Raw genomic sequence first — 144,179 nt, 5'->3', positions numbered from 1 at the left:
TCTCCCGGGCCCTCACGATGCTGTACATTCCCCAGAGTACTCACTGCCATTGCTGACTGTGTTGCCCCAGCCAGAGATTAGGCATGTGGTGCCTGTGGCCACGCAGCTGGTAGGCAGAGGAATGGTTTGGACAGCGCGGTTGAGCTGGGCTGGTTTGGCAAGTTTGATGAGCATAATGTCATTGTCCAGTGTTCTGGAGCTGTAGCGAGGGTGGCGGATTACTTCAGCTGAACTAATCAACTGCTGTGATGATTCTGTGAGTGCCAGGTTATGTTTCCCGAGCTGCACTTGGATGCGACTGGAAAAGAGAAGGAGTGGCGTATACGTTACTGCTACCAACAGGTTATGGGGAACCTCTCTGTTACTGCATGCAGTTGCTTCAACATTGCTACCATAGTCGCTGTTTCCATGCAGGTTGTCTGTCTTGTCCTGCAATAAGTCCTGGGGATCCACACTGAGATCTTACCCACTCCCACTACAGGTGGTGAATTTCTGCAGGTTTATTTTGCTGAGCTGGGACAAGTTGAATATCTAACAGTGCTTTATACAAACATTCTGGCAAAAGGCGAACTGCTATCACCCTGACCTTATTTCTCTTCTTGTTGTCCAGTAACTAAGTTTTAGCAAGATTAATGCAATTTATAAGAAATCACAGCCCATAATTCATTGCTAGATTATCACATTGTCACTTCAGAAAGTGCTCTGCATTCACAGAAACTTTTGCAGAAGTGGAAAACCCCTTATGATGCCTCAGACTAGCTTCCTGAATGAGCCACCTACTCCTTGACTGTCTCCTGTCAGAATGGAGTCACTTACATATTTGGATCTCACAGCTCAGAATTCCTGGAACTTAGTGAACTGGAAAAAAGAAGCAGGTTAGGAAGAATTTATTTTTTTTCTACTTACGACTTGTAGCAGTGAGCAGCTGACACTACCCACTGGCTGTTGATGAGGGAACCTCCACAGAAGTGATACCCAGAATTCAGGGACACCTGATAGGGGACAGAGTTCACTGCACAGGTGTAGCCTCCCACAATCTTGTCATCATCATCATCAGCGGCAGCATCGATGGGAAAGGCAACTGGGGGATAAGAAGTGGTATATGTCAAGGCATAAGGAATCTTGTGCCTCTGTGACTGACTGAAGCATCTCACTTGTAGGCTCTACTTCCATAAAAACTCATGGTAGCAGTGTTGGGAAGCACTCACCCATAGTCCAAAAATTTAGAGAAGCTTTAGGACTTCCTGGGCCAGAGGTGTTATCTTTATACCTCATAGTCCTTAAGAGAAAGACAGTCTTTTTTTGAACATATGGACACATTTCAGTATTCCTGGGTCAAGAACACCTGTGAAGGCATTCATTCCCTGTTTTGTGACACAAGCAATTATGAACAGACAGCAGTCAGAAGACGTTACAGTGCTCTGCCTTAAAACTTTTGTAAGTTGAAACTGGACTTCACTTTCCCCCAATAGACTACCTTGTAAATTTGCTCAGAAAATAAGCTTCCTTATAAATTACAAAAATAGAAGGAAAAAATATACTTACCAGCCACTCCAACAAAGGTGACAAACAGTATGTACTTCATGATCTTGACACAGCCTCAAGCCCAGACTGGTGGACTGGAAGCCTGAGCTGCTAGATATACATTTTTTGAAATGGCCTTATCTCTAGTCCAAGGTTTTCTGCAGACAAAAAGTACACAGTGGAAAATTTGAAGATCCAAATGTGGGCATTAACAGGCACTGCTAGAAAGTACAAATAACATATCTGTTAATCATAAACCTTTCCTAAGATAGAAAGCCATCTAAAATTATTTCAGAGTGCAGCCTTCAATTTAAAAATGTTTGGGCTTTGAAAGATGTGTAGTTGTTTGCCTGTCTCATTCTTACATGCAGCATCTGTTGAGAGCAACCCTCAAACCCCTCTGAGGTTCCTCTGCGCTGATGGCGTCATTCTTAAAAATGCATATTAAAAATGCTGATTATTGTAGGTAATGGACAGTAAGATACTATACATTTATTTTGGAAAAGAAAACCAACAAAAAAAACCCAAAACAAAACAAAAAAACCCTCTCAGTGTTAAGTTTGTTAAGTTTATTTTAGCAAATTCCTTTTCTTGAGTAATATGTGTGTCTGGTTTTATCATATAGAACACAGTGTTCTCCCAAATAAAATTATTCAAAAGTAATTTCAATAAGTGAGTACAAAAAACCTATTCTGTGTCCCCCACCACCTCCCAAGTTAAACAGTTTAATGTGGGAATGCACACCCGCATTTCTCTTTGAAAGATTTCTCCCTTTCCTAATTTCTCTCCCCTAATCTATATGAAAATATTGGCCCAAGTACTGAACCACGTCTTTTATTTAGCATTGGAATGTTCTACAGACACTCATTTTTGCTACAGAAGAATTTCAATATAACATTGATGTTTATGGAGGTAATGTATACGAACAAAAATACTGTGACCACAAATCATGAGATCTTCTGAAATCCTTCTCTGAAAGAGTGATAATTTCTCTCATGATGCTGAGTTTGCTAAAGCTTGATGCATTTGATGAATAATCATTTTCCAAGCAGCTGCCAACTTCATCATGTTAGCTCCTGAAAGACAAGGGATAACCTCAAGTGACTGTGAACAGAAATCATATGCTTTGAGATGCTGAAATGGCATCAGAGACTAAATAGGAATAATCTTTCTACTCCATTTCTTAATCAATTTTTTTGAGAGCCCTGGAGGACTGGTACACACAGTGGCACTGTCCAGGTGGAAATTTTCTTTCATGTTAAAGGGCAAGTCCAAGGCCAGGGACTCCTCCAGGGAGATGCATGACTTGTCTTGGGCTTTAAACTGGTATCAGTGCACAGTTTTCTTACAAACATGTTTTATCCTGAGAAACAAATAAGGACTAGAAGCTTCCTGTGGAGGAGGGAAATATCCATAATAGGACTAAGCATGGCAAAAATTACCAAAGCTATCCAATCCCATCCTAACTAAGCAGAGCAAGAACAATTCCTAATCTACAATAGTGTATAATTTGATCTCCTTGTGGATTTGTTATTTCTTTGTCCAAAACATGCTATTGGCATAGAGACAGGCTGTCATCAGATATTTTAAACCAGTATTTTTCCTGAGATATAGCTCTAATAACCTATTAGGTAACACCTAGGCTATGAAGGACAGCTTCCTTTTCCTTCTTTTCACAGGGTTTAATATTTGGTTTAGTGTCCACCCAAATGTCAGGAAAATCCAGTAATTCAGCATCTGAATGGGGAAGCTCAACCATACCTGCTTTTATCTTTGTACTTTTTTTGTTTTCACTTGTTACTTATTTAATCTACTCTGATCTTTAACTGATCAGTTATTCTTAACAGCAGGAAAGGCATCAAATAGGGCTGGCTCCTTTCTCCTTGAAGAAAAAGGTGTCTCTGAGACTCTCTATGCTACTTGCTTAAATCAACTATTGACCCCTTCCCAGGCTACTGCCAGAGCTCACGGCAGAAGTCCTGGGTCATAGTTCCTGTGGTTCTTGTGTTCCTAAGGCCATGATGGCAGACATCTGGTGAACGTACCTCACCCAAGTCCCTCTCATTCTCCTATGTGCCTCTCAGTGCCCCTTCTAGAGGCTCCCATGAATCCTAGAACTCCACAGTGCATGCCAGCAGGGCAGCTCATAGAGCAAACTGATCTCAAATGAAGGCAAATGGGGTGTTTGTGATGCACAACTTGGAGGTCATTCAGCAGACAGACTGCTTCAGAACAGTCCTTCAGGCCTTTCAGTGAGACCTGTGAATGACGAACAGACTTCTTTCATTCAGGCTGAAATTGGAACACCTCCTCCTGCCCCTCCTTCCTTTCTTTAAGACTATGAATGCTTACCTGAAATGTACATACCCTCTTCTGCTCAATGCTGCTGAACATTCAACAGACCATTATAAGTTTTTTTTCCAGGGTCTTTCAAAAAATACACTCCGGGGATACATCTCCAGCTGCAGACAAGTTTCTCATTTAATGCAGTGACGCTGCAGCAGGATGCTGGTGGGTCCAGGGACATGGGAAGGAGGAGGATTGGTGAATGGAGGGCAGATGTGTTAGGTATTAACAATGGACAAGCAATGGCAGCTTACATTTCTAGAAATCTATGTTCCTAGTTCAAGTATTTCAGTCAACTGTATCACCACTGAACTCAGATAAAGTAAATAGGTTTGTCCAGGCTGATGCAAGATCATGGGAAAAGGAAACCTGGCGAGACCGCAGGCTGACAGAGATAAAGCTTCCCAGGAGCATAAAGCAGAGGAGTTTCTCAAGCTAGTCCTTGTACATCTCACAGAGCCTGGTGGTGGAGGTGCCATTGATTCTCTTTTCCCAAGTCTCTCCTGCCTGGGAGAAGCTGGTTGAAAGGCACCCCATGTGGCCTAGGATCATCAAGTCCCCAGTTGCTGGAAGCCAGGAGAGTGTCTGGGGAAGGGTTTTGCATCTTCTGCTCTTTGCATCTCCAATCGACGGTCAGAGACACGTTCCTGGTTTACAATGTTCCAGTGCAGGGGTCTCCAAAGGGGAGTCCATGCACCCCTGGGGGTGCACATGATGATCTACTGGCATGTGGGAAGAAAACATTAGAACTTCAGTATTACACATATATAATTATCAATTACTAAATATACATATACTCGGGGTGTGTGCTCAAAAGTATTTTACTGATAGGGGTGCACAATGAAAAATGTTTGGAGACCACTGTTCTAGTGGTTTCAACAAATAACTTACATGTTCTTTCTTACATTCTGCTATAACATCAGCCTCCAACTCTGCTGAGCCTTCATGTTCTCTCGGATTTCTTCACTACCAGGGCTTCCTTCCTCTCTTGCTCACTCCTGGCTTCCCCCCAGGAAATTAAAATTCTGCTGACACTCTCAACTGCATTTGCCATTTTCCATTTCTCAACCTACACAAAAGTGCACCATGTGCTTTCCACCATGACACAGCTGTTGCATCGTGTTCCAAAGGTGCCATGGAAGTGAAGGTGTCAGTGTGAAGGCTGCACATGTTTCGTTTGTGAAGTTCTTTGGCAGCTTCTAGGCTCTACTGTTCTCTTCCTGACTCAGGGTGGTAAAGACAAAGCCTCATGTTTCAGAGTAGCACAGAAAAAACTCAGGACGATATTTCAGGAGTTGCTGTGAAGACTTCTGATGTTTCAAACTCTTTCAGCTCTTGCTAATTCCTCTATAGCTCATTGGCCATTGCTACACTTTAAGAGAATGGATTCTGGTCTGGTGCTGTGAAACTCAGTCCTCTTTCTCTCAGTTGCTTTTCCTGGGGACGCTGATGATGACAAGATTGTGGGATGCTACAGTTGCCCAGAGCATTCAGTTCCCTACCAGTGTCCTTGAATGTTGGGTATAATTTCTGCAGTGGTTCACTCACCAACAATCAGTGGTTCCTGTCAGCTACTCACTGCTAGACATCGTAAGTATGGATTGGGTTGTGTATCTGGATTCTAGTCAAATCTTGCAAAGTCACCAGATTTGGAATATGATGCCTACCAAAAGAAGGGAATCCAAGATGGCAGCACATGGTGTATCTGAAACCAAAGGAGAAACACTACCTTCTGTCTCACTGCATTACATGATCTTTCTAATATACCTGCACTCTCGGCATCCTTTTCTGTGCATCCTAACATGCCTTTCTGTGCACATTTGCATTCCTCCAGACTTTCTCCATGGATCTTTCTTGTCCTAATTTTAGGGCATACCTCTGCAGAGAGAGCACAGATCAAGGATCATGTTCTTCTGCAATAGGAAATGTAATCTTCCTTCCCTAAGCATTGCTCTCAGTGTCTGAAGTGATCCCTCTATTCTGGCACCAATTCCACAGTTGCCAGCTGGGGATCCACTGGACAGGATACCCAACTAGCAAGGCTCTCCAGACTCTGTCTTTCATGAAATCATAAAGCTCCTAGAGCTCTGTGACACATGCACCTTTGATTAGGGCAACACTCCCTTACTCTATTCCAAGTGTCTGCCAGTCCCCATGTGGCACCAAGTTGTTCTACCCATGGTTAATTGCTGCTCTTCTCTGCTGGCAATTTTGCAGGCATATACAAGTGAGGATGGGAGAGTACAACACTGATGTGAAAGAACACAGTGAACTAGTCAGGAGTGCTGCATTAATCATTCACCATCCTAGATATGATTCAAGAAGCCTTGGTAATGACATTATGTTCATCAAGCTGGCAACCACCATGGACTACAGTGCTGACATTCAACCCACAGCTCTGCCCAGCTCCCGTGCCAAGGAGGGTCCCAAGTGCCTTTTTCAAGGTGAGGAAACACACTGAGCAGTGGCTGTGAGTATCAGTGTATGTTGCATGTCACGCTTCTCCTGCTTTACTGCCAGGCTCATGAGATCCCTGTATGTTTCACTCCTGCTTTGCAGCCTTTCCATGTTCTGCCTGCATGTTCCCCAAACGGTCCTGCCAGTGTGCCTCAATCAACAATGCCCTTTGCATTTGCTCATGCAGGTGAAGGGGTTGCCCTGCTTTGCTGGATGGCTCTCACATATAGATCTACAGGTTTCTCTCTTCACTGACAGTGCTGCGTTTCACTGCTGTCCCAGCAGCCAATTTCTCTAAGGTCCTCCAGTAACTGACAGCTCCATTTCTGAGCAACCAGAAGTGCCAAGAGGCTTACCCTGGCCAGATCACCAGCAACATGATCTGTGTAAGATTCCTGGATGGTGGGAAAGACTCATGCCAGGTAAGCATTGATGTCTGCACAGAGCCCTGGGTCACACACTTGAGGGTGCCTCAGGTGCACAGCATATGTCAGAGCTTGGCAGAGTGCTTAGGCCTCCTCATCTCCAGGTTTTCTGTTCTGACACAGTATCCTTCCAGCAGGATTTCAGTACAGAATGGACTTTACCCAAACTAGCAGGTCCAGCTACATCTGCTGGGCACTGAGTGCAGTAGCAGTGAATTGTTGGGATTAGGGGAGTCAGCAAATAAGGGTGCTATCTTTCTGTGCTCCCAGATCAGGACTTGCGGCACTTCATTTTGCATTCCCTGGATTTTTTTGTACCAGGTCAAAACCTTTCGAGGTGAGATCAGCTCATGCTTCTAAATTTTTCTCTCCAGGGTGACTCAGGTGGCCCAGCTGTATGCATGGGAAAACTCCAGGGAATCGTGTCACAGGGAACTGAGTGTGCTCTGAAAGGTTATCTCAGTGTCTACACCAAGGTTTGCAATTACATTGATTAAATAAAAGAAACCATTGTAGCCTAGTGATATGTTGATGACTGCCTGGCTCCTTGGCCACTACCTTCCTGCCCTATCACTCCTCTTAAGAAGATAATAGCATAAATAAAAGTCTTACTTAAAGAGCCTTACAGATAGATGTGCTGGGGACTGACAACCACCATACACAAGAGGGGTTCCCTGCAGCCTTATACCAGCTCCTCCTGAACCTTCCCTTCTGTTCTGGTTTGGGTGTGTATGCTAGGAGCAGTGCCCTAGAACTGCTGGGCTAGGGGATAGGGAACTGTGCAACCATCTAGGAAGTCTTCTGAGCCAGGTACCTGCTTTTCTTTACTCCTGGCCCTCTTACTGAGAAAGGGAGGAGAAGGAACAAGTCCCTAGGGAGGAGGTTCCGACATCTGTGGGCTGGAGTCCCATTTTGCTCCTGCCAATGGTGAAGTTATTGTCTCACTGGTACTGTGACAGCTTTGACAGTGGTCATTTCAGCTATGGTGGTAGGTCTAAGAGTGATCAGAGACCACAGGCGCAGAGCAATCAGGTCATGGGCAATGGCCCTGACCAATGATCATCAGCTTTCCCCTTCACTTCCTCAGGGACATCTGAGGCAGGTGGACTGAGTCCACCTGGATCTAGCAGGTTACATAGATTAGCTGCTAGGGAAAGGAAAAAAATAGCAAGCAGGTGGGGAAAAGGCCCATGACCTCATAGCAGTGTAAAGCATGGAAGAAGATTGATTAAGAAAGGAAGGATGGGAACGTGAGGGGCAGGGGCAGTGGCAGCACTAGCTGCATATTTATGTTTACCCTGCTGTTATTCTGGTTTTTGTCAAGTTCTCTTTTTCAGAAGAAGGAAAGTTATGTCTTCTTTCAGAGTGCCTGAGCTCAGGAACTAGGGATGGATCCTGGAGGACTGTGGGCCAGAGGCACTGGGGGAATAACAAAGTAAGGAGAGACCATGGTACTGGGGAGAAGGGTAGGAAACGCATGAGAATAACAGTGGTCCCACGTGGAGCCAGAAGTGGATATACAGCCACAGCCTTTGAGGTGGGAAACAGACTGCGTCCCAGGAATCTTCAGCAAATGGCTAGACCAGAAAGGAAAGGAAGGACCCCGAAAGGACATAGCAGATGGGAGAGATCAGATTTTAAAGTATTAATTTAATCCACCTTATCCAGCACATGATCTGTAGTGAGCAGCCAAAAAAACCTCCCCTGAAGGGTCTGTGCACCCTAAGCCTGTGTAAACTGGGCCCCTACTGGGCAATTTTAACATCTCCAAACTTAGAAACTGCCCCTTTGCTGTGAGAATAAGGGATGGAGAGTTTGGGAAAGAAAAGGGAGGCCAAAGAGGGGCTGGAAAAAGTGTAAAGGTGGTGAGATGGAAAGTCAGGTGGTCTAAAAAAGCTGGAGAAGGAGTTTAGAGGTGGCAGCCAGTGAGGCTGGCACAGTGAAATAGAATAGATGAGGAAGGGGAACTTGCACCAGATAAGCAGACACAGCTGGATTAGAAATGGAATTAGAATGTACTGGTTGGGGATGAAAGAAGTGAAAGGAGCAGCACAGGTCTGACTGGGCAAGGAATCTGGGATGACAAGCCTGAGGAGGAAGGATTTCTCTAAGAATTGTCTGCAAACAAGTGGCCCTAGAGAAACTTTCTGTACCCCCTTCAATAGATGTCGGGGACTCCCCTGCTCCCTCAAGTTGCTACCTCCCACTGGTCTTGCCATTAGAGACACACACACACCTGGAACCCAGGTCACTTACTTGTTAGCTAGCCTGGCTTCATTTTCACTAGTGATCACACACACTCACATACCCTCCTTTGCTCCAGCTGCTGGCATGACGAACATGGCCACTCATACCTGTGGCTCTAGTCCAGTTTCTGGCACTTAAGTTTACTCACTCTGGTCTCTCCAGTTGCTGGTACCTGTGGTCTGACTCTAGTTCCTAGCACTTAGACCTCCATACACAAAACACATGTGGACAGAATAGACAGTCCCTCCCTCAGGGAAATACTTAGAAATGGAATTTCATAAGACACGGATACACTGAATGAAGCAGGCACAAGGCATAGCCAGACAAGCATACTCGCCAGCAACCTGTTTACCCTTTTATAACTTTATTCCTCTATTTTCTTACATCTATTCTTCCCCAAATCCAGTAGTTCAGGTTCTGATTTCGGAAGCTCGGCCATACCTGCTTTTATCTTGGTACTTTTGTGTTTTCCCTTGTTTCTTCTTTAATCTTAGCAGAAAATAGACTGAAAGAATTAGATGTTTTGAACTGAAAAACTAAAAGGCTGTCAAGCTAGCTACTCTTCAGAAGGCAGCAACATGTTAGGTAATTCCTGAGAGACACACTAGAGGTCCTGAGTTGCATCCTCCAGATACTTCCTTCTTTCCAAGAGTGTGCAAACATTTTTTGGTTTCCTAAAATGGAGAAGTTACTCTGAATAAAAATCTTCATCCTGGAATGAGTAGTAAATTCTAATGCATGTGACTAGAGAAGAATGTGCAGCCCAGCTGCACTGAAATGATTTTGCCATGTCTCAGAGTCCTTACACAGCATAATCTTAGAATTAATTCCCACCGTCTCCATAGCCTGTTTCATTTCCCATCAAGTTTCTGAAATAGTTTCTCCCTCCAGGACTTGAGGTCTGATTACCACTGGAAGAAAATTTTTTTAACAGGTCCAGTGTGACAGACAATAATCAAACTAAAAATCCTGTAGTATCTCCATGCACAAGACATGTAGGGGTCATTTTAGGACATTCATCAAAGCAGCAGTGTCCCATGGAACTGTCTCAACATGGTCCATGGAAGTGTCTCAAGGAGTTCCGTCCTAGCAGCAAGGTGGAAGGGCAAAATGTCAGTAAATTCAGATGGAGAACAAGCAAAATCAAGACAAGACTTCCATGGAAGATAAAAAAGAATAGGTTGTAGTGAGTAAATGCTAAAAATATGCATTAAAGGATAATCTGTGTCAAAACAATAAAAGAATATAAAGGCATATTAAATTTAGTCAAGCTTATTTGCTAACTGCTGTATTGACTTTGAAAGCAGCACAAAAATTCAAAGAAAAATGTAAAAGATATGGAAGGTAATTAAAAAAAAAATTCTGTATTGTCTACAATTCCTTGACAAGTCACTGAAACTGTAATACACCCAGCACAGGGCTCAACCTTGCTGGAGCACAGGTAAGGAATAATTTCTCCTGAGGAAACCTGCAGTGGCAAGAACTGGCAGGGACTGAACAGGAGCCATGGTCAAAACCCTACTTCTCATATGCTAAGTGTCCATGACACTGGACATCATACAAAACTTTTACACATCATAGAGAATATATTTTCTTTCCTGTCTGGGAAGAAGCTATAGCTTCTCAGGTAATTTGTGTTAACTTCTTAAAAAAGCAGGATTGAAAAAGTGAGACAGGAAACATTCACTACCAAAATTTGTGAGATCCACACTGCTCTGAATTCTGGTATGACCCTAGGAGCTCAGCCTTAGGCCCAGACAAAGTACAATATCACTAGGCTCACAGACAGAATATGCCTTTTCTACAAATACATAAAGGTCAAGGGAAGATATGAATCTCTCTAGAGCTTCAGGCAAATATGGGAGGGGGGATATCAACAAAGTGGGAAGAAAGAGAAAACCTCAGTAATATTCCCTATTGTTTGGAAGATGCAACATCAGGATTACTGAAAAAGATAATTGAAACTAAATATGTATATTTCATTCAGAGTACTAGTGAGAAAAGAATCAGCTACAATAATGTAAGTTTTTTGAACCTTACATATTCAGAAAATAATAGAGTGGTATAGGTTAAGGCAAGGCTTGTCCTTGGCAGACTAGAAGAAACAGGCTGTTCTTGAGGCTAATGTCTAACCACAGTTTTTGCTTTCAGAAAAAAAAGCTGGCAGAGATGCCTTGTTTTTGCAATTAGAAAGTGAATTAGAGCTCTCAGGAGCATTAAACTGCAGGGAACATGCTTCCCTCACTGGAAAACTGAAGAAATTAGGATGTGATTAAACACGATTTTTGTGCCTCCACTGTCTTGGTCTATCATCTTTGCTTCTGTCTAACATAAGTTCTGAGTTATGAGGTATCACCTTTCAGGTATTAAGAATGTCTCTCCGGACTGAAACAATATATGTTTACATTTACTGGAATAAACCCTTCTGGAAAGATTGCCTGAGTTCTATACACAGGTGCAAATGAGTCAAAAAGTCATTTATGAGGCCAATATTCCCAGGTTCATGGCTGACAGATCCAATATGCAGACATGCATGATGATGGAATGACAGACAGTACAACATTCAGCCAGCAACTTACTGGTCTGCAAGAAATCCCACATTTTTGTCAAGAGCTCAGAACACAACCTGTCTTGTGGAAAGGCTAAAGCAAAACTTACAGTCACATGAATACTTAGCTTTGCTTTTAATGGCTCACCAAAGAGGGTATCAAAGGTGGACTGTCTCTTCTCTCTTCTCTGCCCAAGCTTGATGGAAAGATCAGAACAAGGGGAGGGGCATCAGTCTCTCTAGCTTCTTCTCTCTTAACTGACAATGAGCAGTAACACACTGTTCTGGGACAGCTGACAGGCCATGCTGACTCTTTTGCTTGCCCTTTTACCTGGTGAGAGGCAACAGATCCATCTGCAGCACAGCTCTCATCCAAGCCATGCAGAGCTGGTGTGAGGTAGAGGACCCGTTTTGGACATCATCTGTACTTCTTCTCCTCCCTTTCTCTTTTTCTCTCTCACTCATGCAGGTGCTGGTGTTGGAAGCCTCATCACACAGTGGCCAGCAGAAATCCTTAACAGAGCTGGAGAGACTGTGGACATCTCCTGCTACCAGAATTATACTACACTTGCCTATATGTTGTGGTATCAGCAGACTCCAAGAAATGGTCTGAATTTAGTAGCCAGTACTTCTCCATGGATGCAGAACTCCTATGAGGAAGGTTACAATGAGGCCAAGTTTGAGATAAACAGAAATCATAATGATCATTCTGTGATGACCATCAAGAATGTGACATCCAAGGATGCAGCCACATATTTCTGTGCTGCGAGTGATCACACGGTATAGTGAGGGGGTTGAACACTAAGATAAAATCCCTGCCTTGGCTGAGTGAGAGTTGGAGTCTCTGAAAAAAGTGAGACAGATTGGAGAGGGGCAGAGGAAGAGCAGAAGAAAAACAAGGGAGAAATGGGGGAATAGAGCCAGGACTTTTTGGAAGGAAAAGGGACAAAGCAAACAGTGCAGCAGCATCTAGTTTCAAAGACAAAAAGCCTTCAGAAATACAAACCCATGGATCAGCAATAAGAATTGAGGCACTGCTGCTGTGGTTAGTGAAAGGCAGCAGATACTTCTTAAGACTGGTGCTACAGAAGCACAGCCATGTTCTGGGCCACTAGTTCCCCACCATAGCACCAAGAAAAGAGTACAAACCAAGAGGGAGAATTCAAGGTTCTTCCACACACTCATTCCACCCAAAGACAGAGGTGCCCTATGAGAGATTGATTGGTGTGGGAGGAGATGCCAGCCTCTGATTATGGACATAGGAGGATGGCACCAGTACAGGTGGGAGGAAACATACCCAGGGGACCAGGCATACCTTCCACTGTGGGAGGAACAACCCCTTGGCAGCTTTATAAGCAACAGTGTACCCTGCAGCACTTCTGTTCACCTGCTCCACACACTGCTTAACTGCAGGATCCTTCTCTTCCTTGCCACACAAATGCATACAGTTCTGAGCTGGACCAAGGACTTCACAGCAAAACCTCATGAGCGGAGAAAGGAAACCACAAAAAGCTGCTGTCAACCTGGTACTCCCCTTGTGAGGGACAGCTGAAGGCAGAAATTGCCTCCCATTGTGCCTCTGTCTTCATTGCTTGCAGAGATGAGCTTTTGATGAACTAATTGCTCTTCTGTGATGGGCCTGGGAAAAGTGAGGACAGGGTATTATGAGGGTTCCCCCACGTACCATTGCCTGTCTGTGCTCCTGTTTTTATTGCATAACCTAGGACTTACCTTTTCTTCAAAGAAAGGGAAATGGCACATAAAAGAGCAAAAGCTATCTTTAAGAAAGTATGGCTATACACTTGTGTATTGGGGGCTTCTGTTTTTAGGTCATGTCTTTGACAGTCTGTGTACCATTGAGCATGGACCAATTGTTTATCTCATATGCTCATATGGAAGACATATATGAAGCACATAACTATCACAGGTAGCAAATGTACTATCCTGCTCACTGATGTGGCAAAGCTGGATGTGCTGAAATGAAACGTACTATTTGATTACAGCAAAAAAAGGTCCTAGTCTCCTGATCAACCACACTGTGTAAATGTTACTTTGCCTTCAGGCTCTGCTCTAAAAGAAGCTAAACTGTTCTTGGCTAGGGAAATCTGGACACGACAGAAACTTGTGTTCATTGTAGTCTCACCCTGGAGGTGGAGGCTCTCAAGAGGCTAAAACTAGTTGCATCCCAGACTTACTCCAGTCCTCCAAAGACATTTCTGAAAGACTCAGCTTCACACACCACTCCTTGCACAGCTTGGTAGCCAGTGTTCTTCTGACTCCAGGAACTGCTCAGCAACAAGTGTTACACACCATTCCTTGCTCCCAGGGAGCACTCATCTGCTCCTCAGAACACTCTCAGGTCCATGACCTACTCACTGTTCATACCAGGCTACAGACGTATAGCAGGGAAGCACTGGGAAAGCATTGTGTCTCACATAGCAGAGACATGCTGAGTTCCTTATTCTCTTCAGCCTCTGATCTTCTTATATAGAGATCATCTTTACACAGGTACCAAACACATTCACTCTGTTGCTGTCTGGAATTACTACTGCTGATCCAAATACTCTGTGAAAGTTCTAGGAAAACTAATTTATGCTAGAATCATTAAGGAATATAAACACCATAGTGGTAACTTTGGGAGTGACTTTTGGGTGATTTTTTTTTTTTTTAATTCTCTTTTAATAAATTACCAGTTCATGAAAATCATAATGTCACAGTCCTAGCTCAGACCTCTTGCATAAACACTAAAAGCCAGCTTTATCAGCTCTGGGAACATAACAGAGGAAGGATCCCTTTCTATTGCTCAACCCTTGAACACTTTAGTTTAGAGTGGCAAATGCAATTTTAAGGCCCTGTGAAAACAAACTTATCAGTAGCCTTCAAAATCCAGCAGATTAATGAGCTGGCTATTGACTGGTCACAGCTGTGCAATTTCCAGGTCTCCACAGAGGTCTCTAGTGGTCATTGCCATCTTGAAGGTCTGCAGTCACAGTTCCCTATTGCAGCTCTGAGGTACAATATTCTCCTATGCAGTGCTCCTTTTGCCAGCTTGAACTGGCACTGCACATAAAGCAGCTATTCTAAGAAGTTTCTCATGAAACAGCTACTCTCCTCCTTGTTGCACTCCCTGTCCTTATATTTATTCTTCGTCTCCTGCTGTAGAAGGTGGCAGGGGAGCTGTAGCTACAGAAACCATAGTCAAAGGTACTTGTTTTAGGTGCTCAGCAATGACATCTCAGGCACGTCTGTGTAAACAGCTATATATTTGCAATGAACAGCCTACCTGCAGTCTGGAGGTTATACTGGCTACTCAGAAGATAAGATGATGGAAGGAGAGGCTGTGTAAAGTCACATCTCTATGCAGATAATGATGTTATACCATGTGATGTGGTTATCTTGCAACTACAGGGAAGGCTTCGAAGAATCATAGAACCACAGAATCACAGAATGTTTGAGATTGGAAGGAGCCTCTGAGGGTCATCTTGTCCAAAACCCCTGCTCAAGCAGGGCCACTCGGAGCCAGTGGTCCAGGACTGTGTCTAGACAGCTTTTGAATATCTCTAAGCATGCAGACTCCACAACCTCCCTAGGCAACCTACTCCAGTGCTCAGTCACCCTCACAGTAAAAAAGTCTTTCCTCATGTTCAGAAGGAAGCTCCTGTGTTTCAGTCTGTGCCCATTGCCTCTGGTCCTGTCACTGGGCACCACTGAAAAAAGCCTGCCTCCATCTTTGCACCCTCCCTTCAGGTACTTAAATACATTAATCAGATCCCTCCTGAGCCTTCTCTCTCTAGGCTAAACAGTCCCAGCTCTCCCACCCTCTCCTATGTGAAGTGCTCCAGTCCCTCAATCATCTTTGTGGCCCTTTGTTGAATGCTCTCCAGTACGTTCATGTCTCTCTTACAGTGAAGAGCCCAGAACTGGACACAGTACTCCAGGTATGGCCTTAACAGTGCTGAATAAAGGGGAAGGATCACCTCCCTAGACCTGCTGGCAACATTCGTCTTAATGCAGCCCAGGATACCATTCACCTTCTTTGCAGCAAGAGCACATTGCTGGCTCATGTTCAACCTGCTGTCCACCAGGAGCCCCAGATCCTTTCCTGCCAAGCTGCTTTCCAGCTGGGTGGCCCCCAGCATATACTGGTTCATGGGACTATTCCTCCCCAGGTGTGGGACTTTGCACTTCCCCTTGTTGAACTTCATGAGGATGCCGTCAGCCCATTTCTCCAGCCTGTTGAGGTCCCTCTGGATGGCAGCATGACCCTGTGGTGTACCAGCCACTCCTCCCAGTTTGGTGTTGTCTGCAAAGTTGCTGAGGGTGTACTCTCCCCCATCATCCAGATCATTAATGAAGATATTAAACAGAAGATGTTTCCCACTACAGCTGCTGTTTCTCAGGCTTCCTGTGACACAAGAACTGACACGGAATAGCAAAAACAGGACAGATAACCTTGTGTTAATCATCCAATACAGGTATTGGGTTGGGAGCAGAAGATGAACTTTTGGGAAACAATATTGTTCTTTAGTGGAACAACTTGGCTACAAATCAATGGCATCTAAGAAGAAGCTTCAGTAGACACAGGCTGGAAGAGAAGGGAAATAAAGGAAAAATACATACATAGGATGGTATGGCATCACTATCTGCATAGGGATGTGTATTGGGTCTGGCTGGGATGGAGTTAACTTCCCCATAGGAGCCCTCATAGTGCTGTGCTTTGTATTTGTAGCTAGAAAGGTGTTGATAACACACCAGTGTTTCGGCTACTGCTGAGCAGTGCTCACACAGCATCAAGGCTGTCTCTCCAAACACCCCCCTCCCCACCCCCACTCCTCTCATGGTTTAACCCCAGCCAGCAACTAAGCACCACGCAACCGCTCACTCACTCCCTCCGCAACCAGTGGGAAGGGAGAGATAATTGGGGAAAAAAAAGGTAGAACTCGTGGGATAAGAACAGTGTAATAGAACAGAAAGGAAGAAACTAATAATGACAATAATAATAATATTAAAATGACAATAATAAGAATAAAAGGATTGGAAGATACAAGTGATGCACAATGCAATTGCTCACCACCCACTGACCAATGCCCGGTTAGTTCCTGAGCAGCGATCCCCCCAGGAAAACTCCCCCCCAGTTTATATACTGGGCATGACATCACATGGTATGGAATACCCTTCTGGCCAGTTTGGGTCAGCTGCCCTGGCTGTGTCCCCTCCCAGCTTCTTGTGCCCCCCCAGCCTTCTCGCTGGCTGGGCATGAGAAGCTGAAAAATCCCTGGCTTGGTATACAACAACTGAAAACATCAGTGTGTTATCAACATTCTTCTCATACTAAACCCAAAGCATAGCACTATACCAGCTACTAGGAAGACAATTAACTCTATCCCAGCCAAAACCAGGACAGCTCCAAAGGCCAGTAGGCTGGGTGTGGGCAAGAGGTTGGGAGGGGACATAGCCAGAAGAGCTGACCTGAGCTGACTAAAGGGATATTCCGTACCATATGATGTCATTCTCAGCAATAAAAAGCTAAGAAAAAGGAGGAGGAGCTGGGACATTTAGGATTAAGGCATTTGTCTTCTGGAGCAACGGCTACATGTACTGAGGCTCTACTTCCCAGAATGTGGCTGAATTTCACCTGCAGATGGGAAGTAGAGAATAAATCTTTTTGTTTACCTTTGCTTCTGCATCTGGCCTTTGCTTTTTCTTTATTAACTGCCTTTATCAGGATGCACAAGTTCTTTTTTGTCTTATTGTCTCCCATCCATCCTGCTGAGGAGGGGAAGTGATAGAGGGCCTTGGTGAGCACCTGGCAGCCAGGCAAAGTCAACCCACCACAGAATGTGATTTTTCACATCCTCTCCTTCCATCATCTTGTCTTTTCAGTACACAGATATGCCCTGAAAAGGGGCTGTTGCTTAATTTTAGGGGTTTGTGGCCAAAAGAACTGAATGTTTATGAAAAGAACTTCCTATTGTCCCTAAAATGAATCTGTAAAGCTCAGGGTGTCTCTGTAGTTCTGCCTGCTTCTTTGTAGCTGCTTCTTCTGTAAACTCTAAAGAAGAATCTAGGACTGATGTAAGTGATACGATCACTATTCTCCTGTGAAATTCTCCACTAAAATGACACCATTGTTAGAAAATACAGCCCTAAATGTCTCTTGCTTGCATATTCTTGCCTTTCCTTGTTGTCTGAATTTTTACACAGCTTGGCCCATGAAGCCTCCTATGAGAGATATGGAAATAAAAATCAAGGAATTCTCTTTCGTCTCTTCTATCCCTCTCACTCATTTAAATTCATGGCCTACAAGGCCTTTCCTTTTGACAGGTTACAGATGAACAAAATGGGGCAAGACTGGTCTCTGCTGGCATATCTTGGAAATTCCCTTATGAACATGCCCTGAGGAGATTTTAGCATCACATGGAAACACTCCTTCAAAATTAATACAGAGGTGATTTGCTTTTTTTAAATGAAAGACACCATATGGGAGAGAGTCTGTTAGTGACAGTAAGGACAGTAATGGAGCTGTAGACTGGAGAAGGAGACAGAATAATCTTAAATGAATTTCAGTAGAATGGTTTTAGACATGAATAAGCAGTCCTGAGATCAGAGGCAGACTAAGACCAAGGCAGGCACATAAGATCTCACTATTAGTGTTATTATTTAGGCAGAGCCAGACAAATAAAATCCTAAATGTATTTTTAAAAAGACTTCAATCTAAACAAAGACAAATGTCTGCAGTCATTCCTGTAATTAGTGACTTAAGCGCACAGTTTTGCTGTTGTAGAAGAGAGGATACTGTAGGGACACCTGAGATCAGCTGTCCAATATCTTACCTTCTGGAATTCTATGTCTTGGTCCTAAATGTTTCAGCTTAGTCTATGTTTCTCATTCCCTTCCCTGGGACACTAACAGCTGTTCCCAGCTGAGCAGGCTGTATCAGAAATTATGGGTTCTTCTGTGATACCTGAAAATAAGGGAAAATAATTTGTGATTTTCCTAGTAGAATTACCTTGTTTCGGAGGATTGTGTTCTGTACCTACAGCCTATTTTTTTATACTAAGACAGACTGAAGTGAAACTATTAAAGACCGATGTGAACTACATGTTTATTGCAGGTACTCAGTCATGTTGCCGACTCGGTGTTGACCTTTTATGTGAGAACACTAGGTCAGGATGGGCTGCGTATGCCCCAAACCTAAACTGGTTTGTTCATGTGCCTCTCTTTCCCTGTATTGCCTCAGTGTGTGCTGGTACGCACAGTCTTCACGGGCACAGATCTTTCTCTCTTGGGAGCTACACATCATACCTGCACAAACCTATGGGGGAAAAAAATACAGTTTTGTGTCTCCATTTAGTTATGTGTAAGGGAGGGAGACAAAAGTATCCTGTTACCTGTCACTGCCAGTCCCCATCCGCTTCAGACAGTCCAAAATAAAGTCATGCTCCTACTCCTAGATGAAGCCTTTTCATAGTAAGGGTCACAGGCACCTGGAGAAGCTTGTGCTTCTGCTTCCTGTAACAGGGTAGTCAGAGGAATACAAACTTAAGAGCTCAGCACCCTGCTTCCTTCCCTTTCAGAGCAAATGTCACAAGTGCAGCACAGATCAAAGAGGATATTCACAATCTGGTCAAGCTACAAACAGAAATACCAGTCTGTAGTAAGCAAATTGCTCTCAATGCAAACTAGTTACTGTGGGCTTGAGGTCTGTTTATCATCCTGAGCAGAAAAAAAAAAAAAGAGTGGGAAGGAAAGCAGCATGAACATTGTCTTGAAGTTACCAAGTGAAAAATAACTGCATTTAAAACCAGCTAATAAAAGAAAAAAAAAAGTTACTTTTTTGTCTATAGGAAAAAATTGTTGGGATTATAAATTCAGGGATAATGGACACACTAAGAGGTAATCGGGCTTATCACACAGAAACAGCAACAGCAGAGGAAGGATGTGGCCAGTGCTTCCCATGGCAATCTTTCATGGTGACTGCGTGACAAAAATGGGAGGGCGGAGCCATGGGTGGGATTGTTTTTGTACGAGGTTGTATCGTTGTGGGGACAGGTTCCACAATGATACATTCCCCATGAAGCCTTTACAAAAACCCCTATGTGCGAAAAGCTTGTAGGAGAGTGTGTTAAGGCAGCTACAGAGAATTCTGCAGCACAGCGGGCATGTTCTGTCTTGTTTTTTCTTGATAGACCTAGCATGCTAAGACTTACTTTCATCATCTGAGAACCAAGCCTACCCTCTGGAAAACAAGCCAGGAGATTCTGAGACATTGAAATAATTTTCAGCAAGCCACATGGACTGCAGATGCACCTAAAACCTATCAGAGGACGTGAAGCAGAGAATTAGTATTTTTCTTCTGATGCAATAATGTTTGCAATAGACCACAAAATGCTTCTTTATTAATGTGATAAAAGCTTTAGAAAAATAATTCTGATGTACCCGGTATCTTTCAGAGGCACTAAATAAAATGTATTGGGGTTCTCTCTCTTACATAAGCCTCCAGTTTCCACTGACTGACTCATGCCTGTGAGCACAAAGGTTTTCTCTAATCCTTCTCCACACTCACTGCAGTTCTTCCTAATGGATATCAGGGGTTTGTCTGAGACCAGCCAACTGATTCTTCTGGACTCTCCTTGTGTGGATTACTTTTAAGCTATCAGAAAATTGAGTAGGATCCAGAAAGACTATTCAAGATGGCTGGCCTGCCATTGAAGGGAAAACAAATGGATCCGTTTTAGTTCAGTGCCACAAAGGTGAACCACCTATATGAAAAGGCATGTGACTATGACAACCACAAAGCAAGTATTATTTGATTATTAACTCCGCAAGTTACAGAAAGGAAGGCTTTGCAATGCTTAGAGTACAAGACTGACAGTAAGGAAGCTCTAGTTGTAGAGGAATTATATTTCTAGACAATTACAATCTCTACCACTTTGGGTACATCTGCATGGTTTCTACATCTGCAAAATCAGAACAGCAGGTAATATCAGTGAGATAACATGGAGATTAGAGAAAGGTTGTAAAACAACTTGAGGTGAAATGTAGACAATAAAAATAAGTATCAAAAAACTCTGGGAAATGCTTTTATAAATACTACAAGTTATACAATGGGATTTCAAGCTGGTTTTCTGCCAAAGCCCTTCAGACAGAGATTGAGGGATCTTTGCGATTCCAGTACCATAAACATTGCTTAAGCTTCTGCTTACTAAACTCGGCTGCAGGGCATCCATTTTCTTAGCTTATGATACAACACTTTGTCACTGTGACCAACAATAGACTGACTTTCGGCGATGGCACAAAACTTACAGTAATAGGTAAGAAATTTTTATTTTTCTCTTTTAAATCACTTCAAATTCGAGGGTTTCTCTTTAAAGATCTTAACTTATTCTCCCTTTCATTATTAAACTGGTGTTTTCCTGATGTGGTAGTAACCCAGTCTACTTTGGAGAATAGACTAAGTTTAGTATTCTAGGTAGGGACACACATTTCACTTTGCAGAACTGAATGAATGCATTTTCAGTGAATAAAAAGTTGTCCATAGAAAGAATTAGGATGAGGAATTGGTAAAGAAATATGTGTATATCATAAGTATATTGTCTTAATAAATCAACATCTGCAAAAATCACTATTCCCCAAAAGTATTCTCCATAATGATAGTTCTCCTGGGGCTACAGGTGATTACAGACAAGTCAATGAAAGGCTATCTGTCTGGAGAGAACTGAGTTACAGTTACACCTTGGGACAGGTCTAGAAAACAAAATCAAGACTCTACAAACTTAAATTACTTTGGATCTTTTGAGGGTGAACTAAAGCATGTGTTATCTCAGATAACTGGGAAAGACAAATGAGCGTACTAGCATTTTTAGTTGACAAAACAGAAGCCACAAATAAAGACTCAGCTTTATCATAAGCAATACTAACAGCTCTCTGCAGCTGTTTAATTCTTTATTGTTATAGATAACTCTCCACAGCACAGCAAGTTTCTTTCCACAAAACAGGCTCGTCAGGATGGTGATAAAAAGATCATTTAGGACAATGGTCTTACTATTTCAGAATAGATGATAAAAGGCCACTGAAAACCACAGAAACAGAATATGTGGTTCATTTCAAATAAAAGTAGCGCTCAGGGAATGTTTCTCTCTGGGTCACACTTCTGGATTTGGACTCTGTCCAGAGGAAAACAAGGCTGCTTCTAAGACTTTGATAAATGATGATGATCTCGTCTTCTCATTGTGTTGTTCCTGGAGTCAGATGAATTGATGCCTCAGGCTTTTGTACCACACCATTCCACTGCAGAGTAAAATCATTACAAGTGATAAAATTCAATCTTCATAGGAAAGATTCAGTGATCAGCACATTTTTTTGAAATCCAGGGAGAATCTGAGGTGCCTGAGCTGATGAAAATCAATACATTGATCCCTCATTGACCATAGTCAATTATGCAGCTAACTTTAGTAATCATAGCTAAGAGAACAGAGAGAATAAAAGCAGAGACTTCCTTCCAGAGAAGGAGAAAGCGAGGGATCTTTAGGAACTGCTACAATGGGGAATGTGGACCAGGGTCCTGTGTTAACATATTAAAAGTTATTTTGTAAGTAAAAAGACAGACAGACATTTGTTTTACAAGAGAATAATATTCATGATGGTGAAAGGAAATGAGGAAATTAAAGAAATGAGGCTGTTTAGTTGAAAAAAAGCAAAGAAAATTACTCTGTCTGCATATGGGAAATACTTTCTAATAGTACACCTAGATAAATAGATAAATGTCCTCTAAAGAAATGGTGAAAGTTGCAACAACTGATTCCCCTAAGCCTGAAGCAAAAGGGTTCTGGAAAGTATTTCTAAGATTGATCTCACCTGCTTAGATACACAGATGTGGTGGTGTTCCCTTTCAGACCTTTCTTTTTTTTTAGGGGACCATAAATTAATGTACGTTGTGTTTCTTCTTTTGCTGGTACTGCATGAGGGGAGGGTTAGTCCACAGGTTTGGCTCAGGGAACTGAGAGTAGAGGAGAGGTTTTACTGCAGCTGCGAAACAGTGTGAATAATGAAAAACTGTACTTCGGCAGTGGGACAAAACTCACAGTCCTAGGTAAGAGAGAAGCTGTATCTCTGTGATATATGTGATACTGGTTTAAGGGACAAGAGCATTCTTAATTAACAGCAGAATAATGATTTTTTTTCATACAGCCATGAGGACAGGATTAATGCTTTATTGGTTGCTTATTAAAATGGGATGTGCCTATATGTGTAGGATTTGCAGGCACGAATTTTTAGATCCTTGTGTGTGCTGCCTTTGTCTTCCCTTACTGGGAACTTCATGGAGAAAGGTAGAAACAATTCTGTTTCCTCCTATTCTCCAAGAAAACATTGTATAGGTTGGGAATGAAGGATTGTTCTCTGGTCTGCAAATTTTTGCCATTCATCTATGTAACGATCAAAAGCAACATTTCAGAGGTAGAGTCTGGATTCTTGTGCCTGCTGAATCAGGCAGGGAAAGAGTAGTCTTGCTGGTACTTTGCTCCCTTCTCCATAGATGGTGGGCAGGCTGCCTAAAGTTGCTTTGGGACACTAGCTTCCTCTAACAGTCCTTTTCACGACTTCTAATTCTCAAAAAGGACTACGTTCTTTTTCTCTTGGTGCACTTTTCTCCTCTATTCTTTCTCTTTTCCCCCATTTGCTTTCTCTGCCTTCTCCCATCTCAGGAAAGGATTTAACATCACCTATATCAAGGCATTTTGGAATAACAGGGCAAAATAACCACCTGCTGCTGCTGCCACATCTGATAGCAAAGTGTAGAAATACACACTGGTGTCTGCTCCTTTAAACAGTACCATTTTAAGGAACTAAATGGCTGGCAAGAAGAGCATAATGACACTGCGGGTTATAGTCTGATCATGTACAGCCGTGCTTTTTAACTGCGCCACTTAACTTTGGAGTTGGCACTTTGCTCAGAGTTATAGGTAAGTAGCTGTGATTAAACCAAGTGCTCAATGTGGAGGACACTTGAAAATTTCCCTGGCATTAAGGATAAGTAGCATATACACAGACGATTTTAAAATGAGAGTAGGAATGAAAGATAACAAGAAATCATTAAACTGACCTTGCCATGATGGGAATGGAAGAACTGTGGTACTTTTTCTCTAGGGTGGGTGAAGAATGTGTGACAGGGAATGCATGAGTTTATGCATGGAAGTGATTGTGCCAGTGTCTGCCATGAACACTGTGGAAGATCAGAACAGAATGGGCTGTTGATAACACTTTTTTCTCATCTCTGCTCTTGCTTGTACCAGTCTCCTTACTGCATTTTAGGCATGCTCATTCTCTGGCTTTCTTTGTCTTTCCAGTAGTTTTATTGTTCTTTCTGTCTGCCTTTTTCACCTGCCTTCCTCTTTGTCTGTTTTTGGTTTAGTCTGTTAAATCTCTCTTATTTTTCTTTTGTGTCCTCCCTGTCTGTTTCCGTGTCTTCACTCATTAGCCATTTAGGCTATGAGCCAATGAATTAATGTCAGACATACTTTTAGGATAGGAAAAAAATTCATAAAGCCAAGTACTAGAAGGCAGCAGTAAAAGTGATCAACCTCTCCTCATATCCACTGGAAGGAAAGCAGAGCAGTGCCATATCTTCTAGGGAGTTATCTCTATTACTATCTAGTTACCTCTTCTGAAGTCTGTACAAGCTCACACATTTTCACAGAAGCACCCCAGGGATCTTTGTAGAGTAAGCACTGACAACCACGATTAAGGTTAACAGTTGAAAGCAAACATTAGGGCTTAGGGGTCAAGATCTATGCAAGATATAAGTTTCTGCTAATTCTGCTAATTCTCTCCACTCTAGAAAGGAGGGAGTCATCAGAAAGAACAACTACAATTTATAGTGTTATAGTGCCTTCACACTGAAAAAAAGTAAACATTTTCTCTTTGGCCCATAGTTCTCTGCATTTCTGTTTCCATGTGCACTCTGCAGACCTGGAATAAACCGTGGGGGTTTATCATGCTAGATGAGTAAAAAAGGCACTCTAATAAAGTATATGACACCCCCCCGCCCCGTGGTTTTTAGAGTCACTACCTAGCTTCTGAGTAACATCTCACTGTTGCCTTGTACATCCTTTTGACTGTAGAAGTCTGTTGTCTTTAGTCTTATATGTAGATATTAAACAGTTTAGGGCAGGGGAGAGCTTTTGGTTTGTGAGTGTATAGAATCTTGCATCATTTTGGGAAGATGTGTAGTCTAGGATGAGGGCTTCTCATACCTAGGATAACCTAAATAATGAAGAACATAAAGAGATATTTCAGTCTTAAAAAAGGATGGCAAGGCCTGAAGCAAAACTTGTCCTAGGCAGATTCAGGTTACCTACATAAAGTGTTCTTCACTTCAGACAGTGAGAAAGATTAGTTCCTCCCTTTCAAGTCACCTCTTAGATGGGGCTGGGGTTGGGGGGGGGGTGAGGGCTGTCCATGTAGGGTATCACCTGGCAGTATAATTCTGAAAACTGCAATAACCATCATGTTTTACTATGTCTCCAGGAATGTAACACAGACAGTTGAAGATGCTTGTGCCTTATAAAACAATTAGTTGAAGATGCTTGTGTCTTTTAACACAGACTCATGTCTGTTAGTACAATATTACAAATACAGGCTTTATAGCACTACTGGGTACTTTTCTGTCTATCTGTTTGCTCAGCTTCTTTTCAGCTTTCCTATTCTTCTGACAAATACTAGAAATTCAAACACTCATGCATTTCTGTAGCCAGACCTTTTATGTTTCTGTGTAGTAAGTGAAACAAATGCTTTCAGTTTCCTGGTGTCTACCTACCTAATAGATATTAATCATCTAATAGACAGTTGTTAAAAGGCCAGATATATCAGGAGTCACACAGCACAAATACAGTACAATTTTAAGGGGTTTCTGACTGAAGACTGTAATGAAGGCTCTGGGCCATATTGCTTTCTGTTTCAGGGAAGAATGATAAAATCATACCTCCAGCTGTGGCCATCTTTTCCCCATCAAAGCAAGAGATCCAACAGAAGAGCAAGGCCACGCTGGTATGCCTGGCCTCTGGTTTCTACCCTGACCACCTAAATCTGGTCTGGAAGGTGAATGGTGCTAAAAGGACAGAAGGGGTGGGGACAGATGAGTTTTCCACATGGAATGGGAGTACCTACTCATTGACCAGCCGACTGAGGATCTCAGCCCAGGAATGGTTCAACCCTTTAAATCGTTTTGAGTGTGTTGCCAATTTTTTTGAGAATGGAACCCTGGAATCAATACACAAATTACTCTACGGTGATGCTGGTGAGTAAAAAATATGTATCACCATGCTGTACAAACTAGAAATCACAAATCAGAAGGGTTATGATGTGAAACACTTCTATATCCAACTTCTACACAGGTGGTTATGGCACAAATATATATGTAAATATGTAGGTATTTTCATATGTCTCTTCATACTCCTGGGCCTCTGTATCTTCATTATCATTATACATCTATAGTTTTTCAAAGTTTTCTTCAGATTTTTGCTAAGAAATCTCTGTCATATAGTAAAATGTATAGTATAATAATATATATAGTACAGTAAAATTAATCAGGCAGTATATAGTAAACTGAAACTTCTAAAATTTGTGTTCTGTTTGTATTGAAGAGAAACTTGACTTTTAGTTCATTTTTGTCTTTCAGGTTGTGCACTCACGGAAGGTATGTCTGTCTTCTCACAGGCAAATATCTGTATGTATTGTAATTCCAGTTTTACTTAACACTAAGTACAAGCTGTGTGAGATTTCTACTATAAGAATAACTTATACGTCCTCATCTAACTGATTTGTGTGTTAGATTAAAAAAAAAAAGAAGAAGAAAAAAAGACTTTGGGATGGTTGAATGTGCATGCTGTATGTAGTTGTGGTTTGGTTTTTTTAGCTCTTCTTTATGATTCCCTTTCAAATTAATGGAAGAAATTTTGGAACCTCCCTATAGAGTGTAATTTGCTCTTTTTATCATCTCCTCCAGTCCTTAACACTACCTTCTGCTGGGAAGCTGTTTGCTCAGCCATGAAAGAAAAAATTCATTCTTAGCCAAGTGATTATGACATCAAGATTCAGAATCCGGAATTCTGAATATTTCTCAGTATCAAGTTCAGAATACTTCTTATTACAAGCCACATTCCCCTCCAAACTGTGAGGATATCCATATTAAAAATTATGTTTCTTTCCTCTATGTATGCATATTTACACATTCTTTTTTTTTCACCAACTTCTTTCATGCTTCAGGAATCTTAAGGCTGAACCAAGATCAGGCTGGTGTCTCCATACTACTGCAATTCCTTAAGAGTAAAAAAATCTACAAGAATAAAAGTTCTAGATACCATGTTATTCTGGGCTATGTAAAACTTCCCTGATATATAAGCAGCACTCACAAGGCCACTGACTATAACAAGTGAAAAAAATTCCCATCTTGTGATGCAGCTTAATTTGAGTTTCTAAGAGGGGATTCACATGAACAGCGTAATTTTTCAGTAGATGTGGCAGCACAATGGTCAAACATTCCCTATCAGGACATACTTTCTTTGCATAAAGCCAGCCTCTGTCTTTCCTAGATTCACTTTCTCTTTTGGTTCTTTGAATCACAGTGTTCTTTCCCATCCCCTGCTATCTTGTGTCAACAGAGCCATTCATTTGGCTCTAGTTCCTTTGTGTCGCTTAGCTAAAGATTTCAAGGCCTCATATGTGATTAAAGCTACATTAGATTTAGTCTTTTGTGATGATGATAATTCAATACACAAATGATGTTTGATTTGCAGAGTCCTACTTGTGGTATGGAAATTCTCTGAAGCTCACTTACCTCATTCTCTGTGGCAAAGCCTTGCTCTATGCAGTTTTGGTGAGCAGTCTGGTGTGGACAGCCAAGGTAGGCTAGTGTGCCACTTGAAGGTTAAGCTTACTCACTAGTACAAGGATCAATGGATACAGACTAAATCTGTCCTCAGTTGTGGGGACCATGTGCTCTGCTGGGCTTTATGCAGGCTAATTTGAAAAATCACAAGTTATGAGTTTTCTATTATTGTTTTTCCAGAACTCAAATAAAATCAATGCTATCTAGCAGAGAAATTCCTTCTCAAAATACTCTTTAAACACATGGAAAAAGATGAGAATTAAGAACAAATTCTCCAGGATGTAAAGAAGGGAAATATCAGTTATATCATACTTTTTTGTAAGCATTGAAAAGGGACTCATGCCTGCTGTGAAAGTAATAAACAGCATTTTTGAGGAGTAAACGTGGGATAATCTGAACAATGATTTACAAAGATTTACAAAGAACAATGGGCTAAGTCTGAACAAATGGGAGAAGTTTAACTACCAGGAAATACTTTTTATCAGTAAGTTTCTCATATGGCTGAAAGATGTTCCTAGTGAGAGTGGTGGAAGCCTCAAAGCTTGTTCCTTTAAAAGCAGAACTGGGAGATGTATTTGAAAAGTAACCTGCTAGAGTTGAGGGTGAGTATGAACACAATCTCAATTATGGTTTTGTGTCCTTTTTCAAAGATACTAGAGGGAGTAGGTTTGTACTTTACTGGTTCACAGTCATAGAATCATAGAATGGCTTGGATCAGAAGGGACCTTTAAAGGTCATCTGGTCCAACCCCCCCTGCCATAGGCAGGGACATCTTTCACTAGATCAGGTTGCTCAAAGGCCCATCCAACTTGACTTTGAACACTTCCAGTGATGGGGCATCCACAACTTCTCTGGGAAACCTGTTCCAGTGTCTCACCACCCTCATCATAACAAATTCTTCCTTATATCCAATCTAAAGCTACCCTGTATCAGTTTAAAAGTGTTGCCCCTAGTCCTGTCACTGCAGGCCCTGGTGGAAAGTCTCTCTCCATCTTTCTTGTAAGCCCCTTTGTATATTGAAAGGCCACAAGAAGGTCTCCCCAGAGGCTTCTCTTCTCCAGGCTCAACAACCCCAACTCTCTCGGCCTTTCTTCACTGGAGAGCTGTTCCAGCCCTCTGACCATTTTTGTGGCCTTCTTCTGGACCTGCTCTAACATGTCCATGTCTGTCTTGCACTGGGGCCCCCAGAACTGGATGCAGTACTCCAGGTGGGGTCACAGGAGTGCAGAGTAGAGGGCCAGAATCGCCTCCCTTGACCTGCTGGCCACGCTTCTCTTGATGCAGCCCAGGATACAATTGGCTGTCTGGGCTGCAAGTGCACATGGCCGGCTGACATACACTTTTTCATCCACCAGTATTGCCAAGTCCTTCTCCACAGGGCTGCTCTCAAGCCATTCATCCCCCAGACTGTACTGATCCTGGTGATTGCCCCAACCCATGTGCAGGACCTTGCCCTTGGCCTTGTTGAACTTCATGATGTTCACATGGGCCCACTCCTCAAGCCTGTCCAGGTCCCTCTGGGTGGCATCCCTTCCCTCAAGCATATCAACTGCACCACTCATCTTGGTGTCATCCACAGACTTACTGAGGGTGCACTCAATCCCACTACCAATGACACAATGAGGGCGGTATTAAATGGTATCAGTCCCAGTATGGACCCTTGAGGGAAACCACTCGTTACTGGTTTCCACTTGGACATGGAGCCATTGTCTGCAACTCTTTGGGCATGGTCATCCAGCCAGTTCCTTACCCATGTAACTGTCCATCCATAAACCCCATATCTCTCCAATTTATTGGCAAGAATGTTGGGGACCGTATCAAAGGCCTTACAGAAGTCCAGGTAGATGACATCTGTAGCTCTTCCCTTGTCCACTGGTGCAGTCACTCCATTATAGAAGGCCACCAGATTAGTCATCTAACACACAAAGTTGTATGTAAAGATATTCGTTCAGTATGTAAGTAAATAATTTGTAGAAGTTAAGACACTTCCTTGATACAAAAAGGGGAGAAAGCATGGAGGTACATGGTCATTTCTGTTAATGCTCTCAGGAGACACAACAGTTGGGACACATAAATATGGTTTATTTCCTAAATTATTGTATTTGTTCTGTTTGCTTCTTTTTTTAAATTTGTTTATTCTGTTTTGTTTTCAATTAGGCTGGTGGCAAGTTGTATAGAGAATAAATCAAGAGTCCTCTTCATCACATCAGCAGGAACACAGCAAATTATACTTTCTACCTTTCCATAGCAAAGGATTTATGCTTCTGTCTATGAACTTCTGAATATTATTTCTTGGTGACTCTCTGTCCCTCTCCTGCTCTTTCCACTTTGTTGTAATCACTGTTGGGTGTTCCCTGTACTTCCATATCACATTGTATTGTATTGTATCGTATTGTATCATATAGTATCATGTCTTTAAAACTAACACCTTCTTAATGATCATAAGCTGAGAACCCAGCTCCTTGAATTAGGAATAAAGTTTTAGCTTCTTTTCCATTCAAGAAGCATGAGTTGTTTTTTAATTTGGTCTTTTGTAGCAATAATGTCCCACAACAAAAACTTCCAGTGATGTGTAGTACCATAAGGAATTCACATTAAAGAACATTCACTGACAATCCTTATAGGAACAGCTTATCTGTTATAAGAACAGTAGAAGGCTCATCTGGTACTTACACTGTGTACCAACAACTGGAGTGGGGCTGTAGGCTTCAGAGGCTTACACACTCTAGTACCAGTGACTGGGAGAGTGAGCATCCAGGGCCAGCTAGCAAGCAGACTGCATGTCTAAGGCTAGTTTCTGGGTCTGTTAGTGCCATCTGTGTTTGCACAAGTGTTTCTGTCTGTATTGATTTGTGTGGCTGTCTGTCTGTACACGTATATTTGTATTGTGTATGTGTTTGCATGCCTATTGGGAATACACACTCAGCCTTGCTAATGGGTGCACCTAGGGAAAGGGAGCTGCAGCAGCCTTGCCACTATTGGGCTATTGGATTCAGTAAGCCCAGATAAAATAGTTAGAACTTACGATTCACTTCTAGCATCTTAGAGTATTTAGGTCATTAATCAACCCATGCCTACGGGACAGCACTATTTAGATGGACAGTGGTACATTTTGTCGGCCTTAGGAAAAGTAGATTTCCTATGTTTCATCCCAACCTTGTCAATAGTTTTTGTGCCACAGCTGTTCAGAATCTGCAATGATGGGTTCAATCTTAGACTAAATGAAGAAAAGAAAAATGGGGGTGGAGGGTAGAATGGGTGAGCCTGTGGTTTTACAGTAATAAACTTACTGGCTGCAGAGGAAGGAAAAAACTAGAAGTCTTCAGTCTTTTTTGGTATTGCCTGCAATATTATGCATGTTGCTTTCTGGGAAGTATGGAAGCATCTACACACCAGCACAGCTCCCCCATGTACTTATTATGAAATGTAACCCCTACTGCTGTTACAGCTGTTACACTGCTGCCTTTCTCATCACAGATGCTAAGTACTACATAGGCCATGAAGACTGAGTTGCTCTTTTGCTCACAGTACAGAAGCTAAAATAAGGGTAAATGCAAGTAAATGAAGTTTAGACGCTTATTTGGACAAAAAAGAATTTATATATTTCAGAATGGGAATAAAAAAAAATAACAAATATATTTTTTAACTCCTACACAAAAAGAAGTACTGGCAGGACATGTGTGAACAGCATTCCATCTATTGTGTACTACTGTTTAACGCTCTTCAGTATGTCCTCCTGTACTTTTGCCCACACCCACCCTGATATGTGATTGGGGTGATGCTATTGTTTTTATATTGCTAGAGGATAAACACACTGTTCTACTGCATCCAGCAATGGATAAGGATGTGAGATGATGGTATCATGTGAGAAATGCAGGAAGGCTGTGAAAATGAAAGTTTGACTACTATCAAAATGTAATCCTGGGAAGAAGACTGAAAGTAACAGAAGCAACATCTCCCAAGAAATGTGTATAGTAGGCATTTTTTCTGGTGGTGATGATAAAACTTTACCTTGAAAAGGACATCTAGTTTGGGGTCCCTCATGACTTGAAGCAGGCAGAACATTAATTATGGGAGAGGAGAAAACAGATTTTGTGGGTTAGGCACCTGATCATTGTAAGAATTATAGGAAGGAGGGCGCATGGGTAAGGGATTTCCAATTAGGTGATTCAAAATTCTGCAGAATTAAGGCAGGCATGAGGGCAAATGTCAGGCTGTGTGATTACACTTTAGTGTGCTGGACTGTGAAATGGTAGGATATATGATGGTAAGTGGCCTAATAAAAAAGAAAAGTCATTGTCTGGAACACTTAGCAGTCAGGGTTTTGCTAAATCCCATGCCTAAAAGCAGTATTTGTAGGTTCATGGGGAAGAGGCTACTTAATGTCAAAACAGATTAAATGAAAATATTTTTTTGTTAAGCTTGAAAGAAAGGGAAGTAAAGAGACTGAAGGACTGCAAGGGAAGGATGAACAGGATCTTCCCTGTGGTCCTGGTATTTCAATGCTGTAGACATTACCTAAGTGAAGTAGCATATTGCATCTCCAGGAGCTAGTACAACCCTTTCAGGAGTGGGGAATCTTTCAGAAGAGGCTTTTCTGGGTATGGTAGATTAGGAAATAGAAACTTTGTGCCAATGAGGAGGAGGAAGAGAGAACAAGCTCCTCAGAGAATTTTTATATGAAGGCCAGAAGTAATACTGTATTTTGAAAAAGGAACATGGCTCACTGTTCTAGGTAAGAAAAAAAAAAAGTGCAGTGGAAGAGTTTGAGTTAGCAGAGCTTCACTACGAAGGCTAAAGATGGTGTTTCAGGAAAGACAGGTCAAGAAAGAAGGAGATAGTAGGGACTGTGAAGAAGAAGAGGACAAATTAACCAGTTGAATTATCGTTATTAAATTTGCCCTGTGAATAGGACAGTTTGGTGTTAATCTGTCAGATTAATAAAACTGTGGCGAAAGGTAGCAAGCAAGCAAGCTTAATGGAATAAACTGAAGGGAGTGAGAAGGATGAGAGAAAACCAAAGAAGAGACCTCAAGTCAAATAAGTATATTTTGAAAGAATATATACTACTTCTACAATGCAGAACTCCCAGAGACTCTACTCCGTGTTTGTTGAGTCTACTGGCTCTATTCTACCAGAAATTAACTGTGTGACTGACCAAGTCTTTTCCCCAGAATTAAATTGCCTACAGAATGATCTAATCATTATGATTCCCTCTTATTCCTACAGTCTATCTCCCACTGTTATATCCAAATGGAATGTGTGTCCATGAAAAAGACAAAGGCAGAAGAAGTAGGACTGGAAAGGATGTGCAGGTATTCATAAGGAATTGACAAAAGATGTGGAGGCTGGAGAGAAAGAAAGTGAGAGTGGATACAAATGAAGGAGACTGGATCTTACAATATATATCATGATTCCTAAAAATTGTGAGGATATTGATGTCAAACTACAGCACCAGACAGTAAAGTGCTTTACTAATGACAGAGAAATGAGGGGCTGTTTTTATGCTGTGATCCAAATCATCATTAGAAAACAATGCCAAATATTTAATAACCAAGTACTACTTAGATAGACTGATATACTTCCTTTTCAGCACAGCTTTGGCTACTAGTCTGCAAAAAAAATGGTATTTGAAGGTTTAACATGGTTATCACTGGACAGCATCTCAGGGCACATGTGACTAGTTTTGATATTGCACTGTGAGGCTGTGCTCAGCCAATACTCAGTATTTTGGAGAAGGAACAAAAGTAACAGTTCTGGGCAAGTGGGAATCATGAGAAGAGTGTATTAGGCTGTGCAAGGGGCAAGATTCTGGGAGTGTGACAAGAGTAAACACAGAGGGAAGCCTTTGGATTCAGATGGTGGGTTCTTTTTCCAAGATGCCTCATTATTCATGCTCTCTAAAGTTAGGGTAGACAAGAGCACAGCAGAATGGAGTATAAAAAATAATTCCAGCTCTGTCTGGAACACATTAAGGTTATAAGGACATTTGGTGCAAATGGCTGCATTTATCAAGCCTATTAAAAAAATCCTGATCAATCTTGTTCTCACGCAGACTTTCAGAGTGGTTATGGGGGAGCTTGGTCAAAGTGAATGGGGGAGCAACTTGGGGATAGGTGTCTTGGAGCAGACAAACTACATTTTGGAGGAGTGACACAACTAAACAGTTCTATGTAAGAAAGAAATATAGCAAATACCAGAGAGTTCCTTTAAGATTCTGGAATAAAAAGAAAGAGAATTTTTGATGGCACCTAAATCAGTAGAGTCTGGTGATCCTCACTGGGATTCTCTAGAAGATAGAGAGAAAAGAGCGAGGCAACACAGGATATTTAAGAACAGGTAAGTAAATGGCCATTGTGGTGCCAAAGTACATTTGTGCATGAGTGAACAAACCTACTGTGGTCTGGCTCTGGTGAAAATTAATATATAGCTGAAGAAATCCAGTTCGCAGTGTAGACAGTATGATACCATCTATGCATTTCCTAATTGAGAGCATTTATGCTTTGAGAAGGTAGGATCCAGATACCATTTTAAGGGAAAGAGAAATGACCTGCATATCCAACTACATGAAAACTGGCAAAATGCCATTTTTCTCAAGTTAGATGCAGGCAACCTAGTGCTGACCCTGAACTATAACACTGGATCCAGAAAGCGAAATAGAAAACCAAATAAAGTGTTTCATTGAAATGAGTGATAAAGCTTCCACCAATTTCATTAGAGTCAAAATTCTACCCTCCATTTTTACTTGCAGTCTGGTTTCTTATGCACTATTTAGAGTCATTAAAGTTATTTTTACCACGACATCTCATCAGATGTATACGCTGCATTCCTAGCAGACAGATGGGGAAAGAAAGAGCGGAGAAGGAGATGGTCAGATGAGTCTGAGAAAGAAAATCAGGAAAAACTATAAATGCTGATGTGGGACAAAATTCTGTAAAGTCATCCAATGAGGGTGTAAGAAAAGTTAAATGGGAAGAATCTGAATTAAAGAGGTTATATCACAGAACATTTCTGTAGCAGGGGAAATATTCATACATAATGCACACACAGAACCACAAATCTCAAGCATTCATATTTTCAGACACAGAGAAACAGATTTTGGCAAGAGGAATTATTGTCTAGCATTTAACCCTGTTTTTTTTCTGATCTCATTTCTTTTCTGCATTGCTATCAGTTTATGCAAGGAGAAAATAGGAGGTACTTTTAATAGACATGATGGAGCTGACAAGTCCTGTGACATTGGCACAAGAAACACAGTTGAAGTACCATTTGCTTCTTTTCATAGTCTAACAAACTTGTACTTTGTGTCCTTTTTGGCACCAAGAGAAAACACCAAGGATCTAGTGCACTTATTTTTCCTCAAGCAGAATGGAAATGGTATTAGCAGTGCAGAGTCAAGCCTTCATAATTCCAATCCTTATTTTGCTTGATAGGTGTGTGGGGTGGGGGATTTATTACTCTGGATATGAGCAACATTTTGTGGCAGGAACTAAGCTGACTGACTTAGGTAAGAAAAGATGGCCTACTATTTCTTTGCTAAATAAAACACATTCACTCTTCTTTCTTTCGGGAAACTTTGTAGGTTAAAGATTTTGTAGGTTAAAGATTTTGTAGGTTATATATTTGGGGGGTGGTAAATTTGTTTGTTTGTTTATTTTTGTTTTTAAAACTGTAGGAGAAGGAGAGATTGAGTTGAAATAAGCCAAGACATTTCAGAAAAATCTTGACTCAGGACCTGAGGAGATGGACATACACAGAAAGAGATAAAAACAATAGAGGATGAATGCAGAGGATCAGTTTGCCCCCTGTTCATTTTATAGCTTAACACAACAAACCAGAGAACTAAATTGTTTTTCAATTAGTACCTTAGCTTCAGTAAGCTCAGCTATTTTGTCAGTAGCCATAGAAAAAGTTTTGTACTCACTCTGTACCTTTATATTTTAAATCCTGGAGCCACATTCTGTTCAAGTAACCTATTGATTTTGATTTAAATGGCATAGATAGGATAGCATATTTAGTACATACCATGTTGGAAAGACAATTAAAATTTAATGTAAATATAATGGTCTTTTAGACTGAAGGAGGCATAGAATGGAGACCCTGAAGGGAACTTCTGTCTAGCATAGTCAGGGTCATCAACAGAAGGGGGAAATATCTCTGAAGGCCTCAGCAGAAAACAGTACCTCAGAATCAGAGCAGATTACATGCCAAAATGCACTTGAAAATATCTCTTTAAGGGAACAGCAGTTGAATTTTAGCAAAACAGGATGCGGTTTGACATTTACTCAAAAAAAGTTCAGATAAAGCATCAGTGTCTCTTACCACAACACCACCCCAGCTTCTCAGGATGAGGCAGCGTGCTGCTCTCACCATATTACAGTTGGACAGAAATAGTGACACATACGGGCCTTATGAAAGCTGGTGGTTTTTTTTGTCTCATGTTACCATGCAGCCTTCTTGTTACTGAAGTCTGCAGATGGATTTTGCATGTGCAGCTGCTGTTTCTGTTGTGCAACACACAAAAAAACGAAAGACTTGTGGGTTTGGGGGAGTTGCTGGCCTGCTTTTACAAATTAAAAAAAAAAAACACCCACACTTTTTCTAGCTATCTCAAAACAGCAAAGCAAGATGATAAAAACCATATGCTTGTAGAAAAATTTTGATGGAAGGGGACATCTGGAGGCCCCTCTGTTCAAATTACTGTTCAAAACAGGGCTAACTCCAAAGCTAGATCATGTTGCTCAGAGCCTTGTCCAAGTGATTTCTGAATATCTTCAAGAACAGAGATTTGAACAGCTCTCTGACAAATCTGTTCCAGTGCTGAAGCACCCTCAAGAGGAAGTATTTTTTTGTTATGCCTAATCAGAGTTTATCTTGCTGCAGCTTGTTCCCACTGGCTTCCACTGTGCCCCTCTAAGACCTAAACTCTGTTTAGGCAGTTGGAGTCATGCAATTAGCCATCCTTTAGGCTTCTCCTCCCCAAGATGAACAAAATCAATTCCCTCAGCCCTTCCTCTTATGTTTCTGCTCCAGTCCCCTGATCATCTTAGTGACCCTTTGCTGGACCCTGTACAATTTGTTGCTATCTCTGTGGTACTGGCGCTGGGGCAGGGTAGGGGTGTGTATGGACAATACAGGTAGTATTCCAAATACAGCCTCAAAAGTGCTTCAACAAGCTAACTGCCTTCTTGCTAATGCAACCAAAAAATGTAATTAGCCTTCATTGCTGAAAGGGCTTGCTGCTTATTCATGTTCAATTGCTTTTCTGCAAAGCTGTTCCCTCACCAGTCAGCTGATATTTAAAGGACTCAGATAAAGGTTCTTTCACCTTTTCCACAGGGAAAGTGCCTGTAATCCAGTAACTCCTTTCCCAATGAGGAAATGCTGTGCAATAATCACAAATTGAAATCTTCCCTTGAAGATCAGTATGCTTATCCTGCACATGTGGTAATATAGATACTCCCTTGCCCTACAGCATTTACAATATAATTTGACATAATTCAGATTGGGATAAGAATAATCTCAGAATGTGGACGCTGTGTCTAATTATGGAATGTTCCCATTCTACTTCCTTTCTTTAAACTTTCCAAACCCCTCTGACTGGAAACACATTATTATTATTAATTTCAGTACTAGCAAATTATGCAGGTGATTTTTACACATCACAAGGACTTTGCTTAGTGCTTTCTTGCTTTAGGACAATTTAGGACAATTCGTTATATTACCATCATTGAATGCTTACACTAAAGAGTATCTCATGCTATGACTAATCCCATTGCATCAATGACACTATCTGGGAGAATGGTGGTGCTGGAAAGACACTGGTGGGTGTTTTTATCTGAGACACAAGACTCTTCATGCTAAACCTGAAATATTACATCAGGGAGAGTTTATATAGTAAATAAAATTACATTCACATCCTGCTTGTTCATCCTTCTACATTTTCATCTTCAAAATATGAATGCTTTCTGGAGCAGTGTTCATATTAGGGCTTAGCTCAAAGTCCGAGAGAACTACAAGACTTTGAATGAGGAACATCACAAAGTTGCCTGGGAGAAAAAAAAAACCTTAGAACTCATCCATAGAGAGAATTAATATAGACTGTGTTGCTGCTTATTAAGCTGTGAGAGAGGTATAAAAAGTATGAGGCATAAAGAGATAGATGTGACACACATAGTGGCATGTGTTTCACTGTGTAGGCAGAAGTAAACTGGATAGTCAGAACAATTTCTGAGTCAATGGAAATCTACATGTTATTTTTCTTGAATGTGAATTCATTTTAAGTTGCATACTACTTTGTACTATCTCCCTTTCCTCTTTATATCCTCCATACACATGTAACTTTTCAGGACTGTGTCTATGCGCTTGCAGACCACAGTAATGGCTGCTCTTCTGTCATTTTAATTCAATCTGTGGCATATTACTTCTGTTTAGCTTCTATTCTTATTTCATCTTTTCTTCAGGCCCCTTCTCATTACTGTTGACAGTCTTAGCTCTACAGATTTCTTGTGATTAGGGTAACCTTTCCAGGCACAGTGAAAAGCATTGTGGCTTTCGCTGCTTGATAACATTCAGAGAGGAATGAGAGTGCATATACAAGTCACTGTCTCTAAAGTATTTCAGACTTAGACATATGTGTATTTCACGTAACTGTTCTGTGTTAGGTAAGAAAATGGCTTAGGGGACAATAATTTGTGGCTGTGTAGATTGCAGTTTCCATTTCCTTTATTTTATGTCTGCATTTGGTTAACAACCTTTATTGATTGTTCTGATGAGATAGAGAATAAATGGCTGATCGGGAAGGAGGAGTTCAGCAATTAACCTGCACTTCAAAGACCTATTCTGCCCCTCTTGATCCAACTCCTTGGCAACATCTGGTTTGTGAATAGGCTATTGGCCTGCATACCCTTCTCCTGTGCTGAGAGTGGCTCCCTTCTGAGGGAAGGTGCTGGAAAGGAGAGAAGTTTATGTAAAGAAGGCGACTTTGAAGTGTTGTGTCCAAACTGCTGGCACAGAAATAAACAGCTGAATCATTCATCTTCACAGATAAAAGTCTGTGAGGTTTAACCAGTTAGCTTTGTATCCAGTGTGAATGTCACCCTCTTGTTCCTGATTTGCACCAATGGAATAATAGAGCAGTTGCAGCCCCTTCCCTGGCTGCTGCAGATACCAGTATATAGAAATGTGATAATCATTTGACTGCATGTTAGAGTAGCTTTCTCATTTTCTTTCAACACAAGACTTGAGGTTTGGGTCATTTTAGCTCCTATAAGACAAAGCAAAACAAAAACACAGTAAAACAAGTAACTACATTATCCCAGCAGCGCAGCAGAGCAGGTATCATGGCTCTACTGATTCTTTACTTGCTCCAAAGAAGTACGTGGCCACACACCAAGCTGTCCACATCCTCATTTCTGCCTCAATAGTCAGTGAGCATGCCCCTATAAGGGACTTACATAGGTCCATTTTACATGTTTCTCTTAAACCAATAGCAGAGATCTCTGTAACAGCTAAATCTATGCTGAAAACCAAGTTCCTTCCTGCAAGAAATTTCAAGCAAACACTTTGAAGTGTATCTGTTGAAAACACACAGAAAGTTTCATACTAACTCAGGTGGAAGTTTTTCTTATTCTACCAGACAGGATATTGTAATATATGATGCTTGTCTTCTTATTTACCCTTGTATGTTTTATTTTACCTTTTGGTATTTTGTTTCCAGAATAAAACAGAAAATGTTTAGTGTAACCAAGCAAAGCAGTTTTTTTTCTATCGGTGACTGCTGGAATTTTTCTTTTTGGAAAAAGAGCAGATACAATACATATGCTCAGACCTTAATAATTTTTCTTCCTTCTCCACCTATCAGAACCAGCATGCATGATCATGTTTTGGGAAGAGCTTTATATGGGAGCCTGTTGTAGCCTTAGCACACACCAAAAGTGAAGGAAACTTGGGTTGTTCCTGACGCAAACATCTAATAACTTCTTTTCCCTTAGTTGTCCCAGCAGTACCTGTACTAATTATAAACTCAGCTTCCAGGATTCAGAGTGATACCACTGTCTCTGACACAATCTTTTAACCTGTGCTGTGTTAAGAAGACTGATCGCTGTTCTACCGTGGTATTTTGGATACACGGTGGGAACCATCACAGCAATCATATTTGCCATCTATAGCTTTGAAATGAGGCCCTAGAGACCAATGCCAAAATCAAACAACCTAAGATCTGTGCTACTGAAACTATTCTTTCTTACTTAAGTGAAAGGATACCATCTGGTGGAACGAATGGGTGTTTACAGTGATCCCTAGGGGCTGTATTTCCCACAGTTTTCTATTTTTGCATTGGCAGAACTGCATGGAAGGGGAACTGGAACTAATGCACCAGAGATATGTATGTCTGTCATTAAACTGGTGACTGTGAAACGCTAAATTGAATGTGTTGACTCAGAAATACACAAGTTCTTTATCTGTAGGAGAAAGATCTCAGAGCTGATATTGAGAATGGGATTTCACAAAGCCAACATAATGCAGCTGAGGGAGGGAACTAGCGTGTGAAGTAGTTGATGAGGTACCTAACTAGATAGGCTGTAAAAGTTGTCCTAAGATCCAGGTAAATGGGCTGGAAAAAGAAACTTCCTTTCACACAGAACATAGAGTTTTCTTGTGGGTCTGTGTGGGACTAGGGGCAGAGGGGTGGCCTACAGCAATATAATAGGTAAAACATTCAAGGAGAATATCTAGATTCAAAGCCCATGTTGTTGTTTCAAGCCAGACAAACCAACTCTCTAGTGTACTATGTTGTAGGGTATCGTGAAGTGATTAATGACAAATGTTTTTCTACTGTATAAAAAATGCACATTTATAGCCTAGACTTTTCACATGAGACAGATTCTATGTCTGATTAATAAATATTTAAGTGAAAGTGAAAGAATTGCAAGAGGAAAATCTGGCCCACAACATCCTGTTACACACCAGTGCTTAAGTCAAGGCCAAAGCAAGCACGGGGAAGAATAAAACCTAGTCTGCTAATTTGCAGCTAAGTATTTTACTTCTAGGACTACTAAGTGTGGGCAGTTGGAGGGAGAGACCTCATCACCTAATCCTGGCAGTGAGTTTGTTGGGAGACTGGACTTCTTGCTGGAGTTGTAAAAATAAAGGTATCAAAACATCTTGCTATGTCTCTGAGCATAACATGACCTGGGTAATCATCAGCTCAATGCTGAGATAGGCTTACTTTCTTCTCAGTGGGAATGAATGTCTGCAACATGGGCTTCATGAAGTTGGTATCCAGGAACATAGGAAAGCTACATCTGAGGGCATATAAAGCAATTGTTTTGAAAAATTGCAGCACTACTATCTGTGGGACCAGACCACTGAACACCGCTACATCCTGACAGGGTATTATACAAAGCTGGACAAGCATATTCAGATACTGTATGCTCTATGTACCTAGGATACATATAAACACATTTATAGCCACATCCCATAACTGCACCATTCCCCAAATATGCCATGATTATCCTTTTAGCCAGTTATTTTGGTTTTTTTGTGTGACTCTGAAATTGCAAAATGTGGAAAAAAATTGTTATTAGCAAGGTTACTATTTACAAGAACAAAACATGCTGAGAACTGCTTCAGTAAATACAGATATGTCTTTTAAGAAAAAAAATATTACACCTACAATCAAAAAAAAGTTTAGCAAAAATACTGCTTTTTTGTGAAAACAGTTTATTTGTTTGAATCTCCTAACCATCATCCTGTCGGGGAAAAAAGCCAAGATGCAATGTAGAAAACATGCCCTTTTTTTTCTGGATTCCTCCAATTTATTTAAAAATTAATGTCAGATTTGCCACCTTCCAGTCATACGTATCAAGAACATTTTACATGAGAGATTATGCACTCCTGTCTGTAAGCCAGCTGTTTCAGACCTGTACTGTCATAGGATTTTTATTTGAAAAAGATCTGATGATGGCAATTTAGTATCATTTGCTTGTTCCATAACCTATTCTCTGGTCAATTCAATTTCAGACAACACTTCTGGTGAGGACCAGTTACACAAAGGATTTCAGTATGGGTTTCAGCATGGATTTCGTCTGTTTCATAGCATCAACAGATGTTAAGAAATTATTTAGTTCATTTGCAGGTGTCTCTTAGCACTCTTTATTGATAGAATTCTGAATGCTACTATTATTCAGGGCTGAGTGATAGATTTCCTTTCAGGAGATCTCTAACTCATTGATAGTGCCTCTGCTTCAGACCCCTGTGTGTTACTTGCTCAATGTACCTGAGGGTCATGGAAATTTCAGCACAGCACAAGACCGTTGCTCTTACTGTTAGGCCACTGGCAGTGTAGATCTGGTACTATCACCTTGCTGCTCAGTTCTAGAATTTCACTCCAGATTCATTGAGATGGCTGCTTTTTTTTCATTTGAACCAGTTCTAAATTCTTATTGCAGATAGTGTTGTTTTGTCTTGTCATCAGCACAGTTTATCTGGGCTGTGTATTTTGTATTCTCAATTATATTATTCTGCTCACTCTAGTCTTTCCTTCAAATTTCTGGTCTGACATGGCAAGTTCAGTCAGGGCTGCACATGCCAGTCCCCCCTCTTATTTATTAGACTTTAACATAAGTGAAAACAGATATATCACTGTTTTGTTCCCTTCTGAGCATCTTATTTCAATTGAGTTCCCTTCCCCATTCTCCATCTGATTAATTCCATCCTCTGATCTAACCATCTCCTGAGATTAAAGAATTTCCATTACTTCAACCATAAAAGAAACATCATCTCAAACCATCTTCTGCACTTGTGACGACATGAAAATATATTAATGTAGCTTGAATCACAGTGCAAATTTAAATAGAGAGGCCTATATAGGTACCTATTAAGACTTGAGATATCAGGTAGCCCAATAGCGGTGAGGCTGCTGCAGCTCCCTGTCTCTAGGTTCATCCACTAGCAAGGCTGAGCATGTATTCCCAATAGCATGCAAACACATACACAATACAAATATACATATACACGCAGCCAGCCACACAAATCAATACAGACAGAAACGCTCATGCAAACACAGATGGCACTAACAGACCTTCATCCTGTGTCCCTCTCTGGCTGATCAGGATGAAGGTCTGTTAGCAGGTAACGTATATAATCACAGTGCAGACAGCCCCAGGTCTAACTGGTCTTAGACACTCAGCCTATCCAGCAGCTAGCCCTGGATCCTTGGTATCCTCATCCACTGGCACCTGGACATATGAGCCCCTGGGGCCTGCAGCCCCAGGCCACGTCCTGGTACAGAGCCCCTCACTCACAGGTACAAACCTTCATGCATTCCTTTGCACATGTATGCACGTGCTCGCGCACACCCACATGCTGGACCCCAGTAACTGGCATTAGACACTCAGTCTACCCTGAACTCCCTGGTCCTCCAGTTAGCTCACACACCCACATGCACACTGCAACCCACACAGATAGATTAGATACATCGGAGCACTGGGCAATCATCAGTGGCACGAAATTTAACAAGAACAAATGCTGGATTCTGCACCTGGGACGGAGTAACACCAGGCACAAGTATAAACTGGGCACTTCGGAACCTAATGAACAGAAGCAGGTAAGATCTAACTACATACAGTTCTCAGAAGCGTGACTCTCACTGATAGACCTTGCAGAAGTAGCTCCATGACATTTCCCATAAAACCTACTGTGTTTCTAGGATGACATCTCCCTGCGCTTGTTTGTACAAGGCCTGAGTTACTCTCTCAGTAATGCTAATGGGATCTGAGAAGGTTTCCAATCAATGTCTGTTTTGGCAAAGTAACATGGCCTTGCGTCATTGGCAAGACCTTGAACTGGCCTTTCCTTAATGACACTCTGCCTTTAAAATGCTCCCAAGAACCTTTTTGCACCAATCCAGTGGTCACTAGGCAGGAGAGAAAGCCTTTAGATGAGCCAGCAAGAGACTGTCAACAAGAGAACAGGCAATTTGTAAATACGTTCCATGAGAGACCACTAGCGCTTTTTCTAACAACAAATGCAAAGCAGGACAGTGGTGCATCTCACCCAGCAACAAAACAAAAAATACCTCCCAGGCAAGCAGCTCGCAGCTCCTCCTGGTAACTGAATGCGCTCTGTCACTGCAAGGAAACTCCAATGTTCCTGATACAGAGCTGTGCACTACAGCTCACTTGAATAAAAATGCTTCGCTCACTAATGCTCAGACTGAGCTGCATTTCACCCTGTTTTTGCTTTAGAACTCAGCGCCGCTTTCCTTTTGCACACCTCATGATTTTTTTTTTCCAAAAGGAGGTGTCTCTCCTAACTTAACTGGCTCTGGGTGTGGAATCCTGCTGCCCTCTGCTGCACATTTTCTGCTGTCTGCAAAAAAGACAATGTTCTTGACACTAGCTGAAGGAGCTTTAGATCATGTGGCAGAAACCACGTATTAGTCAAGAAAAAGCTGCTAAAAGGTTGGAGGTTTTGTTGCTGTGGTGGCACTATGCAAGACCACCCTGACTTAGTCTCAGGTCACCTTAGGTAGTCCAAATGAAATTAATCAGGATGACATTTCTCTACAGCAACTTTATTCAGTGAAGAAAAACTGGCTGTTGTGTTTGAATGTTCTAAGATTATTTCTGTTTCACCAGTTGCAACCTCAAATTTCCAGTGTGTAAAACCCACAGAGATGTCCTAGGAAAGGCATCACACTTACAGACAAAAATGTAATTATTCTACCAGAATTTACCACCAACGCAAGCTTTAAGAAAAATGGGACAATAACTTTAAAAACCTAGTGATAAGGACATTAATGTTGAGCTTTTCTGGGAGCAATAATAGCAAGGGAAGAAGGCCGTTTCTTCCCACAACAGAAGAAATGTAAGACCACGAGACAGGCAGAAGCAGCATCCTCACTGATAAGGCCACAGTCCCACAGTACCCAAGCAGGGCTGGTAACAATGAGAGGTTCCATCAACTGATCATCAAATAAATACAAAGTGACAAGCCAAGTCCGTGCTCCATCCATGAACCAAACCAACATGCCAGAAACAACAAAGGCAAAGACTAGGTACTACCTAGAGCATAGCTTAGACAGGGAATGTGTGCCTAGATTTGAGCTCAAATACAGCTCCTGGGGCAATGGACAGAGACTGAATCGTTGGAGGGTACAGGTGAGGTTGTTCAGGGCAATTAAGGCTTATTGGTGCACTCAGGACTCTGATTGTCTTGGTTGAAAGCGTACAGAAAAAAAGACTTCTTTAAAAACTAACTTAATTTTCCACAGTGTAACACCACATTGTGTCATGAGGATAATGCTGAATTTAAACAGAGAGCACCCATTGTTTCAAGACACTTGCTGCAGCACAGAGAAGCCCAGCAGTGTAGTAGTTAGTGATTAATCACAGTCACTTAGAAATCATGAGTATCCCTGCAATGCTAGGTATACATGGTAGGTAGTTTCAAAATAATTTCTCAGTAATGAGTTCAGTTGGTTGAAGGAAATAAACCTACCCTGAACTATGCAGTGCTAATAAGTACCCTTAAACAGAGAGGGTTAGTACTTTTCCAAGCTTTGTTTTTTCCATGGAATTTCTAAAATTTTTGTACACAATGCTTTTATACCTCTCCTTCTAGTAAATGGTACTCATGTGAAGCATCAGCTGGAGATCAGTGGAGAGTGATATCCCTACTCGCAGGTTTTGTTGTGCTTTGGGATGCTTGGATGTTAAGCAGCACGCTGTTCTGTTAGCTAACAATACCACTTCTGTCCACTGAGTAGCACTGTTCAATTACAGAAATACAAAGTGGAGTCCTCTGGCCCTCAACACGTGGGTTTTGAAAGAGGCACTCCTAAATTGCATCCTTTATGTGATTTTACACCCACAATGAACTAGAATTCCATGCTTTCTCGAAAGAACTAGGGAAATGCTAGACTCTCCACATATTACCTTAGCGTCTGAACCCCTGTATACAGACTTCAGTGCAATGAAAATTTTATTACTCATTCTCAAACACCTCCACTGGCTCTCTATTCTCTTGAGATCCAGTTCAAAAGTACACTCCCTTCTCCAAGTTCTTCTTCAATTCTTTTGTCTATTATTTTCACATATATTAGTCCTCTCTGTTCACATCCTGGACTCTAATAAATACAAACTGGGGAATAAGAGGCTGGAGAGCAGACCTGTGGAAAGAGATCTGGGGGTTTGAGTTGATGGCAAGTTGAATATGAGTCAACAGTATGCCCTGGCAGCCAAAAGGGCCAACTGTGTCCTGGGGTGCATCAAGCACAGTGTAGCTAGCCAGCTGAGGGAGGTGATTGTCCCACTCTACACTGCACTGGTGCAGTCCCACTTTGAGTATTGTGTGCAGTTGTGGGCACCTCAATATAACAAGGACATCAAACTATTAGAGTGTGTCCAGAGGAGGGCAACCAAGATGGTGAAAGGTCTTGAGAGCAAGAGGTCACTTGGTTTGTTCAGCTTAGAAAAAAGAAGGATGAGAGGTGACATCGCAGTCTACAACTTCCTCAAGGGGTGCAGTGGAGGGGGAGGTGCTGATCTCCTCTCTCTGGTGACCAGCAATAGGACACAAGGAAATCATAGAATCACTTAGGTTGGAAAAGACCTTTAAGATCATCGAGTCCAAATGTAAACCTAACACTGCCAAGTCCACTGCTAAGCCATATCCCTAAGTGCCACATCTACACATCTTTTAAATAACTCCAGGGACGGTGACTCAACCACTTCCCTGGGCCACCTGTTCCAATGCTTGACAACCCTTTTGGTGAAGAAATCTTTCCTAATATCCAATCTAAACCTCCTCTGGTGCAACTTGAGGCCATTTCCTCTTGTCCTATCACTTGTTACTTGGGAGAAGAGACGGACACCCACCTCTCTACAACCTCCTTCCAGGTAGTTGTACAGAGCGATAAGATCTCCTCTGAGCCTCCTTTTCTCCAGGCTAAACAACCCCAGTTCCCTCAGACGGTCCTCATAAGACTTGTTCTCTAGACCCTTCACCAGCTTCGTTGCTCTTCTCTGGATGTGCTCCAGCACCTCAATGTCTTTCTTGTAGTGAAGGGCCTGAAAAGGAACACAGTATTCGAGGTGCGGCCTCACCAGCACCGAGTACGGGGGACGATCACTGCCCTAGTCCTCCTGCCCACATTGTTTCTGATACAAGCCAGGATGCCGTTGGCCTTCTTGGCCACCTGGGCACGCTGCTGGCTCATATTCAGCCAGCTGTTGACCAACACCCCCAGGTCCTTTTCCACCAGGCAGCTTTCCAGCCACTCTTCCCCAAGCCTGTGGCGCTGCATGGGGTTGTTGTGACCCAAGTGCAGGATCTGGCACTTGGCCTTTTTGAACCTCATACAATTGGCCTTGGTCCATCGATCCAGCTTGTCCAGATCCCTCTGTAGATCCTTCCTACCCTCAAGCAGATCAATACTCCCGCCCAACTTGGTGTTGTCTGCAAACTTACTGAGTGTGCACTCGATCCCCTCGTCCAGATCATTGATAAAGATATTAAACAGAACTGGCCCCAATACTGAGCCCTGGGGAACACCACTTGTGACCGGCCACCAACTGCATTTAAGTCCATTCTCCACCACTCTTTGGGACTGGCCAGCCAGCCAGCTTTTTACCCAGTGAAGAGTACACCAGTCCAAGCCATGAGCAGCCAGTTTCTCCAGGAGAATGCTGTGGGAAGTGGTGTCAAAGGCTTTACTAAAGTCCGGGTAAACAACAGCCTTTCCCTCAACCATTAAGTGGGTCATCTTGTCACAGAAGAAGATCAGGTGAGTGAGGCAGGACCTGCCTTTCACAAACCCATGCTGACTGGGCCTGATCACCTGGTTGTCCTGTGCATGCTGTGTGATGGCACTCAAGATGATCTGCTTCATAACCTTCCCCGGCACCAAGATCAGGCTGACAGGCCTGTAGTTCCCTGGATCCTCCTTCCAGCCCATCTTGTAGACGGGTGTCACATTTGCTAACCTCCAGTCAACTGGGACCTCCCCGGCTGGCCAGGACTGCTGATAAATGATGGAAAGTGGCTTGGTGAGCACTTCTGCCAGCTCCCTCAGTACTCCTGGGTGGATCCCATCTGACCTATGGACTTATGTGTGTCCCAGTGGTGTAGCAGGTCGCTAACCATTTCCCCTTGGATTATGGGAGCTTCATTCTGCTCCCCATCCCTGTCTTCCAGCTCAGGGGGCTGGGTACCCCGAGAATAACTGGTCTTACTATTAAAAGACTGAAGCAAAGAAGGTATTAAGTACCTCAGCCTTTTCCTCATCCTTTGTCACTATGTTTCCCCCACATCCAATAAAGGATGGAGGTTTTCCTTAGCCCTCCTTTTGTTGCTAATGTATTTATAAAAACATTTTTTATTGTCTTTTCATTCGATTGAAATGGAATGAAGCTGCCTCAGGGGAAGTTCAGACTGGACATTAGGAAAAGGTTCTTCACTGAGAGGGTGGTCAGTCACTGGAACAGGCTCCCCAGGGAAGTGGTCATGGCACCAAGCCTGTCAGAGTTCAAGGAGTATCTGGGCAGCACTCTTAGTCATATGGTTTAGTTTTAGGTAGTCCTGCGAGGAGCAAGGGAGTTGGACTTGATGATCCTTATAGGTCCTTTCCAACTCAAGATATTCTATGATTCTATAATTCTGTGATTCAGGAAGATAAGCAAGAGAGATGAGATGATTATAATAGATCATTCCCCACCATGACAAACAGAAGCAGTCATTCATTGCTACTGTTACCTTCGAGGTGCTTGCTCACCTCTTCCATGAGTGCTGCCTAATACATAGGAGTTTTATTCTTTTCATGTTACACTGTGGTTAAACCTGGGTGATTTCCCACCCCCATACCTCCCAGTGTAGCAGATTTACTGAACAATGGCATTTCAACAATTTCTAGAGGCATTTTCAAGTTTAGCCTTAGTTTCCTGCATAGTTTATGAAGGATTTTCTTTGTTTTCCAGCTTTATTTTTGGTAGGTAGAGAACAGTTTCAGTCACTGACTGCAAGAGCAATGGGTAGTGAAAACCCATCCCTATTATGTGATACTTGGTATTAAAGACCTCATACTCTAGGGACTGGCTTATGTCCACTTTAAACATACATCAACTGGATTGCTGCTAAAAGGGGCAGTCTTGTCTGTCCCTCCCCAACCTGCGCATCCTCTGCCTTCCCATCCATCTTCCAGCTGTAGCATTTGTACAGCTCTGTAAAGTCTCCTGCACATACTCTAAAATTTTACATACAATTTTTGCTGAATTAGTTTTTAGCCAGTTTTCCTTGATCCAGGTCACTGCACAAATCTTTGCTGCCAGCACAGGGAAGGTGATGAGGACATACAGCTCAGGGCAGAGAAAAGAGAGAGTAAGGTTGTCTATCTCAGTAGAGACTTGCATTCTTGTGGGGTTGAAATGTCTGTGGGACCACAGCCTTAGAAGCAGTTCCCATTTTGCACTACAGTGATTTTAAACTGTTTTCTACAAATATGTTGTCACCACCAGGTTCCTGAGCATGCCAGTCTGTGCATGGGAGATGGAATGAGTGAAGGGAGAAAATCATGTTTCCTGTTGAGATGTTTCAATGCCTTACAAGTAATTAAGCATTCCCTGCGGAAGAAACTGGCATCCCGGCTACAGAGTGGGACCCAGGAACCACCAGGCTACAGACTTGTTCTGTTCATGAAACACCTCCTCTGACAGCAGATTTATGTATCTAGCCGTTCATTTCCTTCTTTGAAGAGCTCCTGAAATAAGTAAGTTAAACGGAGTATTTCATGCTAAACAAAATTAATTGTTTTAACACTTCCCACATTCTTTTTCTCTCAGAAAGAAATTATTTTACTCCAATCCAAACTAAACTTGTAGTTTTCCTTTCCTACCCATTTTTCAGCCAAGAGCTAAACTGAAACTGCAGTTATTTAGATAACTGTAACCCTTACTGTAACCTGGAGCAGGCTCAGAGACCCTGTACTTTGACACAGGGTGGTGCAAGCTGCCCAGTTTGGGAGCCAAAGAGAACCAGTCCGTTGCCACCTTATGTTCTCTTACAGAACCTCAGGTTCATTCCCTTTCAGCTTCCTGAGAGTGTTTAACCTTCACTGCTCTGCCTTTCAACTTCAGTAACGTACTGTCCTTATTTTTCTGCTGGGCTTCCAAGAACAAGTTGTATGTTATGGGATCTTTTTAGCAAGGCAATTTTGCTTAAATCTTTCATTCTTCAGATGAGCAACATTCACCTAAATCTAGCACAGAACTGCTCTAAGTGTGGAATACTTCCAAACACTCTTATTGAAGCAACAAAACACTGGGATAATTGCAGTTTATTTGAGCCCCTCTTCCTTCCAAGTCAAACAGACAATACTGAAAAAAGTAATTTGTCTATGCTATTCCAACAAGACTTTGCAGTTCCTGTTGTTCTCAAATCCAGCAGAAATTAGAAGTCTCATGCTTGGTCAAGAACTGGGGTCACAGCATACCTCCAAAGGAAGTGAGTGAAGCTTGGAACATGGATCGACATGGATCAGCAGATAGAAAAGGCTAGTCTCAGGTGCTTGATAGAATACAGAGAAGATTGCCAGAGGTGTATACACATTTATAAGAGATATACACACCGTTATAAGAGATATACTGATACATTCATACTTTCTAGGGAGTTAATAGGACTTTAGTAACAACATGCACAAGATAAATATACATGTCTCTCACTTACGGCTGCACATTTCTGTTCCTGAGTCATGGCTGTAGCGGTCATGAAACCCCCCCCCCCCCACCTTTGGCAGCTTCAGAAACCCTGTAGTGTCTCATGTCCCAGTAAGCTTCAAATTAATTTACTAGGTCTGGGCATTCAGGTAAAAAGCTAGCAGCCAGCATTGAACTTACCCAGCTGGATTGCAGGTCTACACAGAATTGACTGAATATACCCAAAGTGCCCAGTCCCAGCATGGAACTAGGCTTATTGTAAAACCAGTCATGGATTTCCAGGCAGCTACTTCTCCTTTTAAATGTTCCCCAAATCCTGGACCACAGCATAAATGACTGGTTTTCCTTCTGGGTGTTAGCATTACGAACACTAGCACTCAATCTGTGTGATGTGTGTGTCAAAATGCTTGGGTTGTATAGGCAGACTGCTAGAAAATGGATAGATTAACAGACATTTAGATTGTAGCTCCAGTGAACTGGCACAAGTCTAGCTGTTCTTTCACCTTCAAAAGTGTCATGAAAATTTGCAACTGGCCTGTGCCCATTGAGGAGGGAGGTTAGGATGTAAAGTATAGAATTACAAGGGTGAATATTAATTCATGCACATGAGGTGTCCCAGCCAAACTGGGGCAACCCGAATGTGGTTTTACACATGATTCTTATACCCTTCAAACGTTCAGGTACTACACAATTTGACTAATCACTAATACCCACAGTACTGATTACTAATCATAGTAAAACTCTGCAAAGCAACTATATTTTTGCAGCATTCTTGCTACTTTTCTATTGATCCAGATGTCCTTGGAGTCAGTCTTGCTATAGCTATGCTTACCTATGATACCAGATGATGCTGGGAGGGTTTCAAAGTCATGGGCTAGGATGCTGGTGTTATCTTGGTTGTCCAGGGGGTATCCTTTATCCTTCATGGACAAAGCAAGCTTCCAAGAAGCAAAGTCCTTATTTCCAGGACTGGGCTGTCATTTAGGTTCTTTTACTTGGAACCTGGAGAAACAATACAAACGTCTTCAGTAAAATTTCACTACCTCATAACAATACAGTGTATAATGTGAACTAATATCTATATTAACAAAGCTAATACACTGTCATACTATAAAGACTGGTTGATATAATAGTTAAGGAAGGGAATTTTCATAACAACTGATACATGTACTTAATAGCAATAGTAATTAAAAATACAGGTGGGTGCATATTCAGCTAATGTAGATTGGTTTTTTCCCCCTCTCTGGTTTAGATTTATTTCCATCAAAGCTTAGGAAACAATGCTCTAAGCAGAAGTGAGTGATGGCAGAGAAGGAACAAAGCAGAGAACAAGTCTGCTCTGTAAGCAGAAACATGCAGCCTATTCCAAGGGAGAACTGAAACCCATAAGAAGCCTCCTTGCTTGTAGAAAATCTCCTTATTTGTGACAAAGATTAAAAAATAAATAAAAAAATGCATTACTGTATACTAATGGCTACCAAGAGCCGGTGTAGAGACTGTGAAACTGCAGGGTCTGGTCTTTCACACTCCATCTTGGGCTGCCCTCAGTCCTCTTGAAGTTCTAAGCTTCCCTAAATTCTCTTACCTCTTATTAATTTTCTGTAAGCTTCTTCTTTTTCTATGCTGGGCTTTCTTAGGGAGAAAATACCTTTGTACTTCACCAAACACATCAACAAACAAAATAAGACCATAATATATGGTATCCAGAAGGGTATTGTAAGGTTTTAATCTACTGATCTGTATGATTATTTTTCAGAAATCTGGGAAGGAAATGTGCTATTTTAGACTTTTGAAGTGATAAATCTGCCCTTGAAAAAATCTTCTTGAAGATTCTATCCACTGAAAACAGTTCTGCTTCAAAACTGCTTGTCAAACATGTCCTCTCATGTATAAATAGTACCCTTCTTACTCTTTCCCTGCCTGCTCTTCTATTTGCTATTCCCAGCTCCTCCCTTTCTTCTTCACATCCCTTTCTTTCCTTGTCTGTCTTTCATAGTTACTCTGTGTGTATCTTGCTTTCTCTACCTCTGTCTTCCACCTCTCTCACTCTTACCCTCCTTTTTCTCTCTTTTTCCTTTGAAACTCTATTCCCCTTGTCTTAGCCTCACCCCTCCCTTTTATCCTCAGCTTTTCTGTCATGGATGGTTTTCTTCTCTTTGGTTTGTGTGGTCTGCCCTGCACATTCCAACTCTTTTCTCTTCAAGACCTAACATGTTTCACACAGTGAGGAGATTATTTATGAAATGAATTACGCTTTGCTATTGTGACCATTGTTTTAATAACTGCACCTTCTTCTTTTGCTTTAAATATTATGAGATCTGTTTGTGCGTCTGGGTATTTGCAACTCACTATTGTGTGGAATTCTGTGTCTATAAAATCAATGTCTGTCTATGTAAGCTGGAGCACATGATTGTCTACATCAGTGGTCTCCAAACTTTTTTGATCATGTACCCCCTATTGGTTAAAACCTTTAGCATACACCCCCAATATACATACATTTACTTATTTACAAATTATATACATGTACTACTGAAGCTCTAATGTTTTATTCCTGCACTCCAGTGTGTCATCTTGCACACCCCTTGGGGTAATGCACCCCATTTTGGAGACCACTGATCTATATCATGCAGCCACACTGTTGCATAAGGTACGCTGGTTTTCTCACATTTAAGATTGACCTGAGAATCCGATACATCCGTGGTAGTCTGGGATGGAGAGCTTGTGTTTCTGTGTTTCTGTCATGTCTGGGTGTGATTGCTTACATTGTGAAGATATAAATGCATGCATTGCAAAATGCTGCAGCACTGAAGAAAGAACATTTAAATTCTGCCTTAAAATTAATCCCTTGTAAAGGACTGACTGTCTGTCGTCTTGCCTTCCACCAAGTGAATTTTAAACAGGGTTTGGATGTTGCCCGTGCATGTGTGCGTCCCTGTAGCACAGGAACTTTTGCGAAACTTCCCTGTTCAGAGTAGCACCTCGCTCATTCTTGGCTTTCATTCCACAAGGCGGGGGGGGGGGGGAGGGGAAGGGAATGGGGGAGAGAAATATTCCATTACCACAAAGGGGTGGAAGTGTTTCTGCAGCTATTGAACAAAGCAGCTAGTTAACCTCTTTCAAGCCCCCGATGCAATGGTACAGTCCCACTGCTCCTTTCTAGGAGCCAGACGCTCCTCCTATACTACGAGGAAGAAAGGAAAACATATGTGCAAAAATTTGCTACCGAACTGAGTAAGGACCAGATTCCAAGAGGAGCTGAGTACCTGCAATTTCTCCTGAAGTCAATTTCTTTTAGAATCAGGCCGGGGCGGGAGTTGGAAGGAAAGAGGTCTGTTGTAATTGGTGTCTGGAAAACCCCACAGAGAGGATTAAGAAACTATGCTGTCTGGGAAGAGGTAGGTATTTGTGTTATTCCACATATATACAGAACTGCTAGAAAAGGCTGTGCTGTGTGGAAACTAGCCATGGCTTTTTGAACTCTGAGATGTGGCACTATCTGCTGACAGTACTTCTTTTAAGCAGAAGTTTATACATTTTATCATGCAGTGGGGTGTCCAATGTGCATTGGTGCTTTTGTATGTGTAGCAGCGTTTTACATGGAAGGGAATCATGGTCACTTTATATTGTATGTAATGTGAAGCTCATACCTGAAACCAAAGGAAATTGGCAGCAGAAGCCCAAAATTCTGCTCTGTGTTTTCGCAGAAGTATTTGTGAATTGCAGGCGACTGAGTTTTGATATATTTTCCATTCAGTCCTAATGGGGACACTCTGCTTGCACTGTAGCTCACAGCACCCTCATTTTCGGCCACTTGTCTGTGTCACTCACCGAATGGTAGGTACAATCAGCGGCTTATGCAGCATGCCTCATCCTCTAGCATTTCTCCGTCATCAGCCCGGTGACATCTGTAGACTGAGCAGGTAGACTTGTTCTTGCACTAGCAGGAGACAGGAGTGCCCCAAAAAGATGCCTCCAGTCCTTTGTCGCTACACTGGAAGCTGAGGTTCTCCTTTGGGAGAATGGAGGAACCCCGGCTGATTCATCCGTGCCATTGCTGGCTGAGTTGAGGTTTGTTAGTACCTGGAATCAAGGAGGCACCTGGCCTCTGTGACATACGATCTCGAGCATCTGGAAGCGGCGTGCAAGTAAGCACATACATGCTAACGTTAAGCCAGGTTGCCACAGAACAACAACGGACGCCACAGAGCAACGTGGATTTCAACGACGCCAAGGGAGACTGACCAAGGCTCGCTAGTTCGGGCCGTTCCTCCCGTACTCCCACACTGTACCTTCCGGCGGGAACCTGGCGGGGCGGGGGGGGGCACGCCGGCCATCACGCTCGGGCGTCCCCACAGCAAGCCCGGCCGCAGCGAGGCAGCGGGGCGGGCAAGGCGCGGGCCGGGCCCGCAGCTCCGGCGCTGTGGCGAGGGAAGACCCACTCGGAGAGCCCCTCTCTGACAGACGGTGGGTGGGCGACGCGCGAAGGGAGCCCGAGCCGCCAAGCCTTGACTCGAGCACGGACCCCGGTGCCGCCCAGTGGCCCGCCCAGCCGAGCGGCTGTGAGGGAGAGAGAGGGAGGGGCGGCTCGGCGCCCCGCTCCATCCATCCCTGCTGGCCCCGGCGGCCGGCAGCGGGCAGCCCGCGGCGGCGGGGGACGAGGGGGCCGCCGGCGGTGGGACAGGGGACGGTGACCGACGCGGATGTGACAGGAGGGGCCGCCGCCGCCTCGCACTGAGGGATCTGCCTGCGCCCCCACCCCCATTTGCCGTCGCGTGCAGCTGCGCTAGGCTGGGCCTCTGCAAAGGAAAGCAGGTCGGGGGCGGGGGGAGGAGGAGGGGCACGGCGAGGAGGGGAGGGGGGAAAGCAGGAGAGCGAGAGAGAGGAGCCCGGAGAAAGGGACGAGGCAGATCCCGGGAAGCGGGAGGAAGGGAGACTGCTGTAGGACGGGGATCCGGGACGGGGGGCGGGGGAGAGAAAAATCCGTTCCCGGGGAAGGGCCTGGGGAGGAGCGCGAGGATCGGGACCGCTCGCAAGCATCCGACCTGTTGAAGGCATCGATCGAGGGCCGGGGGCTGTGCCCAGGGCCGGGGGACAAAGCGGCAGTGGGTGCGGAGCGAGCGGGACTTGGCGCTAGCCCGTCGAGATGGTGTGGCCGACGCGGTGAAAACGGCCTTTGTCCAACTTTTCTGATGGCGGGAGGCCGGTCGGCACGGCTCTAGCGGGAAGGGCTCCTGCGAGAACTGCTCGAGTAATGCTGGGAAGTGAAGGGGGTGTTGCTGGAGTCCTGCAAAAGGTATTGTGGCGGGCGAGCGAGCGGGCCGGCGGGGAAGGGTATTGTGAGCCTTGGCCGAGGAGGTCTGAGGAGGAGAGCCGCGGCCGAGGAGATCCTCTGGTCTCTGGCATCGGGTGGGGGGGTGTCGGGGGGGCACAAAAGACGCGAGTACTACTTCTGGAAGGGATTAAAACTCCTAAGGTTGTGGGTGTTTTCTCCTCTCCTGGTGTCCCCTGTCTGTGTTTCTGGGACCCGGAGCGCACCCCCCTCCTGTCAGGTGCCGTGTGCCGGCACGGAGGGAAAAGCTGCGAAATCGGGTCGCGGTTTCTCTGCTCACGGAAATTGCTCTCAAACCCGGGTGTCTTCCACACATGCATGGTGTCTTTGGTCCGCTCCTATGCGTGTTGTTTCTCTCTCTCTCTCCTCAGCTCCTTGAAGAGCCATAGTTAAATGGTGCCTTTGAAGTCCCTGGAGCAGGAAGGCAGGGGTAGATGTGTGCTGATGCAGGTTCCCCATCCTCGTGCAACGACACAAGGAAGGCTTTGTGGCCTTCTCTGTGGGTAGGGTTGTTTAATGTTCTTGTGGGGGACAGATGGCTGTATGAGTGCTCGTGGCAGAGAAAAGCCATGTTAACCTATTTTTCAAGGAGATGATGCAAGTTACTACTATCCATGCTAAATAAATCGGTGAATGCGGGAGGGGCTGTTGTGATGGGTAATTTTAAATTTGCCTTTCACGGATCCACTGAGATGATTTCACTTACTCTGAAGTTTCTCTTGCTATTACCACACTCGTTCGGCTGGGGAGAAGAGTGAATATCACCTGCCTCCCCCACAAGTTCTAGAAATAAGACAGTAAAGATGGGGAAGCAAATGTCCCAAGGGCCATCCTTCATCAGCAGTGATATTAAGTCATGCAGATTGATGAGGAAGGAGAGTGATGAGGAAGGAGAGTGAGAGGGCAAATGGAAACAACAAAGTCAAGACAGTAGGAAGAGTAGCTGCCACCAGACACATCTGTTACAGAGACAGGTCTGCAGCCTGGGCTGGGGTGAACAAGGGAGGCTCCCTTCTTCCTTGTTATGTAGGTTCTAACCAGAAACATGGAAACTGGGTGTTGGTGCACCTCTTGTTTAGTCACAGCTGATCCACCTGCCCCAAGCCACTAATAACAAGATTTAGTGAGTATTTTTAGGTCTTTCTTCATTCTCAGTTTGAAATCATTCCAGTGCTGAGGTTCCTTTGGGAGCAGGAAAGGAAGAGATAATCCACAATCTAATAATCCTTTTTCTTTGATGTTACCCAATCTCTGTGCTGAAAAAAAAAATGTTTTTCTCTAGAAATTAATTCCCTAAATTCAACACTTGCACCACTTCAGTTTATTTTGCTAGTGTTTTGACAAGCCTCAGATAACTGCATGTAATTGCATCCTTTCCTTTACTGCCTTTTGCACGTATGTCCTCTTAGCCAAATTACACGTGCAGTTTTTAATTCCTTGACATGTATGCGTGCCCTTTTAGCCACTAAAATGTTTTTTCTTGTCTTCTGGGTTCTCTATTTGACTTTCTTGCGCTTGCACTGAGCCTCATGGAATTGCTGTATGGCCATGTGTTTTGATACTTGGAAATACCATTACTTTGGGGCACTGGAGTTTGTATGCCAAAACCCTGCAGAAAGGCATGTTTTCTTGCTTTGTTCTGAGGTTCTCAGCTCTTCCAAGCTGTTATCTGTGGCGAGAGCAGCTTGGGTTATAGAGACTGGTTTTGGAGGGGGTTGGGGGAGGGATGTCTCCTCTCTTTTCTTTTGCCCAAGGCTGCTACTGTCTTCACCTTCTGTATTTGACTTGCAGGCTGACCAATGACACAGTGTGAATGCTTTTGGGGGGAAAGGCAGCTGGTGGCTCTAAGGAGACAGCTGCTTATTCCCCAGCATGCTCCCATAGGCTGCCAGCAGATGTGTCTGACAAGAGAGCTGATCCTTCAGTCCATTGAGAATTGTCATGTTTATGTGTATACAAATTCACTGTGTACATTCCTCTTTGTGCCCAGGTGCAGATGTCTCCCCCTTCTCCCCTTTGATACTGCATGTGCCATATGCAGAGAATCATGTAAGAGATCTACAGTTTCTCACCCCTTACTTTGTGTGCCTCCATTAAGATAGAGCTTCTTTGTGGTCGAGAGTTGACCTGGATACCTGCACTATTATGAGATTTATGCATGCTTTTCCTCTGGCTTCAGGAATGCTTCCCTCTGTAGGTCTGCTCCCCTTAAAACCCGCTTTCCCTTGTTATCCATGAACTATCCCTCAGCAGCCCCTGTGTGGAAGGTTCTCCTAAAGTCCCTACAGATGAGTGCAAAGTATTTTTAGAACGTATTTAAGGTTGCGCAGTTTATTTTTATTTCTCATTTCTGTGGCCATGTTGCATATGTTTGCTGCATGCACAAACAATAGAAGATGGAAGAAGTAGAAACTGGTATGTATGGTCAAGCTAGACCTATACAATGTGGTTTAGCCACCAAAAAGGATGGCAATATCACCCAGAAAAGGTGCTATTGTGAAAAAGTGTTTGTTAAGAATATCGCAGATCAGCTGTTCTCAGTCATAAACATATAATGATTTTTTTCAAAAAGCTAAAAGACATATTTCTATGAAGAGAAAAGTTGATTAAAGCTTTAGGAGGAATCTGATGAGGGTCCTACAATTTTGTCATTATTTTCTCATGTTTTTTCTTAAACCTGCTTTAATATTGTATTACTGTTCTATCTTACTGTTTAAAAAAAGGAAAGTTTGTATTTTGTTAGGAAGTTTTACATAATCTTACAGCAGTACAGTTAACATACTTTTTCCAGCTACTAATTCCACAAATTCAGCAGTTTTCCAGCTCTTTGCAACCTTATCACTTAGCTTCTGCCTGTTAAGTTGTTGACTGGACATCCCTCTCTCTCCATATTTGGTCTCTTTGGCAGCCATGCAGTGTAGTGGACTTCAGGGAGTGTGCCCAAGTATAACTTACGTGGATTTTGTAAATAATTCTGTAGATGTTGTACAGCAGCAGACTAGCTCTCTGTCTTGACTGGTGCCAGCTGTGGTACATAAACAGACCCCCAAAAGAATAAAAACTCCTTAATTACTCTTGTCAGCCATGGTACTCTGACATGTGAGCAGCAAATCTGCTGAGTAAGAAAATGCCATTTCATGTTGTCACTCTTCTCACATTTGATTTATACAAGGAGTTTTAAACTTCATAAAGAGAAGAACTACACTAGTACTTTCTTCTCAGAAGCTCGTGTTATGCTTTTAAGACATATTCCTCTGCCACCAGGAATAGTATTTTATTTTAAGTGTACTATTAATACATGTGGTATTTAAAAAAAAGTGTGTACTTTATGGAGGTACTAGCACAATATTTTATACAGAAGACGCAGTCTTGCCTCTTAAAAAGTCACCGTGGAGCAGGCTGATGCTCCTGTCATGGAGGTGCTACTTGAAGATTGCTCTTGAGACCACTTCTGAGAAAAGCAGCAGCTTTGGAAGACAAGCTCTTCCAGTCACTGGTTTCAATTTTCCACGCCTCCAGAGGCCCCTGTGCATTCTACTACTCAGGGCTTGCTTGTCAAGAAAATTTTTGTTGAAGTGTTTCACGTGCACACACACTCTCTCATATGCATGTATACACGCACATGCTCATGTATGCACACAGCAGTTAAAGAGGAGAAAAAAAGTGCTATCGTGAGGGTAGAGAAGATGCTGGATACTATGAGAACACAGCCTATCCAGTCTGAAAACTATAGCCTTACATATGAAGGCTGGATCCTCAAGGTCTTGGTTCACCTTAGGATGGAAGTTCTCACGAGCCCAGACCTGTATATTGAAACATACATGACTTCATTTTCAGACAGGCTTTTTCTTTTTTTTTTTTCTTCCCAAGCTTGCCAAGTAAATGATTCCTCTGCTGATTCTGCAGTTTCCAAGTGCAGTTTTTTTTCTCTGTGCCATGTCTCTGGAAAATATCCAATGTGTCTAAATCATGTAATTAAACCCTAGAAGCTAGAGATTGAGGACTACTGACTCTTTGTAACTTATTTCTGTTTTAGCATACCGATGTTCTTCCAAGTTACTGTAAAGCTTTCAAAGCTCCCGAAATGACCTGATCTCTCTCCCACTTACTGTAAAACACTCACATGGTATGAATCTATTTGGCCCAGCTGACCACTTCAGAGACAGTGTGTAGGATACAGACGCCTGTGTGGAGGCCTTTAGCATCAGGCTTACCACAGGTTCTCTTAGATCCTGAGGATGTCTACAAATGGAAGCAGGGTTCCTTGGCAGAACGCTCTTATCTTCCTAACTATTCTTTAAGAACAGGGTGGGATGTCACAAGAGGGATATTGTTGTGGAGATTTCTGGAAGGTTTTGAAAAATTTCAATTTGGAAATTCAAATTGGACTGTTTATAAAACTGAATTTCCAAATGTTAAGTTTCACTCATGGCTAGGATCAATTTGATTCCAGTAAGAAGAATCTGAAATGCTTTCTGCACCAGGAAGATGTTTGAGATTATTCCTTCTTGGTTTTGAGCCAGGAAGAAGCTGCTGGAAGCACAGCTGGATTGAGATGCTTGCCTGCAGTTGTCTCTCAGCTGGTCCCTTCCCTTGCTAATGTCAGTAGGCTTTGAGCTGATGCCAGCAGCAATGGGAATGCAAATATGTACTGGCATTTTCTCTTTTCAGTGAGTTTGCTAATCCCATTTGGAGCATGTGTTGTTCATAAAGGGGCCACCATATCAGCAGTTATCACTGCCATCATTATGGTATCAGGAATGGAGTAGGTCTGATGAGGAATGTTCATTTAATTACTAGTGCAGAGAGATCTTAGTGGCCTTCTCCTCCAGTATCTAAGCATGTTAGAAATTGGTAAAGGTGCAGTACAACATGATCTGAGAACAAATTGTGCTGACCTGAGTATGAATCAGTGGTCTGTTAAAATCTAGCAGACAGATAGAGGCTTGACAGAGGGAATTTTCTGTAGTATTCATGTATCTTGGTGGTGTGTTCTGCTGGGACACGTATGCGGAGTCAGATGCTGAAGAGTAATTAGTTTTCTTTTGGAGCCTTACTGTAGCACCTTTTTGCTCAGGGCCCCAGGCTGAACACCAAGAAAGACATTTGGTGAAATAACGTAATGGGAATGATGCATGACTTGTGCTCCTTGTTTCAGTCAAAAGCCCTCCTAACGCTGCCTGGAAGAATCATGTTGACAATTGCATGTTTCTCATGGATAATTTTACACATCTTGAATTAGAAGTGTGTCTGGATGGTCTCAGAGAGCTGCAGGTTGCTGCAACTAAGGAAATCAAATTAGTGACTAGATCCCTGTTACCTGAAGAGAATAGCTTAAAACAATGTTTCCTAAATAGATTCTTTTGACTCTGTCTAATGAATTACCCCCAAAAGAGTGTGTGCGGTGACAGGGTGTAAAGAAAACAAATCAGTCTTTGGAAACAGAGTAAAAATAAAAATGTTCAATTCTTTAAAAGAATTAAGCTAAAGCAAGATTTACTCTCTTTAGTAAAATAACACCTACTGGACAACTCTAATTGAAAGGATCAGAATAGGCTTATTGAATTTTTACCTGTCTTGCTTCTCTTTACTGTCAGATAGTCAGTACCAGCCCACTGTGTCTAAGAGCATTAGAGAGTTGTGTGGAAAGAAATCAGAGTGGGAAGGGGGAACTTGCCCTAAAACCTCAGAAGGTTATTTTAACATTTTTAGATGATTCTTTTGAAAAAGGCTTTGCTTCCCCTCCCCCAGATCATAGCAGATCAACCCAGTGTTTTCTCCTGTATTTTCTCTTGTGCTTCTGAACCTGTGGTGTTGAAATTGGACAATCCCTGACTTTATGGCACTAATTCAAATGCACATGGGCTATTTGTATTTGACTGTGTGAACTTGTCTGCCACAGCACTGAGGAACTGGGAGCTCAGTGAAGAGCAACAGAAGTGATTAGGAGACTGTAGGGAATTTTTGGCATGGTATTGAAAAGAACTGGCTTAATGATGACTGAAAAAGGGTTGCTCTGGAGTACCTGTAGTACCTGGGAGACTATTAACAGGATCCTAGGCAATGTGGCTAAAGTAAAAGGGCTGGCTCAAATTGCCTGAAGTAGATGATTTCAGGTTCAGCGTTAAGGCATGTTTTCTTCCAGCAAGGGTCTAAGTAGATTATAGGAAGTCATGGAAACCCTATTGCTTATGTAATTTAAAAATATAACTAGGAAAGCTTAAAGGAATATGCAGACAAAAATCCTGCAGTTGACAGGGGACTGTAGGCCAGATGTTGTCTAAATAAAGATGCCCATCCCCCTCTTTTAGTTTCTATTATTACAGTCTTACCAGCAACTGGGGAGGGACTACCTTCCCGACAGAAAATGCATCTTGGATCTGCTGTGTTACAACCAAGACTGGTTGGTATCCAAGGAAAAAAGTGGTGTGTTGTACTCGCTCCATTTTTGGTGTAATCCTTTGGTTTGAAGTTGGACATGGCTGTAACAAGAGCAGTGAGCCCCAGCATCCACACTGAAATATAAATAAACCTTTGAGACACAGAGAGGCAGGATGAGCTCTGAGATTTATGTCATTGCTTTCATTTCTGGCATGAAAAATAATACAAACATGCGTTAGAAAGAGATGCTATGAGCCTGAAGTATCTTTCTACTGTAACGTGCTTGGCCTTCCCTTTTCCTCTTAAGACTTTTTCTGTTCTGCTGAAGTATTTATTAGTGGCATGTTAGGTTCCTGTTTCCTGAGGGTGGAAACAGTGAACTGGAAATGCAGGATGGAGGAGGAGGGAAGGACCTGAGAATGGGACTGGCTGCTCTGCAGGCTCTGCCAGTGGCAAATTCAAATTTTTGGTGGGGCTCTAACCTGCTTTCACTGCACATGGACTCCCTATGATGCTTCACTGAACTCAGGTAATTGGTCCACCCAGTCATTCCCTTTCAGATAATCTCTCTCTTCTTTGCAGCCTTGATCTCACTTCTCTTCTTCAAGCTGTCATTTCTGCCTCATTGCTCTCTCAACTGTTTCCTAGACAAGAGCCAATTTTGGGCAACCTGACTCCCAGAACCAAAGTTAGAGCTGGGTCTAAGCCTTGAACAAGCATGAATCATTAATGTTGTCCTCTAAATAAATATCTATATATCATTGACAAAAGGTAAAAGAAACTTAGTGTTAAAGACCAAGTCAGATGTTTCTGAAGTTGAATAGGATCCTTATATTGTCTGTTCTTGTTGCTTAGTTCAGTCTTTTTAACAGTGAGACCAAAGTAATGTGAGGGAGGGAGACTGAGTCTGAATGAAGATTATGGATTTGGAGACTGGAACTGAAGAGGGCAAAACTGGAGAAATCAGCTATTTTCTTAAAGTTTTCCCAGAATAAGTTCTAGGTCTCATAGTTCCTGTCTCTGTGTTCTTACTGTGCCTTGAGTGATTGCTACCAAGGTAGCTCCCTTGTTGCTTGTTACTGCACAGTGCAGTAACACCTTCTGCAAAAATGGTTATAGACAGACTGGTTAGTGTTGCTGTGCAGTTCTGCGGAGTATGGTCAGTGCAGTGCAGGATTATTTTGTAGTGTTTTAGTAATGGGAACATGAGGCTCAAACTAATGGTGGAACAGTCAGAATTCCCATGTAGGCAAACAGTGGTCATATAAGGATGAAAACTGTGTAGTAGAACTCTTCTCTGAGCCATCTTCTCTCTCTCCCTCATAGCTTCCTAGTTTTGTGCATGTATTTCCACATCAAACACTCTAATTTACATGCTGGAGCTAAAGCTTGTGTACTGTATAGCCTGTTGGTGCAGTCAGCAAAATTTAAGGGAATCGTCTTGACTGAAGATAATTTCTTATTCCCACTTCCATTCAGGGAATATGTTACATTACAGGCCTCTGTTAGGGCAACCCTACGAACTTGAAAGCTGATATTTGCAATAGGGGTGGGGGTATAACTGGATGGAAGCTAGCTGGTAATCGACTGCATGGAGTGGGGCTGGGGGAGGAGGTTTGGATAGCAAGATCAGGGCAATTAACAAGTCGGTAAAGTGATTGTGCTTCAGTACTTTTCTGCCTTGTTGTTTTACAAAGAAGCATTCTTTCCTTGCTTCTCTTAACAGGAATAAAAATGGTGATGATAAATAGTGTTAATAATTAAATAGTTTTACAAATAAAAGTAGCCTCTATCCGCAAATGCATGCAGCCAACAATTTGAGAACTAAGCTCTATGACAGCCCAAGGCTGTGAAACTGATTAAAATGGAAAAAAGTAGTTATAATTAATCTTTAAATCAAGAAGCACATTCTCTGAAAACCCAAGTTGCCTCCTTGAAGCCAGAAAGGAGGTTAATAAAAAGAGCAGCACTTAAATGAAGATGTTTTAATATTATTAGTTCTTTCTGCAGTCTGTTTTGGAAATGTCAGTTTCTCTCATGCAATGAAATGCGATTTCAAAATGCAGGGAATATCCATAGAAGAGGAACATTATCTCTTAACCGAGTGTCAGTGCTGCCACTATCTCCTAATGGACAGCATAAGTTTGGATACTGTGAATATGAATAGCATGCATTTTCTGCTTATGCTAAATATTCCTTACTCTAAAACCCTCATAAAGTCAAAACCAAAATTAGATATGAAGTCAGTAAGTATATTTTTACAAAAAAAATGAAGATTCTTTACTGCAGCTGAAGAAAATCTTAATCATTACTAAAGGGCTTTGCAAACTTTTGTCCACAAAGAGCAGTTTAAGAAAGGTATTCTCAGTTTGGTTTTTATCCTCCATTGTATATTTTGAGTGTTTGTGCATAGATCTTGGTTCATATATTTCTAGCCATGCCATGTAAGGCTACATTCTTAATTTAAAATGGGAAACAGCATTAGTATAAAACATACATTTTCTTAGGCTTATCCATATTTTACTTTTGCAAGCCACTCTGACTTTTCCCGCCACTCAACCTTTCAGGCCCTTTATTTCTTTTCCAGCATCCTGACAGTGCCTTTAAGGCCCTTTTGCAGCTCTGTGCTTGGTTTGTCTATGCACGTTTGCAGATGCTCTCACAGACTTGGTCAGCAAATGTCAAGGTTATTTGTTTGATTTGTGGCGTTGCATGTCTGGCCATTGCTAACACTGTGCTTGACCTCTTTATCATCCATCAGCAATCAGAACATGGTATATAATAAAACTTTGATTTCAGATGAAAAAGAAGCAAGTTCAGTATTGCTGAGTAGATGAGAACATGATTTTAGGGACATATTCTTTACATCACACATCCTTTGTTTAAATACTGTTTGTGAAAAAGTTTATTTCCCTTCCCTTTTTTAATGCCAAAATAGTATGCATCTCTTTCCTTGTTGTTTTCAAACTTGTTCTGTCACAAGATTACTGTGAAATTTGAAGTGTTTACTTAAACTTAGCTCTTGCCAGTTGTACTGGAGAAGGAAATGGCAATTTTCAAAGAATTTTTACTACCACAGAATTTTTTCACCCAGAAGTTAATAATGTGGCCATCTTCAGGGCTACCTAAGTCAAATGCCCTAAACATAAAATTCTGTGCTTAGAATTTTGGAAATACAGCCTTTTACACAGTGCTTGAGAAGGGTTTGCTGCTGCGCCCTAGAGCTTGTAAATTACCTATTTTTTTCCTCTGTGAAGCCTTATGTCTTCCTTTTATGCAGATAAAAATATACTTGTTAAAGGTAAATCATACTTGAAGTTGAAAACATTGTGTTTATTTCCACATAGATAAAAGTGCATTGCAAGGATCTGTACACAGTTGTACTGAGAGAAGTTTCCTGAGAAATTAGAGTAAAATTGATAAAAGCACAGTGAAACCATACCCAGTAGGTACAGCTGTTATCTTCTCTTTCCATCAAAGAAGATAAATGTGATGGGCAGGTGTTGATTCTTTTTCTCCCTCTTTCTGCAGTCTCCTTTATTTACTGTATGAAAATTCAAAGGGAGTAATTTCTGTATCACTCCAATTCCTATTATTTTTTAGGAGAGTTTCTATCAGGCAAGTGATGGATAACATACACAACAATGCATTTCTTCACATTTTTCATTCTATAGTATTACTAATATTCTAGAGCTGGGATTTTGCTTCCAGGTGTTAACGTTAGAAACTTGAGTATAGTTACCAATGTTTCTTTGAAAAGTACATGAATCACTATAAAAATTGTCAATTAAGTCAAGTCTTGTGAGGTGGGAAGAGATTTTATTAAGGAGCTTTGTTGTACTTAATATGCATGTAATTCAAGAACCTAATAAGCAGGTGGAAGAAAGAATCTGTATCTTTAATAAAATAAAAGATTTTCTAGATTGTAATAGTTTCAAGAGATCCGTGTCCATCTTGTTAGGCATAGCAGAAACATTATGGGGAGATTCTGCAGAAACACAGGGTAGTGGTGAATGAATTTTGGTTAGGAAGATAAACTGGAATCACAAGCAAAGCTGTGAGGCCTCTCTAGCCAAGTATATGTGTTATGGCAGAGAAGAGAGATTTAAAGGAAAGCACTGTGTTTATCTAAAGAAATGCTAACATGGCCACCCGTATGGGTTGGAAGACAGCACAGAGGCTCAGAACCTCCCCAGATACTTTTAGGCTGCACCTAAGGAGTCATCTGGAAGGGGCTGTTTAGCTGTCCGTATCTCCCTTTTTTAATTAGTACAGATCTTAGGTACCTACTGAAGATGATTCAGCTCAGTCCACTGACTGTAGAGCTTGTCTGAGTGATTATGCTTCTAATTTGGGCATGCTATCTGAGCCCTGAGTCTTAATAAAAATTCATGAAAATAAGCATCTGTTCCCTTTAAGGGCTATGGAGGTTCTTAACTTGGATCCCACTAGGAAATGTATAGTCAGAGCATGGAAGATCAGCTTCAAGACTCCTGGTGTTTCTGCGGTAAACAAAGAAATTAATCCCTTTCTTTGGAGAACATTCAAAATCAACCTTTGGATTGTCATTGTAAACTTAAAGAATCCCAAAAGACACAGCCGCAACCCTATTTAGATAATATGTAAGAAACAAATGATCAAGCCAGCTAGTGGAAATCTTTTATGAAGTAAGTTGTTGAGGAAGAATTCCTTTAAGCTTAGTTATACATTAGCACCTAGAGCCTTTCTCTCAAAATTAAACTAATAAACTGAATGGTCCATAAAAAATCCACAAGGCTTTGATACATATTCCACTCTCAGATATTTTAAAAATATTTTGGAGTCATTCAAAATAATCTCAAATAGTAACAGAGGATAAAAGGATATACAGCAACTATTGAAATGATTTATATATTTAATTAAACATTTCCCTGTGCTGCTATATGTGCCCCAATGATAATTTTTTTGAAGAAAAACACATTAACTTCATAATATTCAAACTCTGAGCAGTAAATTATCTGTTGCTCTCCCTCCATTCACTTCCTGTTTGGGGTGTAGAAAGATTTGTATGAATAGCCATTATTGTAATTATTGTCTAAGAAAGAAGATAGGCAGTATTATGTCATGCTCAAAGTGTTGCACAGGCATTGAGTGACAGGTTTTCACAACAGCATTGTGAGATTTAACCTTGTGAGATGTGTGACCATAGTGGCAAGGGCATGTCAGTGGTGAAGGAGCAGTTATAGTAGGAGAGAACTGGGGGAAATGAGTAGAGGAAGGCCTCTTGCTTGATTTATAACACTATCATGGTTCCTTATTTATCATGAATGAGAAGTACTAATTCTATTTTTTGTACTCTGCCTAAATGTGATGAATCAATGTGCAGCACAAATTAATTGGAATAGTAGTTTATTGACTCTCCCAGATGTTGTGCTCATTTATCTTTTTAATACTTCTCACTGAGAGATATTAAGCTGTTCTGAGTCCTAGTGCAAAACATGTAAGAGGAGGAAAGACTGTGCCTGCACATGTACAGCATTTACTCTGCCCTGAAGAGTTTTTTTGAGGTGCATTTATTTTGCATCTAGATGCTTTGTGTGAGGAAGAAGTATGACAAATATGAGGGAAATCTGTTGAATCAAGTGTAGCAGAGGGAGGCTATACCCATATAATGATTTCTACTGTGAAATAGGCTTAGAGGAGTCAGTTAACAATGGAGGAAAAAGCATTGTTCCAGTGGGAGGAAACAAGATGATTTGAAAAAGTTCTTGGGACAGTTAAGAAGAATAGAAAGAGTAAAAATCTGGCAGTGTTACGATTTCAGCTTCTGTTAGCAGAACAATTTAAAATACGTAAAAGTACTTTGTTGCATAGGTATAGATATCTTTTCAAATCTGTTGCAAGTTCAAAACAGGGACCAGATAAATTCATAAAGAGATACTAAGGGGAATGGATTGGGGTATACTCTCTAGCAACCCTAGTCTTGTATTTCTGCATGCTGGAGGAATAGGAGGGAATTGGACCACATAGAGGCCAGGCTTGCAAGCTGTCTCCAAATACCACCTCTTCCTGGCACTGGAGATAGATAAAACTTGGGTTAGATGGATGTTGATCTGCTTCAGTGTTCTTTCTTGTGTTTTGAAATGTAGTTTGCACTAAAGCACGCAGAATTGTTATTCTCCTGACCGCACATTCAAAAACACAAGTGTTCTTGCAATAAGGAAGGCTCTCAGGAGCTCTTAAGAGCTGACAATTTTTATATTGTGTTGACAGCCCTATTGTTTCCATTAGCCTCCATGCCTCCTGGGAATGAGATACTTGGACCAGTATTGGAGCTGGAATTTCTACAAAGTAATGCAGGATGGAGCATCCTCTCTGCAGTGGATCAAGCTCCTGTCACCTTTTAGGGAATAGAGTTTTGGAACTGCCCTTAGGTCTCCTGTAGGGATTGGGGGCTATGGGACTAACAGTTCTTCCTACTGCCTCTGGTTTGCTCTACTTTCACAGAACTCAAAGAAACAGCTACATTCCCTGCATGGAGAGGAAGGACCTGTCAGGCCCTCATCTTTTCTCCAGGAGGCTTGTGCAGTGCCCGAACAATCCTAGCTTTTTTCTTAATCCTAAAGGCATGCCTGAATTCCTCCTGCAGAACCCAGACAGGTGCATGGTTCAGATGAATGCTTAACTGCTATTTGATGTCAGGTTCTGCAGGTGGTACCTGTCAGAGGGAAGTGGGGTCAATGTGCATTACTTTCTGATCTGTGTCTACATATTGTCTGCATACTAAGCTAGAACATGCTTCAGCAAAGGTCTGTCTAAAGACTTATGGGTGGTATCAAAAGGATTAGAAAGCAAGGGGTTTTCTTTAACACTTAGGTCCAGCAGAACCTGTGGCCAGCAGAGAAATAATACAGTTTATCTAGTTGTCACTATTCTTGATGGGTCTCAGAGTGCCAGGCAAACCCAGAAGAAAAAAAGCAGTCCATTCTAAGGAGATCCTTCTTAGGTTTGTCATGTAAATGACCACTTCCATCAAGGCTCAAGACATATGCCATTGGTGTACTCTAAAATAAGTGACTACACAAACCTAGGAGCAAATCTGCTTCCCTTCTAATAAAAACACATGCACTGATGGAAGACAATTTTTAATCAATGCTGACCCATTTAGCAACACTAGTGCCCTGTGGCTCTTCAGGTATTGTCACTGACAGTGCTTGAACTTTGAGGGAGTCCTTTATTTGCATAAGCAAACTGCTGCAGAGATACTGGCTGCATGAAATACTTAATGTTTGCCACTGTTTAGATACAGGATGGTGGTGTGGTTTAAGCCCAGCCGGTAACAAAGCACCATGCAGCCACTCGCTCACTGCCCCTCCCACCCCAGGCCTGGTGGAATGAGAAGAAAATATAACGGCAGGCTTGTGAGTCGAGACAAGGACAGGGAGGGATCACTCCCCACATATGGTCACGGGCAAAAGACAGGCTCAACTTGGGGAAGAAACAAAATCAATTTAATTTGCTACCAATCAAAACAAAACAAGGATATTGGGAAGTAAAACCCAACCTGAGAACACCTTCCCTGCAGCTCTCCCTCCTTCCCGCCTCAACTCCACTCCCCATTCTCTCCACCTCCTCCCCCCGGCGGCACAGGGGAACAGGGGACGGGGGCTGGGGTGGGTTCCTCACACCTTGTTTCTGCTGCTCCTTCCTCCTCTGGGGGAGGAGGGCTCCGCATTCAGCCCCTGCTCCGCCGTGGGATCCGTCCCTCCCATGGGAGACAGCCCTTCACGAACTTCTCCAACGTGGGTCCTTTCTGCGGGCTGCAGTTCACAGTCTGCTCCAGCGTGGGTCCTTTCCACGGGCTTCAGCTCTTCCCGAACTTCCTTGACGTGGGTCCTTTCTGCAGGCCGATCTTCAGTGACAGACTGCTCCAGCACAGGCTTTCCCATGGAGTCCTGGCCGTCTTGGGGGGCATCCCCCTGCTCCAGTGTGGGCTCCTCCCTGGGCTGCAGGTGGGCATCTGCTCCCCCGCTCCCCTCCATGGGCTGGAGGCAACAGCCTGCCACCTCACCACGGGCTACAGGGGCATCCCTTCCTCCGGTGCACGTCTTCCCCCTCCTCCTTCACTGACCTAGTATTCACAGAGAGATTCTAATTCCCCAACTCACTGGGGGTTCCCCTCTTAAATCTGTTCTCCCACAGGTGTTACCACTGTCACTGAGGGGCTCGGCCTGGGCCAGAGGCCGGGCTGGCTGGGAGGCAGGGGAGCTTCGAGCAGCTTCTGACAGGAGCCGGCCCTGCAGCCCCTCCCCTGCTACCAAACCCCGCCACACAAACCCAAAACAGATGGGCACAGAGCAGCCCCCTTTGTGACAGAAATCTCAAAAGCATAGACCTGTGCAAGTGTCAGTTGTCCTAGTATGTATGGGAGCACTGTCGCTATCTGCCCTGTAGCACTGAGCATCATTTGCCTGGAGACTGTACTAAAGTGCTCCAACTACAAGACTGAATTCAGAAAAAGTGAGAAATTGCAGCACTGCTTCTGTCTGGTGAGAAGAAACAGGCTGTAAACAGTGCAAGTTAAGCCAGGCATACTATGTTTCACATTCAAGGCTTTCTAGCTCAAATGGTTTGTGTTTGCAGCCTTGTGTAGAAGGAGCTTTGAGATGCTGGGCAAGAGCTGACTCTCTTCTGTTGAGATATACAACAAAAGAGAGCAAAGAAGATTCTGACTATATATAAAGAAGAAAAAAAAATCCCTAGTGGTGGTTCAGGACTGGAACAGATGCCCAAAGAAGCTGGGGAATCTCCATCCTTGGAGACGTTCAAAACTTGCCTTGACAAGCTTCCCAAAGAAGCTGGTTGTTCAGCTAAGAAACCAGGATTCTTTAAAATACTGGTGATGGTTGTATTCATCTGTCATATTGGGATCTTGAACATAATTAAATTTCGGTAATCCACATACCAGCGATGGTGCCAAAGTAAACAGTCATGATGGCGTTGGTGAATAACATAAGGAGATAACCTGGATACTTCTATCTCCTGTCTCTTGGAGCTTGGTACTAAAGCAAAGGCAACACATAACCGGTCTTTTCTGACTGCTTGGGATCTTCACTGTTTTATAGGGTTGAATTATTAAAAGATATTTGGATCCTCAGGAACTGTCATGCTTTTTAGATGCTTTATGATTTTCAGGACTTCCAAGGAGTTGGAGATCATTCCACTAGCCGAGGAAGTATATGCCCCCAAATGGTTTAGAATCCTTTATGGAAGGGTTAGCATAAGAAGGATTGACAGGTGGTACATGGGTGGCAAGTTCTATGTAGCTGGAAGAGAGAGGATGAGAAGGGGTATTTAAGGAAGTTTGTTGAAAGATCCTGTGCAGGGAAGGTGTATTACTTTGCAGTTGGATTTGGAGGAGAATTGGGCGATAGTGGATTCTGTAGCAAGGAGAGGTGATCTGTCTGAGAGTGGTTTTGGAAGAAGTAACAAGCTGAGAAGGCCATGGAAAGGTGCTTGTGTGGACAAGAGAAGAGGGTGGTTTAAAAGTTGGGATGGTTTGAGGTTTCTGTTTAAGTAGTTTGGTGTAGAGAAGAAATAGTAGGAGAACTGAAGAATGAAAGATGAGTGTCTTTGGGTGTAGTCAAATTCTGCACACATCAAGTGCTGGGGGGAAGGGTAGGGCACTGGTTAGCAATTTAGGGGCTTGGTACTCTTTAATTCAGAGAGGCTAGTGCTTCCCTCCTACTCTCCCTTAAATGCTTCCATAATGTTCTCCTCTATCCTTCATTGTGGAGTAAGCATTTTTCATTGAGGTGTGGAAGAGGCAGAATAATAAAAAAATTGACAGATTTACCTTTTTTAACTGCTAAATCAAAGCCAGCTCTTTGGTTTAGCCACAATTTATTTCAGCAAAAAATAATTTTCCAGTCTAATCCAGACAAAGGCTGTATGATGCCTCATGAAGAGCAGTGCAACATTGCTGGGATACGGGGTCTGCCAGGGTAAGCTGAACAGACACTGTAAGAGAGATGTGCAGGTAGGGAGGGAAGGAGAAAAATTGGTTTCCTTGGAGCCAGAAATTATTTTGTGTCTGCTTCTTGGTAGCAGGGGTGTTTTAGTTCTATCTGTTTTGTGGTAGCAAACTGATTTCCTCCTCACATATTACCTAGTAATTTCAAGACTTTGGCCTGAGATCCAGCAGCCAGAGCATATTTGGGTTCTGCTTCCTGCTCTGCCACTCGTAAGTTATGTGACACTGAGAAAGCCTGATTTGTGGGCTGTTTTCAAACCTTCTGTAATGAATGTAGTCTTATTGACTGAAATGAAAATTTTCTTCAGTTTATTTGACCTCTGTTTCTGCATCTATTTGCCTTTGAAATAAATGTTTGAAAGTCCCCATCTCTCAGGATGTTGGCTGGCCTAAAAAAAAGGCTTTTAGATGTTACATTGTCATAGATTGACTGGTAGTACAAATGCGGAGTATTCATGTCTCCCTGTAATCATGCAGGCTAGATTCCAGTGTACCCAGTCTTGTGTTTGGTGGCTCAGGCAGTAGTCTTCAGCCCTGTTCCTGGAGACCACTGCTGTGTGGTTGGATAGCTCTTTCCGTAAAGAAGGGGTTTCTGATCATTCAGCCTGGAATTTCTCCTTGTACAGTTTCATCCAGTGGTGTTTTTCTTCTGTGGTGTATACATGCTTCATAAACTAATATGCAGTACCTGTATTATATCAATCCTCCCATTTAATCTTCATTTTTCCTCAGGTATACTTAACTGATTTTATTTTTCTCTTTCCTCATAAATAATGAATCAAGGTTTTTGCTTTTTCCTGAGGTCTTTTTCGTTTCCTTATGTTTTAGTGATGCTCGGTGTGCTTTTGGTTTATCTGTGTTTGGTGCTCTAGGTTCTCATTAGGGACAGTGTAAGAGAGAACTATTCCATCCTGTCCAGTAATTTCTCTCCCTCTTCAGTAAAGCAAATCAAATTGCACTCCATTGCCCTTTCTCATACTCCCCAGGCTGCTTTTTTCTCTGCTATGCCGAACTTGCTCAAATCCCCCATTGCTAGGTTTTCAGATAATTGCAGTGAGGCTGCCCCTTTTAATTACAACTCTACTCTCCCCTATTGCAGCCAAGTTATTGAGCCATTTCTCTGTATTGCCTGAGACATTTTTCCTTCTCTTTAGCTACGCTTCACTGTCTCACTGAAGACATTGAAGTGTTTTCAATGCTCTGCGCAAAGAGCACCTAAAGAAACAAAACATACTGGCTTTTTGCATGTAACCTACATATTACCATGATATTTCTCTCGTGGGCTAAGAATTGGGCAGATGGAGCCAGAAATACCTTGCTTAGCAAAATTATTGTGCTGGGCTGAACTAATGCAGTGCTGGATTACGCTACATGCTGCTCCCTGACTGTGAGATAAGCCTTTATGTCAGGCTCTTAATGGTGGTGGTGGAGTTTTGTTTGGTTTTGTTTGGATTTTTTTCCCACTTAAGATAATACGTTTGGACTTGTGTGCTTTTCCTGGCTGTAACTATTTGACCTTAAATATCACAACGTTTGCTTCCTCACCTATGACATATTAATGGGATGAATACTGTCCAGCTTCAATAGTGTTGTACAGTCATATGCTTAAAGGGACAAATGCCTGCATCTGAAATGCAGTTACAAGTGTGGCAGCAGTGCAGATTTGTATTGTCATAAATGGTGAAAACTCCCCTGTCAAGGCTACTGCCCTGCAGAGTCCTGAAAAGGCAAAGCATAAATTGTAAGAGACAGAATTTGGAAAGCATACAGGAGAAATGGAATGGAGACCTTCCAAGAGACATTGCCAAAGATGCAAAGGGTCAGGACTTAAGTAAGAATACAGCCTATATTGTGGGACAGATTAACATTGATCTGGAAACCCCACTGTCACTGATGCTATGAATGTCTCAAAATCTCTCTGTACTGTCAGTATACAAAACAACTGGGACTGAAGACTTGAGGGGTGAGAGATGTGGGTATATGGTAAATACTGGGTCTGTGCCACTCTTTTTCACGTGTATCTCAGAAGTAGTAAATGATGGAGTGGGTGTATAAAAACAGCCAGTTCTGTATTATTGTGACCTGATTTCTGTTTCCACCTTCTGTTTTTTCTTAACCAGTATTTCTGTGGGAAGGCCTCTGTGCTTTGATTTGGGAAGATATTAAAACATTCCAAGAAGTCTCTGACCATTTCAAGGGAGTGGTGTGTGTTTTTTGGAGATGGTGGTATCTACAGAGAATCTTCATGGATTCTAATGCTGGCATCAGTGCAAGAAGAGTGGCAGGAATGGGTTGGCTCTGGGTGGTCTGCTTCCTTCATCTAGTCACCTCGCTAGAAGGTAAGAACAGATTTTATATAATGCAACAACTTAACAAAGTTTTCTCTAAGGGAAAAGAAGTGTGCTCTCCAGTATGCTTATCCTAGTCCAGATGAGCATTGAGCGCATGTCTTTCGGTGTGATGGTTGATCACTATGTCATGAGATGTACAAAGATATTAGTATTGTTTCTAGTGGGACAGGCAAACGCTCTTATGAAGGACCATTAATGAACATTCCTACTAGCTATCTCAGAAGCAACAGTCCTAAAGAATAAAACTTTTGCCCTGGGAATAAGCTCCTTGTTTATGCTTTGTGTGTATTTGATGCTTGTGTTCCTGCTCTTCCACCATGTTTGTTTTGTGAAACAATCTTTCGATGCTTATGCTGTTCTACAAGGCAGCATCCAGTGGGCTGAAATCAGGAATTTTTGTCTCTGCCATCTGAGCAGCTTGCCTCATATAATAGATAGGGAGAGAATGCTTTGCATTAACAAGAAGAGGCAGTTTGTGTTCAGCCAGCAGAGGAGAGGAGGGAGGCAGCAGTGAAGACAGGATAGAGAAAAGGTGGGCAGGGGAAAACAGAGGCCAAGAAAACTGTAGAAGAAAGAGCATATGATAGGAAGGAGGGTGATGAGAGCAGGAGATAAGATGAGAGCTATGGGAGAGAGTTAGAGAAGGGCAGAGGTATTGTAAACAATCCTCTTGTTTGTTCCAAGAAATATCCTTGCAGCTACATGTGCTCAATGAACTGCACAGCTTTGTGATGAATGTTCATCTCTTGCATACGTGAAAGCCTCTGAAAAAAAAGGCTTGTTTTTTTCTTATTAATAATGAAGAGGAAACCTTGTTAAAGCATCCCTTCTCTTAATAGGAGGGGAAGGGAGTGGGAGGGAGTTCAGAGAGGAAATAATTGATGTAAGATTATAATACAAATTCTTAAATCTCTGCAACTCCGTTAATTGCTGATTTAAAAAATGATTTTACAGAGTACTATGTTATTCCTTAGTATAACTGGTAGAGGAACTGAGGTGGAAGGGGAAGAGAAAACGTCCATTCTTTGCAAATATGTAGTATCTCAGTGATGCCTGTAGGAACGGACGTTTTTGGATTTCAGAGATCACTCCTGTAAGTTTGTAGAGAGAAAAGAATTTAGAAAACACTGTGTGATACAGCTTCACAGATCACATGGTTGAATTGCCTGGATTAAAATAGGACAATAAAATTCTGCCTGTGGAGATGAAGCAGTAAAGGTGCCCATGAGCTGAATTTCAACTCTCAATTCAGAGTCAGGGGAGTCAGCACCTTGCATTGTGACTGTACTACATGGTCCTAGGATTGCACTCCAAAGCTAATTTGCATCTCAGAGGTAAGTATTTTCGTTGTGGTCAAAAGTCAAAGAAGAATTATACATTAGGGGAAGGAAAGTCTGATGATAACTACCAAGTTACCCATAAGGAAGAAAAAAGGCCCATGGCCATTTTGTTGACTCATTATTATACTTAGTAGAAACTTGAACTTCAGGTTTCACATTTAAGTTGAAAAATATAGGGCATATCCAGTTCGGTCTTTAGTTTTTGTAAGGGTTTCTTAGAAGTTTTAGATGGTGTCTAAAATATGTCTTGCCTCTAACTGAAGGGGATTGACTGACTGGGAAAATCAATCAAGGTAATTCTTCTTCCAAGTGTTTCTCAGGCATTTGAGTTAAATTTAAACAGTATGAATGTAAATCACTTTTTTCCTCAAACTAAGCTTTGTTTGAAATTTTCTAACAGGAGAAAAACAATATTGATAAAATCTTAATGTAAATTGTTAAGAAAAGAAAGAGAAGCTGTAGAGAGGGGAAGAAAAGTAGACAAAGTATTCAAACCATCTTTCTATGCATTCTGAAGAGAGCAAATACTTTTTATGCAGAATGCTTTTTAGATGCAAGGAAGGCAGTACCCTTTTACAGGACCTAATGGGACTTTAAACCCCTTTAGGACTCAGAAGTAAGGAAGTTCTTGTAAGCAATTGAAAATGTTTTTGTTGTTATTGTTGTTGTTTTTAATACATAAAAAGGAATCATTAGGCTGAACTTATTTGATACAGATCTAGTATTTGGACACACTGATTTCACTAGGAACGAGTATGTCTGTCCAAAATTTTCCAGGCATGATTTTTAGACTAGAAAAAACCTGCATGGGAAGCATAAGGGGAAATTGTTTTGCAAACAGAAGACATTTCTAAATGTATTATTTTAGCTTTATAAAAGGAAACAAGATTGCATTTCCCAATGTTTATGGCTCTGCAAGAGTTTTTGAGGTTTTAGTTAGGGGAGCGTTATTTTTGAGCTACACGCTGGGTGAAAAAATAGATCTTTTTCCTTTTTCTCAAAAATACATAAAGAAATACACAGAAATTTTATTTCTGTGAGTATCTATATATGTATGTAATTCCTGTCTACAGTTTAACATTTTTGTAGGTTAACCTTTCTGATTGTAAAAGTTAATGAAGCATAGAATTAAAGAATGCCTGATGGGCTACAGTTAAAATAGCTGAGAACAAGTGATAACTTGCTAATGAAATAGCTCTTACTAGGGCAGAGAGTTGAATTTTCTGTGGAATATTGGTTTTGCTTTGACTGAGTTATAAATGTTTACAGCTGTAAACACAAGCGGAGTTCATTTTGCAGAACCCATTAAATATGTTCCAAAGGAATGATGTTTTCTGCATGTGAGTGACTGCATTTATTTTGCAACAAACTCTCCAGCCTGCAGAATGGCTGGACAGCCTTTCTAAATATCATCCAGAAGTTCAAGATATAGAGAGGATTATTCTTCTGCTTTGATAGAAACTTTTTGCATTAAAAGTTTCTCCTTAGCAAAAGGGAATATGCAAGAAAAAGGTTGTGAGGTCAGGCATTCTTATTTCATTTTTTCCCCTATCTTTTCTACTAGCTGGTTGTCATCTTGGGCTGTTGAAAATAATGTACTGATTGCTCAAATTGGCTTGACTTTGAAGTGCAGGAAAACTATACTTTCCTCAAAGGTAATCTTCAGAGTAAAAAATACCATTGCTTTTTGTTTTATTATATACAAAGAAAGGTTTAAATGGATGTTATTTTACTTCAGGGGAAAAAGTCAAATTAGCTTTTTACTTCAGTTGCTTGTGATTCACATGAGTTATTAAAATCCTAGCAAAGGTTTTCTGTTATGTTCTTCCCGGTTCGTTCCTGACAGTTCCCTGCATGCCAAAATCTTTGCCACATGCTTGGAAAGCGCAGGGCAGAGGAATCTCCTATTGTAGACATTCAGAAGGTGAATGGTACTGGGCTGGATATGCAGCCTTTTTGTAAGGGGAGGGGTGTTTGGGTTATCCCATCAGTCAGTCTCAGCAGCTCCGCTTGATTTGGTTTGTCCCACAATAGATTTCTCTGTAGTCCCTCTGCTAGGACATCCCCATTCCCAAGTATGTACCATAGCCCTGTGTTGAAACTGTTCACAAGCTGCAGGCTAGCTCTTGCTGCTTGGAGGCCAGTAGCACAGTAGAAGCTATTCATGCTGCAACTAACACTGTTTATATTCAAAGCTAATTAAAGCTTCAAAGAAAAGGAACAGCATTCTTGTAGTATACAGTATCTGGGACTTTCAGTATATGCTTCAGTGAAACCTTGGAAGACCCAAGCTCACTTTTTAATGTTTATGAAAAAAAATAGGCAGGAAAACATAGATAAACTTTAAAAATCTCACTGTACTGTCATCAAAAGTAGCCAGTTTGATGGCAGTGGCAATTAGATAAGTTCTAGACTCAATAGTGGGTGTTTGCAGACTGAATCTCTTAAGCTGTGGAAGAATACCTATTATATTGTATTACTAGGAAAGTTGTAGATAATAGTTTAATTTGATTGCATATACAAAGTTGAAACTAAGCATTTAATGTCATTTTTTTTTATTTCCTGATGTCTGCATTTCCTGACATTAGCAGAGGAATTAGTGCAATATGCTAATCCTGGCAGTTTCCCTAGACCTTTAACAAAAGAATAGGGGAAATAAAGAGAAAAATACCCAGTCATTCACAAAGCTTAATAGCTATGCTACCTTGCAAATAGCTGTGTATTTCTATATCCTCAACCAATTGGCTGTCATTTCTCTCTTTCACAGATGGTACATAACTCCTGATTGGGGGGTGAGAATTCCTCCATGCAGATGACAACTTTGATGTTCTGATAGTGTCAGCATTTTGCTCTGACATGACAAATAGTTAAAAAATATTATACTTAATGGAACTCACTAAATACATATCCCATTGGCTCCAAATAACTTTTTTTATTAATTGCATTAGAGTACAGAAGTAATACAGGAACATTCATTGCAGGAATGGCTTCACAATACGGCTTTATCCAAGAAAAAAATCAAACAACTCCTTTGTCTCATATAGGTTGGTTTTGTATATATTCTCTTATATTAGGAGGCATATTTTATAACTCTGTAGCTTTTTTTTCATGTTAAGTCATAGCTGAACTGTAAAAAAAAGACATTTTTTGTTAAAAAGTACCAGCAATCTTTGTATTAAGTAGTTATGAACAAGTGGGATTTTTTGGCTATTTTTGTTTGATTTTTTACTTGTTTCATCAACTCATTCTTGAAAAATAAAATAGTTGTTACAGTTGCATATGTCACTAGCCATTGATATATTACTTGCTTCACCACAATAGCTGTTTAGTTTTGGAAGAAGTTCTAGTGTATTTAAGGCTTCCCAAAGGTTTCACTGTATTCTGTCTCCAAGTGATAGCCCCCATATATACATATATTTGTTCAGTTGCATGATAAAAGGCTCCTCTCCCCACACTTTAAGGAGCACAGAGGAACAATGAAAGGCAGGGGAACCTGAATAACCTAATAGGGAAATCAGCACCCTGTCCCAGCTTCTCCCAGGACTATCACAGGAGTGTGATCAGCCTGGTGAGTGGGTTCCATTAAGATAAGTCAATGGAAGTGCTCTGTGAAACACCTTGCAGTCTGCTGAGGGGGGTTACTGCCAGCAGGGGCATGGGACTTGTTATGGGATGTAGAGAAGGTCATTTGGGGCTTCTGCAAAACTTATTGTGGGTTATTTAGGGGAGGAACGATAGGTGGGGAAAGGGGTTGAGGTGGTTTTGGGGAGGATCAAGTGTGAGAAAATAGAGAGATAAGGGGTCAGTCATGTGTAAACAGGCTGCTGGTCAGTACATCTCTTAGGCCTTGACATGCACCTGATCACCACAGTCTATCCTGTCTTGTTATTAAATTCAATTTTTCACTAGTTACCTGGGTGAGGAGGCTTTATTTTATGTGTATGTGTGTGTTTAAATGCCAGCAGCTGGAGTCGAACCATAGGTCATAGGGGACCATGTGTCAGTGCTGCCAGCAACTGGAGAGCCCGGAATGGATGAAAATCAAGTGCCAGGAACTCAAGTTGGACCACAGGTCATAGGATCTGTGCATTTGTGATGCTAGCAGCTGGAGTAAGTGAGCTTATATGAGCTCTGATCTCTAGCAAATATCAAGCCAGAATAGCTGGTTAGTAGAGTAAATGGGTTGCGAAGCCAGGGAGAGACCAGACAGTCTGGGGGATGAATGAGACACCTCTTTGTATGTGTGTGTCTCTGTGAGTGAGACAGCTGGAGGAGCTATCTTCTGAGGGCATCAGGCAGTCCAGGCCAACTACTGGGGAGACCATAAGTTCTGGGTGTTCTTCGGGAGTCCTGTCTGTATATTGTGTATCTCCGTGCAGCTGGAGACAAGACGATCCAAGGGCCACCTCCTGGGTAGGCCAAGTGTCTAAGGCCAGTTACTGGAGGAATCTGTAGTGTGTGTGCCTGTGCATGTGTTTGTATGTGTAAGTGGGGTTCTGTGGAGTGGAGCAGCACTACAGCAACTGGCTATGGGCCTTGGGGGTTCACATGTCCAAGTGCCAGCAACCTAGGAGAACAAGAATCCAGGGCCAGCTACTGGGTAGACTGCATGCCTAAAACCAGTTAGTAGAGGATCAATAGCATGCCTGTGTGTGTGTGTGTGAAGGGACCTATCAGTGAGTGAGAGTGATCTATCAGTGAGTGAATACTAGGAACAGGAGTGGGGCTGCAAGCTTGAGGTGCTTATATGCGCAGGTGCCAGCAAATGGGGATACCACAGATCCAGAGGTCAGCTACCAGAGACTGAATGTTTAAGGACAGCTATTGCAGGGATCCATACTGTATATAAATGCATATATATTTCCCACTAACAGACCTTCATCCTGACCAGCCAGAAAGGGGAGCAGGATGAGGCCATTGGTGGTGCTCTTTCTGTTTGCATGACTGGTGAGTGTTTCTGTCTGTGTTGATCTTCGTGGCTGGCCATTTGTATATGTGCAGTGCCTACATGTGTTTGTGTGTGTGCCTATTGGGAATACCCACTCAGCCTTGCTGTTCATTGGACCTGGGGACATGGAGCTGCAGCAGCCTTGCTTATGTGAGGTTACTGCATTTGGCAGCCTCTAACAGTATTTTTGCACAAGCCCAGAGAATGCTTTCTCTTTCCAGCCCTCTTAGAGAACATTCGCAGTCTTCCTACTTGTTCATGTTCAAGGCATGATCATACAAGGCAGAATAAGCCCATTAATATTTCAGTTGTTTTCAAGAAGTCTGTTAAGCCAGAGAGCTTTGCTGCTTGGGGCATTCAGCTGTGTAGCAAAGCAAACTCCCTGAATGTTACCTTTTACCCTAGTGCCCTTTGCCTTATCTACCAATGTACGTGTGCATTTGGATATATTCAGAATTCAACTGGAAAGGCCTTGAGCAGCCTAGTGTACTTTAGCCTGGCCTTGAGAGGTGTGTTGATGAGGATGACCTCTATACCTCCCTTCCAGTTTGTTTCATTCTGTGATTCTATCATCTGATCATTCTTAGCACCAGCTTCTCATCCCACAGGTAAAGGGATTCTTTTGCTGTCTTCTCAGGATCAACCCTCTTCTCAGTGGCTATAGTTTGCCTAAACTTGGGTTGTATAATTCCCTCTTGCACCACTCCATTGTTAAGACACTGAGGACAAGTGTTCTTCAATCCAGAAAGCTGTTAGGCCATCTCTGCAATCCAGAAAGCTGTTAGGCCATCTCTGTCTTCATGAAGGTTGTCCAAGGGTCAATCATCCTTGGGTGAATTGTCATCCTCTTGCATCAGGGGTACATTTTGCCTGTAACGCAAACACTAAAGTGTCCTGCTTGAAAGTATAGGCTAACCAAAATCTGAAAATCATTAACATGCCTATTCTGAACAGCCTGATCTGTAATGGGAACTTCCAACCTCTGCCCAGTTGATCTTGATGTTGTGCAGCCCAAGAGATTGGTTTGTGGTGTAAGTGTAGACTAGTACTAGCATAAGTCTTTGGGATTTTTTTCACCCTTTCTGGCCTGCAAGAACAGAGGACACAGAAATGAGAGTGTAGTTAATTCTGAATTTTGTTTTACGAAGAATGTAATGAATCTATTTGACTCCGCTATAAAAGATGATTTTTTTTTTTAGTTTAGGGAAGACATATACAGGAGAACCTCTCATCAGCTATTTTTCTCTTCTTTGAACTAAAATAACAGTCTTAATAAGAAATTGGAATCTCATTCTTCAAAAATGTAAGATTAAAGTAGGAGTCGAAGAAGAATTGTCATCATTTCATGTGTTTAAAAGCCTCCAGATTGCTCTGATACCTTGCTTATTCCTCATTTTTAATCCAGAGTGGAATATTGTTCTGTTGATACTCTGAGGTCACCTCAATAAGTGTTGTCTCTAGCAGCATCATAGACTGTTCCAGGCCTGGGTCTGATCTGATCTTGCAAGACCCTTGTTTTTGAGCAAGATAGAAAGGGTGAAAGCCATTTTTCTTCCAGGTTGGTAAATTCAGCTGAAAAGATCATTGCTATCTGCACTGAAGAGCAGCAGAATACTGGTGTGGCCCAGCACACTGAGGATGTGGAATGCTACATCAGTACTAAAAAAGAGGCAAAGTGAAGGCTTATACCTGTACACTGGTATGTAGTCATTCATACTGTTAAATTATTAGCACAGTCATGGGTTTGGCCGATGCCAACTAACCTTCTAAACAGTGCCTGGGCATATAGGTCAGAGGTTAGGATGGACCAAGAACCATTCCTGAGAGATGGTTTGGATGCAACCATGTACTTCTGTGGGGTTGGAGTTTTTAGCCATGTGAACATGAACCATACTGTGCCTATTGTCCTCAGACTTAGAGAGCAGTCTAACATCTTGTTAGATTTATGAGTGTACATGCAGCTAGTGTGACTGCAGATCTGATTCAAGGCATATAGCCAGTAGGAGAGGGAGAAAAAGAAGAAAAATAGGGACTTTTGACTATAGGTGACCAAATGAGATTTATGCACACAACGTTCTTGTGTACTTTTATTATTTTTCTAATGCTTCCTGACTTAAAATACTCACTGTGAGAGTTCTGTCTGCTTCAGGCTGCCTGTATCTGTTTGCCTGTGAAATATTCATGTGCTTGATAAAGATTACCTTGCTCACTGGTGAGAAGCTATCTGGAGAATATGCTTCCCGATAGTTGTGACAGAGCCCAGGCTGCTGAGCAAGTCTTGTCTATTTTCTCTCTTCTTGTAATAGAATCATAGAATCATAGAATGGTTGGAGTTGGAAGGGACCTTAAAGATCATCTAGTTCCAACCCTGCTGCCTTGGGCAGGGACACCTTCCACTAGACCAGGTTGCTCAAAGCCCCATCTAGCCTGGCCTTGGAACACTTCCAGGCATGGGGCATCCACAGCCTCCCTGGGCAACCTGTTCCAGTGCCTCACCACCCTCAAAGTAAAGAACTTCTTCCTTACATCTAATCTAAATCTACCCTCTTTCAGTTTAAAGCCATTACCCCTTGTCCTGTCACTATGTGTCCTTGTAAAAAGCCCCTCCCTGGCTTTCTTATAGGCCCCCTTTAGGTACTGCAAGGCTGCTATAAGGTCTTCCCAGAGCCTTCTCTTCTCCAGGCTGAACAACCCCAACTCTCTCAGCCTGTCTTCATAGGAGACGTGCTCCAGCCCCCTGATCATCTTCATGGCTCTCCTCTGGAATTCCTCCAACAGATCCATGTCCTTCTTATGTTGGGGGCCTCAGAGCTGAACGCAGTACTCCAGGTGGGGTCTCATGAGAGCGGAGTAGAGGGGGAGAATTACCTCCCTCGACCTGCTGGTCACGCTTCTTTTGATGCAGCCCAGAATGCAATTAGCTTTCTGGGCTGCAAATGCACGTTGCCAGATCATGTTGAGCTTCTCGTCAACCAACATCCACAAGTCCTTCTCTGCAGAGCTGCTGTCAATCCACTCATCGCCCAGCCTGTATTTGTGCTTGGGATTGCCCTGACCCATGTGCAGGACCTTGCCTTTGGCTGTGTTGGACTTCATGATGTTCGCACAGGCCCACATCTCAAGACTGTCGAGGCATCCCTTCCCTCCAGCATTTTGACTGCACCACACAGCTTGGTGTTGTCAGCAAACTTGCTGAGGGTGCACTCAATCCCACTGTCCATGTCACCAACAAAGATGTTAAAACAGCACCAGTCCCAATACCAACCCCTGAGGAACGCCACTCGTCACTGGTCTTCACTTGGACAGTATGCTGTTGACTGTGACTCTTTGAGTGTGACCATCCAGCCAATCCCTATCCACCGACTGGTCCATCTGTCAAATCCATGTCTCTCCAATTTAGAGACAAGGATGTCATGCGGGACAGTGTCAAACGCTTTGCACAAGTCCAGGTAGATGACGTCAGTTGCTCTTCCCTTATCCACCAACACTGTACCCCATCACGGAAGGCCACTAAATTTGTCAGGCACGATTTGCCCTTAGCGAAGCCATGTTGGCCGTCACCAGTCACCTCCTCATTTTCCATGTGCTTTAGCATAATTTCCAGGAGGATCTGCTCCGTGATCTTGCTGGGCACAGAGGTGAGACTGACTGGCCTATAGTTGCCCGGGTCTTCCTTTTTTCCCTTCCTTTCTCCTTTCCTTTCTCACTTTTTATCTGTCTTTCCATGCCCTGATTAACTTTTCTCTATTTTATTTTCTCCTAGAGTTTCCATGGGGTAGGTGCATTATACTTTGGTAAATGGAAGACTCAGACCTGATTAGAAAAAAGTTCTTTCTTTGTTGAAAAATTACCTTGTATATTATTCCAGCATATCAAAGCCATGTTTGGGAACCCAGTGGCAAAGTACTGACATGGCAGCGTGCAACCTCTGTGCCAGACTGTGCAACTGAGGCAGTAATGTGCATGGGGGAATGCCAAGTCCCTCTGCTGCCAGGACAGCCCAGGGAAATACTATGCCTCAAGGAAGCATAGGCCTTTCACAGATGTTTTGCCACTCAGAGGAGCCATCTGAGCTGAGCTATCCTTGAGTACCAAGCTGCTCAGCATTTCCTGAGGTCTGTTAGGTAATTTTAGTGGGGTTGTGCTTAAGCTGTAACCAGTAGCTCTTTCCAGTTCTGGCAAGCCAGCCCAGGTATTTTGCCCTGCTTTGAAGCAAGGAACTGCATCAGCTCCTCAGGAAGGTCTAAGAAACATATAATCTCCTGTAGCAATATAGAGTACATCAGTTTGGGGACATCGATGAAGTCTGAGGTCTGGATAAACTTACACACTTGAACATGTCTGCTTTAGGATGAGTCTAGTCTTTCCTTTCTGCTGATTAATGTAGAGTGAATCCCCAGGAGCACTGTTAGGGATAGTGAAGTCAGCAATCTGTAATTTGGAAACAGAAACTTTTGAGGATCTCTCCTGCATAAAACATGGGACAATCATATCATTAAACCTTTGCAAGGGAATAATGAGTTCTGTTTGTAAATAAGCTGGATGTTGCTGTTGGGTTTGGGGTTTTTTTTCTGTTTGTTTTTTTTTTTAAACAAAGTAAGCAAACAAAGAGACTGACTTCTCAGAATTTAAGAAAAAGCAGTTGATTCATACAGTATGTATCAACACACGTAAATACCTATTTGAAGGAGTCTTTTTCTTCCCCTGTGTCCTCATTATAAATGTACACAGAAAAGCACAGGTGCTTGCATACCAGTAAGTTTCAGGATGGTCTGAGACCTTCTGGAGAATACTATGTGTATAGCTTGCACTGTCACAATCTCTTCTGTATTTCTTTGTACCTGAACAGAGAAAAACATCTCTAAGAGCAGTCAAGTCTAGTATCTGTCTCCAGTGGTAGATTCAGTAACAATGGAAATGCAGACTAGTTGTGGGAATAAACTAGGCCTGTGAAGTTCTGCATGTACCCTACTCCTGAGCATTATAATGCAAGAGACTATTTAATACTAATTTTCTGATAACACTGGGACTCGTACACAGGCTTGCAGCCTAATGTCCAGCTCCAGAACAAAGTGAATCCATTACAGGATCAACAGGGTCATCATCCTAAACTCCCACAGAAATTTGGTTCCAGAGCTGCAGACAAAAGTGTCTTGGCCTTGTGTCCACATTTACACCTGCAAATAAAATAGGCAACCATGGTCCTGAGGAGACTGGCATGCATTCATATAACTCATCTCTCTGTCCCACAACCACCCTTTTTCTTTCCAAAAAGAGGGTGGCCTCATCTGTACTGCTTGTTATAACAACTCTGCTCCATGCTGTCAGTGTGCTTACACTTTGCCTGGGAAAGCTTTCTTCTGGCCAGAATATTGCCAAGCAACTTGCTAACTGTGAGATAGCATGATTATGTGCCCAGTGCCTCTACCCCTGTCTTGGCCCTGCTTAATTTACTAGTATGGACGTAACCTGTCATATTTAATCTCAAAACATGAATGTATAATCTGGGTGTGTAGAAGCCCTCTACAAGACATGTTTGGGGGATTTTTTTCAGAGACAATCTTGTGAGGGACAGATAAGATTTTAGCCTGACTTGGAAAAGCACAAAATACTTCTTTTATTTCATTTTTTTAAAATATAAACAGAAATACTTCTGGATACAACTGGAGAGACTTCAGAGATTGGCTGGACCACCCACCCTTCTGATGGGGTAAGCATTTCCCTTGTCCTCTTCTTGACTGCACCTCTTCTGGAAAGGCATGCATGCATCTGACGAAGAAAGGGAAACTGGAACCAATGATGTGACTTGTTTTATGGATTTTGTACATATGAACAATTTGAACACAGTATGTTGTGCAAAGCCAGATTGTTAAGAGAGGAGGATACTGGGTGGGAAACTATTGCCTCCTCCTTGCCCTCTTCCTTCCACCCTCCTTCAGAAATACTCATGAGGTTTCCAGCCATCCCTCCACACAGAGAGAATAGAATAGAATAGAATAGAATAGAATAGAATAGAATAGAATAGAATAGAATAGAATATTTCAGTTGGAAGGGACCTACAATGATCATCTAATCCAACTGCCTGACCACTTCAGGGCTGACCAAGTTAAAGCATGTTATTAAGGGCATTGTCCAAACGTCTCTCCAACACTGACAGGCCTGGGGCATCGACCACATCTCTAGGAAGCCTGTTCAAGTGTATGACCACCCTCTCGGTAAAGAAATGTTTCCTAATGTCCAGTCTAAACCTCCCCTGGCACAGCTTTGACCCGTTCCCAGGCATCCTATCACTGGGTAGCAGGGAGAAGAGATCAGCACCTCCCTTTCCCCTTCCCCTCCTCAGGAAGCTGTCGAGAGCAATGGGGTCGCCCCTCAGCCTCCTCTTCTCCAAACTAGACAAGCCCAAAGTCCTCAGCCGCTCCTCAGAGGACATGCCTTCCAGCCCTGTCACCGGCTTTGTGGCCTTCCTCTGGACACACTCAAGGACCTTCCCATAGTTCTTAAACTGTGGGCCCAGAACGGCACACAGCACTCAAGGTGAGGCTGTACCAACGCCGAATACAGCGGGATCATCCCCTCTCTTGACTGGCCGGTTATGCCATGTTTGATGCCCCCCAGGATGGGGTTTGCCCTCTTGGCTGCCAGGGCACATGCTGCTGACTCCTGTTGTGCCTCCTGTCAACCAGCACCCCCAGATCCCTTTCCGCAGGGCTGCTCTCCAGCCACCCCTCTCCCAGTTTAGACTTGTGCCTGGTGTTACTGCATCCCAGGTGCAGAATCCAGCACTTCAACTATTAAATTTCGTGCCATTGATGAGTGCCCAGCACTCCGATCTATCTAGATCCCTCTGCAAGGCCTCTTGTCCCTCGAGAGAGTCAACAGCACCTCCCAGTTTGGTATCATCAGCAAACTTGCTAATGGTGCATTCAACTCCTGCATCCAGATCATTGATAAAAATAGCGAACAGAACTGGCAGCAGAACTGAGCCCTGAAGAACACTGCTGGTGACCAGGTGCCAGCCAGATGTAGCCCCACTCACTAGAACCCTTTGAGCCCTGCTGTTCAGCCAGTTCTTCACCCAGTACACCGTGTACCTGCTCATCTCACAGCTGGACAACTTTTCCAGAAAGATGCCATGGGGAACAGTATTGAAAGCCTTACTAAAATACAGAAAAATTACATCTACTGCCTTCCCTTCATCCACTAGGTGGGTGACGTTATAGTAGAAGGATATCAAATTAGTTAGACAGGACTTTCCGTTTGTGAACCCATGTTGACTGTGCCTGATGATTGCATTGTTCTTTAAATGCTTTCCAGTAGCACTCAGTATTATTTTTTCCATAATTTTCCTGGTACTGAGGTTAGACTAACAGGTCTGTAGTTCCCTGGGTCTTCCCTCACGCCCTTCTTGTAAACTGGAATAACACTGGCTAGCTTCCAGTCAGCAGGGACCTCCCTGGACTCCCAAGACCTGTGGTAGATGATCGAGAGGGGTCCTGGTATAACATCTGCTAGCTCCTTTGGTACTCTGGGATGAATCCCGTCAGGTCCCATGAATGTGTGAACATTCAGCTGATGCAGCTGGTGCCTTACAATTTCAGTGTTCACAAAGGGAAAGTCACTGTTCCCACACTTGTGGTCCTCCGACTCAGGGGACTGGGCAGCCCAAGGTCTATCAGTATTATTGAAGACCAAGGCAAAAAAAGCACTGAATGCCACTGCTTTTTCTTCATCCCTATAAGGTGACCATCTTGAACAAGTATCTGTCCAATGTTTTCTTTAAACCTCCTCTTGCTAAGTACTTAAAAAAGCCCTTCTTGTTATCTGGAGCAACACTGGCCAGTTTCAACTCTAATTGAGCTTTGGCTTTCCTGTCTTTCCCTGCATATACGAACCACAGCTCTGTAATCTTCCTGCAACACCTGACCTCACTTCCAGATATCATACAATTTCTTTTTCCTCTTGAACTCCATGAGGAGTTTCCTGCTCAGCTAAGATGGTCTTCTGCCCTGCTTGCTTGACTTACGACACAGTGGAATTGCCTGCTCCTGTGCTTCTGAAAGGTGGTTTTTAAAGACTGACCAGCACTCATGGACTCGTAAGCCCTCAAAAGCAAATTCCCAGGGGACGCTGCTAAGTAGCTCCCTGAATAGCTTAAAGTTTGCTCTCTTGAAATCCAGAGCAGAAACTCTGCTGTCCTTTTTTCTCATTACACTGAAAACTTTAAACTCAACCATTCATGATCACTTGTGGCCAAGACAGCCACTTACCATCACATCTCCCACGAGTCCTTCTCTATTCAAAAATAGCAAATCTAGGAGGGCCTCTTTTGTAGTTGGCTCACCGAGTAGTTGTGACAAGAAGTTTTCTTCCCCAAACTTCAGGAATTTCCCAGACTTGCTCATCACAGCAGCATGGTATTCCCAGTTGATATCTGGGAGGTTGACATCTCTCATAAGGACAAGGGCTAAAGATCCAGAGATTTCTCCTGATTGCCTATAGAATAACTCATCACTGCTAACCTCCTGGCTGGGCGATCAGTAGTAGACACCTGCTACAACATCTCCTTTGTGTTCCACTGCCCTAATCGTCACCCAGAGCCCCTCAACCACATCATCACTAACTGTAAGGGCTGTACAATCAAACCTCTCCCTCACGTACAGTGCAGCTCCTCTACTTCCCCTGCCCTGCCTGTCTCTCCTGAACAGCCTGTAGCCCTCCATCCCAGCACTCCACTTGTGGAACTCATTCCTCCAGCTCCCACTAATACCAATAATATCATAGCTCTGGGAACTGACCAACGCTTCTAGTTCATCCAGTTTGTTTCTCATACTGTGTGCGTTGGTGTACAAGCATTTCAGATATGCTTCTGAGCCCTCCATGCTCCCAGGAGCAGCATAAACGTTCTCACTAGCATTGCCACCCTCAGGCAATGCCATGCCAATGCTTGGCTTACCTTCAGCTCTCCTGTTGGTATCCCCTTCCCCCATCAGTTCTAGATTAAAGCCCTCAATCAGTCCTTCCAGCTTACAAGCAAAGACGCATTTCCCCCATTGGGACAGGTGGGTCCCATCAGGCCCCAGCGTACCTTGTGCCTCAAAGACACTTCCATGGTTATAAAACCAAAAGTTTTGGCAGAGGCACCAGTCCTGAAGCCAGGTATTGATATCTTGGGATCACCTGTTTCTTCCAAAGTCTCTCCCCATTACTGGGAGGATTGAGGAAAACACTGCCTATGCTCCTGAATTTTTTAGCATTCTTCCCAGGACCCTGAAATCTATTTTGATCAACCTTAGACTTTTTGTTGCAACATCATTAGTACCCACATGAAAGAGCAGGAGTGGATAATAGTCTGAAGGCTGTACTAAGCTCTTCCATAGCCTGGTGACATCACTAATCCATGCCCCAGGGAGGCAGCAAACTTCCCTGAAAAGACAGTCCAGTCTGCAAATGGGTACTTCTGTTTCACCCAGGAGGGAGTCACTGATGACCATAACTTGCAGTTGTTTCTTCTCAGCTCTGGTCTTAATGCAGATCTTGTTGCAAGGAATTGGTCAATCTGACCTTGGCGAGAGTGTTTACACAGTTTCCTTCTATTTCATTATGCATTTCATGTATCATACCCAGGGCCTCGTACCTATTCTGTAAAGCTAGTTGAGAGGGTAAAGGGGGGGGTTCTTTTACAGCTTTGTGTACTAACCTGCTTCCACCCCTCCCTGTCTCTCCCTTGTGTCTTCCTCCTAGCACAAAACAGATCCCGGACCTGCCCCCATATTGCCATGCTGAGTTGTCTTGTGTGCATTGGAAATGGCAGAGCACAGCTCCAACTGTGCTAAAGTTGGGTAGAAGGGACTTCTGCTTTAATGTTTTCTCCAGTGTCTTGTTTCTCTGTCTCATTTGTTTGTGTTGTGCGTCTTGTCTCTGGAGATGAGAGATAGGAGGGAAGAAAGTGTGACACTGATTTTAAGATTCTCAACGCCACGTGACAGGTTTGCATGAATTATGTTTTCTATCACAACAGTTCTTACTTGCAAGCTTTAACAGCTCTTCTTTACAGGGTCATACTTTGTCCTGTCTAGAGTGCTGGGCTGCACGTGCCATCAGCAGGTTCAAGTCTTGTCATAGACATGGCAAGGAGAAGGGAGGGGAAGAAGAAGGCTTGTCTTGTATTTTTGGTACAGTTGAACACTGAATCCGTATGGTTTTTACTATTTCTTCTTCCTTTTCTCTCCCATATATCCATTATAGTGGGATGAGGTAAGTGTCCTGGATGACAAGAAGCACCTGATCCGGACCTTTGAAGTCTGTAATGTGGCTGAACCAGGTCAGAATAACTGGTTGCGTACCCACTTCATAGAGCGACGCGGAGCCCACCGAGTCCATGTCCGCCTCCGTTTCTCAGTGAGAGACTGTGCCAGCATGCGCACTGTAGCCTCTTCTTGCAAGGAGACTTTCACACTCTACTACCACCAGTCGGAGGCTGACATAGCCTCTCAGGAACTGCCAGAGTGGCGTGAGGGCCCCTGGACCAAAGTGGATACTATTGCAGCCGATGAAAGCTTTTCCCAGGTGGACAGCACTGGGAAGGTGGTAAAGATGAATGTTAAAGTACGTAGCTTTGGGCCACTCACCAAGCATGGCTTCTACCTGGCCTTCCAGGACTCAGGAGCCTGCATGTCCCTGGTGGCAGTCCAAGTCTTCTTCTACAAGTGCCCAGCTGTGGTGAAAGGATTTGCCTCCTTCCCTGAAACTTTTGCTGGAGGGGAAAGGACCTCACTGGTGGAGTCACCAGGGACTTGTGTACCAAATGCTGAAGAGACAAGCACAACTGGGTCTTCAGGTGTTCGGCTGCACTGCAATGGAGAAGGGGAGTGGATGGTGGCTATTGGACGATGCACCTGCAAGGCTGGCTACCAGCCTGTTGATGATGAACGAGCCTGCCAAGGTGAGAGACCCTTTTTCCCCACCCCTTAGGCAGCCACTTCTTTGTTGGTTCTCTGTATTTGTAGTGTTTGGCATTTACCAAAAGTTCACAGAGCTAGGAGATTAAATAATTTGTCACAGAGCGCACTTACTGGCAGCCTCTTCTGACACTTTTGGCACCTAAGACTGGAGTTGGAGTGACCACTTCTTGGTGCTTGGAAACTCCACTCAGGCCTTAGTTCAAGCTGCTGTCAGAGACAGCCTGTTAAGCTACATATACAGAATTAGCAAGAGTTGTATCTAGCCGGATCTAACAGAGTGCCACTTCTTTACGAAGAGGCAACAGCATTAGAGGAAAGATGCCACATGGAGCTAATACACTCTACCATCCTCACTGGTTTGTGCCCTTTTGCTAGTGCTGTTGGAACTAGTGATAAAATAAGGGGGAAATGGCAGCACCCTGGTCATGGGACAGGGAACACGTAGCAGGGATCTATGAACCTGGCTTAGTAAGAAAAAATGGTCATAATGGTATTATCATTACTTCTAATGTGCTTTCTGCCCTGGGGCCCATGGTATTTTGTGTGAAATGCTTGTAGGAGGAAGTAGAATAAATTACGTATCACCCAGTAATGGTATTGGGCCAAAATCTGGCCAAGCCTGAACACCCAGTCTAATGTCATGACTGTCTTCCTATGGCAAGCTTAAGACAGTCCATTAGACCAAACTGCTTATGTTGTTTATATAATTTTGTGTATAATGTTATTCTGGTGCTTCCTTGGTTTTAATACGCATCTACTCAAGATCTCTTAGCAATGTAAAATGTTACTGCACCACAGTTAGTACTCTAAAAAATAAATGTAATGTGGAACCCAGTTTTGGCTGCAGGCACAATTTTAAAGTTGGATTGTAATTTATTCAAATAAGAGTTCGACTGGGACATTGAGAGTACAAATCTTCTAGTTAGCACCAAGTGTAAATGCAGTCGATAGTTAATGGTTGTCAATATGTTATCTTAAATTCCCGTTTCATTAAGTGATTGGGGTTGTGTAAAATAACTTTATTAAAATACAGTTTATTGTGCTGGAGACATAGAAAGCAATTAAAATTGGTAAGTGCTTTTTATTTGTATAAGCTTTGAGAATGATTAAAATGTGTGCGCCTTTTTATCCTGCTCATCCTGAAAAAAAAGTAACTACATTCATATAGTGCTGCTTTTGAGACAGGAAGCTCAGATGGACATAGAGCAGCTCTGTATGGCACTAGCTTTGTTGTCTGCATCAGCAGCATGACTAGTTCACAATCCAGGTGAACTGCCAGTCAATAAAGTAGTAGTCTTAAGCACTCAAAAAATATGGAAATTAGGCTTGGCAAATAAAAATAGGGATTTTTTTTAAATCTATCTTCCCTTTTTTGTAGTGTTCAATGAAAGCTGATACTCCCTTGCAGCCCCATTATCACAGAAGCTGGAGATAGATGAAAATGGTAAATATTTTAAGGAATAACTGAAAAGACAGTCTATCAAACTACAAAACACTGTTCCCATCATTTACTTCCTGAGATTCCATGAGCAGCTTAGAGCAGCCAAAGACAACCAGATAATGAACCTTAATGTTAGAAGGTATTTTTTCGCTTCATGTTTCTTGTAAACTCCGCTGGCTTGATCACCATTCCTGATCTCTTCTCCTGCTAACAATGTGTTGCCGTCCTGTGTGAATGGAGCCACGTTCATCTAGTGTAGTTTGTCCCCTTGTCCCCTTGCTTGGTGTTTCTTTGCATGGACTCCTTTCCAGGACTTCTCCTCTGTATGTTCTCTCTTCCTAAGAGCGGAAGTACACTGTGATACAGGGTTGCTACAGTGTCCTATATGAAACACAGAACAAAAGCAATAGCCCAAGGGCAGATTTCTGTTGATCCTGCAGAGCTCTTCTTAATAAGACTGAAGAATGAACCAAGGATAGGAAGGAGAAGCAAGTTTCCTTCTTATACTTTAGTAGAAGAGTGTGTGGGCATTGCCTTCCCCCTCACCATATGGAAGCCTGTAGAGTCCTTCCTGGACCAGCTGTTACCTCTTTATTTAGAACAAAGAATCTGACAAGAGCCATTCTGAGCAGATAGATAGAAAGCCCTTTTTTTTTCCTGTCCCCTACCATGAGTTAAGATACTTTCTTTCATTAGTTTCATAAGACTGCCTGCTGTTTCTTACTATACGGCCAATTTCTCCAGCTAAATAGAAGAGTGAAACAACATCCTTTGCTAAGCCCTCTTAAGTGATGTGGGATGTGGTGTCATGTGGGATTCACTTTTGACTTTATCCAAGTAGACTTTTTCTCATGCTGAACAGTCAGAAAGGAGAATGGCAGTTTACAGAGGAAAAAGGAAGGTTGGGACCTTAGCTCCTTTTCTTTCTGTAGTTGTATACCCACAGGGTGCCTTGCCTTGCAAGGTTTCCTGCAATTCTTAAGTGTTTTTCCACATAGAAGGCCAGAAATGGAAAATTCTGGGTGATTAGGCCATCCTAGGCTACTGGTTCCCAAAATTCTGGACTGATTGGCTGTTCTCCCAAGTCTTCCCTCAGATCAACAGATTCATTACTGAAAACAGTTGTTCCCAGATTCCATCCCCACAATATTTCGTAAAATATATTTTACAATATAATGTGTTTCTTGGGATTCACTGCCCACTGCTTATCATCGCCTTTTAGCTAGAAGTCACATGGGATTTAAGTTGCCAGATGCTTTTGAAAATAGTACTTAGAATTCATGATTGAGATATTTTAAAAAATATTTTTTAAATGACAACGTGGAGAAAAAAGAATAGAGAAATGACTGCTAGATAAAGTGCTGACTTCCAAAGGAAGAAGTAAGGTGAGCTCTTAGCTTGAATAATCACTGAAATAGAACTATTAATTTAATAATATGGAATTTATCTTTTTTTGTCTTTCAAGTTCAAATACAAATTAATTCCAAGTCAGTTCTGCCAGTCAAGTTCCGTGTCTGTTTTTCTACTCAGTCCCATAGCAGTATCCAGTATGATGTTTGTCCCACATCACTGAAAACGTGCCATTACTATACCGGTATACCCCTAATCTGCAGTTACCCTCCAACTACCCACCTGCTGTTTCTGTAGCTCAGAGAACTGACTCTTCTCCCTTTATCCAGCTTTGATGTCTGAGGGAGAGAAGATCATGGGACTATAGGAGAAAAACATAGATGGAACCATATTTAGAAAGGGATAGAGTGGAGGGAGCCATTTCAGTCATGAGACTGGGGGCAGGTCTTTGCATCCTTGTTGAAGTCCCCTTGTTGGACTTGGGCGGCTGATCACCTTGTTGGGTATCATTGTGTATTGGGTTTACGTGGCAAGGTTCTGGTAGTGGTGGGGGCTGACGGGGTGGCCTCTGTGGCAAGAGGGCAGGGGCTGTCCCATGCCAGACATAGCTTTTTCCAGACAGCTCTGCAATGGACCCACCACAGGACAAGAGCTGAGCCCATTAGCCATGTGTGTGACACCTCTGTACAAACTTACTTAAGAAGGAGCAGAAAACATCTGCCAGAGAGGGGAGGAAGGAACAAAAACAGTGAGAAACAGCAGAGGGAACACCAAGATCAGAGAAGGAGGAGGGGAGGTACTTCAGGCACTGGAGCAGATACTCTCTGTAGCTTGTGGAAGAGCTCATTGCCAGAGCAGATATCCACACTGCAGCCTGTGAAGAATCCCATGCCGGAGCAGATGGATATTTGCTGAAGGGACTGTGGCTCATGGAGAGCCCACACTGGGGCAGGGGAAAAGTGTGAGGGGGAAGAAGTGACAGAGAGAAACTGTATACCGCATATCCTACCCTGTGATGCTTGGGTGGAGTAGAAGAGTTTGGCATGAAAAGAGTTAAGTTGAGCTTGGGAGAGGGAGGAGGAAAAGTGTTGGTTTAATGTTTGTTTTTGTTTTCTCATTACCCAAATCCATTTTAATCAGCAATAAATTAAATTAATTTTCCCCAAGCCAAGTCTGTTTTGCCTGTGATAGTAATTAGTAAACAATCTTCCTGTCTTTATTGCTACCCACAAACTTTCTCATCCTGTTTTCTCCCTATGTCTTGCTGAGGAGGGGGAGTGAGAGAGTGGCTGGGTGCGCATTTGGCTGTTTACCAAGGTTAACCCACCACACGGCTTCTTCTGTCGTCTTGCCCTGGATGTTTCTGAGAGTATTAAGGAAAGGTCTGCCTGTCTTCTGTAGTAGCTATAACTGGCTCTTCTTCCGTAGGATGCAAGGCTATATGAAGAAGTCATATGGAGAAGAGGATTCCATAAAATTGCCCATGTCCTGTGGCCATGTGTAGTCCCTTCTGATTGCAAAGGAATCACATCTGTGTTACTGATAACTACAGGAGCTAGTAACTGTGCACACAGCTGTTTGAGGGTTCACTTGGGAAGAATATTGCATGATTATTTTTGTATTATTAAAAGATGTTCTTCCTCACCAGCCTGGATAAACTTTTTTCAGTGTGTGAGGCTAAGGAAATGTTAAGATTTATGTTAAAGCATAACCTTCAGTAGTCTACTAAAAATATGCATATCCTATTAGCAAAACCCCCCCCCCACAATAAGCTCTTCTCAAATTTTAATCACTTACATGATGCTTCCTTTAAAACCATAGAATAATCTACATTGCAGGACCTGTGGAAGTCATCTGTGCCAACCCCATGCTTTGAGCAGGACCAAATTGGGTTAGGTCACTCAAGGCCTATCCTAGTGTAGTTTTCAGTATTCCTAAAGATGAAGATTCCACAATGTCCCTGGGCAACTGTTCCAATGTATGACAACACCCATGGTGAAATTTCTTTTTCCTATATAGGAGATTGTAATAAGATGTAATAAGAGATTATTACAACTTGTGTCCATTGTCTCATGTTCTACCACTCTGTGCCTACACCTTCTTTATATCCTCCCATTTAGGTGGCTGATGCCACCCATAATTTGCCCCCCCCCCAGTCTTCTCTTTACAATTAACAAACCCAGTGTCTTAGTCTCTCCTGAGTAAGAGGTTCAACTTCGAGGTAAACTCACAGTTGATAATAATGTTCGGTGCCTTGTGCTAGATTACCTTTTTTTTTTTTTTCTTACGTATTTCTCCTTTCATCAGCTTCTCCAGCCTTATTCTGCTATATGCACATACATTTTGGTGCTTTTCAAGTAGTTTGCTGCTTTTCCTAAATCCAGTGGTTGCTCTCTACTCATATTCCATCCTTCTGTTTCCTCTCTTGTTTTGCCTTTTTTTCTTCACACAGCCCATTCCCTGGCAGTCCTCCCAATATATTACTAGCTAGTAATTGCTTCAGCTCCACCTCTTTTACCTAAAAATCCCTTACTCAACTGATCTCCTTATCAACAGTTCAGCGGGAAACAATACTTAGTCACTTCATTTATTTTATTTCAGTTGATTTGATGCTCTCCTTCTCCATTTAAAAAACCCAAATCCACACTCTTCTCTCCTTATGTTGCTTTTATTTTCCGCTATCTCCTCCCCAGCTAAACAGTTGTAGAAACTATGAAACTCTAAATCAACCTAGGGCCCTATAGCTTCACCATGCCTTCTAACTCTGGCTCATCCCACCTTATTCAGAACAAGATGCAAGATACACAGTAACAGTCACTGTGTAATAGCCTGCCCCAGTGGGAAATTACTTCCTATCACCATAAGCTACCTGTAGGCTTATTTCTGGCGACAAAAAAAAGCAGTGATTTTCTAAAAGTTACTTAGATTTTTCTTTTCTAGTGTGTCTTCTGCATGTTAATTATGCCATCTTTCTTGCATTATAAGAGAGTAATGTCTAAATCGTATTTCTACAATATTATCAATTATTGAATCCTTGCCATCATCCTTCCCTCTGTAACTGCCAAACTCCATCCCTCTTCCCAGCTGATTCAGTTCAGGGCTTATTCTAACAGTGACTCCCATTGTCTAGTTAAAGCAAGTGGCATGGCCCGTACCAGTTATCTTCTCTTTTAAACTCCATGCAGATTCTGCTTTGCCTAGAGTCATTATCATTTGAGGCCCTCTGTAGCTCTGCACATCCTGTTTTCCCCAGGCCTCAAATTCAGCTATGTCCATTCATCCCTCCCAGTTTGACTCCAGTGCCAGCTTTGACACTCTGTTCATTTTCAATACTCTCACATCTAGCATTCATTCTTGCTGCCCCACACTACACCTGGGAGCAGAGCTCCCATATAAGAAACAGATCACTTGTCTCCACCAAGAAGAGAGCAATTTTATGCTCTTCTTAATGTCTTCCTATGTCCAAGCTCAGTTCCAAATCAAAAGTCAGTGACAAAAGTCAGTGTCACCTGTATCACGTTCCCTAAAAATGCTTCTAGGGTACCTAAAGCTCTGTTGAAGTTTCTGACTGCCCTCCTTGGTCCCTCTCCCCTTGCTGTATTTTGTTTTACTCTTGGAATATTTCCTCTCTGCCCTTATTGTCCAAGTGAGCTTTTCAGTGCCTCTTTCTCTAACTACTTTTGTTCTTGGTCTGTCCCCTCCCCATTTTCAGTTTCTTCATCCCCCTCCCCCCGCCACTCCATGATTCCAGCACTTTTCTCTGCTGATATTTGTTTTTGTTAGAAGTCTGTCAGAAGCTGCTCCTCTGGCCTCCCAGGTGAAACTTATCTTTATTGAGCAGTCAGGCAAATACAGGCAACACAGGGGCAAGTGTTGTAGGGGGGAGCTGAGGAAAATTGGGTCAGTGTCTCTGGGATGAGCTGTGCTGAGCTGAACTGTTGTGGCATTCTGACACTGTGCCAAGATATGAAAAATGACTGAGACAAGCTGAGAGAAAAGCGCTTGCGCACTCCAAGCTCTGCCTTCTCCTTTCATAGTAACCTTGCCTTGATGGGAAGTGGCAGCTTGCTCTGCCCCCTGAGGTGCTAGCTCTGCAACCCTCTGTCCTTGCATTGGATATTGTGAATCAATGAGAGCTAAATTGGTGTTTTCTTGGAAAGTGCTGGTGCCTGGGACATGATCAAGTTGTCCTATCCCCAGTGACAAGGCCTGTGGCTTAACTGGTGTTGGTGTTCGTGTGAAGTTGTTCTGCAGGCACCCAGTGGAAGTGTTTCAGGAGAAGCTGCTCTTGTTCAGGCTTTCTCTGGGATGGTCCTGAGATGGTAATGTTCACTAAGGCAAAACATGCTAGTCCTAGTGATGGTGGGCTTGCTTCAGCTCAGGTATTAGTTATGACTGTCTCCAGTGAGCACAGTAGTCATGCACAGAGATTGTAGGACCACATCAAGTGGACAGGGAAAGGGAATGTAAGGTACATGAAAACTGAAAAATCTCATGGTGTGAAAAAAGGGATCCTTCAGAAACAAATGAGAGATGGATTCTGTCTGTGTGTGGAAAGACAGCCCTAGGCTTACTGTAACTGCTGGAATAAAAGGAAGTGGCTTTTGCCTATTTAGATTGCTAGGGGATTTTTTTCCTCCCAACTTGACCTTTGATATACTATTTATAGAGTGATTGGACTGAGGCGATGCCAGGAAAAGCTCCATGTCATGGGAACAATTATTCTTGCCATCTGCGGGCTGAAGTCCTGAGTGCAGAGAGCTAGCATATCTTAGGCAATTTTGGAAAGGGATAAAGGTGCTTGTGAATGTAAGCTGCTCCCTAACTGGATGCAGCAGCAGGAGGTAGGGTTTAGGTGGAAGCAGAAGGTTTGTGATAACTGCAGTCCTGCCCGTGGAGGCCATTCTTTAGCTGCATGGTGGCCAGTAAGTGTCTACTGTAGTCAATCCAGCCTTATTGACCAAAATTGCAAATGTAAAATACAAGTAACTACAAATTTTAGGTTATAGTCTTTTTTTTTTGCAACTGTCTTTTCATTAGGAAGGTGGGGGAGATGTGAATCATGTTTAATCACTGCAAATCTGCTTTGCTTGCAGTATGCTGTGTGATTTCATTTTACTGTTTTCCTTCTGGAACTAGAAATACCCAGGGGCAGAATGAGGGTTTCAAAGCATGATCCTTTCTCTGTGTCTGCCATCTCTCCTGGAAATACCAGCATGAGATTATAAGTTTATGTAGTCATTAATTTTTTTCACTAGACAATACAAAAATAATCACTGTGGAGAGATCTTTCCTCCTAAGTTTCTCTGGATTCCACTCCATAGTTCCTCAACTGCCATTTCTGTCATGTGAGTTGAACTGCGTAGGTGAGTCTCTTCCTTACCACTTTCCTTTACACTTTTCCTGTCTCCTTTAAACTCTTTTCTCAGGTTCCTCCCTCAGAGGGAACCTGCCAATCCTATTCTCATTTCACTTCTGAACATCTGAAATGAGATGTAGCCTAGTGTCAACTTTCCATTCATTGTTCCCTGTCTACCCACAATCATGTATGTGGTGAAAGATCTGGCAGTGGGGCAGCCAAGACCACAGGGATCTATCCACACATTTTAATTTGCATATGTTTAAGGGAAATCACAGAATAGCTGAACTTGGAAGAGACCTCTCTGGAGGACATCTTCTCCAACCCCCCCTGCTCAAGCAGGGTCACCTTGAGCAGGTTGCCCAGGACTACGTCCAGACCACTTTTGAATTTCTCCAAGGAGGGAGACTCCACAACCCCTCTGGGTAACCTTCTCCAGTGCTCCGTCACCCTCATGGTAAAAAGTGTTTCCTTGTGTTCAGAAGGAACCTCCTGTGTTTCAGTTTGTGCCCATCACCTCTGGGCCTGTCACTGGGCACCACTGAAAAGAGCCCTTCTCTGTCCTCTTTGCATCCTCCCTTCAAGTATTTGTGCACATTCATGAGATCCCTGGAAGCCTTCTCTTCTCCAGGCTGAACAGTCCCAGCTCTCTCAGCCTCTCCTCCTGTGAGAGATGCTCCATTGCCTTAATCATCTTTGTGGCCGTTTGCTGGATTCTCTCCAATATGTCCAGGTCTCTCTTGTACTGGGGAGCCCAGAAACGGACACAGGACTCCACACATGGCCTCACCAGAGCTGAGTAGAGGGGAAGGATCATCCCCCTTGACCTGCTGGCAACACTCCTCCTAATGCAGCCCAGGATACCATTAGCCTTCTTTGCCACAAGGACACATTGCTGGCTCCTGTTCAACTTGGTGTCCACCAGGACGCTTTCTGCTAAGCTGCTTGCCAGGTGGTCACCCCCAGCACCCCCAGAACACCACTGGTTCATGGGATTATTCCTGCCCAGGTGCAGGACTCTGCACTTCCCTTTGTTGAACTTCGTGAGGATCCAGTCAGCCCATTTCTGCAGCCTGTCGATCCCTCTGGATGGCAGCGCAGCCCACTGGTGTATCAGCCTCTCCTCCCAGTTTTGTATCATCAGCAAACTTGCTGAGGGTACGCTCTGCCCCATCAACCATGTCATTAGTGAAGATGTTGAACAGTATTGGACCCAGTATTGACCCCTGGGGTACACCGCTAGGCGCTGGCCTCCATCTAGACTTCATTCCAGTGGTCACCACCCTCTGGGCTCAGTTGTTCAGGCAGTTTTCAATTAACCTCACTGTCTGCTCACCCGCCCCATACTTCATCAGGTTGTCTGTGAGGATATTATGGGAGACAGTGCTTAAAGCCCATGCTGTGTTCTCCATGAGGACGTAGGCAGATAGGACATAGGAACAGTGGAAGACCCAGCACCTACTGGAATGCCATTTGGATGACAGAGAGAATGGTTGCCAGGGGCCTCTCAAATGTATGGGCAACTGAGTTGCTCCACTGCTCATTAGGTTCCACTGATTGTATTGACTGGGGATGGGATTCAGCTGCCTGTCATGGGTATCTGTGTGGAATATGGACTGAGTGTCACATGCCAGAGATGTTCATGGTCTACTGAGAATGGCACTTGGCTGTGCTCTGTCTGCATAAGTGGGGATCACCATGTACCGTTATACTAGCCTGCTCTCTTGATTTTTTTCTTACAGGGAGCCTTCTTAGCTCCCTTCTCTCTGTGATGTGGTTACTTAATATTTTAGGGTTGATTTTTTGCATAGAAAATTAATTAGCCACCGTAGTTGGTGGGTTTTTTGTACTTGACTCACCTTGTAAAAATGATACACCTTAATGGAGACTTTAACTCACTGTATGTACCCCTCTTTCATCTCTTTCTTTGGGTCACTGAGGAGGAATATGATAGCCAAAATGGCAGAAATTCCACCTCTTCTCCGAAAAGGGAGGGAGCATGTGAGGACAGAGAAATATTACTGAAATTTGTTTTGTTGGTGAAACAGCTGCAGTGGAATGTTATTTGTCCAGTTTACTCAGGTGTAGTGGAATGCTTATAAATGAGCCTATGTGGCTGCTTCATGTTCTGCTTGATGTTAAATACAGGACAAGGTAGTATTGGACCGGAGACACTGGGAGGCGGAGATGTGTTTACATTGTCTGCTACTTTGCTCTCAGTGGCAACTGTATCACAAAATCACTTCAGAAACAGGCTACCTTCCTTCTTAAATGTGGTTAAGCTTTTTTTTTTGTCTGCTGCTTGTATTGGAAGTTTTTCTCAGAAGCCTGCTGCTTTAGTTAGTAGAAGCATTCTTCTTCCTTAAACTTGTAATTTACTGTAAAGTCACCTGTTTTCATGCTGACATCACTCTTCAGCATAAACAAACAATTCTTCATTCACTGACTTTAACTGGGATTACATTCAAGAACAGATGCTGCCTCAACAAGTAAGAGAGAGAATAGATAGCAAGAAACCACCTAAGTATGACAGCACGAAAAGCATAGCATGCTGGGCAGTGCTAGGGCAGACAGCAGTAACCTGCCTTTGCATATGGTGCAAGTGTATAGCGGCAAGGACAGTGCATGGATGAAGAAATTAGATTTTGTGAGGCAAATACAAAAGAATAGCTGTAAGTATTCGCTCTCTAGTATTTGTTAAGAGTACCTTTTCCAAAGTGTTGTCTCTGTAGTATTGTACTGTATCTGTGGTATGAGTAGATAACATTGTAATCCATTAGGAGACACCATGTCCCTATACAAAGGTTTGTATTCTTGCTGGGTTGGTTGGTTGGTTGGTTTTTATAAGCAGGTGTTGAATGCTTTTGGTCAATTGGAATGACTGTATAGTATTAATGAAATCTTGCGTGGCCTTTTAAGCAATAGACTTGCTCTGCCTTATATAAACTGGCTTTCTTTACTGAGGTGGTAGTGCTACTGGAACGTTCATTCCATTATGTAAAACCTACAACATTGCACTTTTGCTTAATACCTTTGTCTAGCTCATCAACAGTGTGCCATCCCTGCAGACCTTGTCCCTGCATCCCCAGTCTCAACAGCAAGTTGCCAGTAGACTTAAAAGCACCACGTAAAAAATGTTTGTTTATTTTTAACACAACCATGTTTATTCTAAAATAAATTTTATTTACTAAATACCAGACAAATTCTTCTTCATTCACAGCTTTGTCTAGCTTTCCATATAATTTGCAATTGGGCTAGAGATTAATCTACCTGAATTCTCTTAGTACTACCCTTGTAGGGTAAGTATGGTTTTGCACTGCAGGGGTAAAGTCTGTATCCTCTGTAGATTTCCTTTTAGCATCACATAGACTGCAGGCATTATCATTACCTGTTCATTTTCACTGTTGTGACTAGCAGCAAGGTCATTGTCGCACTTCATGTCAGGGTCTGTATAACTGAATGAAGAAAAAGAACCATTCTCCAGGGTCTACCTTGACAAGTGGAACGAATGTGCCATTAGTTCTAAGCCTTGACAAAAGCTTCAGACGGCGTTCAATGCAAGAAAAACTAGATGAGATAAAATGACTTGTAAGGAAATAAAGACATTCACATTCAGTTCAGCATTCTTAAATTTATTCTTAAATAGATAAAGGAAGATCCCTGAAAGTGGTAAATTTTGGTTGAATGACTGTGCACTGAGGTGGATGAGAACTTCCCATTCATAATACTCATAGTTTCAGTACAGGTGTATTTGCCAAGAAATGTGAAAATTATATTCTACATCTGTGGCTGTTAGCAGATCCTTAAACTGAATGAAAGGGATACAATTCATAAAGTGGACAAAATTTTACTTACTTTTTGTCCGTAGGAACATAGGGACAGATCTTTCTATATGAGAATAATTTGATTTTTCTGCTGGATAAAGGCCTGAAGGCAAAGGCAGTTGCTCTTTCCTTACCATCATCCATCATATGCAAAATTACAATCTATTCTTCCCCATTCCTTTCCATATGGCAATGTATCACATACTGCATGTTGTAATTTTCTGAGTGCTGGGAAGAATCAGTGTTCTCCTATCTAATAGCTATCATTCAGAGTTATTGAAGTCCCTTTTATGGTCTGAACTGTTCCAGGACTTACCACTCTTATCACAGTACATGTGGAGGTTACTCTGCAGCCAAGAAGACTTCTGACAGAGAGGATGAAGTAATATAACAGGCATAAAGCTGATGAGACTCCACAGATGTTATTGGCTGTTACGTCTGGACTGCGGCTGTAACCTTTTCAGCTCTGTTAAGGTTTGCATACCTGCAGTCCCACAGTATACATCAAAAATTCTACAATGGGCTTTCAAAACCCAAAGCAAAGGCAATTGAACACATATGAGAAGAGGGTTAGATAAGCAAGCTACTCTGTTTTTCTGAAGTTGTTTATTTGTTAAGAAAGATGCATCAATGGCCACTCAGCACCGATGTGGGTTAGAAACATTTCCAAATAATTGTTATTGGAGGTGGAAGCCTGTAAGTACAGTAAGTAATAACCAGATGGGCTAATTCTGCAGCTTCTGGTGTGGCGTTCTGTTTCAGAACATTCATTAGATGCTCTAATTTTGTATTAACACCTGTATACAATATTCTTCTCTTACACATTTTTCTTTCTTTACATAACTTTTTGCTACCCACAATCCTTTGGAATGTTCTGCTTATGGTAATCACTAGGGCAGTTCTTCACTTAAGTGTGTTCCTTGTGTCTTTCGACAGCAAATGCTCATCTGGGGTCTATCTGAAAGTTTCCCCTTCCCTGTAAATGCTCTTTATTGTGAAGTTAACTAACCAATGTCAGTCCACAAATGAACTTTCACCTGAGCTTGTTAGTCTGTAAAATAAGAGCTGTATCTATTTATATAGAAAATCAGCTTTAGAAAACTTACATAAAACTGCCATAAAAATTGTAAAAGCTTTATCCTAGCACTTCAGTGTAAGATCCAAGCACCTTCTGTTATGTAGTTCATCATAGCATCTTTGCCAAACCTAGAATTTGCCGTACTCCCATATTGTTAATAAATTATTATTTTTTTCATTTTCTTTCCCTGTAGGATGGATTTCCGTCCTTGTTTCAGTTTTTTGCATAGGCATGTTCCTGTGCATTTGCAGATTAAATTTGACTAAATCAGGAGGCTTTTATCCATTACTGGGAAGTTTCCAGACCTACAGGGAAACAATAGGTCTGCCAATCTGAGCGCCTGCTCCTAATTTTGATGCTAAATCAACTATGGTAGCTTAAATTACTTTAAGCAATGAAACTGTTGAAGACAGCATAAAAAATCCATTTTGGTAGCTGTATTGGGTGGGGAGGAGGAGGTGTGGATGATACCTGTAACTGCTAAGGCTATTTCCAGACAGATCACATGACTATGCTCTTTGGCTCCTCCAACACTAAAGCTCTTTGAGTGAGTAATGAGAAGACAATTATTTCAGATGGCCAGAGCTGTCTCTGGACTGGTTCTCTTTCATCTGCCAATGAATCAATTTAAGCACCTATTGTATAGAATAAAATAAACTGTTTTGAAATTGCAACTTCAACTATACATGCTCCATAAAGCAGCAAAACCACTAGTAGATACTATATGTAATAATTTCTCCCTGCAGCAGCAGCCTGAGTTAAATGTAAATAAGACTGCATTGTTTCTGGAATCTGAATTAATGAGTTTCCTGCTTTTGCCTCTCTCATTTTCCTCCTCTTAGCCTGTCCCCTTGGTTTCTTTAAAGTATCTGTGGGAGATGACCCCTGCTATCTATGCCCTGCCCACAGCCACGCTCCACTGCCAGGTTCCAGTGAATGTGTGTGTCAGAACCGCTACTATCGATCTGCTTCGGACAATTCTGATGCTCCCTGCACTGGTAAGTATTTGGATGGAGTGTTTGAAAGCAAGAAGGGCAGCTAATGAGAGAGAACTTGCCTGAGTGATTCAGGGGAGTTGCAATTCACCTCTTCTCATGACCTCTGAAATAACCCAAAACTTCGCTTTGCTCCTCCGGTTGACTACAGCGTATATCCACTCACTGAATGTAAATGAGAAGGCAGAAGTGTACCCACATGCTTTTTACAATGTTGATGCATTGGTGAAACTATGATTTGAGAATACTGGGGTGTTGCAATACTAGCTGCTCAGAAATGAAAAATGTCAAATTTTAGATAACTCCTGCAACCTTAAATAAGTCCATTGCAAATGTGCATAAGGTACAACTTTTAATAGTAATATACTAATTTCTCATGAAATGCTAAACTCATTTCATACAGAGGGTAAACATTGTTCATTGAAGGAGTTGACCAGTATTTTCTTCCCTTTATCACTGAAAGTGTGAAGACCATATTTACTGCATAGAATTAAAATTCTGGAAATTTTATTTACGGAAAAATAATTCATTTTTTCATTGGCTTCTCTATGGTTCTCATCAGTTTTGACTTTTCACAGTCATTGGTTATGAATATTAATAGGTCAAGAAAGAATAATTAGATGCAGAAAATGAAATAAAGTTATTGATTAGCACTCAAAAATATAGTTTAAAAAATATATCAAACATCACCCTTAAACTTTGTGGAAGTGACAGGGAAAAAAATTAACTTTCTAAAGCATCTTGCAAACACTTTATGGCTCTGAAGTTAAACACTCAGAAATTAGGAAATGTGATTGTGTTTTTTTTCTGTAATCCTTTGCTTCCTATACTGCACAGAATCCAGCTTCAGCAGCATCAAGCAATCTTTACCTCACAGGGATTATTTTTCCTGAGCAGTTATCTATCCTTTGCATTGACTGTGATAAGAATCCTCAGGGAAAACTAATATGTGATCATGCAATTAAATATTACACAATGCAAATGCTGAGTGGCCCAGTTAAGATCACAAAAGAAAATTTAATTCTGACATTCCCTGATGTACAAATGCTTCATCTTGTCAGTAATACATTTTTAAACAGTCTTCTGTGTGCAAATTTCCAGCATAATTTTTTTTTTTTAACAATACTGGAAATGTGAGTCCCCAGGGAAATACAGCTATTGGAAATACTCAAATGCTCTAGCAATGAATTAGATTGCAGCCAGAGAGATCCCCCAAAAAGACTTCATCCACCTGTACTAATTGATGGTGTCATCCTTTATACTACTGATCAGTGTTAGAGAAAAGGCTTTGCCCTTAGTTTTCATTGATATTTCTTCCCAATAGAGTAATGATGAGAATGAAGATTCTTGGATTTCATTATGGCCTTTGGAGGGAAATGTTCTGTAAATCATGTTTCCCTTGCCCCTCCCTGTTACTGAGCTCAGCCTTTCTGTCCCTGCCCTTCCAGTCTTGCTTTGTGCCCATGCCCAGCTTTAGCAGTGCAACACTGCTGCTTATTTTCACCTGCCTGAGCTTTTCATTTTCTGGCTCCAGTATCTTGTCCCATTCTCATCCCCATGCCATCTTCTCATCCTCTGCATTTTCTTCCTTCTCTTCACTGTCTCTGTGCCAGTAGGGGAAGTGTTGGATGCACAGAATGGGCAGTTTATCAGCTGTCACGTTACTCCCGATGCCATTCGGGAATCTGGCTGGCAACAGAAATAATCATAGGGAAACTGATGTTCAGTTCCTGCAATAGATGGAACAGGCTAAGTGAAGTCTGAGAGAGTTCAGAGATATTGGGTGCCAAAGGAGAGAATTAGAGGTCTCAGTAGAGACAAATCTTTACTAAGTTTGTGCAAAGTTTAAAATTTCAAAGGCTTGGAATTTCCCTAAACACTGGCTGTTCTTTTAGGGAAAAGTAAAAGTCGCACCCTTGAAACAAAGACCCTTCCTGTTAATTTTGTTTCTCTAAAATGTACTAGTACAGTTGCTCCTTTCTGTATGTAAGTATATGTTTGATGTATCAAAAAATATATTTTTCTTAGCCTTGTTCAGAGAAACAACTAGAGAAGAGTAAGAATAAGAAGAAAAATCAACTTGTTCTCCTGTTCTTTTCCCCCTTCTTTGTCTTCTGCCCTCCTCCACCTCTTTCCCATTCTTTCATGGGATTTTGATCTTCTGTCTTCTAGGCATCCCGTCTGCTCCCCGTGACCTTAGCTATGAAATTGTTGGCTCCAATGTGCTCCTGACCTGGCGCCTCCCCAAGGACCTGGGTGGCCGCAAGGATGTTTTCTTCAATGTCATCTGCAAAGTATGCCCAGCAGGGTCCTCAGGGCCATGTGTGCGCTGTGGGGACAGCGTACAATTTGAACCACGCCAAGTGGGCCTGACAGAAAGTCGTGTGCAAGTCTCCAACCTCTTGGCCCGTGTGCAGTACACCTTTGAGATCCAGGCTGTCAACTTGGTGACTGAATTGAGTTCAGAAGCACCCCACTATGCCACCATCAATGTTAGCACCAGCCAGTCAGGTGAGGAGATCCCTGCGTGTGAGTCCCAAAGTTTCCAGTTCTGTCTCTCATTTGATTTGCTTTTATCTTTTGAATCCTAGAGCTTTGTCTTCTTACTTGTGTGTTGTGCCCTTTTTCATCTTGCCCTGCTAGTTCCATGATTTCGCTTCTGCCCTTCTCATTCCTGCTTTCTCTGAATGGGCTTTCCTTTCTTCCCTCTTGACAGAAAAACTGAGTTTAGCAGCTGATGTGGTTGTATATGGAGAAGAGTTGTTGGGGCGGATGCTGCCCCAGAGAAGAAGGCAACGGGAGATGTGGTTCTGTGGGTCAGACCAAGCGTGTTGCTTCACTGTGCAAGACAGGGGACTCTGTCGGGGTTTGACGGGGATGTTGTGAGCGTCAGCTTGCCACAGCAGGTCTTAGAGAGCGTTTCTTCATTTCCTCTTCACCTTCTCTATCTCCTACTCTTCTCCATTTCATCTTCTTATACTTCAGTCAGTCTTTCTAGCATTTTTCACCTGTTCACTTTTCTTTTTTGTCTATGTTTTGACATACTCTGTTTTTCCATCCTTTCTTGTTGCCATACACCACCTTCCATTCTCCTCATTTCAGTTCATACTCTAGTGCACTTTAACAAGTGGTACTGAGTGTTTCATCAAATATGTCCACCTTTGCCTTGCTGCATATCAAAGTAAGGAATTGGAAAATAGAGAGACAGGTAGGTACTGTCTAATGATGAAGATACAGTTAAAGATACAGGTGGGCGCTGTATGACAAGAAAGAATGTATACAATGATATTTACTCATCATCTAAATATATGTGACCCTGGGATGGGATGTGTTAATGCTGTGCAGTCCTGTGGGTTATAAAAGGATATGAAAACTACAGTTTACTGAAACTGCTCTGGGTTCTTCTGCATGCCATGTATTTTCTTCTACCTTGTTCGTGCCTTTTCAAGTTTGCTGTTCTGATAAGTGGTCTTGGAATATTATTCTCCTGTCAATAGGAAACAAAGATTTTTTTTTTGCTTGTTACATGGCAGAAATATTAAAATGTGGTGTTGTTGCAGAAACACTAGGCCAACAGCGATATGTTTCAAAAGTTAACTTTCTTTGATGATTTCAAAATGCAACAGTCAAATTAAACAGGAATGTTATGTGGTATTGAGATATAACAGCCAGATTGAACAGGAATATTAGGTGGTAAATGCTGCGACAAACACAACTTATTTACATGTTCAGGATGTCAGTTGGGAACTATCACTGCATGAACTGTAACGAAATCTAAGCTTAGAATGATGACTCAAAATGCTTGTATCACCAATAAGGCAAGGCACTGAATCCCGGAAAGTTTACTTAGATGGTGTCCTGATCTAAGGGGAGAGTCTCTGACTGCAGATCCACTGCTCTGAGGAAGACTGGCTCAAAGGGGTCTCCTGGCTGGCTCCATTTATACCCTAGGTCAGGTCGGGGCTCATGGTCGTATGTGGTCAGGGGTCTAGAAACTTCTCTTAACCGAGATGATGCATTGGATGAGGTGCTTCTGGCAGGCTGAGGTAGCTGGAGTGCGTGACTTGGGGGCACTCTGTGTACGTGACTCCACATGGGCTGGGCAGCTCGACCCCCAAACCACAGCTTCTAGTTTAGCCTTTTCCTTTCAGTGGTTGAGAACTTTCAGTCTTTATCAGGGCGGGTGAACCTGCCACACTTGTACAGTTCTATCAAAGGTGCTGTGATCCTTGTAACTAGGAAGTAAACCACAGGGTTCACTAAACTGAAATACTAATGGTTTGTGTGGGCATTCAAAGGAAGGGGAGAGATTAAAGAGTTGAAGAGTAGGTCAGACTGATGGATAGCATACAGAAGGCTTATATATATGGAGGAAAATGGAGAACAGCATCAAGCAAATTCTGATTTTCTGTAAATACCATATACGAGGACTGGAACTGGAGAGAGCCACATGCATACAGGCATACAGTTCTGCTAAATGTCAACAATAAGAAACTGGGCATATGTTGTTCTTTACAAGCATGTATAAGCTAGTATGGAGAGGAATTGTACACAGCTTGTTTAAGAGGATATAATGAAGAGTAATGTGAGGAGGAGGAGAAAGGGGGAACAATTTGAACTGAGTGAGAGCAAATGTCTATAAACATTTAGAGATGTGTAAATGTTAAACTCAAACAAATCCCTAATGAGATTCCACACTGTAGTTGTGGAAATCCCTGCAAAACCAGGCTTCAGTAAAGCTCAGGAGAAATGCTGCAAAACCAGATGTGACATCATGCTCTTGGTTAAATCACATCTTGTCATTTCTGCTTCTGTGCTATGGAGAGGAAGGGAATATATATACACCCCAAGTAATTTCCTACTGTTAGCCGGTGCCAGGGGTTTGACAACATCAGTTTCTTCCCTTTGAAATGTTACCTGACAGGCATTGAGTAGCAGAGCATGTATAGGATACCTGGTCCCCTTAAGAGGCTGGCTGCAAGTGGGTGATCAGTTTTTGTTTACAGTAAAAGATGTAGCTGAGTAATTTGTATGGTAATTGCAGGCAGTTCCTTTGGCTTCTCCTGGAGAGAGGTGGGTGTTCTGTTAACATCCTAAAGAATTCTCTTTCTTTGTGCTTCTCATCTCAGCCTTCTTCATCTATATCTGAGGTAATTTAATTGAGTAGCTGCTTCCTACTCCTGCCTGGAATCACCAAATCTACCCTCTTCTTTTGCTTCTGTTTGGCTTTTCTGACCACTCCTGTTCCTCCAGGTGTCTCTTGCTGTCTCTGGGTGTGTTGGGTGTCTCTCTTTAAGGTGCCTCTCGTGCACTGAAACAGTTCCAGGGGAGGCCAACTTAAACAGCAGTGTGTACTGAATGGCTTCTTTGTGTGTTTGGGTTTTTTTCCCTTGCTCTTCCTCAAGATCGTTGGAAGTGAGCTTGAGATGAGCTGCCCTCGATTCATAGTGACAGCTCATACTAACAAGGCCCTGCTTCCTCCATCACATGGCCTGTCTCATCCATACCCCCCTCCCTTCAATCCCTTCAGCAGCTTTTCACTTTAGCATGGCTTATTGTTGTTGTTGTGTTATTATAACAATTATTATTATTACTATTATTATTATACAAGCAGAGATGGACATTTCAGGATCTTATGTTCTGAAAGAGAAGGAGGGGAGAGGAAGGTATGAAGAGTATTGTTCTGGTTTTGGCTGGGATAGAGTTAATTTTCTTCTCAATAGCTGATACAGTGTGTTTTGGATTTAGTGTGAGAATAATATTGATAACACACTGATGGTTTAGTTGTTGCTAAGTATGCTTACCCTAAGTTCAGGATTTTTCAGTTCCCCACGGTCTGCTAACAAGCAGGTGCACAAGAAGCTGGGAGGGAGCATGGCCGGGACAGCTGACCTGAACTAGCCAAAGGGATATTCCATGCCATAGAATGTCATGCTTAGTATATAAACCAGGGGGAGATGGCCAGGAGGGGCAGATCACTGCTCAGGCATCGGTCAGTAGGTCGTGAGCAATTGTATTGTGCATCACTTGTCTTTTCTTGTTTTTCTTTTCTCCTTTATTTTATTTTATTTTATTTTATTTCATTCCTTTTCATTACAATTATTATTATAGTTTATTATTATTACTGTTAGTATTACATTTTATTTTACTTTAATTATTAAATAGTTCTTATCTCAACCCATGAGTTTTACCTTTTTTTTTTCCCCCTCTCCCAATTCTCTCCCCTATCCCACTTGGTGGAGGGCAGGGGAGTGAGCGAGCAGCTGTGTGGTGCCTAGTTGATGGCTGGGCTTAAACCACGACAGGTGTAAAAAAAGCGAACTGGAGAAAGATAAGCTTTCAGAATAAATGGCCATAGCAAAAATTTTCTCTCTGTTGAATTAAAGGTGACCAAAGAAAGACCCTCCAGCCCTGGCAGTTTCTGAATATTCTGCTTACTCATACATCAGTCAGAGTTAGCTTGCTTCTTCCAGTTGCTGATCCAAAAAGTCCTTCTCCCCACCCTCTGCCCCTTTGTTAAGGGTGTCTTGGGCAATATTCTGTGCTGGAACAGTTCTACTTTTCTTTTTCCCCTGCTAGCTATTTGCTCTTCATCTTTGTCTCCAAAACACTGTTCATCTGAGAGTTTGCTTATCCCTAACAGTCTGCTAGCCCTTTGGTTATACAATCATGTTTTTCTGTGGTAGTCTGATTATGATGTTCCTACTCTTCAGTGACTATGTGTCTGAAGACAGAATAAGAAGGGCTAGCACTGAAAAACTTCCTTTGATGTAGTAAGACTTAACCTTCTATAGCAAAAAGCATCTGAAACCTGTTTGGATGGTAATAATAAAACCTGCTTAGATAGTAATAGTATGACATGCAAATATGATATGCAAATTACCAGAAGGAAAAACTGTCCATAGATGAGACAAGAGAGAAGGCAATTGCTTTCACCTCAGGTTTGAAGTGCTGAGGGTGAATACCTAAAGAACTGTCAGGATATATAGAAAGATGTTGGGAGGCTGTTCCAGACAGCATGAACTGCATGAAGAAAGACTATTGTGTAATTGTAGTGGAGTTACGCTTCTTTACAGAGGGGAACCTGACACAAAGAAAGCAAAGAACTTAAAATCCAACCATATTATTAAAAAAAAAAAAAATTAAACTGACTAAAATTTTAATTATTATTTTAACATATTCAGGTGTACTTATCAGGCTAAACAAATATCTCTTCTCATGTGTCAGGACAGAAGTGAGGTTCTCCTTTAAAGGATTGTGAAAAAACGTTCTCTGTGCACAGCTATAGGTACCTGTCCATTTTTTTTCCTACACCTTCCACTGAAGCATGTGGTAATATCTGTTGCCAGAGACATGCTATTGAACTTATTCATTCAGGCAGTTGTTACATACCTAGAATGAAGAGGAAGAGAGAAAGACAGCAGAGACCCAAATGTTGGAGCAAATATATGCAGACTTTTAAAAGCAAGTAGATTCTTCTTTTAAACTGAATCCAGACATTATGAGAGATAATGGAGATATGCGAGGATAAAGGTTATGTGACCAGGTTGCCTTGTACCTGTGAAAAGATATGTAGAAGCCTTCTACATCAGTTGGATTCAGAGCAGTGGGACCTGGCAGTACCAAAAATCTGTAGAACTGCAGAAATGGAAGCTAGACAGACTGAAGGCTTGTGTAAGAGGCTGAATGGGGACAAGGACAGTTATGGGTAGTGCCAGGAAATTTAAGAGGACCTGACAGAAGATATTCAGGTGAAATAGTGTGAGAAGAGGAAAAGAATTAAATGCTAAGTATGATTATGAGATTATGAAGGGAAATGGATGAGTTGCTTGAAGATGTTTGCTTTTCCAAAGAGAGACAAGAGTCTAGTAGACTTAGTTGGCAAGAGCAGGGACACAGACGAGGCGTTTTCTTGATCAAAACAGGAAAGGAATAAAAAGAGAGCTGTCAAAAGCTACATACTACTGTGTTTTGCCAGGCTAAAACCAGCAGGTGAAGCAAGTGGAGTGTGAGCTCTGTGTTTGTTATCCTCTGAATGAACTACATTAAGTTTCAAAGTAACAAGCTGTTTGTTTATTTACAATCTAATTGCCAACTCTGAGCACTCACCAAAGGTCCCTAAGAATTTAATTTTTTTTTATTGTTTTCTTCTTACATAGGGACAACAAAAATACTCTTAAGGTTTAATTTTTCCCTTAGTGACATTTGTCAACTTTGCCATCTTCAGCAGATTTGCCCAGTTATGTCTGGGACTTAATAAAAATTTCTGTGGTCGCTCGACAAAAAGAAACTTCCAGTTTCTCTCTTTACTATGCCCTATCTCTGCAGCACGGGCAGAGAATAAATGTGCTTGTTTTCACATTTCAGGTTTCAGCAACTGTTTAAATGAAGACAAACTTTTTCAGCAAGTAGAAATAGGAGGTGCATAGTAAAATGTGGCACCTTGTGGTGTAAAGGATTTTGTCCTGTTTATTAGGAATGAGTGGAACCCATACACAAAAAGTAGTAATAATAGAGGTAAGGGAAGTGAAAATAACTAAGTAATTTGGCTTTCTAAAGCACTTTCCATCCACAGGAAGTAAAGTACAAGGTTATGATAGAAGAAAACCCAAGATACTTTTAAAGTATTTTCAGGTATTTAGAGAAAGGGGTCGGAACTAAACTGGAGTCTGTGGAAAAGACATAGGACAATCTCAAAATCAAGATAAGATATTAAACACATAAAGAAGGGAATTTCCATGCTGTATTCAGACTGATCGTCCTTGAATATGATATGTGGGAAGATGTGTGGAAGAAAGCTAGGGTCTTCATGCCATTTGCTTAGAATGTGAGGATCATAGGATACCTGAAGAGGTGATGAAGGAGAAATAAGAATGTGAGAGTGGTAGATTTGGGGCTAGTATTAGAGAATATGGAGGCATATTAGAGAACATCAGAGGCATAGCTGAGGCTGATCAAACCATATGAAATATAATGAATGAGACACTGGATGCTTTCAGAAGGGGAAGAAAACCCATAAATAACTAGAAAGAACACAGAGACCCTCACAGGGTTTAGTTTGAAACCCAATTAAGTGATGACCTGTGAGCCAGTTGTCTGAAGTCCTGTTATAGTCCATGGATCTCTAGTCAGTACTGCTGAGTGATTCAGCTGTCTGGTCAGAATCAGAAGATAGCTGAACTTGGAAGAGACCTCTCTGGAGGACATCTTCTCCAACCCCCCCTGCTCAAGCAGGGTCACCTTGAGCAGGTTGCCCAGGACTACGTCCAGACCACTTTTGAATTTCTCCAAGGAGGGAGACTCCACAACCCCTCTGGGTAACCTTCTCCAGTGCTCCGTCACCCTCATGGTAAAAAGTGTTTCCTTGTGTTCAGAAGGAACCTCCTGTGTTTCAGTTTGTGCCCATCACCTCTGGGCCTGTCACTGGGCACCACTGAAAAGAGCCCTTCTCTGTCCTCTTTGCATCCTCCCTTCAAGTATTTGTGCACATTCATGAGATCCCTGGAAGCCTTCTCTTCTCCAGGCTGAACAGTCCCAGCTCTCTCAGCCTCTCCTCCTGTGAGAGATGCTCCATTGCCTTAATCATCTTTGTGGCCGTTTGCTGGATTCTCTCCAATATGTCCAGGTCTCTCTTGTACTGGGGAGCCCAGAAACGGACACAGGACTCCACACATGGCCTCACCAGAGCTGAGTAGAGGGGAAGGATCACCCCCCTTGACCTGCTGGCAACACTCCTCCTAATGCAGCCCAGGATACCATTAGCCTTCTTTGCCACAAGGACACATTGCTGGCTCCTGTTCAACTTGGTGTCCACCAGGACGCTTTCTGCTAAGCTGCTTGCCAGGTGGTCACCCCCAGCACCCCCAGAACACCACTGGTTCATGGGATTATTCCTGCCCAGGTGCAGGACTCTGCACTTCCCTTTGTTGAACTTCGTGAGGATCCAGTCAGCCCATTTCTGCAGCCTGTCGATCCCTCTGGATGGCAGCGCAGCCCACTGGTGTATCAGCCTCTCCTCCCAGTTTTGTATCATCAGCAAACTTGCTGAGGGTACGCTCTGCCCCATCAACCATGTCATTAGTGAAGATGTTGAACAGTATTGGACCCAGTATTGACCCCTGGGGTACACCGCTAGGCGCTGGCCTCCATCTAGACTTCATTCCAGTGGTCACCACCCTCTGGGCTCAGTTGTTCAGGCAGTTTTCAATTAACCTCACTGTCTGCTCACCCGCCCCATACTTCATCAGGTTGTCTGTGAGGATATTATGGGAGACAGTGCTTAAAGCCCATGCTGTGTTCTCCATGAGGACGTAGGCAGATAGGACATAGGAACAGTGGAAGACCCAGCACCTACTGGAATGCCATTTGGATGACAGAGAGAATGGTTGCCAGGGGCCTCTCAAATGTATGGGCAACTGAGTTGCTCCACTGCTCATTAGGTTCCACTGATTGTATTGACTGGGGATGGGATTCAGCTGCCTGTCATGGGTATCTGTGTGGAATATGGACTGAGTGTCACATGCCAGAGATGTTCATGGTCTACTGAGAATGGCACTTGGCTGTGCTCTGTCTGCATAAGTGGGGATCACCATGTACCGTTATACTAGCCTGCACTTCCTTCACATTCCTTCCTTACATGTTGATTTAGGTAGATTTTTAGGCTTGCAGGCACATGTTGTTCGTCTGAGCAGATACTACAGTCAAGGACATCAGCTTTATTAGAAAACAGCAGAAACGTGTCAAACATTAATAACTCAGAGAATGTAGCATTTTCAAGGTACTCAAAATATCTTACTTCCACCCCTGTGTGCTAACAAGAAAAATTTGTCCTGCCACGTAGAAGAGTTGCAACTGACAGCCCACCAAAAATAGAATCTGGGCGCTGTATTTCTCTTTGATTACGTTTTATATGTGCAAGAATTTTCCATACATTTGCTATTTTATAAATAGTATACAAAAAGCAGTCCTTTTTCCATCTTCCTTAGAGGTCTGATCTCACATGTTGTCTGCACTCATAATGGAATAAATATAGAATAGAATAGAATAGAACAGAATAGAATAGTCCAATTGGAAGGGACCTACAACCATTATCTAGTCCAACTTCCCAGATTGGATTGAATCAGGCCCTGTGATTTCAGCTGTCATGAGACGCAGACCTAGCATGTCTTCATTTATAAACCCCATGTGAAAAGAGCAAAATGAATAAAAGTGGCAAATCAACATAGAACTGGACACTTATATACATGAAACAAGCTTTGAAAGCAATGTTCTGTTATAAACGTTCTTAATAGTCGGCATGCATACAAAGGAAAATACTCATCTAGCACTTCTGTGGCAGCAGAGGTAGGGTAATTTGGATGTTGTGTTAAGACATAAAACCTTGAGCTTTATATTTCCTAATTTATTAACACTGGGAGAGTAACTTTATCATACACTAATGATGGGAAATATGTACTTAGTCCACCCACAAATATGTTTTGCATCACCTTAGTATTAGTATTCACGTTACCTTAGTATGAAATTTTTCAAAGGAGAAATATAGATATCTTTTTTACTTGAAGTGGTGGGAGAGCTCCCTGGCCAGCATTTCATAAGTTTTCTCCTTAAAAGAGAGGCAAACACATGTATCAAAATCTGAACTCTGTCTCAGAGAGGTAGATTAAAGCCAACCTGTCTTGCATTGATTCATAGCTATTTTTAATACTGAGCATTTTTACTCGTTTAGGCTTTTGCCTTAAGTAGTATCTGCTTATTAGGTACATATCACCAAAATGACTATTTTTAATACAGCAGACTACGTTATCATAGGCATCCCCACCACCCCCCAGTTACCCTGAGTGATGGACATACCTGGATAATAGGGGCATTCTAAAATGCTGCGGCGCATGGTTAAGAGATATACACAGTGTAATTCTGGGCAAAGCTACTCCAGTGATATTTTGCTTATGTTTCCCAATATTTCTCATTCCACTAGCTTTAACCTGCTTCTGCATACTGCCCATCTGAGTAGAGTAGCATTTATCATCATTGTTCTGGTGCAGATTTTGCTGTGCCTAAATGTACTATGCACAGTGCCAGCTCAGGTCTTTGTACCCTTGGCAAAACATAACCTGTTGATGGGTAGCTGAAAATTCATAGAACATATTAGCATCAGAATAGATATGTTTTAACTAAATTACAGGTCAAATATCCCTAGCTGACTTTGACTATTCCTTCCAGGTAGGGGAAAAATTGTGGATTGGGAAGAAATGAGAGGGGTGGCAAGAATAACTGATGGATGTGGGAAGGAGAGGAATGAAAAGAGATGGAAGGGCAGGAATGGAGGGGAGATTTAACTTTGATCATTCTGCAAAATCTTCATTTGAAACTAGAAGGAAGTGGGCTCTTCCCTGACATGATAGCTGTGTATTTAGGTTTGCACCTCTCCCTGTGTATGCTTTATGACCCATCAGAAGGAAGTTAAATTTTTCACAACATTAAAATGTAGTGAAATCTGTCTTCATCAAATGTTAACTCACCAATTATTCTATTCTCCTCACATTATCATTTGCATACAGTGTTATTCGTTTATGTCTCAAATGCTACATATGGTCTTGGTTAATTGCTGCTGTCTTCCATCCTTGTCTTGACATTGTCATTAGCAGGTGAAGTAGTTGTGCAATCTTGTTTGAAAGACAAGCAATTGTAAAAAATAAAAGGAGTAAGGATGAGAGAAAGCATTTTATTGTTTATACTCTTACATTTTTGTTTCATTTACATTTTTAACTGGTTCCCACTTGCCTGAGCTGTTTGAAGCCCATTTGAATTATGTCTTTCAGAATAATTTTATCTTGTTATTAAAAACAAACCTTTTATCTTTTTCACAACTAATGAGGGAAGAAAATGCTATTCTGCAGTTTTTGATCATTTGCCAAATGTCTCTGCTTCATTCCTCATATCAAGAAAGTTTATGTCTATTGTGTAAAACCAGTGGAGTTAGGTGGCAGCTTTTCATTGGCATGCTGTTTCTGGAAAATTTAAATGTTGCTGAAAATGTTACTTCCATTAGGAAAATGAGGGTTCCCTAGCTGCCTACCTGGAGTTTTCTTGGCAACATGACATTTTGCTTGCAGAGAGAAAGCAAAACTTGAGAAGAGCTTTGTGGACAGACAGCTGGCAGGCTGAAAGATCCTCTTCCAATTATCCTAAAATTTTTGCTTGGAAATCTCTTCCTTACAAGAAACTCATATTCTTTTAGCTTTTGCATGAACCTGGAGAGCGTGTGTGTGTATAAATTCACGGATGTTTTCTGTAGAAGTGGATTTTCATTCTCCAGAAAGCTTCACATGCAAGTGGCTTTAACAACCATTCATCTCCCTTCTGAGGATCATCCAGCTCTGGGGACATTTTTTAGAAGAACTAACTACTTCAGGAAAGGGCCTGCTATTAAATAGATGTTCTGTACCTTTGTTGTCTCAGGAGGACAAAAAAATGAAAAGCAAAACTACCCCAAATAGTAGCTTGGATTGTTTCTTATTGTAATCTAATTTTAGTTCAGTGAGCAGTGTTTGAATCATTAATCATATTATCTTCAAGATAATATTTTGTTTCCTTCCTACTGATTTAATGAATTTCAGGTTAGTGAGAAGTAATGGCAATTACACAAGTCTCAAAGTCTTGAACTGAACTTCAGACTTTTAGAATAGGCAATCAAAAGATTTCCAGAATTGGTAGACACAAGTTGCTGCTTGCTTTCTGGTTTAGATTCATGCTTCCAAAGCCCTCTTTTGTGTTTGATGTCCAGATCATTGCTTTCTACATAAAGGGAAGTTGACATTTTCCCACATTAATTAATATCTGACACAGACTATAAGCACTTAATATCATAATGGAATCAAGAGAGCTAACAGTTCCATCTGGGTAGTATACCAGGCTGGCCTGTTCACCAAAAGACAGAAACTGAGCAAGCTATTTAAGAACAGGCAGAAAAACTGTACATGCACACTTAACAGTTACCTTTAGGTTGTGGTTCCAGACAGTAGTGCTAGTTAGAAGCCCATTCAGACTGGACTTCTGTGGTTCAGTGGCCTAGAGGGACTGAGAGTCTCAAATACAGTGGTAGTTTTGACATCTGGGCAACAATCCTGACGGGGATTGGCCTGAGATCCAGGAGCTAGTCTGAGCACAAGGCTGCATATCAGGCTGTGAAACTGAGATGCTTTCGTTCTCTATGATCTGCAACTGAACTGGGACCACTGAACTGAGGAATGCTTCAAAGTCTGTTCCTTAACACATCAGTGTTCTCATCTGCCTCCATCTTGATTTGCAACTGTGATCTGGTAGTGAAAAGCCTCCATTACTCTGATAGCCCATACTTGATTTTTTCCCCAGGAAAGGAATTATACTCTGGGGGAGAAGCAGAAGAGACGTAGTGTGCTCTGTGTTTGCTCTGACCACTATCACATTGTTTGTCCAAGCGTGATCCTAGAACAAGGCAGTGGCACTGAACACCTTGTCATCTTGCATGTAAAATTTGCAAATTTGAAGATCAGAATAATGTTCCAGCAATAACATAGATAATTTCATAATTCTTGTACATGATCAGTTGGATGTGGATTTCTTTGTTTTCTTTCTGTCTAAGTTGTCAGTGACTGTATCTCCCAGCAGAGTAGAATTGTGCCTGGATTTATTCTGGTTATTTTATAAAGTAGATCATAATGGAAATTAAGGGAGATTACAGGAAGAGCTGACCTAACTTATTAACTCATCATAATGAATATTCAATTATAGTTCATTGTTAAGCTTATCCGTTTGCAATCTCTCCTTCCTCTCTTCTATTCCAGTCCCCTCTGCAGTCCCTATGATGCATCAGGTGAGTCGTACTACCAATAGCATCACACTGTCATGGCCTCAGCCAGACCAGCCCAATGGCATCATCCTGGATTACCAGCTACGCTACTTTGACAAGGTGAGCAGAAAGTGATGCAGTGCTGATTGTTGTATAGTTATTACGCAAAAGAGAACAGGGAAATCTTGTGTCTGGGAGATGCACCCCTGGATCAGGATGGGTAAGGTGGAGAAAAATGCACGCTTCATCTAACCTCAGTCCATTTGCATTCCCAACTTGGAATGATCTAGGGGCAATGCAAATAAAAAAAGAGAAGATAGCTAAGCTAAAAAGCTGTGGCTAACAACCTAGTAAGTTTAGCACCAGCTAACACAAGTAACAGTGGAAGGGGCTTAAGTTTCCAAATGCGTATGTTGGAATTGGACACACTGCAACATTCTGTTTTGTGTTTGTGGAGGGAAGTCCTGTGTCCCCATTTGTGCCTGGACAGACATCTCTAAGAAATTCTGGGAGGAGGAATGCACTCTTTCATTCACTTAAGTGGTGGATATGAGTTACCTGTTTATGTGCTGGAATTACAGGGTGCCAAATACAAAGTTGTTCTCCATTTACATCTTTCATGACTCCTAATCCAACTGATTTGAGGGGAAGAAGTACATAGGGCTGTTCAGACAAGCTCCCATTCCATATTCTTGATCTTTCACATAACCGTTTTTGCAGGATTGTCCACGGCTACTGTTTTTCTAGCAGTAAAAGGGCCTGCTATTTGTAATAAAATGTCTAGCAGCTTCCTCTATTTTTTATGGATATGCTTAGCAAGGAACCACAGGACAAGGTAGTTTTGTCTCTCACTCTTGTTTAGGTCAGGACTGAGGGTCTCTGGCAGAGCTTTGTGGGAAGCCCAGGCCCAAGGGAATGAAAAGGAGCAGTAAGGAACAATGAGTAGCATGCGAGGAAGTCAGGTCTGGAAGGGCAGTTGTGGTTGGAAGGCTCTGTAACAGATTCAAATAATATTGGGCCAACATGGAAACTAGCATTCCTTGGTGAGGACAGTGATCGGGCTGGGCAGAAGTCTCACATTCCTTTCTGGTCACTGACATTCACAGGCAGAAGATGAGGATAATTCATTCACCTTGACTAGCGAAACAAACATGGCCACCATATCAAATCTGAGCCCAGGCAAGATCTATGCCTTCCAAGTACGAGCTAGAACAGCAGTGGGCTATGGCCCATACAGTGGAAAGATGTATTTCCAGACTTTAATGGGAGGTAAGTGCTACCATTTTGTACTCAGATCTGCATGTGACCATCTTTCACTTGGGTGTGTCTGTGAGAGTATTAGCTTATCCTCTGGAGGACTGCAACCAGACACTCCTACTCAACTTGTATTTCTGTATATCATACTTTGCATATGCAAGATTTGTTCACTCAGAGAAGCTTCATACTGTCAGAGCATCTTATTTATGCTACCATCATATTCCCCAGTCCTACTGATTGTTGCCCCTGCACCTCTGACCAGCAGGAGCAGAGTGTGTCAGTAGAACTCTCTTTAGGAGGGTGTTACAGTACGTAGCACTATACACTGCTGTAGTTTGGTCTCCAGCCATCACGGGACATCTTACAGCTGAATGCTCTGTGAAAGTCTTAAAGACAAGTGGGACACAGGACATACACCCAGAAGCTTGCCTTCCAGCAGTATCACCATCTATTCATGCAGAGAGCAACATATTACCTTGTGATACTCTTTGGTCTGGATCAAAGGTATTCGTGTATGTCATCTACAAGCTAAATTAATAGGGGACAATGGGATCAAAGCCCAGGTGTAGAGCTAGCCTATACTTAAGTGGCTAGTCAGCTGTCAGTGGATCAGGGGAAGGAAAAGTGGATTCAGAGGGCGCACTGGCTTTTCAAAAGAAGGAAGGCAGGCACTGGAGAAGCACAGTGACTGGAGGGGTAAAGGGATAACCAAGTCAAGCATTTGTTGAACTGCCAGGACTAGCCTGGGAAGCAAAGGGCTGGTAGGGATGGAATTATGGGTGAGAGCTAGTTGAGTAGAGGGGAGACTCTAACAGTTCCTGTCCTCTGCATTTGTGTGTGTATGCATGTGTCTTCCTTGCTAGGGGAGCGCTCGGAGATGGTACAGGACCGACTGCCGCTTATCGTGGGCTCAGCACTCGGTGGTCTAGCCTTCTTGGTAATTGCTGCCATTGCCATCCTTGCCATCATCTTCAAGAGGTGAATTCCTTGACCTGCTCATGTGCACTGCAGACATTGGAACTTTCCCACCCCCGCTACTTAACCCCGTCCCAAGGGAAACAGCCTGATCTACATTTATCCAGATGTCCTTGAGATGCCATTTTCTAATTAAGGAAAGATCCTGCCCCATTACTCCTATCTGAGGAGCCTCTCCTTTGGTAAACTGCTCATGTACTTAGCTGATATTTGGCTAGTTAGCAATATGAACACAAAGGAAGCATTTTAAAGCTGGTGCTCAAAAGAATTTAAATGCATCACTGTAAAGAAGGGACTGTAAATTGCATTTTAGGCAAGCAAGTGGAGAGTGAAACAATGTAGTGAAGAAGGACTGGTGGAATAAATATTTAGATCCACTATTTAGAAGGTGCTAAAGGCCCTTTAACCAAGGACCAAGAGACAATAGCTCATTTGCTAAAGAATAAAATCTGTACAACCCCAATGGTTCCATGGAACACTAACTCATAAAATACAGGTTAAAGAAAGCAAATACCACTTCCCATTTTGGAAAGAAAAAAGAGCAAATAAGTCAATGTAGAGATAATCTGATATGGCAAAAAAGAAGAACAGACATTTTAAAGAGAAAGAGAGAAAAGTAAGGGTCACTACTTTTGTAGAGGTACAAAAGTAAACAATGGGGGTTTTGTTATTTGAAGAAAAGAAAAAGTCATTACCAGCTCCTTGAATTTACTGAGGTTTGAACTTAATCCCCTAGATGATTGTCAGTAATGGATTTCTGTGTCTTTGCTCTACTCTGCCTCTGCACAGGAGGGACTTTTTAGCTTTTTCTGCTGACCTAAAAAATGTATAAACTACTTAACTTTAGAAAGTGACAAGTAGTTTTAGTTATTTCTTTTTTGTTCTCTTCCCTTTTCTACATTTGTTTTCTCCTTCTGTGTATAGTCTCTTCTAATATTTTTCTTTCTGGAAAGAAAAGAATTATCAAGTATTGTTATATATGCACTGTTGCCTCCTTTTGTAGCTTCGAACTGTTAAAAATATAATTTCTTGTTACAGCTGGAAATGTGATATTATGTGCACAACTCAATAAAGCATATATTTTTCTAAAAAAAATAAACCAAAGCCAGAATAAATTAATATTACCAAAACTGTGTTGGGGAAAGACATTAATGGGTTTCTGTAAATGTATCTGCATAAAGAAGTATCATAAAAAATAGATTCATTGATACTTGAAGGATCATGTGCAAATAGACAGTTGTTTGGAAAAAGTGGAGATACTAAATTTCTACTTTAAATTTGTCCTTGATAAGAAAAGTAAGTTTGAAGAGGTAGGAAATGAGGAACACCACATGAAGTGAGTAGTTCTTTAAAAGGTTGAATATATGTAGAGTCAAATGCTATAATTTTAACTCGGTTTTGTAAATTGTTGGTACACATTTTCCAGGCAATATGCAATGTGAAACACCTATTTTAGCTAATTGTTGGGTTTTTTTAATAATGGAAAACCATTGGTATATCAGATAACCTAAAAAAAAATTGTGAATGTAGACCTGACTTTCAGATACAACAGCAGAGTTAGAGCTCTTACGTATAGGCCCCCAGTAAAGACAGTTTCTTTCCACAACGGAACAGATTTTGAAGGTAGAACGCTTTGTGCTTTTGCAATCTTAGCAGAATTTGAAGACATAAGCCTGACAAGTAAGAATAATACACAAAGTTACCTGTTAGAATGACAGAATTAGTTATGTTAGTAAAGAAAAGTAACGTAGGGTTTCATGATAATCTTGTCATCAGATGTTAATTGAATCAGCAGCTAGATGGTCTTGTGCTGAAACAGCAAAGCACATGAGTTGACACAAATCCATGCATACAGCAGGGATACTACAGGATGCTACAGGGTTTGATTTACAATCTAGTCTAATTAATATGATTTAGAAAAGATTGTAAACTAGCATGAAGTGTACACTTTTGGAAAAAAAAAATGAAAACTATTGGGAACAAAGGCAGTAACTTGAAAATGGAAAATATCTTTAGAGCAAACCAAGAATAGGATGAAACACAACTCGATCATGTGGGAAAAAAATTGCTTGAATCACACACATTTAAGAGGAGAATGAAATCTGAGAAATGCCTATGCTGAGAAGGATCTATGCTTACTAGAGATTAGATGCCTATATGCAATAAATATTACAATAATGAAGACTATACCAGTTTTGATCTGCACATGCAAAAAATCTCATAATGGAACAGATTTCTGTCTTTCTGGCTCTGTGTGGTTGGTTTTGGGTACCATACTTACGAAAAGAATAGTCAAAGTAAGTGCTGTTAAAGAGCCAGGAGGAAAAAGAAAGAAGAATTAACATTTGGGGGAAATTTACACAAAGTAAGCATTAGAGTAAATGGCTCTTAGAATGTTTTTGAAGAACTTAAAAGGCATCACAGGAGATGGCTTAGATTAGTATTGAAAGAATGATTTGTTGTAATTAAATGAAATTAAAATGCAGTTTTAGCCTGAATAGCAAAAAAACTTCCAAGGCAGTAATGTTAGACTCTAATGTTTTTTTTTCAGGATAGTGCTGGAGGCCTTATCATTTGTCATATCTAAAGTGGGGATGCAAACAGTGGTGTAAAAACTACCACATAGAAAACAAGCATGCACTAGTTACTAAGAGATGGGCAGGATCTTAACACCCATCTTCTATCCCTAAATTCAAGGATTCTCTGAGTCTTGCATTGAGAAGCCTACCCCAACATCCTATGAGAGACTCTTGTGTGTGTTTTGACTTTCCTTTCCTTTATGTCCTGCAGTAAAAGGCGAGAGACTCCATACACAGACCGCCTCCAGCAGTATATCAGTGCACGAGGTAAGAGTTCTTGAGCAACAGATGGCAAGGGCCTGTCTCTTTTCAGGACTCATTAACACCCATGTCTCTCAGGGTTTGATTCTGGTGATGTTTTGGGCTGTCTCCTCCACTGCAGGACTTGGAGTGAAGTATTACATTGATCCTTCAACCTATGAAGATCCCAATGAAGCTATTCGAGAATTTGCCAAGGAGATTGATGTGTCCTTCATCAAGATTGAGGAGGTCATTGGATCAGGTAGTGTGAGAATCTGCAGATTTTGAAGTGCCTTCTTGTTCACCTTGAGACCTGGCACATTACTGGCCTCAAACGGACCCAACCATGATACCTCAAGTGTCTCAGGATAGCTAACCTTCATTTTTACCAAAATTCATCTTAAGCTACTTACCCTTAGATGCTGGCTCCAAACCAAGTTTAAAACACCCTTTGAAGACTCAGAGCTCCTCAGTTGAACCCGGAGGATTTAGTCTCCAACCTGAGCCATCATCAAGAACTTTACCTTAATCCAAATAGTCCTAGTAACCCTATTTCCAAGCAGTACCTGGAGTCTTCCCCAACAGAAGGTTTTAGTGCACCTGACCAAAATTCCTTGCTGTGTTTCCTTACTTGAGGTGTGTTTCTTCCCTCCCTGACAGGAGAGTTTGGAGAGGTATGCTTTGGGCGCCTAAAACACCCAGGGAAGCGTGAATACACAGTAGCTATTAAGACCCTGAAGTCAGGTTACACAGATGAACAGCGACGGGAGTTCCTGAGCGAGGCCAGCATCATGGGGCAATTTGAGCATCCCAATGTCATCCATCTGGAGGGTGTGGTCACCAAGAGCCGACCAGTCATGATTGTCACAGAGTTCATGGAGAATGGATCACTGGATTCCTTCCTCAGGGTACCACAACTAGAGTCTCCACAACTGTTACCTCTTCATCTTGCTGTGTGCCAGTCTCAGATCTGATAATTTTGCCTGTCCTTCCTCTTCACTCCTGTCTCTATAAGTCCTCAGTTGCCCTCTTCGGGTGCAATAGAAATAATAGCAAATTACCAGAATAAGTGGTTTTGGGCCAACATGGTGAAAATACTCCAAAAGCTCACCCATCCGATAAAATTTCTTCATTATCTTAGACTTCTCCAGCTCAAATAATTAATGGTAAACAGTACTAAATTGTTTATCTTTGTACACAGCCTTCCAGTTCCTTATGTGCATGCTCCAAAGTTTGCTTTTCTAATAATGCTTTTCAGACTTTATTCCGCTGAATGTTTTCAAGTTTCAACATTGTAATGAAGTAATGAAACTTGTAGTTATTTTTGGACTCAGAGTTTCCAGTGTTTTTTCTAGTAATGAAACATAAATACAGGCATTTTTGTAGTATAGATGCTTCACTACTTTTTTTTTACTGAGTCATATGCTAATTCAACCACAAATGCTTTGGCAGGTATATTTTGAAGAGCACATGAACCCATTGTGTAGAATTGGATAGAACCCATTGTAAAGATCTTAAAACAGTAAGAGCAGATTTGTCTGCTCCCTTTCATTTAGCCATCTTAGTAGTTAATGAGACTAGGCGGAATATGCTAAAGGAGGCTATGGCCGCAAGATTGGACTTGTCTTCAGAAAAAGATCACCAGTGTCTGACTTAATTTGAGATTCATTGCTTTAAGCCCACCCTCCTTTCTTATTTGCTGTCCCTGAACCTTCAGATTTTGGCTGAAGTTAAGATGTATGTTCTCTAACTTCATAAATCCGCCTTGTTACCTTGCTCTTTGTTAGTCTTCCCTGTTGGCTTCATGTTCTCTGGTCATAAAAGCCTATGTTTGCCTCCTCACTTGCAGCAGAAGGAGGGACAGTTCAGTGTGTTACAGCTGGTGGGCATGCTACGGGGGATTGCGGCTGGCATGCGCTACCTTTCAGACATGAACTATGTGCATCGTGACCTGGCAGCACGTAACATCTTAGTCAACAGTAACCTTGTGTGCAAGGTGTCAGACTTTGGTTTGTCCCGCTTTCTGGAGGATGATGCTTCAAATCCCACCTATACTGGAGCTCTGGTGAGTTACCTCTATCGAGTGAGTTACTGCAGTGCTGCCAGCTATCATTTTTTCCTGTGTTCCTCCTTTATTTGGTTTACCCTTTTTCATCCATCTTGAGACCAGAGAGACCAGTGGGGTAGAGCGTTCTATCTTGTGGGCTGTCTATTCCAAACCAGCAAAACCCCAAAATAACTGAATATCTGATCCACTCTGCCATGTGAAATGGAGACTCAGTGCTGTTCTTTGTGGAATGATGGTGAATAGGACAAACCTCATAACCTGATGTAGAAGTTGTCTTTCCCCTTACATTAGCTTCTTACAAGAAGTACAAAGGACTGAAGGAGAGATTGAAGTCCTGTACTACCACCCTTTGAGAGTTGTTTTTCTCCTACAGAAAAGATAATGGGCATAAGTATATTTATGGGCTTACAACCAACCATCAAATTAATTTATTGCCTATGAAGGTCTGACACCTGTTATACATACTACAAAATGGGTGGGAGTATAACAGGTGGGTTGAACCTACCATTTGGTATGCAGATGGTGAAGAAGAATTCAGTCACTGAAAAGTGAAACAAGTTTTAGATGTATGTGTTTTGAAAAACCAGCACCTAAATAATATTTCATCTGGCAGGTCATATGTACAGTCAGAGAGGTCAAGATGGAAAAAAGAAGGAGTTAATGCTAGCCACTCAGTGTATCTGTCCTTAATGTTGCAGGTTGGGATTGTTTAAATGGCTTTAGATTTCCAAATGATTGTGACTTTCAGGAGGACTTTATTATCTGCCACCTCTCAAAAGCTGCAAAGAAGAGCTATAAAAGTTAAAATCTGTTATGTCATGGGATTTGTAGCAGGAAGGAGGCATGATTCTGTTTTTTCATCTATATTTGTCAATAGAACAAGGTGGAAACCTTGAACGTAGCTTGAATTTAAACCAACAATGTCTACAAGACAGTATCAACTGGACTAGTACCCCATGCTCAGAGTTGTGTCATGCTACCAGCATCTGATCAGTTCAGTGATGTCATTTTCACAAATAGTCCTTATCTCACTAACATTCTGGTTGCTCTCTGACTGCTTTCTAGGGCTGCAAAATCCCCATCCGTTGGACTGCCCCTGAAGCTGTCCAGTATCGCAAGTTCACCTCCTCCAGTGATGTCTGGAGCTATGGCATTGTCATGTGGGAGGTGATGTCCTATGGTGAGAGGCCTTACTGGGACATGTCCAATCAGGATGTAAGTTTTAGAAGTGGTGAGAATGTACATCTGCCTCTCTTCCTATTCAAGTAGAAGAAAGTCATACACCACCAAGTGATTGAAGCTTGTTTGTCTTTTATTTTCCCAGCTGTAATAAAGCTTTGTTCTTCTTTTCCTGCAGGTAATTAATGCCATTGACCAGGACTATCGCCTGCCACCACCCCCAGACTGCCCAACTGTTTTGCACTTGCTGATGCTTGACTGCTGGCAGAAGGAGCGGGTCCAGAGACCCAAATTTGAACAAATAGTCAGTGCCCTAGATAAAATGATCCGCAAGCCATCTGCCCTCAAAGCCACTGGCACTGGGAGCAGCAGGTGAGATGAGGATTTAATGCAAAATAATAGGGCTTGTTTCTCAGTAGGCATCATGAGGAAAAGAAAGCAGTAAATCAGGCTATATAGTATTTTTTCCAACCCTCTCATCTGAGACTGGAAACAATTAGGAAGGGAAAAAAAAATTAGGGAGAGGGTTGGAAGAACTGTATGTCCTGATTGACTTAATGGGTGATGAGGAGTTGTGAGTGCTGAATCTGAGGGGAGACAAATCTCTTGATGAGGTGCACTGAGGATGAACTGGTGAGGGATCTTGGGGAATGAAGGCAGGGACAAATCTGGGTGCAGTTACACAAGATATTCTGTGATCACAGAATACTGTGTGATCGCAAGAGGTGATGAAGGAAGAGAAGACCTTAGTTTATGGAGGGAAGGAAATCGGTAGCCTTAGCTACAGATTACAGACTAGTTCTACTAATTAGAACTGCAGCTTGCATCCCATATTTTCCCAACCACATTTTGCAACCTGATGGAACCAGAGGCAGGAGGTTGGCAAAGGAGAAGTCTCTGGGGGCTAAATGGCACCAAGATTAGATGGCTGTTGGGCTGATGGTGGAATTACATCCTGCTGGCCTGGAGGGTTTTTCCCCTGTGGTTATAAACCTTGTCTCAGTGGAATGTACTCCACAGCTGGGGGAGGGAAAAAGTGCTTAGTCAAGCCCAGTTTCCTAAAAACAGCACATAAAGAGAGTTACAGCTTTGGGACAGATTCAGATGATGGGGAAAATAGCAAATGCTGTGTATAAACAGTTATTTCTTTGGCCTTTTACTGCTATGCTTTTATCTGATGGGTGTTGTACCTGAAACAATGCATTCATTGTCACATAGGTTACTTTCTGATCCAAGGAGTGCATCTAGGAGAGGGAGAGCTAGTCACAGAGGTAAAAAGGTATAATGTCTCATCTCTGCCTCAAAAACCTCCTCACTGCAACTCTTTGCCCATCTAATAGGTCTAGACCCAGAAAGTGTGGAAAGTTCTCGGGCAACAAGAAGAGAATGTGCCTGAGAGAGTATAAAATGGGAAGGAAGGATCAATTTCTTGGGTTAGGTTGATTGTTTTAAGGTGGAAAAGGGAACATGAGTAGTCTAGAAACAGGTCATGAGGGTGGGACTTTAGGAATCAGGGCATGGATAACAAATATTGTTCTCCATTCGGTGCTCTTCAGAGGTTGCATTCTCTCCCTCTCATAACTCTTATCTTACTGGTGTGGTCAGCTGATGTTGATAACTTGGGTTTTTAGAACCTGCCTCTTTTGCAGACCATCTCAGCCTCTCCTGAGCAACTGTCCTCCAGATTTCCCTTCACTCAGCAATGCCCATGAGTGGTTGGATGCTATCAAGATGGGTCGTTACAAGGAGAATTTTGACCAGGCTGGTCTGATTACATTTGATGTCATATCACGCATGACTCTGGAGTAAGTAGAGGGGTAGAGAGCAGAAGATACCAGACACTGAGTTTTCCATGCAGAAAGTGAAAGCAGCCTGAGAAGTATTTAGTAAGGGCTATATGGAGAATACATACACATGAAAAAGGAGAGAGAAGCCAGAGCAAAGTAGCTACTGTTTCTTACATCTTATTAGGGCCTCTGGACACCCTCCATAGCAATATACATTTGTAATCTGTTTCTATAAGCACCAATACTGATCCCATGTACACTACAAAACATATTGTCAGTATTGCAGAGAGACTGTTACATCAGAATATTCATGACAGCTGCCACAGGTAGTAACCACTTTTAAGGAGGTGTGTAGAACCAGCCATACAATATACTGGGCTGAAGTGTTATGTAGAAGACAGGAGCCAGGAAAAGGAACATTCTTAGAATCATAGAATGGTGTGGGTTGGAAGGGACCTTTAAAGATCATCCAGTCCAACCCTCCTGCCATGAGCAGAGACATCTTTCACTAGATCAGGTTGCTCAAAGGCCTGTCCAACCTAACTTTGAACGCTTCCAGGGATGGGGCATCCACAACTTCTCCTGGCAACCTGTTCTAGTGTCTCACCACCCTCATCATAACAAATTCTTCCTTATATCCAATCTAAACCTACCTTCTTTCAGTTTAAAAGTGTTGCCCCTAGTCCTGTCACTACAGACCCTGGTAAAAGTCTCTCTCCATCTTTCTTGTAAGCCCCTTTGTATATTGAAAGACTGCAAGAAGTTCTCTCTGGAGCCTTTTCTTGAGGCTGAACAACCCCAACTCCTTCAGCCTTTCTTCATAAAAGAGGTGTTCCAGCCCTCTGATCATTTTCATGGCCCATTTCCAATGCTTCTTTTTGTATCATGACCTACCAGGTTCTGCCAACACCCCCTCCACCCACACATATTTGCCAAGCAAAAGCAGAAGCCTTGTCAACTGTTTCTCAGACAAAGATACACATACACATTTATTTGGATCTACAGGGAAATGGACTGGGAGTGTTCAGAACAAGAAGCCCATTATAACAACTTCCACATCCTCTATTCTCTTGCAGAGATATCCAGCGTATTGGCATCACCCTCGTTGGTCACCAGAAGAAGATTCTAAACAGCATCCAGCTCATGCGAGTCCATTTGAATCAGCTTGAACCAGTTGAAGTGTGATGTTTACACCATCCTTATTCCACTAGTCTCAAACTCTGGAAAGGTTCAGGGGAATTCAGAGGAATTTTCACTGTAAGGAAAAAGAGATGTCAGTATGCTACTTGAAGACTTAATGCACCCAGAGAGTGCACATTACATGTCCCGTTCCATGAACAAAAACAAAGCCTTGTCATTATTTGAAAGCAGAGCTATATAACTGGTGGCATTTAAATGTGGCTGACATCATGCATCGGGAATGGGTTGGGGGAGGGAAAGTTATAGTAACATGGGGAGAAGATGGAATAATAGCTTGGACGGATCACAAGCACCTGTTGCCTCTTCTCTGCCAACAAAAGGTATCAGACAATTTTTATAAAGCCATCAGCAGGCTTTATCTGTGGCTGGGAGCCCAGCAAAGCTACAAAGACATAATAAAGGCAACAAAAAAATGACCATTTTTTTTCCCAAAGGATGCCATTATGGTGTGAGAGATTATTACTCAGGTGGAGATGAGCATTAGGCTATCACTTGGTATGCCAGCTCAGTCCAGAACTGAAGTTCCAGTTAGTGTACAATATGTGGTAAGCAATAAGATATGTCACCTGGTAAAGAGGTTGAGAGTAAAGGGCTCAAAATTCTATGCTATTTCATGTGCAGTTACTGGGTCTGCTCTATGATCCAGGAGGAAAACTTGCTAATCCTTTGTGCTGACGCAAGGAACAGCAAGTCCTTGGTGCTACATAACTCTTTTTATGGGACTGCAACAGAATGGAACAATAAGGATTCCTAGAATCCATCCTCCTGGATCTGCAAGTGGAGAGGGAAACAAATAGGTTCTGGTCCTCACAAGCCCATTCTTAAGAGGAAAGGCATAAGTTGTGATGTTCTGAAATCCTGAGCACCCAGAATTTGGGTTTTGTTTTCTTCTGACCCTCTTACAGACATTGAAGAACATGACAAAAAAGTCTGAAGCCCTTTGCTGTTGAAAAATACTTGCTCTTTTTCTCACCCTAACCAGCTACATCAGTGGGCCCAGGTGTCTGAATATTGTTTCTGAAGAAAATGCAGACCCACAGTAGTCAACTCTAAATAGACACTTGGAACAAGGGAGGTGATACTCTTTCACAAGTTTTTGTCAAGAGTGATCAGGGAAGAGCATCAGTCCCACAAGTCACTTCAGTCCTTAAAGGAATAACAGTGTACTTGGGATCAACTATGTTGTCTGGTAGAGATGCATGAGAATGACCAGAATGGCAGAGCTTATGACTCCCTTCAGACAGACTAGAACCTGCTTAAGGAGGAGCAGAGCTTCAGGACTGTATCTCTGTATCTATCCCTAGGCAGGAATATGAAAACATGAAGCTGAGCTTGAGAGGTAAACTCATAAACTATACACTTGTCTACCTCACCAACACATGGGAAAGGAAATGGAAATGGCCTTGTTAAGCAAGAGCCCAATGAAGACATTACATAAAAAGATACCTTCTTTGTGTCTAGAGAGGAAATAACCCTAGCTGTTCCGATATGTCCCCATCTGTTGGCTCACTGTGAACTAGTCATGAACTTACTGTATTTCTCCAGCTGTCAAGGTTAGAATAGCACAACTTCTGCAGATACTACTCCTGTACAGATTTAAGGATTCTCCCAGTCAACCCAGCAATTAAAGACTGAGAAGCCACATTTAATATGTATTGAAGAGTCCCATAACATGACAGGAGGTGCTCCAGAATAGTTGCACTAGAACAGCCAACACAGTTGACTCTTTATTACACCATTAGAGCAACATTATTGTTATTTTTTTTTAGTTGACGAGGGAGAATAGCAGTGCATTTTTTCAAGATATAAAAAAGTCAATACAAAAACAATACAAGGAAAAAAGAATAAAACATTGATAGCAGTACAAAGAGTGTGAAAATAATTTAAAAAAAACCCCCCACAAACAGACTAGAGAGTCCAACCCTAGAAAATTTGAGTCTATTGCTTTTTAAAGGATTTCTACAAACTTGTAATACAAATCCAGTTACATGTTTGCTGACTGTCAGCTCCACCTACAGCATCTGAGACTGAACAAGTGATGTCCTCTTCAGAAAGTGTGTTGAGCACAAGATGTTGAAGGCAATCTGTGGTCTCTAGCACCTTCCGTATGTATTCACCTGAGGACAACAAAGCATATTCATATATGAGTGTCTTCTAGAAGTTCTGCTGGCCATTTGGGGAAACATGGCAGGCTATGTTTTCCATGTCTTCAGTGGTCAAGATTAGTGGAGAAATTGGTGATCTAGTTCAAATCCTATGGCCTTTTTTCAGCCTACTGGAAACTTACATACAGAAAATAACTTTCTCTGTCTTCATGCAATGGGAGACAAAATGGGAGCCTTGTCTGAATTTCATACCAATGACAATGAGGTTTAATAGCCCCTTATGGGCAGGTGCAGTGAAATGAATTGTTTGGTTGTAGTTCAGGCAGTGGGACATTTACTTTTGCATATGAAGTCTATGGCAAAGTGGTTTTCACAGTGGGAGGAAAGGGATTTACTTGCTATACTAAGGCAGGCAAGTAGTGATTGGATGTCATAGAGCTCTGCCTCCTGTTCTAAGGCAAGGTTTAAATGTCTCTATGATAGTTCCAAGTGGTAAAGTGTCAAGATATCCTGGCTGTGGCTAGAACTGCACAGGGACAGGCTTGGGGTCACAGACAGAGTGCAAAAGGATAACTGTTTTCTGTAAGAAGTCTCTCTATTCTCTTTATTCCCAGGGTGCTCCCTATTTTCAGAGTACTTAACTTCTTCCATAATTTGGGATGCAAAGGCTCTCACGTCACAATGCATCTTGTGTTATTTGTCATCATGTTAGCCCTCAACTCTGGAAGCATGGAGGAAAGGCAGTCATGGCAAAAGCATTAGAAATATCCTGATCTTACTTTTCTCAGTCATGTGAAAGCAGAAATCCAACATTCTGTTTCCACAGATGTCATCTGGGATGTCCTGCAGTATATGGGCACCCTCAACAGGTAGGGATGAGAATCATGAGGGAAAGGAGTGGGGCTCACCTAGGCACCTGGTATCTGTACTTTACCAGAAGAGTGAGAAACAATGCAAAAAAGTCTTACAGAGCCATATTCTTTGCCAGAGAAGCAATGGGAGATTAACAAGTTATCGCCAACATTTACTCCACATGATATCTATAATATGCAGTGGATGAGAAGACTGAGTAAATTAAATGCACCAGTATCAATGCGCAGAGCTTCATCAGGGCATTAGGCATTTGTATGAAAACTCAGAAGATCCATACTTAGAGTTGGAAGGAATATATTGCAAAGACCAATAGCTCTTCTGCCTCAACATGAACTTTTCACTATCTGGAAACGGGAAGAAACTTCACCTTAAGGCAAGCTGTTTTGTAATTATTCCTGATGAGGTTCTTTGCACCTGCCTTTTAGGTGTCTCTTGTTGGACAGCCTCCCAGACAATTGGGTCTGCACCAGTATGTCAGTTGTATTGTGCTGCCAAAGAGCACATCAGGCAAGCAAGTTCCCACCTATGCTGCTTTGGCAGCCAAGTGAAATCCTCAGCCAGGAGCTACATGTCTGTGCACCCCCTGCCTCACTAAGCCATGGCATGTTTATGTCAAAAGCAAGCCCTGCTCAGCCAGAGTATTCAAAGACAAGCACATAAGCTAAGATTTTTGCATCCATGCCGGAAATGATGTTGAGGAAAGGCTCAATGACAGTATGACTTAGTGATTCCTGGTACGGCTTGCAGTCCCTATTTTTTGTTTTGTTTGTTTGTTTTTTAAAATTCAAGGATGTAATCTTAGTGCATACTTTGATAACACTATATTAGGGCTAGTTGAGGGAGCACAAGCTGCTTGATGCTACTGAAGGAGAGCTGAAAGAATCTGTCTAATACGAATATATGCAGCACCTGGGACTATCTAAAAAGAAAGCTTTTCTAGCTTCCTTAGGCCCAGACAATTCACTTGTTATTAAGCTGAATGAAACCTCTGGGTGCGGTGAGAAATGGTGAGCAACACCAAGGAACTTACCTTTAATACGCAAACAAAGGTAGAGCTGTCCCTACCGCTGGATCCTCTTTGGTCAGGGATTCCAGCCAACGAATCTACCTGGGAGCTAGTCTAAGTGAAGGTAAGCAGCCTGAATCCATCCTGCCTTTGGCACACTTTCTCAGCAGTCAGCTACACAGCTCTTATGCATACGGGTGCAGCTAAGCAATAGATTTGGATTCAGGACAAAAACCCATTCTTTCTCTTCCCTGAAACCAGCAGATGCTAGAGAGGGCAATGCAATGAGCTGTTCACATATATGCCATGCTAGCAACTATTCATGAGTATCGAGCATCCTAAGGATTGTACATCACATGTAAATTTGAATCTCTGGATATCATTAAAAGACAGCATGGAAGAGCAAACCTCATATCCTACCAAAAAGCTAGTCTAATCCTTTTTCAAATCTATATGGAAAAAATGGCAGCACTCTCAGAATTTACATTTCGTTGTGGCATTCAAGATCATCGTGCTCTGTGTATGAAGCTGTTCCACTTCTGTGTTACTGAAAGGCCTGCACTGAGCTAGTAAGAAATGGCTGTGTCTTCCAGAGCTTGCCGTGTTGTACCTCGGACCTGTTCAGAGAGGAATTGCCCCCCTGGTGTACCGCTACCTCAAACACAAAAGAGAAGGCTCGACTACCCTCAAAAAGCCTTGTAGCTTATATTCTTTATTTCCCTTTTCTGGGATGATGAGAAAACTCTGTTCCTGAAATAGTCTCAGCTAAAACATGCAGATTCATGAAAACATATCAAGATTTCTTCCTAGTTTCTTCCATGACCTTTTTTCCTTGAATGACCAGAGTAATGTGGTCTTTTAGTCAGCTGCTGTAAGAGCAAGTCACAAGTATGAGTACAATGGGTCAGCATCTATGCCTCAACTAGGTAATAGAGTTTGGTCTGTTATTTATGTCTCTTATACAAGACCAAGTGTGCTTGGCTAACTGATAATGCTGCTTGCTTCTGAAAACTAATCCCTTGAATTCAGGCCATGCTAAGTAAGGTTGGCTTTTTTCTAGTTTACAGTGGCACTAGAAATATACACGCTGCTGGCTAAAACTAGAATTTTAGTTACATCTATGCAACTCTCTCTCTCTCATTGCATTTTGGTAACTTTTATACAAACCTACTACTATCCATGCAGTTGGACAGCTGTAACAGATTGATCATTTATAAACAATTCAGTTGCAGAGAACAGACTCTAGTCCTCTTTGAATGATATTGACTTTGAAAGTGAATAGGAGATTAAAAATAAGAAAATCAGGTTTATTCAAAGAAGTCAGCTAGTTTGACAGATATGAGTGAGAAGGCACGCTATCTGAAATAAGCTATCTAAAAATAGGTCTATTAGTGTTGCTCTGTAAAAAAGGACAGCAATTATAATGCACCCTAATGTCTCTACTATAAGTTAAGTTGCAAAACTGTTGCTATTTTAACCTGTTATCTCTGCAGACTCGTAACAAGAACAAACTAACACCAACAATAATAACAATGATTGTGAAAAACAAATGTGGTTTTCCCCGGTGAAGAGAACTGCAGTAAAAATAGCAGTAGTCCAGCAGCTGGGTTGCCTGTGATTTGTGCTGAGAAGCAATGTATTTTTTTGACAGGTGAAATATTATTGCAAACTGAAAGATCAGTTTATCAAACCTACCAATTAGGAAACTAAATGTCAGCTTAGGAACATACTTAGGATCATGCGAACAGCTGCTTAACTGCATGCACATAATATTTATTGTTAGGACTGCTAGACTTTTTATTCATATTTAGAATGCTTTTTTCAGACCTCTCTAGGAAATAGTACCAAGTTATTAAGCTAACACTGAGGATCTTAGGTTGAGTAGCTTCACACAAATATATATCATAAAATCAGCGAACTGTTCTTGAGACTTCTCTTAAGCAGCCACAGTCAGAATGCAGCACAATTGGCAAGTTGAACTGTAAGTTCAGCTTTCAGTACCACAGACGTAGGTGTGGTCCAACCCCCCCTGCCATAGGCAGGGACATCTTTCACTAGATCAGGTTGCTCAAAGGCCCATCCAACTTGACTTTGAACACTTCCAGTGATGGGGCATCCACAACTTCTCTGGGAAACCTGTTCCAGTGTCTCACCACCCTCATCATAACAAATTCTTCCTTATATCCAATCTAAAGCTACCCTGTATCAGTTTAAAAGTGTTGCCCCTAGTCCTGTCACTGCAGGCCCTGGTGGAAAGTCTCTCTCCATCTTTCTTGTAAGCCCCTTTGTATATTGAAAGGCCACAAGAAGGTCTCCCCAGAGGCTTCTCTTCTCCAGGCTCAACAACCCCAACTCTCTCGGCCTTTCTTCACTGGAGAGCTGTTCCAGCCCTCTGACCATTTTTGTGGCCTTCTTCTGGACCTGCTCTAACATGTCCATGTCTGTCTTGCACTGGGGCCCCCAGAACTGGATGCAGTACTCCAGGTGGGGTCACAGGAGTGCAGAGTAGAGGGCCAGAATCGCCTCCCTTGACCTGCTGGCCACGCTTCTCTTGATGCAGCCCAGGATACAATTGGCTGTCTGGGCTGCAAGTGCACATGGCCGGCTGACATACACTTTTTCATCCACCAGTATTGCCAAGTCCTTCTCCACAGGGCTGCTCTCAAGCCATTCATCCCCCAGACTGTACTGATCCTGGTGATTGCCCCAACCCATGTGCAGGACCTTGCCCTTGGCCTTGTTGAACTTCATGATGTTCACATGGGCCCACTCCTCAAGCCTGTCCAGGTCCCTCTGGGTGGCATCCCTTCCCTCAAGCATATCAACTGCACCACTCATCTTGGTGTCATCCACAGACTTACTGAGGGTGCACTCAATCCCACTACCAATGACACAATGAGGGCGGTATTAAATGGTATCAGTCCCAGTATGGACCCTTGAGGGAAACCACTCGTTACTGGTTTCCACTTGGACATGGAGCCATTGTCTGCAACTCTTTGGGCATGGTCATCCAGCCAGTTCCTTACCCATGTAACTGTCCATCCATAAACCCCATATCTCTCCAATTTATTGGCAAGAATGTTGGGGACCGTATCAAAGGCCTTACAGAAGTCCAGGTAGATGACATCTGTAGCTCTTCCCTTGTCCACTGGTGCAGTCACTCCATTATAGAAGGCCACTAGATCAGTGAGGCAAAACTTGCATTTGGTGACACCGTGTTGGCTGTCTCTAATCACCTCCCCAGATTCCATATGTTTCAACATATCTTCCATAAGGATCTGTTCCATGATTTTACTGGGCACAGAGGTAAGTCTGACTGGCTGGTACTTCCCAGGGTCCTCTTTTTTACCCTTTTTAAAAATGGGGGTGATGCTGCTGCTTTTTCTCCAGTCACTGGGGACTTCACCTGACTGCCATGACTTTTCAAATATGATGGATAGTGGCTTGACAACTACATCAGCCAATTCTCTCAGGACCCTGGGATGCATCTGACTGGGTCCCATGGACTTTTGTATGTTCAGGTTCCTCAGGTGGTTTTTACCTTGATCTTCACAATGGGTGGGAGTTCATTTCCCTAATCCCTGCCTTCAGGTTCAGGGGCTTGAGAGATGTGGGAATAGAGACTACCATTGAAAACCAAGGCAAAAAAATTGTTTAGTACCTCAGCCTTCTCCATGTCAGATTTCACGAGATCTCTTGTCTTATTTATCGGGGTGGGGGTGTGTGTGGGGGTGTGGGTGTTACATTTTCTTTAATCTTCCTTTTCTGGGCCAATGTACCTGTAGAAGCCCTTCTTATTATTCTTTCCATCCTTTGCCAAATTCAGCTTAGTCTAAGGAAAACTGATTTAGGTCTCAAGTGCTAACAAAAGATGGCTACCTAATCATCTCACAGTCAGGTTCCCAGTTGTAGACAACCTAGTAGAGGATGATTTTCAGAGGTTCTGGGCATTTGCATTGCCAAAGAGTTCACCTGGAATTGTGGATACCTATTCCACAGAATATGGCCATGGATATTTCATATTGTCCATTGAACTGGGGCACTAAAAATCACAAACAGTTTTCACAGTTCTAGCTGCTTCTCTTCCATGACTCTGTGTCCTCATCCATGAAATGGAAATAAATCATCAATTTCTGAGAGGTATTGATAAGCAGAGCTCTCTGTTAACACCTTTACATACTTTTCACACACAAGAGCAAGAAGAGAATGAGGGAAGAGGTTTTGAATAAAAAAGGCAGACTAATACAGTATCACATAATAGCCACTTGTTTAGCTAGTCCACATAGGGGGGACCTGTCCGCTATCTTGACTACATCATGTAGCCTAAATGTCCCCAGAACTGGAAGCAGCCAGCTTTAGAATGCGTTAAAGTTTAGGACAGTGTTGTAGGATTTAAAGTGTGCTTCTCAGGAGGAAGTGCTACTTCTTCCTTCATAGTGACATACTATGACTATGAGAAATATTGCATAGACAGGCACAGGCATGCCCATCACTGTGGCTCCCTAAAATATGGGCAATCTATTGTAGTGTCATGCTGACCTTCATGCAGGCCATAAAAGCTTATTCGGGAGCTCCAAATATGCTTCTAGGACATGCTGAAGCCTATGCTGCCTTGTTATTTTGACCTGGGAAAGCTAGGGTGAAGCTCTTGAGTCACTCGATTAAGTCTGCAGGGTGGCAGTCTACACTCCACCTGTGTAGACTTAGTCACTTCGGGATATGAAGGGGACATGAAGAATCCGATACCTGCAACAGTTTCTGCACATATATATTATCATCTCTTTGATCTGTTTTGGTGTTGTCTTGAAGTTTCAGAGGTCAGTAAATACAGTGGGTGGTGAAGCAGATCATGTAGAGCACATAGGACACAGTGAGGATACAGAAACTGCTACATCCATATTTATTCCACTTCAAACTCACCAGCTCAGTAACAGGAGTAAGATCAAGGACCATCTGGGCCTCAGAAAAGAAGCCAGACTAAATTTACATTGTCAATCAGGAGAAGAGTAACCTATGAACAACTCACCTCAGACTGGGAAGACTGCAATTCCCAAAGTTATCACAAACCAAGATGAAGTAGAACCTTCCAGTCTTGGCTGTACCTTGCTCTGCCTATCAAACACAAATGATTGAAATGCCACAGGCAGAGAAAGACTAATGGAAAAAGCAACAGTTTTTCTCACTGACCTATTCACTCCTTTACTGCCACTGCACCTATTTAAAGACTAAGGCCCAGTGTACTCACTAGATAAACAACACCATAATGACAACAGAGAAAGAACCTAGGATAAGGGGGAACGTACGAGTAAAAGAGGACACAGGGACCAGGCCATTCTTGGACATCCAACCCACATTCCTCTGAGATTATGCCAGTAGTGATGTTCCACTGTAACAGTTGCACTCCTAGCTTTCAATGCATGGACAATTCTAATATTCTGGGATATTTAGAAAGTGTGCAAAACTTTGTCAGTGAAGGAAGGAGTTAGAGATCAAATCATACACTTCTCTCTTCCTTGTGTTGATGGTAAGTTCCAAGAGAGAATGGTCCGTCTTCCCATGAGTCAATCTCAGTGAGGTCATACAAGGTGGAAGTCAAAGAGCCAAAATTCCACTGGACATGTTTTCTTTTTTCATGAGGTGCTGAAATATCTAATTAATGAGATGGGAACAGCTGAAACAATAAAAACATTTGCTCAAACCAGTCTCCTTTATAGTCTCTCCAGGTTGCCCAGCTGCCTTACTCTCCTGCAAAGAGAGAATGGACTTGTCAGTCTCTGGTGTTCCCAGGTTCTCAAGCTAAGTAAGCTGATCTGGGTCAATAGCAGGGTGGAAAGACTTCCAAAAATCCCCATGTGTTACAGGCATTACCAGTTTAACAGAGGTCCTCTTCTCCCTCAGCCAGAACTGACCCACGTCCTTGCTGTGATGTTAGGTGATTAGTAATAGATGTTTTGCCTCCTAAGTCACTACTGACCAGAATAGCGCTCTGATACACTGTATGATAACTTGATGATGATGCAGGAGAGCAGAAGCTCTCACTGGATCAGCACAGGTCCAGTCTTATCACATTTTACCTTGGGCAGCTGCATTGTTGCATCTAAATGGTCCTATACACAGGTAATCCATCAACTCTGTCAGTTCAGGAGGTGATACAGTGACAATATCTTTAGGTAATCTGAATGGTATTCACATACTCACTATTATGCTGCCTTCTATGCCTGCTAGCTTGAATGGAGTGAGTCCCTTGTTGTTAGGAATCTGATTCAGGGCTTCCTACCCCATGTTATCCCTTTCATAAGAGAGGATGAGATTGTACATCTGGCAGGCAAAGGTTTTGTTGGGTTGAAGAACCAGGATATGGAGAACAATGTTACCTGTAGAGGTCTGACAGAAATTGAGATCCGTGAAACAGTAAGATAAAATACCCTCATCTCCTAGTTATGACAGAATTTTAGGCTGTACTCAGCTTCAGTAAGAGAAAGCAATTTGTTAGCACCCTGCATCCCCTAAGTGCCCTACAAACAAATGCACTTTAAAATCTAAGGATAGCAGCTGCCAAGTAGAGGCATTCAATACACAAGAAAAATTATCAAAAAAGGTAGTTTGCTGCTGACTGAAGTGGATGGGATAGGTTATCAGTACAAGAGCCTCTTTCCTTTTTGATTTAGGACTAGTGAGTTTGGAACTGAGCACTTCTCTGTCTAGGTAGCTCTAGGATCACAACCTCCCCAGAGGAGATTGTTTACTCCCCCTGGTTTTCAGTTGGTATTGGTTATATCTTTGAAATTTGAGGATGCAATTCTCACACAATGCACAGAATTTCTATGTAAACATTCTAAAAAAAGTGACTATATTCACAGTGCCACTATATTCACAGTGAAGTAATCAAGAATAAGATTAGACCACCATCTGCAGCAGATTTTATCTGAAAAATGGCAACCTCTCTGAAAAGTTGCTTTTATTAAACAAGTACACAGAGAGCCAAGCTTTCATGCTTTCTCAATCTGAAATTAGACAATGGCCCAGTAGCAGTTTTAGAGGAGAATATTGAAAACTCAATGGGATGGAAAGATCTATGATGCTAGTTTCAGTAGCAGTAGATTTTAATCTTATTGGGAAAGAAATGGAAGTAGAAGTGTAATATACACATATGTACATGCATATATAAACACAACATACATATATATACACACACCACAGGTATATACATATATACAAAACACAGATGTCTGACTGAAAAAGAATTGAAGAGTCAGTCTAAAAAGTAGCAGTAAATTTCTCTCCTACACTCATTTGCTTACACTCTTAGATCCTGGCATTGGCAATTACTAAATACAGTGGCCAGATCATTGTCTAACATAAATCAACTAACGACATTTATTGCACTATTCCAGTTTTTATCAAATTACAGAAGTGTGAAAATATGAATGGGAACATAAGTGGAATAAACAAGGTGCTGAAACACTTCAATGAGAAATGCTGAGAGTGAATATTGGTCATTCTGAGTGGCAATTTACTTCACAGTTACAATATCTGCCTTTGGATCAAAACAAATTAAAGACCGCATGGATAGAAACTAGGCCAGATCTTGTGGTCCTTCTCACAGGACAAAATCCAGAATGTCTCCTGCAAAGTCACTCCTAATGTGCTTTTGTAATAGCTTCTATGTGAGTATCTCAAGCATATGGAAATGTTACTTCACCAAATTTTACATCAACCTTTGTTTATGGCTCTGAAATAATTAATGATATTTTACAGGTGGAGAAACTGGGGCACAGAGAAATGTTCACAGAGGCGCAAATGACCTAGCTAGGTTTTCCACATAAATCACTGTATTCCCTACTTTTTTCAGTCTTTTTCTGAAATAGGAGGATGCAATTCTCACACAATGCACAGAATTGCTATGAAAACATTCTAAAAAAAGTGACATCCTCTTTGAAACATTCACAGAGTTAACTGTAATGTTCACCCTGAGATTTAGGCAAAACAATAGAATAAATACTGCTGCTCCCGAGGGCTACATGAGTATACAAGAGCTTCAGATGCATTCTCCTCTCAGTGAGTGTGTTTGGTCAGGGAGGAGGATCCTCCCCAGGACTGCTTACAGTGCTTCCTCTGGCATGTCTCTGTGTAGCAACATATGTGAAAATGAGCTTCAGGTAGGAAAAGCATCATCTTCTGAATCCATACTGCTTCTTGCAGCATTGAAACATATCTGCAGATCTTACCACAAAGTGATCTTGCTCAGTTTCCAAGGACAAAATTAACTCCTGTTTTTTTAGGTCAGCATATGTACACAGTTCAGGTACAGAGGTTTTTTAGATCAATGTAGGTACACAGTTTACTTCTTGGAATGAAAGCAGAGTATCCAGAGGTGTCAAGCAACTGAGTCACAGGACAATAAATAGAACATCCTTGAGTAGGTCATTTTCACTGGCTGTTAGGGATCCTGAGTGAATCTCTAACATGGATCTAGACCATTATTGGACTATTTTGGACCATTTGGGTGTCCCGACACTGTCTTTTCAGCTCAGCATTTTTACCTGCTTGCAGCTCAGATGTCATT

The 144,179-nt window shown here is 42.2% G+C and overlaps 2 protein-coding genes and 1 gene segment (V, D, J or C); 2 read left to right on the top strand and 1 right to left on the bottom strand.

Moving 5' to 3' along the window:
• Positions 1 to 1,585, bottom strand: part of LOC104831803 (trypsin I-P1-like) — a 3,354-nt gene extending 1,769 nt beyond the window's left edge. The window contains exons 1-3 of the mRNA XM_010567626.1: positions 1,546 to 1,585; positions 907 to 1,081; positions 45 to 298 (exon numbers count right to left, since the gene is read on the bottom strand). Coding sequence (XP_010565928.1) covers positions 45 to 298; positions 907 to 1,081; positions 1,546 to 1,585 — 469 coding nt within the window. The remainder of the gene's footprint in view (positions 1 to 44; positions 299 to 906; positions 1,082 to 1,545) is intronic.
• The window catches only part of LOC104831804, a 50,150-nt gene extending 20,352 nt beyond the window's left edge, over positions 1 to 29,798 (top strand). The window contains 6 exon segments of the C gene segment in view: positions 8,167 to 8,187; positions 20,824 to 20,861; positions 25,508 to 25,843; positions 26,225 to 26,242; positions 27,342 to 27,448; positions 29,591 to 29,798. Coding sequence covers positions 8,167 to 8,187; positions 20,824 to 20,861; positions 25,508 to 25,843; positions 26,225 to 26,242; positions 27,342 to 27,448; positions 29,591 to 29,617 — 547 coding nt within the window.
• A 44,233-nt stretch (positions 29,799 to 74,031) lies between these two features.
• On the top strand, positions 74,032 to 132,238 carry EPHB6 (EPH receptor B6). The gene is made up of 16 exons (XM_010567624.1): positions 74,032 to 74,206; positions 86,152 to 86,216; positions 90,755 to 91,451; positions 105,365 to 105,520; positions 107,690 to 108,028; positions 120,340 to 120,464; positions 121,451 to 121,613; positions 122,465 to 122,579; positions 125,367 to 125,422; positions 125,538 to 125,657; positions 126,056 to 126,303; positions 127,245 to 127,460; positions 128,529 to 128,678; positions 128,821 to 129,014; positions 130,292 to 130,447; positions 131,506 to 132,238. The coding sequence occupies exons 1-16, from the start codon at positions 74,113 to 74,115 to the stop codon at positions 131,612 to 131,614; spliced, it is 3,003 nt and encodes a 1,000-aa protein (XP_010565926.1). The 5' UTR covers positions 74,032 to 74,112; the 3' UTR covers positions 131,615 to 132,238.
• Positions 132,239 to 144,179: the final 11,941 nt, after the last annotated feature.

Source organism: Haliaeetus leucocephalus, unplaced genomic scaffold (assembly GCF_000737465.1).
Source record: "Haliaeetus leucocephalus isolate CR32 unplaced genomic scaffold, Haliaeetus_leucocephalus-4.0 Scaffold228, whole genome shotgun sequence".
NCBI lineage: Eukaryota > Metazoa > Chordata > Aves > Accipitriformes > Accipitridae > Haliaeetus > Haliaeetus leucocephalus.
The sequence above is the reverse complement of the archived record's forward strand: the minus strand, read 5'-3'. Positions and strand labels throughout refer to the sequence as shown.

What these genes read in the sequence shown, in the direction of transcription:
- EPHB6 (XM_010567624.1), top strand. Translation starts at nt 74,113, where the DNA reads ATGGATTCTAATGCTGGCATCAGTGCAAGAAGAGTGGCAGGAATGGGT. An exon ending in TTTCCAGACTTTAATGGGAG is followed by an intron (nt 121,614 to 122,464) that starts GTAAGTGCTACC and finishes CTTCCTTGCTAG; the next exon opens with GGGAGCGCTCGGAGATGGTA. An exon ending in TGAGGAGGTCATTGGATCAG is followed by an intron (nt 125,658 to 126,055) that starts GTAGTGTGAGAA and finishes CCTCCCTGACAG; the next exon opens with GAGAGTTTGGAGAGGTATGC.